Source organism: Ursus maritimus, unplaced genomic scaffold, assembly GCF_017311325.1.
Source record: "Ursus maritimus isolate PB19 unplaced genomic scaffold, ASM1731132v1 scaffold_14, whole genome shotgun sequence".
In the NCBI taxonomy this organism is placed as follows: Eukaryota; Metazoa; Chordata; class Mammalia; order Carnivora; family Ursidae; genus Ursus; species Ursus maritimus.
Genome location: NW_024423786.1, coordinates 32443442 through 32555907, shown reverse-complemented (window position 1 = coordinate 32555907; position 112466 = coordinate 32443442). Strand labels below are relative to the sequence as shown.

Below are 112466 nucleotides of genomic sequence, written 5' to 3'. Positions count from 1 at the left end.
CCTGGAGAATAGGATATAGCAGAATTCTCCTGCCACGCTTTATCTATTTCAAACAAACTGGGAAATGTAGTTGGAAAAAAATTCTAGCTCTATTTTATTAATAAGTGCTGATTTCTATTGGTATAATTATAAATACTACAATTCAACAAAGTTGCAGATGGCATATAAGTAATATATCTTGGATATATGGAAGGATATCAAATTGTTTATGATAATTTAGTCATTAATGAATTAACATATTTTGTTATTTAAATATATATCCATAATTAAAAGTTTTTTGTCTTCTTCAGCTGTTTTTAGAGGACTAATATTAGGAAGTTAGTAATTAAGTTTTTCTCCAAGTTATGCTAAAAGGAGGAAGCCAGTAAAATTCAGGTGTATAAAAACAAATGAACTGCACAGCAAAGGAAATAGTTGACAAAACCAAAAGGCAGCTGACAGAATGGGAGAAGATATTTGCAAATGTCTAATCAGATAAAGGGCTAGTATCCAAAATCTATAAAGAACTTATCAAACTCAACACCCAAAGAAAAAATAAGCCAATCAAGAAATGGGCAGAACACCATCAACAGACATTTCTCCAAAGAAGGCATTCAAATGGCCAACAGACACATGAAAAAATGCTCCACATCACTCACTATCAGGGAAGTACAAATCAAAACCACAACGAGATACCACCTCACACCAGTCAGAATGGCTAAAATTAACAAGTCAGGAAATGACAGATGTTGGCAGGGATGTGGAGAAAGGGGAACTCTTTTACAATGTTGGTGGGAATGCAAGTTGGTGCAGCCACTCTGGAAAACAATACTGTTTTCTCAAAATAAGTTTTCTCAAAAAGTTGAAAATAGAGCCACCCTATGACCCAGCAATTGCACTACTGGGTATTTATCCCAAAGATACAAATGTAGTGATACAAAGGGGCACCCGTACCCCAATATTTATAGCAGCAATGCCCACAATAGTAAAACTATGGAAAGAACCCAGATGCCCATCAACAGATGAATGGATAAAGAAGATGTGGTACATATATATACAGTGGAACACTACTTAGCCATCAAAAAAAAATTCTTGCCATTTGCAATGACATGGATGGAACTAGAGAGTATTATGCTAAGTAAAATAAATCAATCAGAGAAAGACAATTATCATATGATCTCACTCATATATGGAATTTAAGAAACAAAACAGGATCATAGGGAAGAGAAGAAAAAATAAAACAAGACAAAATCAGAGAGGGAGACGAACCGTAGGAGACTCAATCATAGGAAACAAACTGAGGGTTGCTGTAGGGGTGGGGGAGCGGGGTAACTAGGTGATGGACATTAAGGAGGGCATGTGGTATAATGAGCACTGGGTGTTTTATAAAACTGCTGGAACCAATAATATATGGAGTTAATTGAATTTAAATAAAAACAAAACAAAACAAAAAGATAGCCAGTAATATCAGTTGAAACATCATCAACAAATACTAAAATTGGTAGATCAAGGAACCAAGATATAAATATATGTTCAGAATTATTAGAATGAACTAAAATAGGAAGAGTTAAAAACATCTTTGGAGTATGCAGTATGGTATTGAGATAGCATATGAAATTATATTTGCTTTTTATGATAGACGTTTTTGTACTTCTTGTTGCTTCAACTCTTGCATATATTATTTTGATACAAATACATATTTTTAAAATGAAACTTACAATTACTTAGAAAAATATAAATTCAAAATACACAGCTCAAAGCAGTATATCATGACAATTGTATAAGTCCTAGCTCTACCCTTAGCAGTCACATAACGTTAGTCAAGATTTTTGACAACTCTGTTCTCAGTTTTCTTATTGTGAAATAGTAATAGAAAAGTGCATGCCTGGGATGCCTGGGTGGCTCAGTTGGTTAAGCATCCAACTCTTGATTTCAGCTCAGGTCATGATCTCAGGGTCGTGAGATTAAGCCCCACATCAGGCTTTCATGTGGAGTCTGCTTAAGATTCTCTCTCTTCTTCTCCCTTTGTGCCTCTACTCCTGCTCGTGTGTGCGCTCTCTCTCTCAAAATAAAATAAAATAAAATTTTAAAAAAGTGCATGCTTTTTAATAGGAATATTGTAAGGATGAAGTCATATATGTAATTATATTGCATAGCATATTGAACTGTACTGTAACAATGTAATAAAGACTACTTATTGTTTTGTTCTGAAAAAAATAAAAATAAATGAATTAAGTTATGAGCAAATGAAAACAAAAGGACAGATTTTAACAGAATCTCTTTTAAATGTACTGAAATATTTTATAGTGCACTTTTAAGGATATTACCCAGTAACTTCGAAAAGGAGTAATAGCCAATATATTTTATTATCAACAAATAAATTAAAATCCAAAGGATAGTATCATATGCTTTAAAAAAGAGAGAGAAAGAAATAAAATTTGAGATTTAAAAAAAGGTAAAAAAAAAAAAGTAGTAGTAAATAAGGGAGAATCCAAGAATCCAACAACAGCTACATTATTAAGCTAAAACTTTTTCATCAGAACATTTCATAAAGTCAATACACTGCCAACAAGGATATGAAATCACTTCACTGATCTGTTATTACACCTGACTGCTTGTTCACATGTTCATAGTAAACAGAAGAAGGTTTTCATTTGAATTTTTAAAAATAAGATGGGAAGTAAAAGGAAACTCATAATGCACAAGTTTCATTTATTATGCATTTTATCAAGCACTCCAACCTTACTGAGAAATAACACAAGACATCCAAGTGCTTTAAAATCCAAGGCCTTTAATTCATTTTTCAGTAATGACCATAAATGCCTTCACAAAACCTCTTCTTCACGAAAACAGAAGGCACTAGGCATTACATAACACCCTGAAAGCAGTGATTCCCTCTGATGCTGGTGGAGATAAACATTAAACGGCAGGTTTTAGAGCTTAACGATGTCTCTTCAAAAAAAAAAAAAAAAAAAAAAAGGACAACACTGAAAATCACACAAAAAATTGTTACCAGTCTTTCTCAGATTCCCAATGCAATCTTGAATTAATTTTACAAGTACATAATTTGAAATTAATAGATAAACCAGGTTAAGTATGATATGATTTTCAACATGTGTCAGGTTTTAGTTAAATACAGTAAATATGAAGATACTGTTATTATGCTACTTGGCATCCTTTGCTACTCTTTAGCTGTGCAAAATAAACTTGAAATGATACATCCTGTAGTGGTATAATTTAAAAGATCCTTGATATGACACTAACAACTTTCAAATTCTGGTCACAAACTGCATATAAATCGTAAGATTATTAAAATACCCCTTTTTGAAAAATAATAAGATGACCATTTATACCTAAATAAGGTTTCCCAGAAAGATATGAAATACTTTAGCATATAAAAGTAGTTGCCCCTTTTCCATAAGGACAAAGTTGTTTCACAAAATAACTCCTATGATCCAAGGCAAATGATTTCTTTCAAATGCCATATTCTCTCTATGACTTTGAGGTATGCTTCAAGAGACTGTATCCATGAGAAAAGGGCACATTTAGGTATAAGACCACAGGTACGAACACAAAGAGGCTTTCTGGGTTAGGAGTGCCCTTAAGAGTTGCATTAGCAGAAAACAAGAGACAGCTTCTGAAGCCATTTCTTTTACAAACACATACAACTAAATTTGGTTGCTGAGAGGGTAATTCAAGACACAGCTATTTACATATGTGCTATGTCATGTGTGGCTATTTTAAATAGTGGCTTCTGGAGGACACTCCTATTCAAACACAAACCAAACAACCTTACTCTACCAAACCACAATCTTCTATTTTTGGCAAGGTAGTACTGTTTAAACAAAACAAAACAGAAACAAACAAAACAACAACAACAACAAACTAGCTATAACAGTGATTTAGGCAAAAGTCCCCACGTCGAACAACAGTAGGGAAAGTGTTCTGAGAAATATTAATTTGGGGGGCAAAAACCCTACCAAACAAGTAATGCTGAAAACTAATCTTATAATCACTTACATGACTATAACATAAATGGTTTATGAATGCCTTTGAAATGAAAGTAGTTCAGTTTAAAAAATAGCTGATTATGAGCTTTACAATTAGAATGTCTCTAAAAAACATCCACGCTAATTAACTTAAACAGGTTCAACTAGTAAATGGTTAGAAGAAATAAACTCTCCCATAATTAATATTAGATGCTTTCTTGCCTTTGGAGAAACTGATAAGATTAAACTTGAAATGATATAGAATATAACAAAATGAAACCTACTTGACAACTGGAAACAAAATAAAACAAAACAAAACAAAACACCGGGCACTACTAATAAACATGATGGGAGGCAAGAAATGTATCTTTAAGCAGTGATTACTCAGAAGAATGCCTTATAAAATTACACAGCATAATTGAGTTAAGAAAAAGCTTCAAGACTAGCAGCTGAGCTTTGTGAAACATGTAGGACAACAGAAGGCACTACAAAAGCATTAATTACTTCTAACTACAGTCGGACAGATCAGTCTTTTCCTTCTTCTTAAGAAGATAGCCAGTGTGAATGTTATTTTTATATCCCCCTGAGTTTTAACATGATTGGGCAAAGCAGCACCAATTTAAAAAAATATCTGCAATGCCAGCACTGCAGTTTGGAATCACTTATACTGATGGCCCCACAGGTCTCTCATAAGAGCACTTTAGAACATGATTAAAAATATAGAAATGCCTTTCGGTGTTTCAGTATTAAAGTGGAACCACCACAGATAACCATTTTTAAAAATAATGCACTAAAAAGGTCTGTTTGTCAGTATAGTCTTTCCACCCTGTAGCTAGCATTCACGGCTATTTTCCACACTGAAACATCTCCTTTGTGCGCTGGGTTGAAATGTCAGTATGCTTCATGGTGCACAATCCTTTTTGGCTGGAAAATCCTGGCAAACATCATGTCATGCCCGTTTTGAGCAGTATGCCTTGTAGGTCCTCTGGCAATGCTAAGATAATTGCATCGATGTGTGTCCGTAACTTTTCCATAGTGTCAGGTTTCACAGGTAAATGCTCTCGATCAGCCTGCAACTACAGAAGGAACATTTGGAAACATTTAAATTACCCTCTGAGTCTGTATTAATACATTATATCCTCTAAATGAACAATTTTAATGGTCTAATGATTTGGAAAATTCAAACTTACATTAGAATTTAGAGGAATTGTAAAAAAGCAAAGAACATGAGCTCAATAAAAGACTTCTATGTAAATTAATAGATAATACCTATAGGTACCATGTGGTATTAAATATAAGTGACAATGTTTTTTGTAGAGCTCATTAGACTCCCTGTAACTACTTTTAAAATTATCTGGTGTGACTGTGATCTTCTTGAGTGACCAAGTATTTTCAATCAGATCTACCATTTACCGACCAATCTCAAGTGCTCTCATTTTAAAAAACTATTTTTTTTAAAGATTTTATTTATTTATTCGACAGAGATAGAGACAGCCAGCAAGAGAGGGAACACAAGCAGGCGGAGTGGGAGAGGAAGAAACAGGCTCACAGTGGAGGAGCCTGATGTGGGGCTCGATCCCATAACGCTGGGATCACGCCCTGAGCCGAAGGCAGACGCTTAACCGCTGTGCCACCCAGGCGCCCCTAAAAAACTATTTCTGCAATACATCATGAACTATCACCTCAAATGTGAGGAAAACACCTTCATGGATCTTTGCTGTTTTGGCTACATACCAGCTTATTTTTTAGCTTCAATACAAGGTCTACTGTTTCTACTTCTGTGTGTTTCTGAGTCCAGAGAAGTAAGTCCTACAAGAATAAACAAATCCCAAATCAGTAAATACTCAAAATACTTTTCAAACTGCTATATTTTAACAGGCGAGGCTACCGAGCAGGAAGGATAGGAAGGAAAAGGAGAATAGAGTATGTAACTCAGATACAGCACTCTAGTACAAGAATCATTCACCACATGATAGTCTAACAACATTAATTAGATAATGTTTGACATTAACTAGAACTGTCTAATAGTTGGAAATAAAACAAAATGCAAGAAACTCCTTTCTGAGGTAGCCCTTTTAGATCAATGAAAAAGTTGCACCTCCAAGTACAATACTAACCCCCATCCCTACTAAGTAGTAAGTACTTTAATTTATAAGGGACATTAACTAACAAATTAAGGTAACTGTGAACATGAATATATTACTGGATGTAAACTTTCACATCGACAAACAAGCTTATTTGTGGTTGCCTTCATTGTATTCCTTCTCTCACAACCACAGTCACTGGGAGTTTAAGATTAGAAAGTTCACTTCAAGGCTAGCCCACCTCAAGCTAAATAAAGATGAGACTATCCTTTACATTTTCACAAGTAGCTCAATTTAAAATAGTCTGGTAACAAATTATAAACAGTCAAAATACAGGGAAAAAATTGTTAACAATACTGGAAATCTTGATTTGAATCTTGATTCTATCCAGGGGTACACTAGTAAATATTTAACCGCCAGTTCTCCAGGAAAAGTCTCTGGTTTGTAGCATTTGCCAATCTGGCATAATACTCTCACTGTAGCCAATTTCAAGCTACCAACCTGAGCTCACCAAACACAAAGCTGGGAAGACATGTACACAGTTAGCTCCTCTGGGTCCGTGTAAGCAGGGCTCTAGCTCACTGCTGGCTCCATTACTTAGCAATGATGCCATCTGAAGCAAGTCGCTTAACTTATAATCCTTAGGGGTATCATCATGCAGATTATAACACACTTACTTTAATGAATCATTGTGGGGATTAAAAGACATTATTCATCTAAAGCACTTACACAGTCCTTGACACACAGCACATGATTCAGAAAAGTTAGGTATTACTATTTACAAAGTAGTAGATATGGGTATAATCTCCCAGCCTCTAAGGATAATGTTATCTTTATTTTCAATAGTTGTTACTCATCACACAAACACACTGTTTTCTAACCTCTTCACAAAGAGCTTCTAAATGGAGTGCCTCCAATTTCTGGGTCATTTCCTTCCTCCGGGTCTTGAACCAACCATCAAAATTTGGAGATTTTAGAAAATGCCTATAAAAATAAATTTTAAAAAAGCAAAGTTTGATTATTACTTACTTCCTCTCCTCAATAGCTTTCCTACCTATAGCTTGGAGAACCATGTGAAACAATGAAATTTTTATTTATTTATTTGAATTTCTTAAAAAATATATAAGTTTAAGGCCAGGTTTTTTGTTTTGTTTTTAAATAAAGCTCTACATATGGGTGAAAAAGAAGAAAAAAAGACCAACCGATAAAGTCCAATCCAGTCGCCTTTTATTCTAGAGGTCAGCTGAGGTCCTGTTTTCTCAAGTGTTTTCATAAATTCTTCTGGAAGAAACTGTCTTAGTTGGGGTGGACTCTAGAAATTAGGACATACTGATTTAAAAATCAGAAATGGATATACTTCCAGAAGTTAATTACAGTATGAGAACTCAAATAAGAATTTAACTGAATATAGTTATACCTTCCATGGAGAGATACTTTTCTGCAAAGGCATCAAGCTTGCCACATATCTTTCCTGAAACCAAGAAAAAATGAATCAAAGTTGGGCATTCTTTTTTTTTTTAAAGATTTTATTTATTTATTTAAGAGAGAGAGAGAGAGAGAGAACACACGCACATGCAAGGGAAGGGAGGGGGAGAGGAAGAGGGAGAGACAGAATCCCAAGCAGACTCTGCGCTGAGCAGGGAGCCTAATGCAGGGCCCAATCCCACAACCCTGAGACCAGGACCCAAGCCAAAACCAAGAGTCAGACACTCAACCAACTGAGCCACCCAGGTGCCCCAAAGTTAGGCATACCTAGAGAGTCTTCAAAAACATATAAACAGACCCCCTTAAAAGAAATGGGTTTACAAGTTTCTCATCATACGTTCTTTCAATGGACAGCAGCAATGCATCACTCTCCGTAACGGACATAGCAAAATTTAGACTGAATTGAGAAGTCAGCTTTTCAGTAAGAATTTAACTAAATCTTAAATAATCCAAAGGACTGCATATTTTTAGTGATAGTCATTAACCCTACAGGGTGAGTATGTGCCAGGAAATGTACTCAACATTTTATATGCATGATCTCTTTTAATCCTTGCAACCATCCAATGTGGCCATTATTACTGGAAAAGAGGCTTTGAAAAGCTAAGTAGGCTGCCCAAGGTCACATAGCCTGAACCTGAACTCAGGTCTACTTGACTTCAGCCCATGCCCTTAAGCACTACAGTAAAGTTCATTTCAAATCAAACAGATTTAAATGGAACAAAATTAATTAACATCCATAGACCAAGAAAGACTATTTCGCCTCAAAATGTAATAGCAAAGATCTCCAGGTTGCTCCCATATAATATTCATAGATAGATTACATTAATAACTACATGGAATCTCTCTCTGATGCAGTCTGCAGACTAGGACCACATATGGTACTGTCTGATAACTGTGAGGCATCTTCTAGTATTTTAATATGCTATCCTACTGAATTTCATAGAATAACCATATTATCTAGTCATTTATTCCATAAATACTGAGTGCTACCAGATGCCAGACTGAGGAAAAGATAATGAACAAGACAGATAAGGCCCCTGTCATCATGGAGTTACTGGTCTCATGGATATCATATCGAATTGTGCTCAAGAAAATAGTATCAGAGGGACACCTGGGTGGCTCAGTTGGTTAAATGTCTGACTCTTGATTTCAGCTCAGGTCATGATCTCAGGGTCGTGAGGTTGAGCCCCGCACCAGGCTCTGCGCTCAGCACAGAGTCTGCTTGACGTTCTGTCTCTCCCCTGGCTCGTGCTCTCTCTCTCTCTTTCTCAAATAAATAAATAAAATCCTTAAAAAAAGTAGCTTTGAAAAAAAGGGGAAATAATATCAGAGAAAGAAGCTCCAAGTTAACCTTGTTTTAAGGTATAAAAATGCAATAATTATATAATATTTCACAATTATCTCATTTAAGATTCACAGCAACCCTGAAAGATATTTAGGAAAAGTGGAATTAGCCACATTTTACAGATAAAGACAATGAGGGTCAGGGAGAGGAAGTGACTTGCCAAAGTTACACAGTTAATATTAGAACAGAGTCCAGGTCTCCTGCAAAGGGCTCTATTTTTAATCACCAAACACATGAGCAGGCAAAACACACAACTTAAGGTTTTTGTGAATGGGGAGAACATTCATACATCCTTCAACAAATCATTAAGTTAAACAAATACATATGTTAACTTACTAATGGAATGATGAAGCTTTGTGTCAGTTCCAAAAAATAGCGTCGGAGAATAACACTTTGAGCCTCAGAAGGACGTTTCTGTTGTACACCCTTAGAAGAAAGAGCAATGAAAACCTACATTCTAGTGTAAGGGAATATAAAACAATGCATAATTATAGTTTTCAACTGATATGTAAATACATACTTTTACTTGATTTAAAAAAAACAAACCCTAGAACTCACCTTGAAGTAATTTAACCTGAAGTTTATTGTGCAATATCCTGTGAAGAAAACCCTTAGAGCAAAACATCTCGTGTTCATCCCACACTTGAAAGTATCAATTTACAATGAACTGTCTTTACTTCACACTTGCTATATGAGTATTATTTACATTTTCCAAAAAATGCTAACTACCCCTGTTGGATGCTAAACTACCTCATGGAAGAGTCCATGACTTTTTCACTCTAACTCCCAAGTTTCTAGAAAGACTGGCACTAGTTGGTAGCTGCAGCCCCATATTTCAAGAGCATAATTATTGCTGCTTAGGCTTCTGATTTTTGTGAAGCTTTGGTTCAAAAGAAAGACCTCATTTCACATTATTGCACATAACGCACATACTGCCTAACTGGATATTGCTTACCTGCACAAGGAAATTTAAATTAATAAGAGGAGCAAGGAATTACCTTCTGCAATTGTTTTATGATCTCTTCATCTCTACTTAGATATGGCTTATAAGAAGTATAAACTCCTAAGAAGTAAAGAAAATACGGTAAATGGTAAGACCCAAGTACCCGCATAAGTGTATATTTAAAAATAAATAAAAATAATAAAATATAATAATAAAAATCAATACCAGGTTTAGAATCCAGAGTCTTTAAGTTCTTCAATTTTTTCACTTTAACCTGCTTAGGAATTTCACCTAAAGGAAATATCATAAAGACTCTTAAAATTATTTGAGTTTTACATATTACAAAACTGGAATTTTATAAGATTGATAATCCACTGTTAATATTACTTAGTCTGGGATCTTGTAGCTAAAGTATTCTTTTTTAAAAATTTTATTTATTTACTAGAGAGAGAGAAAGAGAGAGAGTGAGAGCAAGTGTGCACGGGGGAAGGGGTAGAAGGAGAGAGAGAATCTCAAGCAGGCTTCATATCCCGCGCAGAAGCCCAATGCAGGGCTCGATCTCATGACCTGAGCGCAAATCAAAAGTCAGACACTTAGCCAACTGAGCCACCCAGGTGCCCCTAAAGTGTTTTTCTTAACATCAAACAATATTCAAGAGTTTATTCCTGGTACTCTAAAAACTGGATAAATGCTGGATTATTATAGCATTACAGAAAAAATGTGTGTAAACTATATAAAATGGATATTTGATCTTTCATTACTATCTATCGTTACTCAAAACTTTTCCTTTTGTCACTTAACTTGTAATTTAAAATCTTTGTGCCAAATACATGAAATTGAAAACCTATGTGCCAAATACTAATAAAATACCCTTGAAGAGTAAATGGAATTGCAAGCAACTCCTATAGTGTTCAAACGTTTTTTTCTGACACCTCCCCAAAATTCTGTTTCTGCACTGTAGAAACACTTGCACTGCCACCAGGTGGTGACACTGTGAGTCACAACCACAGACCTGAGCCATAGATGCAGGTCAGCTGGGGACAATTTGCACAGCATATGCTGTGGTTCTGGTCTTGGGGTCAAGAGAAGCTACAATCTGAACAACCCTCTAATCAGCAGAAATATGCCTCAAGATAAGCACTTAAAAGTGTCATAAGCACACTAAACAGAGTTTTCCTTTTCCTTTCTCTGTCCTCCCTCTCTGTCCTCCCTCTCTCTGCCTAAGAGTAAGAGGACCTAAGAACTAAAAGACAATCTAGAGATTATCTAATTCAAGGCTCTCAACTGACAACACATTTTTGTTTCCATTGCTCTATACATCTAACTGCTAACTACAGTTATCTCTGGGGGTGGAACTGTAGGAACACAGAGCATTTTCACTTGTAATCTCATATTGTTAAAAAATTTTAAGAGCATGTACTATGATAAAGCAGGTATTTCTGTAAACTCTCTACTTTGAAATAATTTCAATCTTGTAGAAAAGCTGCAGAATAATAAAGATGATACTCTAATTTTATCAACTGCCCGAATAATAACTTTAAACAGACCCTTGTTAAAGAAGTCACTATTATCATGTACACACAAACTAATATTTTCATTGATTCGGTAAGTATTAGTAAATGCAAGATACTGGCAATAAAAAAAAAATAAAACAACTAGTTCCTGTAGTTCCTAGTTCTCAACTAGTTCAACTAGTTCCTGGGAAGACAAATAGAGATACATGACAATATAGAAGGATATGTGCTGGGATAAAATTATGAACAAGATGCTATATGGAAACACAAGAATGTCTTGGGCAAAGAGGAGTGAAACAATTATTGAGATTTTCTAAAGGAAGTGATCTGTCAGCAGTCTTATCAGAGAAATAAAAAGTTATCCAGGAAAAAAAGACCTTTTAGGCAGAGTTAAGTCCAGAAGCATGAAGAGCATGTTGCCTAAGGAGTCATACATAATGGTAAGGAGAGTAACAGCCACCATTTACTCAATCCTTATCTGTGCCAGTCCTGGTCTAAGAATACTGCATGAATAATCGCATTGAATCTTCACAACGAAGTAGGTTTTATCATGTCCATCTCACAGATGAAGGAACTAAGGCATGGGATAAAATTGACCTGGTATGTACCAACACTGGCTCTTTTCTACCATCATCTGCTCTGATTGGTCAACGTCCCATTCAGACAGGTTGTTAGCTCTAGAGAACAACTTGTCCAAGGACACACAGATAACATGCTTGAACCAGGATATGAAATAAGGTAGTCTAACTCCTGAGCCATCACCCTTATCCACTACACTACAAAGGCAGGAATGGAGGGTATGTTAAGAGGGGCAAGAGATAAAGCTAAAGAGGTATTCAAAGGTCAGATCAAGAGGAACTATAAAGATGTCCAACATCTCAGTGACTGAGAGACTGAAAGCATGCGCATGGGGGGTTAATGGATGCGGAGTGAGCTGACAGGATCAAATCTGCATTTAACACACTCACTGACACCAGTGGTGATGGCATTAGCCACAACCACAGGCCTGAGCCACAGATGGATAGGATTCCTGAGCAGGTCTGCTGGGTTGCACAAAGGAGTTTGAGGTGAAAGAGAAAAGCCCAGAGGATAAAACAGAAGCACTGTGGAGTACTGCTCCTGGGTAGACACAGAACCTGAAGCAAGACGTGTGCAGCAAGGAAAGAGGAGACAGGAGCTACTAGAGCTCTGTGGCGGAGATAAAACCAAGAGGCTGTGGGGATAGACTGAGAGAAGAGCAAAGTCCAGAAACACTCAGGTTTCCAGAATTTTTTAAGATATTTTATTTATTTATTTATTTATTTATTTATTTATTTATTTATTTATTTATGAGAGAGAGAGAGAGAGAAAGAAAGGAAAAGCATGTGCGCGCTCAAGCAGGGGGAGGGACACAGGGAGAGAGGGGGAGAGAATCTCAAACAGACTCCCTGATGAGCTCAGATCCCAACTCGGGGCTCGATCTCATAACCCTGAGATCATGACCTGAGTCTAAAACAAGAATGAGGCGCTTAACCAAATGAGCCACCCAGGTGCCCCTCAGAATGTTTTTGATTCATTAGCTGATAGTTTTTACTTTGTCAATGTATTCTCTCTTCCCATGTACTAATTCTTAGGAGACGTCTCTCATCTTGAATCTTGTGGCTGTGCTTTACAGAGTTCAGAGTAGCTTCTCACCACAAGATCTGTAAAACTTTTGTCCTCTTAGTAAGTACAGAATTAATACATATTTAACTATACAGATGCTAAATTCAAGTCAATTATCTGCTTCTGACTCCAAGAATCCAAATAGCATGTGTAAAACCACAATGGCTTGAATAAGTCTATTTCTGTACTTATTTTCATTTCTTTCTGCTCCAAGTCACAAAAGACTTGGAACTGTTCTAACCACCAATACTGTTTATTAACACATTGTTTTCTGAAATTCACTGTGCAAAAAAGAACCAAGTATCAGAAGGGAGAAGAGTTCGGCAGTAGGTTTCACATATTCTTTATATTCAATAAGTTCTGGGTAATAATGAAGATACGCTGCAACCATGTCTGTCTTTTTAAAAACGGAAAGGACAAAAATAAACCCATGCAGCTATTTTCACTCACACAATTCCCCTCTGATTTACTGGACCTCATCAGGTGTAAGATGCATACTGATCTCTAACCCTAGTCATCATCATTCTTACACTGTAGTATGAATAGATATAAAGAAAATAATCATGAAGATACATTGCCTATTACAAGAAAAAAATTTTAATGAATATTTGTCAGATGGCTTTAAAAAAAAAAAAACAAGTGTCTGCAATGAACCCAAGTCCCATCATTACAGATATTTATTTTAATTAAAAATACTTATTCAGGAGAGCCCGGGTGGCTCAGTTGGGTTGAACATCTGCCTACAGTTCAGGTCATGGTCCCAGGGTCCTGGGATCGAGCCCCAGGACAGACTCCCTGCTTAGCGGGGAAGCTGCATCTCCCTTTCCCTCTGCTGCTCTTCCTCTGCTGCTCCCCCTGCTTGTGCTCTCTCCAACCCCCTCAAAAAAATAAATAAAATCTTTAAAAAAATACTTATTCAATGTCTGTTATGTACAATGCACGTTAGAGAGGGATTTAACATTACTAAATTAATATTCATCACTACTGCACCTCTGTATATGGACATTAGAATCTTCCACATTAGGCCAAATATTTTGGTGAAATCACCAAACCCAATTTCTAGTCAGAAAGTATCAGTTAATAATTTGATCCAATATACACTAATAGAATGTTTCGCTTTGAGGAATATGGTTAAATACCATCATCTTAACATTACATTTCTCCATTTAATAGAATTTGGGTTAACTAAAACTAGGTACAATCCAGAAGAAATAATCCTTTTATATCAGGAGGAATGATCCCTCCTGGGTTCAAATTAAATGTATGTTTCTGGTAAAGTTATGAATCTATTTTGCTGTGCCTTCCCTGCTGGTCCTGCAGAAGATACTGTTTCTGCAGTTTTACTGACTCTCTCAGACAGTCCTGAATTTTCAAAAACAGAATCCTAAGAAGGGATGTTGTGTTTCATAACTTGTGCAGCATATGCAGTGGTCCTGGCCTTGAGATCAGTGGGCAGAAAAATGCCCCAAGATATATACCCAACACTCATAAATTAAAAGATAAATGGATTTTCATGAATATGAAGCCAAAAGCAGAGGCAATAAAAGAAAATACAGATAAACTGGACTTTATCAAAACTTAAAACTTTTGTGCATGGAAAGACACTATCAATGAGAGAATAACAAGACAACTCATGGAATGGGAGGAAATATTTATAAAGCATTTATCTGATAAGGGATTGGAATCCAGAATACATAAAGAACTCTTACATCTCAACAATAACAAAACAACCTGATTAAAAGACAGGTAAAGGACTTGGAAAGATAATTCTCCAAAGAAGTTATTCAGATGGCCAATAAACACAAGGAAAGAAGCTCAACATTACTAATCATTAGGGAAATGCAAATCCAAATCACAATAAGATACCACGTCACACCCATTAGAAGGGCTACCATCAAAAAAACACTAAAAAATAAGTGTTGGCAAGGATGTGGAGAAATTGATACCCTCGTGCACTGTTGGTGGGAATGGAAAATAAAAACAGTATGGCAGTTCCTCAAAAAATTAAACACAAATGGCTACATGGTCCAGCAATCCCCTTCAAAAGAAGTGAAAGCAGGGACTCAAAGAGGTACCTGTATACCCATGTTCACAGAACTATTATTTGCAATAGCTCAAAGGTGTAAACAACCCAAGTGTCCACTGACAAATAAATGGATAAATAAAATGTGGTACATGCATACAACGGCATATTATTAAGTCTTAAAAAGGAAGGAAATTCTGACATGTTACAACATGAATGAGCCTTGAGGACATTATGCTAAGCAAAATAAGCCAGTCACAAAAGGACAAGTAAAGTAGAATTCCACTTATATGAAATACCTGAGTAGTCAAATTCATATTGACAGGTAGTAGATAGTTGCTAAGGGCTGGGGCGGGGTGAGTGGAGAAAGAAGTGGATGGGAAGTTATTGTTTAACGGGTAAAGAGTTTCAATTTTGCAAGATGAAAAGAGCACCGAGTGGATGGTGGTGATTATAGTGCAACAATGTGAATGCACTTAATGCCACTGAACTGTACATTTAAAAAATGGCTAAGATGGTAAATTTCATGTTATGTGCGTTTTACCGCAATTTTTTAAAAAGATTTTATTTTATTTAATTGTCAGAGACAGAGCACATGCAGTGGGGAGCAGCAGGCAGAGAGAGAAGCAGACTCCCCACCAAGCAGGGAGCCTGATGTAGGACTTGATGCCAGGACCCTAGGATCATGCCCTGAGCCGAAGGCAGATGCTCAACCGACTGAGCCACACAGGCGCCCCACTATATTTTTTTTTTAAAAAGGAATGAACTTCTTTTGCATGATACAACATAAATGAACCTTGAAAACAGTGAGATACGCCAGACACCAAAGGGCAAATATTACATGATTCCACTTACATGAAATATGTAGAAGAGTCAACTTTATAGAAACAGAAATTAGAACAGAAGTTACCAGGGACTGGGGGGGTGCAATAATTGGGGAGCTATTGTTTAATGGGTTTTGGATTTGGGTGAACTAATTCCAAATTCTTCTGTTTGGGATGACGAAGAAGTTCCAGAACTGCATAGTGATGATGGTTGCACCTTATGAATATAGTCAATGCCACTATGTTATTTTTTTTAACTTTTCATTTAAAATTCTATTTAATTAACATATAGTGTATTATTATTTCCAGTGGTAGAATTTAGTGATTCGTCAATTGCATATAACACCCAGTACTCACTACATCAAGTGCCCTCCTTAACGCCCATCACCCAGTTACCCCATCTCTCCACCCACCACCCCCTGGATGAACTAAATCCAAATCCTTCTGTTTGGGATTATGAAGAAGTTCTGGAAATGGACAGTAGGGACGGTTGCACATTATGAATATACTTAATGCCACTGTATTATTTTTAAGTGAATTAGGTACTTAAAACTAGTTAAAATGGTAAATTTCAGGTTATGTACATTTTACCACAGTAAAAACAACTTTTAAGATAAGTGGGGAAAAGTATCATAAACACACTAAACTTAATGAAATTTTGCACTTCTGTTAAGAATTGTGCTCACATAAGACCTGCCAGTCCCAGAAACAGTCAGACACTAAAGTCTTGCCCCAAATCATCAAATCACCCCTGGTGCCTTTGTTCACAACATATTTTCTCCATCAACTGAACAAAGACCAAACTGAAGACACTAACAACCTCTAGCATTCACTCCTCAGTGACCACTAAGAATCTATAAAGCATAATGTTTCCATAGAGCACTTTCCAGCAGAAAAAATGATACCTGATGAAGTGGTCCAAATAAGCTGGTGATGGAAATAATCAGAGAGAACACAGCAGCTTGTCTCTAAAGTAGCTGCTTAAAATAAGGTCTAATTAATATTCAATATCTGCCCTTATCCCCACTTTGAAAAAGCAATTCAAGAATTGTCCCCTCCCCTCCCTTGGTCCTAGGCCTTACTTTTAAATGGTAACTTCACTTGCTTGAAGAGGCTTCTCAGAGTACAAGAATATTAGCTAGCAAGACATTACAAGAAAAGAAACTACAGACTGACATCCTTCATGGATACAGATGCAAAAATGCTCAACAAAAAATAATAGCAAATCAAATCTAGCAACATATAAAAAGGATTATATACCATGGCCAAATGGGATTTATCCAAGGAATATAAGGTAGGTTTAACATCCCAAATCCAATTACTATGCCATATTAATAATGGACAAAAACCACATGACAATCTCCATAGACACAGAAAAAACATTTAACAAAATTCAACACCAATTCATGATAATCCTTCTCAAAAACTAGAAATAGAAAGGCACTTCCTCAATCTAATGAATGACATCTATGAAAAACCTGTATCTAATAACATCATAATTAGACTTGTATATTGAAAACCACAAGGTCACCTGGGTGGCTCAGTCGGTTAAGCATCTGCCTTCGGCTCAGGTCCTGATCCCAGGATCTTGGGAACGAGCCCCGCAATCAGCTCCCTCTCCCTCTGCTGCTCCCCCTGCTTGTACTCTCTCACTCTCTCTCAAATAAAAGAACAAACACCTTTAAAAAGAAAACTACAAAGCATTGCTGAGAAAAATTAAAGAAGACCTAAACAGAAGACATCTCAAGTTCCTGGATTAGAAGACACCAAAAAAACCCCCAAATTTACCGCATATTAAAACAATCCTTATCAACATCCCAGCTAGCTGCTGCAGAAATTAACAAAGTGATCCTAAAATGTATATGGAAATGCAAAACACCCAAAATAGCCAAAACAATTTTGGAAAAGGACAATATTAGAAGACTTACACTTCCTGATTTCAAAACTTACTATAAACCTACAGTAATCAAGACATTGCATTAGTATTGATTTTCCACAGAGGTACCAATGAAATTCAATAGAAAAAAAGATAGTCTTCAACAAATAGTGCTAAGGCAACTGAACAGTAACATACAAAAAAGATTGTTTTGGACCCTTAACCCACAAAAAATAACTGAAGTGATTCATAGACCTAAATGTAGGTGCCAACATAATAAAACTTTTAGGAGAAAATCTTTGTGACCCTGGGTTAGGCAATGAGTTCTTAGATACAATATCAAAAGGCTAATCTGTAAAAGAAAAAAAAAAAAACTGATAAACTAGACTTCATCAAAATTAAGCACATTTTTGTAGATATCAGAAGTGAGGGGTGAAGGGCGGGGGAAATGGATGAAAGTGGTCAAAAGGAACAAACTTTTAGTTATAAGATAAATTAAGTACTAGGGATATAATGCAGATACTTGATGACAACCTGATGACTATAGTTAACACTGCTGTATACTATTGTATTTGAAAACTGTTAAGAGAGTAAATCCTAAAAGTTCTCATCACAAGGAAACATTATTTTCCTGTTATTTTTCTGGTATCTGTATGAGGTGATAGATACTAACTAAACTTACTATCATTTCACAATATATGTAAGTCCATTGTGCTGTACACCCTAAACTTACAGTGCTGTTTGTCAAGTATATCTCAGTTAAACTTGGGAGAAAAAAACACTTTTGCACTTCAAAAGATACCATTAAGAACAAAAAAAGAAACCAAATACTGTGAGAAAATATTTGTGAATCATATATCTAAAAACAGACTTGTATCCAAAATACATAAAGATCTCTTACAACGAAATAGTAAGACAAGTAACCTAACTAAAAATTGGCAAAAGATTTCAATCAACATTTCATCCGAGAAGATCTATGAGCAACTAACAAGTAGATGAAAAGATGCTCAACATCATAATTCACTAGGGCAAAGCAAATGAAAACCACTACTTCAAACCCACTAAACGGCTATAATGAAAAACACGGACAGTATCAAATGCTGGCGGCAGGGATGTGAAGAAATAGGAACCCTCATAGACTGCTGGTAAGAATGTAAAATGAGGGGCGCCTGGCTGGCTCAGTCAGAAGAGTGTGCAACTCTTGATCTCGGGGTATGGGTTCAAGCCCCATGCTAGGTATAGAGAATATTATATTAAGTGAAATAAGCCAGTCAGGGAAAGATATCATGTGATTTCACTCATATGTGGAATTTAAGAAACAAAACAAATGAGCATGGGGGAGGAAAAAAGAGAGAGGCAAACCAAGAAACAGACTCTTAACTACAGAGAACCAATTAATGGTCACCAGAGAGGGGGTGGTGAAATAGGTGATGGGGAAGAGGGAGTGCACTTGTGATGAGCACTGGGTGATGTATAGAAGTGCTGAATCACTCTACTGTACACCTGAAACTAGTAGTACACTGTATCTTAACTAACTGAAATTTAAATAAAAACTTAAAAACAAATAAATAAAGTTCAAAAAAAATTTTTTTAATGTAAAAATGGTGGGCCACTTTTGAAAACAGTTTGGCACTTTCTTATAAACATACTACTTTACCAATGATTTCATGCAAAAGTTCCTCTACTTAAAGCCGCAACAAAGGCCTTTTTCATTGGAAAAAGATAATAAACAGTAGTCAACTACATTACAATTAATCAAATAGTCTAGATTAATAGGACAAAACCATGACAATAAATGTCAATATTAAATTAAGATTTTAAAAACTGTTTCTTATCTTCTCATAGCTAAGACTCTGGTGACTGCTGTGTTCTAAATTATCATTAAATCCGAGAGGACACAGTGAAATGGCAGGTGACTATGACACTTACAGAATGCCATGAGTCAGGAACCGTTTAATCTCTCAGCAGACAAAGAATTTGAGGCTTAAAGAGGCTGTTCTGCCTAAGAACACAGAGACATGACAGCCAAGGTGAAGCTATTTGCTCTTTCCTCTATTTCTTAAGGCTTCTAAGGATTTGGGTATAAGATTGAGTCTAATGTTTGTAAATAATTTGATTTAAACTGTTATTGCTTGGGGTGCCTGGGTGGCTCAGTTGGTTGAACGTCAGCCTTTGGCTCTGGAGTCCTGGGATCAAGACCCACATTGGACTCCCTGTCTCCCTCTGCCCCTCACCCTGCCCATGCTCTCTCTCTCGCTCTCTTTCTCAAATAAATAAATAAATAAATAAAATCTTTAAAAAAAATTGTTATTGCTTGAGTCTAACATATCTATCTAGATTTATGTATATACCAGGAAGGGTATCTCATAAATTATTAAATAATATTTGAAATATACCTGTGTATACCAAAAGAAGTCTTTAAAAGTAACACATCACAAAGTTATTTAAAAATATTTTCAGCATCTCAAGTCTTACTATTTCAGTAGAAAATTCAGGAACGTGCAGTGAGGAATGTCAGAGATACCATTAAATCGTCATCTAAGTTAACAAAACTTCCAACCTCTGAATTAATCTACTAATTTAAAAACATTTATTAAATAGTTACTATGAGAAAAATACTATTTATCTTTTCCTCAAGGAAAGCCTAACCTTTGACCACTTCCTTAATCAATACCACTGCCACAGAAATGTACAATACTTGTTTTGAGACCTAGCAGAGAATTTTGTGCCAAACTGAGTAATTCCAACTTCTACAAGGTTTTATTCAAGCAGTGTTGGACATCCCTGTTTAATCGGGCTTATCCATATACAAAAAGTTGCTCAAAATTTTGAGGTTTCATTGTGTTATAATTCATTCTGTGTTTACAACACTAGAAGTGCATTTTTTGATAGAAGGACATGATGGGTTACACATATAAGAATCTGTATATTTTAGTGGGAAGTTAGGCTCTTCTCCAAAAGCCCTTATTCAGATTGCCTCCAAAAAGGTTACCATCAACATAATTAAAAAGTAATCAAGAGATGAAAACAAAGGGGAAGAAATGAACCTTCTCAGCCAACTCACATACTAAAAACAGAACAATGAATTTATACTTTACCTGCAGGTTTAAGGTCTCCTATTCGAATAATGTGTGGCCAGTGCTGGAGTGTTTTCGCAAAAAAAGGGTTGGTTACTCCTAATATGACTGAAGGCCTACATAAAAACAAAACAGAAACAAAGTGAGGAAAAGACAAATGTTCCAGTGAAGAACAGTTTATAATTTCTTTAGACTGAACAATAGATTATCTTTCCCTTCACTCAATGTGTTAATGTATCAACTATATGCCAGGCACCACGTTTAGCACTAGGCATGTAAAGATGAAAAGAACGGTCTTTTCAAAAGTATACAGAAAGAAAGGCATACATACCCGATTACAATGCCAAAATTAGGAAACAGAGAAGGTGACATAAAACATACGATAATTACAAAGGAGAAACTATGTCTACCAAGGGATTTAAAGAAAGCTTCACCAGGGGTGCCTAGGTGGCTCAGTCGGTTAAGTATCTGACTCTTCATTTCAGCTCAGGTCATGATCTTGGGGTCGAGACTAAGCCCCATGTAGGGCTCTGCACTCAGCAGGGAGTCTGCTTGAAGATTACCCTCTCCCTCTGCCCCTCCTCAACTTGCATGTGCACACATACTCTCTCTCTCCCTAAAATAAATAAATAAACTCTAAAAGCAAAGAAAAAAACAAAGACAGCTTCACCAAAGAGATGACATTTGCACAAAGATATGAAAGATGAATAGAAGTCCTTTGGCAAGCGGATAAGGGAGGTAAAGGTGATGCAGGAGAACAAATAGTACGAGCAAAGCAAAGAAGTGAGATTGTGAAGTGCTTGAAGAACTACAAAGAGCTCAGCATTCCTACAGCAAAAAGCAAGAGGGATGAAGAGTCAGAAATGAAAATAGATGGGCAGATGCTGGCCAGATTATTAAGTGCCAAGTTAATATGCTAAGAAGTTTAAAAACCTTGTAGGCAAATGGAAGGTACTAGAGAACCAAGTGGAAGGATGCCACATGAATGAGAATGTAGGAAGATCACTCTAGGGGGAATTTGGAAGATGCCCTACAAAGAGCGGAAGGGGTTTGGGAAAAAGCAATAACAGATATGACAAAGACTGGAGACAGTAAGACTGGGAAGAGACTTTTGGAAAGCAGATAACAAATGTCATTATGAGAGAGATTTTATGGTGTTGACTTGACAGAATTTGGGAAAACCTGATGTGGGACATGTTAAGAAGGAGAAATTTATGACAATTTAGATTTTTGATAACTAAGTAAAAAGTAGTACCATTCATGAAAAGAAGCATGGGTTAAGGGAAGAAAACAAGGAAACAGAAAGAATTCAGTTTGTATACATTTAGTTTCAGGTGCCATTAAGATGTCCAGGTGGTAAAGCAGTAAAAACCAACAACAAAACCCTGGACATATAGGTCTGCATCTTGCAAAGATCTGGGCTAGGCAGATAAATTTCAGTCATCAGTAAATGGGTCTTAACAGAGGCTGTGGGTACAGATAAGATTGTTCAGAAAGAATTATCAGTCTGAAATCAGATCCCAGAACACAGGACTGAAGAACACCAACATTTAAGGTGCTGGCACAGACAGGCCTCTCTGCACCAGAGACTGAGATGCATCACCAGACAGCCAGATGAGAGTGGCATCAAGGATTAAAATGCTTTCAAGCTCAGGCACCCGGTGGCTCAGTCAGTCAAGTGTCTGCCTTCAGCTCAGGTCATGATCCCCCTTTCTGGAATTGAGTCCCGCATCAGGCTCCCTGCTCAACGGGGATTGTGCTTCTCCTGTTGCCCCTCCTGCCACTGATGGGTTTTCTCTCTCTCTCAAAAATAAATAAATAAAATCTTTTTAAAAATGCTTTCAAGCTCAATAGCTTAAATGCTGTAAGAAAGGAAGGCAGGGAAAACAGGGCAATAATGCGCCTATGGGGTCAGGCAAGGAGAGGGTCTTGATGACTCTGGCCAAAAATGACTTCATTGGAAATGGAGAAATCAAGCTGCAACGGACTGGGAAGCAACCAGAAAACCAAGAAGTAGAGACAGTAAATGGAGATTTGTTGTTGTTGTTGTTGTTATCCTAGAATTTTAGCTCTGAAAAAAAGGTGAGCAATACAGCAGGAGCTAAAAGGGAAAGGGTAAGATAATTTTTTCCCCTTTGACATATTGGGAAGAAATTTCATGTTTCCATGACAATTCAATGAAGAGGAAGAAGGAAAAGTTACAGAGCAACAAGAGATAACTGATGCTATAAGAGGCCCTGAAGTAAGGCAAGAAAACAGAACTCAAAGTATAGTCGGATGGCTATTAATGACAATACAGCTTCCATTGATAAATAAAATCATTAAAAAAAATCAGATTGACAATTGAAATGCAGAAGTATTACAAGCAGCTCCTCAAACCTTCCTTTATAAAATCAAGATACCAGTAAGTTCAAGGTTTAATTTTGCATAATTTGGTTATACAGATAATACTTGGTCAATAAAAGTTATTTTGTTTACTCACGGGGCTTGAGTACGAGTAGTATATTCTTTGAATTCACTGTCATGAATAGTGAAATAAGGTCGGAAGTCACTGAAGTACTTTAATGGAGAAATACAGCTGCGGAGCAAGAAGAACATTTAAAACAAAGGATACAAAAAATCAAAGGCCCTACTCAATAACTATAAAACATCAATACACACAGTATACCCACAATGGGATAATTTATTTATTTATTTTCAGTAAACAACAAACTCATTTTAGGAAACCAGAAAAACAAGTGGAAATGCATAATAATGTGGAATGGTGTATTGAAAGAACACTGGACTTGGGGCAGAAGATGGGGTGAAGTTCTAGCACTCTAATTTCCTAGTTGTATGTCTTTTATGAGACACTGACCATTCATGCAACTAATATTTGTCAGATGCCAACTTTGTTTAAGTGAATGAATATTTGTTGCTCAGAAAAACCAAAACACGGTTCCAGCCTGCATGGAGCCTGAATTAATTTTCTCATCCATGAAACAGTACTATAATGAGCACAGCCTTCTTACAAGGAAGGGGGTTGTGTGGATCAATGCAATGTGTGCACAAACATATCAGATGGAAAAACAGGGCAACTATCACCATCAGGAACCAAATATACTCACTTAACAAGTGCCAGTACAGTCTCTGAGGACTCTGATGGTGATGGTGCCATGACCACGAGGGGCTCCCCCAACAGGACCAGCTCCCAAAGCATCTGACTATGAAGGAAAACTGGGCAGAAACACCTGAAAGGTATTTATACAGTAGAACTGTTATTTATCCAACTCTGTTTTTTTAAGTTTTTAATTATTCTAAAAACTTCATACCGATATAAAGCCTTCCAGCTATTTGTATCTCATTGTGACATACAAATTCATTTAGAACATGGTGATGCATAAGTCCCTTTTATCCACATAAAAACATACCAATTTGACTCATTCCAATTTCCAGAAAATTAAATGCAATATACTGACACATAAAAAATGGCTAACATATAATAAAACCATAAAATAATTATTAAAATTTACCATATGGTAGACCTATTTCATCAATATTGCTTTCTTACATTTGAATTTCTATTCTAAATATTTTGAAGAAAACAAGAAAAATTAATTTTCCAGAGGATGTTTACTGGATGTACTTAATTTAAAAGCTAATGCTTTCAGGGCACCTGGGTGGCTCAATCAGTTAAGTGTCTGACTTTGGCTCAGGTCATGATCTCAGGGTCCTGGGATCAAGCCCCACATCGGGCTCCCTGCTCAGTGGGGAATCTGCTTCTCCCTCTCTCACTGCCCCTTCCCCTGCTCATGCTCTCTTTCAAATAAATAAAATCTTTAAAAAAATAACAAATAAAAGCTAATGCTTTCAATATTAAAAAATGACGAAAACAAATCACAAGGGGGAGATATAATGCCAAACAACAGAATGATTCTTGGCAGAGCCTTCCCTTACAGAAATGCTCCATATTTTTATAGTAGCCCTGGAATTAGGTGGAAGCCTATCAGGACACAAGTCTGGTACATTACTTAGCCTCAAACATTTGGTAACATACTTATTTAGTAATTTCCTTCTGTTAGGGTAACGATTATTCCTAGATTAGAGAATATCTTCTTAAAAAATCATAACCAATCTATCTAGTTGAAAACATATACACACACAAGAAAGAGAAAGGAAAGAAGGAAGGAAGGAAGGAAGGAAGGAAGGAAGGAAGGAAGGAAGGAAGGAAGGGACACTTAAGTACAAAAATATAAAACAGATTTGTCAAATGGAAATTAGGGAAAGTTAATTTTAACTATTCAAAAGCAAGAAAACAAATGTGAAGGAAGTGCAAGAAAAAAAAAAACCCAAACAGTTCAAGGATAAGCCCAAGGAGCTCTTCCTCCTCTTTCCTTCCTAAACAAGTCAATCCTAAAGCAGAACACGGTGCATGGTAGGCATCTCTGCCAGAAGGGAAAGAAGACATGTTGGCTCAGAGAGGGGTGGGAGGGCCTGTGTGAGACATCCACGTGGAGGAGCTGCCTTCCTGGGGGGCTGCTGGAACCCAAATGTGGTGAAGAAATGTACATGTGTAGAGGTGATCTGGTTTGGGGTGACAGAGGCCAAGAAGTATGAGAGGCCTGGAGGGGCAGCCTGGTGTGGAGTGTCAGAACCAGCGTGTGTTGAAGCTGTCTGTGGTGCGACAGAAGAGCAGGGGAGGTAGGGTGTTCGCATGGAGATGGCCTGGAAAGAGGTGTAGGAGCACAGTAGGGTAAGGAGGGCGTTCCTGTGGGGGTTAGTCTAGCATTGGGAACCAGAGCACAAGCAAGGTGAGGATGGCATCCATATGGAGAGAGGGCCTAATGTACAATATAGAAACCTAAATGGGGTAGGAGAGTAACCACATGGGGGTCAATCTAGCATGGAGTGGAGCCTGAGAAGGTTAATGAAGGTATCCATGAAGGACAGCTGGGTATGGAGTGTCAAAGCCCAAAAGGAGTAAGAAAGTCATCTGCACAGAGGAAAGGGTTTAAGCAGAGATGAAGACTGGTTATTAACAGGAACTGATCAAATTAATTAATTAATTAAGGATAATGGGAGGTAGTTTCTCAGAAAGGGAAAAGAAATACAAATATAGCAAGGGAGAAAACTAAAATGAACCCTGTCTTGTAGGACTGGAATTGGGGGTAGTGGTATAACTTTATAGTTTTTTATATGGATATAGAAATAAATATATATGCAAAAATGTATATATATTGTATACGAGTATGTATGCATGCATCCCTTTACAAACATGTATATATTCCCTAGCTCTGTCCACAGAGAAGGCCTAAAATCAATGATATCCCAATAGCAATGAGCACAACTAGTACCCAGATCTTGGCTTCTGAATCCTATTCTCCACTAAAAAAAAAAGTCAAGGCTTTTTGGAGAAATGGCTGATTCCAGAGCTAGGAAAGGAAAAATATAAGATAATCTTGGAACCCAAGAGAACTGAAAACATATGTCCATACGAAGGCTTATATACAAATTTTCATAGTAGCATTACACATACTAGCTAAAAACTAAAAACTATCTGAATGTCCTTCAGTGAATTAATGGATAAACAAAATGTGGTATATCCACACAATGGAACATCGTAAAATGAAGTAATGATTCATGCTACCGCATGTATAAACCATGAAAATGATATGCTAAGTGAAAGAAAGTAGACACAAATAGTCACATATTTTATGATTCTATTTATATGGTATGGCCAGAATAGGCAAATCTATAGAGGCAGAAAGTAGATAAGTGATTCCCCGGGGCTGGGGAGGAAAGAGGAAATGGGGAATAACTGCCACTAGGAATAGGGTTACTTTTTGAAGTCATTAAATGTTTTAGAACTAGAGAGTAGTGATCCACAACTTTGTGAATATAGTAAAAACCACTGAACTGTATATTTTGAAAGAGTGAACATTGTGGTATGTGAATTATATATCAATTTTTTTAATTAAAAAAGAAAAGATAAGCCTGGAACATCTTATACAAGGAGGCAAGGAAGTATTTAAAGAATGACAAGAATATGTCAAAAAAAAAAAAAAAAAAACAGAAGCCAACTTGAAGTGAGACAACTCTCATTGGCCAAACTGGGGACAACTGAAACATCAAATGAGAATAATGGACTTTAATAACCTGTTGCATAAAAAAGGAAACCAACAGTCCACATAAATGTACACAGTACGATGTTTTAAAATATTACTACAAATTCTCTGACACTTCCTTTAAAACATGGAGCCTAATTCTCCCCCCCTTAGCTGTGGGCTAGATTAATGGCTTACATGTAATGAACAGAATAAGGATAGTGTGCAACTTTGTAGGTTGGGTTGTAAGACACATTGGCTTTAGCCTTCTCTCAGATCACCTCTGAATACTGTGGAAACATTCAAGCTGCCCTATGGACAGGTCCACATGGCTAGAAACGAGGCCTCCTGCTAATCGCCACAAGGAACTGTGACCTCCAGCCAGCAGCCAAGTAAGCCAGCCTTTTAGGGAACAGATTCTCCAGCCCTAGTCAAGACCCTCATGTCCCACTTGTCCCACTGACTAAAACCCTGGCTGAAATCTTGACTGTAACTTCGTAAGAGATCTAGAGCTAGAGCCATCTACCTAAGCCGTTCCTAGATTCCTAACCCTCAGAAACTGTGTGAATATTTGTTCTTTCAAGCCTCAAAGTATTGGGGTAATTAATTACACAGCAATAAATACATCATATACATTGCTTTAAAGTGCCTCCCCACAAAATACTTAATTACAAAAGGAAAATGAGTAGTTTATCATCGAGAAGCTTGGAAAATACCACAAGGTGAACATCATTAGTAACAAGGCAAGCTACCCCCCAGCCAAAGACACAGAGCTCAAATCTAATCTTGAGTAAATCCCAAACACACCTAAACTGAGGGGATTTCCTGCAAAATAACTGTCCTGTAATCCACAAGAAGCTCAGTGTGTGAAAGGAAGACTGAGGATCTATTCCATATTGAAGGAGAAAGACTGAAGAAGCATGACAAGTAAGTGCAACAGATAATTCTAAACTAGACAATATTGTGACAACTGGTGACATCTGAATTAAACGGTATTAATTTATCAATGTTAATTTCCCAATTTTGATGACTGCATTGTGTCTTTATTTATAGGACACAGACACTAAAGTATTCAGAGATGATGAGACATCAGGTATCCAACTATCAAGTGGTACAAGGAAGTTTTCTGTACAATACTTACTACTTTTCTGTAAATTAGTGATTGTCTCAAATTTTTATATATATAATTACATGTATTATGCATACATACACACATACACATATATATGTACATAAACTTCTGAAACAATCACAGATTTACAGAAAAGTGGCTAGTGTGTGTAAGTATATATTTAATAGTGGGGCGTCCTTAAGGCAGTAAAGCTGCAAATTACTTTTTCTCACAAGTACTGTAATATATAATCAGTAAGGGCACAAACAGACACCAAGTACAGTTACAAGAGAAAGTATTCTCTGAAACCCCTATATTACTTTAGAAATATCTGTTACAAAAAGTAGTTTTATTGGGGAGGTAAGTATTCAATATTCAAGAAAGGAACCCTATCTCCAGCTCTAACTTTAGTAAATATTGGTGGTAGGCATCTAACTAACTGCAGTATAAAATTACTAAAATGAGGGCCTGTAGGGAAATTACAGGGCATTTTTAGCACTATTTTCATATCCCCATTTTGGAGTTCCATGCTTTATGCTAAGTCCCACTGCTGCCCCTCAAAAGTCATCCCCTGGAAAAAATTAGAAACTTACTCCAAATAAATAGATGAATAAATAAATACATACATATATAAATAGATAACTAGACAAGTAAATAACTAGGTAAATAAAGGTTTCAAACTTTTCCAGGAAGACATAGCATGTTGTTATAATCTTAAAAGCTAAAGGAAACTAACATGTATCAATGAGTATCAGAAACACATTTTATGTAGTAATAGACTTTTACAGTCTTTGAAACAAAACACCCATAGCTGTTATCTACTCTGCCAATGGGGTAGAAAGCCAAGATGGCTTCATTCTCAAGACGGAGGCAAGGAGGAACATGACGACCGTAACTGATATGCCTCTTGCTGTATGAGGAACCAACAGCAAGTGTCATCAGGTAAAACGTCCTTGATTCTAGGCAAAAGAATGTGTTTCTTTCAACAGAAAACTGTCCCTCAATGGTAAGCCCAACTTAAAAACTGAATGAGAAGACTATGTGATCAAGAGAGCTGACACCGAAGTCAGGGTCCATAGACTAATGGTAGCTTAACGAGACTTGACCTGGTACAACGAGGGAGACAAGCCTCTACACTCAACTGCATTTCTGCATTCAGCTTCAAACATCTTTCCAGGCCTCAGTCCTTTGCTCTCAACTCATTGTTGGTATAAAAATATCACCTTCAGGGGCACCTGGGTAGCACAGTCGTTAAGCATCTGCCTTCGGCTCAGGGCGTGATCCTGGCGTTATGGGATTGAGCCCCACATCAGGCTCCTCTGCTGGGAGCCTGCTTCTTCCTATCCCACTCCCCCTGTGTGTGTTCCCTATCTGGCTGGCTGTCTCTCTGTCAAATAAATAAATAAAATCTTTAAAATAAAAAAAAAATCACCTTCAATGTAAGTGATAAACATTTAAACTTTTATTCACATGAAAAAACATACAGTGTAAGCTCTCCACACACAAAATGAAGAGTGCTGTCACTCATCTGAGCGTCAGATATTAAATGCTCGGCACAGAACTATCTGTGTGAGCCTACTATTGTTCGACTTTCAGTTTCTTCTCCTGAGCAACAAGAATGAAAAAAACAACAAACTCACTTGTTCTACTTTTTTAAAGATTTTATTTATTTGAGAGAGAGAGAGAGCACGTGCGAGAGTGAGGGGGAGGGGCAGAGGGAGAAGGAGAGAGAGAATCTCAAGCAGACTCCTAGCTGAGTGCGGAGCGGGACATGGGGCTCAATCTCATGACTCTGACTGAGATCATGACCTGAGCGGGAGCCATCCAGGGGGCCCTCACTTGTTCTACTTTAAAAGCAAGAACATGTCATTCATAATCAGGAGAAAAGACACATGGTAATAAAAAGTGTTAGTGGTAGGAATAATTAATTACCACAAAAGCAAAGATAACTGATAATAAACTGAAAAGCATTATATTTGCACCCAGCAGTTCCAAAGAAAACATGTCTAGTAATCAAATTCTATATTAACTTACGCATATTCTTTAATTTATTTCTAAATGTACGAAGTATCAAAAGTATAAATAGTAGGGGCGCCTGGGTGGCTCAGATGGTTAAAGGGATCAACTCTTGGTTTTGGCTCAGGTCATGATCTCAGGGTCCTGAGATTGAGCCCTATGTGGGGCTCCATGACACTCATGGAGCTGGCTTAAGATTCTCTCTCTCAAGATATTCACAAATGACACTACAGATAAAAGACTGGTATCCAAGATTTACAAAGACTTCTCAAACTCAATACACGAGAAACATAATCAAATCAAAACTGGGCAGAAGATACGAACAGACACTTTTCCAATGAAGACATACAAATGGCTAACAGACACATGGAAAAAATGTTCAAGATCATTAGCCATCAGGGAAATTCAAATCAAAACCACCTTGAGATACCACCTTACACCAGTTAGAATGGCAAAAATGGACAAGGCAAGAAACAACAAATGTTGGAGAGGATGTGGAGAAAGGGGATCCCTCTTACACTGTTGGTGGGAATGCAAGTTGGTACAGCCACTTTGGAAAACAGTGTGGAGGTCCCTTAAAAAGTTAAAAATAGAGCTACCCTATGATCCAGCAATTACACTACTGGGTATTTACCCCAAAGACACAGACATAGTGAAGAGAAGGGCCATATGCACCCCAATGTTCATAGCAGCATTGTCCACATAGCTAAACTGTGGAAGGAGCCGAGTGCCCCTCAACAGATGACTGGATTAAGAAGATGTGGTCCATACATACAATGGAGTATTACTCAGCCATCAGAAAGAACAATTACCCAACATTTGCAGCAACATGGACGGGACTGGAGGAGATTATGCTACGTGAAATAAGTCAAGCAGAGAAAGACAATTATCATATGGTTTCACTCATTTATGGAACATAAGAAAGAGCAGGGAGATCAGTAGGAGAAGGAAGGGAAAAATGAAGGGGGGTAAACAGAAGGGGGAATGAACCACGAGAGACTATGGACTCTGGGAAACAAACTGAGGGCTTCAGAGGGGAGGAGGGTGGGGGGTTGGGATAGGCTGGTGATGGGTATTAAGGAGGGCACGTATTGCATGGTGCACTGGGTGTTATATACAAATAATGAATCATGGAACAGTACATCAAAAACTAAGGATGTACTGTATGGTGACTAACATAACATAATAAAAAATTATTATAAAAAAAAAAAGATTCTCTCTCTCACCCTGCCCCATCCCACCCACTTGCATGCAGGTACTTTCCCTCTAAAAAAAAAAAAAAGTATAAATAGTATGCATCCTTCTTAGCATATTTTTCCTGTGATAACTATTCATTTATTTGGGGGACCTCCCCCTTTTCATTCTAAGAATGCTACAATATCTAATTTTTAAAAGAAACTCAATTTGTTTTTAAGTAAGATTTATAATTTTTAAGTTAAGATTTATAATTTATATATAGTAAAATTCACACTTAACAAAGATCTAGAACATTTCCAACACTCCAAAATTTCCCCTCATTCCCTTTGTAGTTGATTTCCCTCCCACCCTCAGGCAACTATTGACCTGATGTCTGCCCCTTTTCCAGAATATCATATAAAGGGAGTCATTCAGTAAGTAGCCCTTTAAAATCTGGCTCTTTTCACTAAACATAACGCTTCTAAGTCACCTATATTGCAGACTGTATCAATAGTGCACTTTTTTTTAAATTGCTAAGTAGTATTCCATGCACATGCATGAATCACAATTTGTTTATCCATTTACCAGTTTACGGACATTTGCATTGTTTCCAGTTTTAGGCTGCTATGAATAGAGATGCTATAAACATATGCATACAGGTCTTTGTGTGGATATGTACTTTCATAATTATTGGAGTAAATTCCTAGAAGGGGGATTACTGGGCTGTACTAGGGCCAAGTGTATAAAACAAATCAAGCATATAAAACAAATCACTCTTTGAAGCAATATCCCATGCAGCTTAAAGGTCACACATATCCAAAATTCTACACACACAAAAATCAAACCAAAAAACCCATTCTAAGTTTCACATGACTCCCAATTGCATGTATTACTATTTAATAACTGCTCGGCAACAGCAGTGGTTTCTCAAGCTGGTTTACACATCAGAACCACCTAGGAGCTGAACTTGGGCACCAGTCCAGAGATTTCTACACAGCTGCTCTGGGTAAGGCACAGGCATTGGTACGTTTTCCTTTTCTTTTTTTATGTGCTAGGTTTTCTCTCCTCTTTTTTATTTTGCATTTTGAAAAGTTTCATACATGCAGAAAAATAAAGACAATAGTGTAAGAACCCCCATTTATATATCATCTAGAGTTAACAATATTTTACATTTTTACTTCATTAATTTTTTTCTTACTGAAGTATTTTAAGAGTCTTAGTTTCTACCAACTGAGCTAGCCGGGCACTTCTTATCAAAGTATTTTAAAATAAAATACAAGCCTCATAACATTTCATCTCAAAATACTTAAAAATGCATCTCTAAAAAGTAAGTCCATTTTCTTACGTGATTACAATACCATTCTCACACCAAACCAAACAAAAAATAATTTGTTTCTACCAGGTAATACCCAATCCATATCCAAATTTCCCTGTCAAAGCTCATAATATACAGTCAGGGATGAACCACTGATTTATAATATGTGAAACATATTGACTATTTTCTTCCAGTTTTTTTCCCTCCTTTTTTTTCTTCCAGTTTTTTCCACATTTAAGAACATTAATTTCCTAAAGAAATTTAAAATAATATTTAAAATAATATCACAAAGTAAAACAGAAAAAGCAGTTAATAAAATTTACCTGAAAAGATCCACCTCATGAACAGTAGGTAAAATAACAGATATATGCGTGTCTGCCTGAGATAAAAAAGAAAAAATACAGAAGATGTCATTAAAATTTACAGAAATTGATTTTTTAAATATCTATCTTGTATCAATAAGCTTTGTCACCCTATCTTTTAAGATTCTCTTCCTCCAGAAGCAGCCACAAAGAAAATGGGTCTTACCCATCAACCCTAACGTAGTAGAAGGTCAAGGATGACAGATATCTTGGATAAAGCAATAACCCCATAGTCAGATGTTAGACTAATTCACAACTGCATGAAATACTACCGTAATATAACAGGCAAAATTAGTTTTCCTACTGCTTTCCATTTTAATTCAATTTAAACAATGGGAGTGCTAATACACCAGTTAAAACATTTCAAATAAAAACTTCAACCCCACCCCCATGAACAGATGTAGCTCTGGGAGAAATGAAAGACAACCATAACTACAGAATCCTTTTGACTGAGCTTCCTACAAACAAAAGTCTGCTGACTACTCTCCTAAGAAGATAAGAGGTTTTATGTATTTTCCCCTAGTCCTCACAATTACAGTATAAATTGAGTTCTCTAGTGTCTGCCACATAACAAGAAAAACAATCTGAGAAACATTAGAAAGTTTATTATCAATTCATTACAAAAGTATTTAATGGGGTATTTCAGTAATATTCAGAAATACACCATAAACGACAAGGAACTCTGCATTTGCTAGTTTAAGAATTCGGTTCAAGGGGCGCCTGGGTGGCACAGCGGTTAAGCGTCTGCCTTCGGCTCAGGGCGTGATCCCGGCGTTATGGGATCGAGCCCCACATCAGGCTCCTCCGCTGTGAGCCTGCTTCTTCTTCTCCCACTCCCCCTGCTTGTGTTCCCTCTCTCGCTGGCTGTCTCTATCTCTGTCGAATAAATAAACAAAATCTTTAAAAAAAAAAAAAAAAGAATTCGGTTCAAGAGACTATGTATGCTGGATGATTCTACCACAGTATCACACTACCTGCTGAGTTAACTGCGCTATTTGAGTTGTCCCAGGCTTGTCATGACATGTGGGAATCCGTACCTTAAAGAGAAAGAAAAGAAATTAACTTTGGCTACAAAAGAATGTCCTTTATAGAATTTCTGAGTCCCATTACAATGAGGAATCAAAAACACTCTTAACACTAAAAAAGTACACTCAGCAATGCCTAAAAAGCCATAAAAACAAAGTCTTTACATGAGATTTAAAAACTACGGTCTTATTTATCTTTAGTCACAGCAGAAGGTAAGGGAACCAAGGTCTCCACATTCCCACACACATGGAAATCACTAACCCACTGAGAAGCAAATGTGCTGGAAAACAGAAAAAGGGCATCAGCTTCATACTGTTTCCTGTTTATTGTTCCAATCTTTGCTTCATTAATATACACACACCCAAACACACCCTCTCAAGCTTGCCAAACTATGGGATAAATCTAACAGGAAACCATGAGAACTCTCAACACAGAGCCACGAGTACTACTTTAGAAGATCTCCCAGAGGAAGAAACAGAACACATCCTACAGAAATGAGTACATCTAAAAACAGAGCATTGCCAAAAATAAGTCCAGCTTGAAAATGAATTGCAAAAGCACTTAGGGAACATTCATACAAAGCCTGCGAGCAAAATGTTAATTCATAAGAAAAGAAAAGAGAAGATAAGAAAAGGAATGGAAAAGGAAAGGAGAAGTGAATAGAGCACAATACCCTGGGATGGACATGTTTGGTCTGTCATTGCACATGAAGATCATTTAAACCTAAGACATGTGGGAATCCGTACCTTAAAGAGAACCAATGGCTCTCCTAATTTCTTTTAATTTTTACTAATTCATACTCAATTCTACAAAATATTCTGCAATGCCACCCATCTCTGGAGGGCCACAGAGTTGCAGAAGTCTAGAAGGTGGCATTTACGTTCACATTATTATGTAAGAATGATACCTTTGTGCAAACTCTACAGGATGAAACGAACGGGATAGGTGGTCCCTGGAGTTGTATGACTAATGGCTCTGAGCAGCAGGAAGAACTGTGATATCTCTGTAACTTCTCACATCTAAGTGAAAGCAGTAACAGGACTGGACATCACTAGGAAGTTAAAAAGCAAAACTCATCTATGAACTTCCTAGAGTTCCTTAGAAAAGGAGACAAATGAAATAAAAGGTTATTACCTTCATTACAACCCCCATAATAGGCAGGTGTAATGTCTTTCCTGGCACTGGGGCAGGCCATCGGTCAACATCATTACAAGCTGAAAAATAAAATATTTCCTTATTATACGTTCAAATATTAAAATGTAAAAAATGAAACATTAGAAATTAGAACTCCACTTTCTGTAGAGCAGGAAAAATACACCGGGAAGGTGGAAGATAAAAGGGAAAAGAAAAGTAAAAGTGTGAAAATATCTTACATTTTATCAAAAATATACCTGTGTTCTAGGATATAAATTGGTTCATAAATTTTTTTAAAGCAACAAAATAATAGATTTAGAGGGAGTTTTCCTATTCACTTATTACTACTAAAATTGGCTACAAAGCATACCACTTGGCAGAAGCCTCTGTACTGAGTAACATAAAGATTTCCTTTTAAATAGTACTCTGAGAAGCAAAGCTGTCAACTCTGTATTTGTTTATTATTACCCTGATAAATAGACATCATCCATATTGCAAAAAGAGATAATAAAAGACACGGTCTTTGGTGTTTGTAGGTAAAGGTGCAGAATAGTTGTACATCTATCTCCTACTATATAGCCATTAAAATTCTTGACTAATTTTTTTAGAAAGTCAACTTTATACTTATCAGCCATTTCCAGTAAAAATTTTAAAACTCCTTCATAAAGGTATCTAACTCACACAATGTTTAACTTACCTGCTTCCAAATAAGGTTCGCTCTTTTCAAAATACTCTGGTGCTATCTGTTTAAGCACAGTGTGAAAAAAATGAATATAAGGTAGTTTGCTGATCAAAACCAAGGACTGGAGAGAAAAAAGAAACATGGTTTTTTATTTTCCTAATGATTATAACTTAAACTTGTCATTTCTTACACAATCAAATTATTAACAAGCTAAATTCAGCAAAAAGTGTGGATTTTGAAATAAAGCTTTTGCAGTGGATGGTTAAAAGAAAAACTAGATAAAACTAGAGTTGCAGAATGCAAAAAGTTTCACCTTCATCCAGCTTAAGAGCATAAAGGCATAGTTACAGATTTTTCTGTTTCCAGGAAAAAGAATGTCATGGATAATTTCCAAGGCCTCGCTACTATTGTCATTAGCAAAACAGTATCAGGAATTAGCCAGATGAACTCTTCCTAATACAGAAAGAGCAAATTGTGATGCTTTTTCAAACTAAGACCTATGACTGTTGTATTTTAGTTTTCAATAGTCATAGACATATCCTCAGAAATTGTGACTTGGGGCACCTGGGTGGCTCTGTCAGTTAAGCATCCAACTCTTGATTTCAGCTCAGGTCCTGATCTCAGGGTCCTGTGATCGAGCTCCACATCAGGCTCTGTGCTCAGCATGGAGTCTGCTAGTCCTTCTCCCTCTGCTTCTCCCCCAGTGCATGCTCTCTCTCTCTTTCAAATAAATAAATAAATAAATAAAATCTTAAAAAAAAAATTGTGACTTTACAGTTGGATCACTTTGGATATGGATTATGCCAATCTTTTTTTTTAATCTATTTTTCTTGAAAACTACTTTTTACTTTTCCATCCACTATCATAAGGGGTAGTCAAGACATATTTTAGTTACAAAAGGTAAAGGTGTGTCCCTGTTAGCTGGGATTAAATCAGAACCAGTATTTTTTTAAATGGTGGTTAGAAAATTTTTAAAAGTTTGTGTAAGTAATCTCTACACCCAACATAGGACTTGAACTAATAACTCCAAGATCAAGAGTTCCATGCTCTTCTGACTGAGCCAGCCAGGTGCCCCTAATTTTTTTTTAAGAAAATAAAATGACTGTACATTTAGAGTGGAAACAGTAATGACTAAGATGTTGCTAAAGTGTATATACTGACTCTCAGCAGTTTAAAAAAGATACTGAAGGCTTTTACTAGTTTTAACAATATTACAATCATCTGTCTATCCTTTCCCTCATCACGAAATGTGAAAATTCAGCAGATTCTTCTGGCTTTTGATAGTTTCACAGAATATCTATAATTTACCACCAGGAATCTAGCACAGAGATAGCAGAAAGGCAAAATTCAATCAAAATCTAGGGACAGGTGTCTATAATCTAAAAAAACAAAAATAAAATGTAAGTTATATGTTTAAAGATAAAATATTAAAGACTTTAAAGACTATTCATCCTTACAGTTCTGTTTTTCTAGCCACAATATAAAAATATTTTTCCTTAGTGTATATGAAATTTACCTTCTGGAAGTAGCCTCTCTTTAGACTTTTATCTCGAACTTGTCGGAAATACACATATCCATAAAAATACGCAGGATCCTTCTATGAAAGAAGTGACAAATAAAAAAAAATACATATTGCCATCCTTCATTATTAACATCATGATCCTTCATAAACCTGAACTGAAATATGAGGTACACACAAAGCGCTGGTTATGCTTTTCCACCAACACAAATAATCATGACAGTAACTGGCAGATATAAACCTGCTAGCTTGCCCAAAGGGGCAATAATTATAACTAAAGTACTGAAGTCAGATTTTTCCCACTATAATATACTCAGCTTATGTTCTTTATTCATATTTGTACTAGTTGATGGAAGTCAGGAAACAATCAAATTCTATGTTTCCCCCAATGCTATATATATACATATTTTTTTTAATTGTGCCTATAAGTATGAGTTAGGGGTTAGTCTTAATAAAATGAGGTATCCTAATGTAAAATTTCAAGACAGAGAGAAAAAGGAGTTAAATGCCAATCTGAATCTTACATACCCAGTTCTATCTTTACCTAATAAAAATGAAACATTGAAGTGTTTATCAAAATATAATTTGACATTCCAAAAAACGTAAGAAGTTTTTGTATCCTAATGAAATAAATTTTGACCCAGTTCCTAACTGGATTGTTATTCTTTGCTCAAATATTTATTGACCACCTACTTTGAACAAGGCATTGTGTTAAAGAAGTTAAAAGATGCTTCAGATACAGTTCCTGAAGGAGCTCATAATCTAAAGAGGGATAAAAACAAAGCTCAAGGCAGGTATATAGAAAGCACAAAGTGTTACAAGGAGGCCAAGAGGGAAGAGATTACCTCTGTCTATGGGGATCAGTAAAGATTTCATGGAGGCAGCTGTTTTTAAATTGGGCAGTGAAGGATGGATATGATTTAAACAAAGACAAAGACATTCCAGGTTTAGAGAGCTAGGAGTCTGAGCAAAAACAAGGAGAGACAGAAAAATAACAAGCTACCTCAGGAAAAAGCACATAGTTCAGGTTGGCTAAAATATGGCACCTGTATAGAAAGGAGATAAAGTTGGAAATTGTAGAGGTAAAGGTCTTATTTTGGAAGGCCCAAAAAGTGAGGATGAGGAAACAGTACTATCATTAGCTCTTTATTCATTAAGCAACAGATAGTCATTTTATATTTATTTTTATATAATATATATGTAGACTTTAGCTAGCAGCACTGTGTAAAATACATTACATTGAAAAAAACCCACAAAAGATGGGATATCTTTGGGCAAATTTCTTATCCTCAACAGCCCTCAATTCCCTCATTTGCACAAGGAACTCTCTCAGAACACTGTAAGAAGGATTAATGAGATAACACATGCTTATTAATACAGAACATAACAAGCTCCAATAAATGTAGCTATTATTAACAGTTGAAAGAATACGTTAATAGCAATACCAAAAGGTCATGGAAAGAAGTAGATGGCTATTTGAAGGTAATATCTTTGCTAACTAGGAGAGGGTTCCTGTCATTAGTGGAACGAGGGAGGTTAACTGTAAATGCTGATTTTAGGCAAAGGATGTCATACTGCATGTGCTGATAGGACATCCAGATGGAAATGTTCCTCACGCAGTTAGAGACGGAAATGTGGAATAAACAGAGACCTTCACTCTGAAAGCATCTGAATTATTAAAATTGTCTTTAATAAATAATAAAAACAAGCATCGTTAAAAATTTAAAATTAGACAACTATAATTCTATCATAAAGTGGGGAATATTCAACTCTGAGTGATATTTACTGGTATAGTACCACCCCAATCCACATCTAAACAAAGAGTTATTAAAAATTGAAGGAAAATTACCTTAACATTCTAATCAATTTCTATACTTCACAACAGCATTATGTGTTTAAAGAACAGTAACTTCATAAAGTCCCTTTCTTTCACATGCTGAATCCTTATAAAATAGACTCACTTAGGAAATCTAGCAGTATAATATAGTAATAAGACAAACACAAAATATTTCTGAATGCTATATCAGGTAGCTGAGTTCTAAAGTTTCCTCTCATGTGGATATTTTTCTATTACTACTTTTCCAACCTTTAAGTAAACTGGTAAATCCTTGTCATAATGATCCAGGAGACAATGCAGTGACACCCTCCTCCCAGAAGATTGTCGAAATCTAAAACAAAACTGGGTATCTCCAAGACAACCTAATGAAAACAAAAACGAAAGTAATTAAGAATAGCATAGTGTAACATTTCTTTTCCAGATTCAACAAATGTTAGAGCTAAAAAGGTCCTATGAATTGTTTAAACCCATTTTATCATGTTTTAGAGAAAAAACAGGAGATTCTGAGAGCTCAAGTGACTTGTCCAAAGCTATCTTTGCTGGTTAGAGGCAAAGCCATTAGCAAAACATACATCTTAACTCCTAGGTCTCTTTACTATTTTCCCTACTTCTATTTTCCCCATTTAATCAAAAAAATCTTTACACTGTTTGCATGTAATGTTGACTCACAAACATAATAATGAGAAAAAGAAGCCAAATACAAAAGAACATATACTGTCAAATCCATCTATATAGTTGTTTTTTGTTGTTTTTTTTTTTTTTTAAGCAGGCAAAACTATAGTGTGTAGGGATGTGTGGCTGGGTGATAAAAGTATAAAGAAAAGCAAGACACTTATCACTGTAAGAATCAGAATTGTGGTTGCATTTGGAGGGGGGTGGGAAAAAGTGCTTAGGAGGGGACATGCAAGGGCTTCTAAGGCACTGGCAATGTTCTATTTCTAGACCTCGTATGTGTCTTATATTTCACGATGAGAAGTTTTTTTTTAAAGACATAATATAGCAGACTCAGGAAGTCCCCAGGTAATACATGCACTATTTTCATCATTTTAAATTAAAAAGTTTTTGATTAATAAAGTTTTTAAACATTAATCATTTCTAGCAAACCTCTTAAAACACGTAAACCTAACATAAACTGTCTGGCAATAATTACAAAAAACCATAAATAGTCTAAAAAGTAAAGGACACATTAAGTAGCTTGTCACCAAAACTCTTTCTGATTATTATATTTAGAACTAATAAGATTATACTAAATATGAAATGTGCTCAAGATTTTATTACTTACTATTATACAAAGAAGTACTTATATTTCCTTAGCATATGAAGTTCTTAACAAAGGAAGCAGAAACTTGATAATATGTTTAACTTTCTAAAAAGCAACTCAGAACATAAACCTAAATGCAATCATAGAAATTAATATTTCTTTGGTGGTGAAGGAAAAAAACACAGGGGCCTGGAGGATACGTGAAGTCAGTTTCTTGTTACGGTAGTTTAAAAATAAGGAAAATACATGAAACCTGAGATAATGGAAAATACTTCTGGCATTGTTTGAGTTCAAGAGATTCATATGTTGATGGTTCAATTTTTCCCTTTAGAAGACATTTAAGTGTTTTTTTTTTTAAAAGAAAGAGCCAACAGATACAAAAAAATGCTCGACATCATTCATCATCAGGGAAATGCAAATCAAAACCATAATGAAATATCAACTTACACCTCTCAGAATGGCTAAAATCAAAAACACAAGAAACAAGTATTGGTGAGGATGTGGAGAAAAAGGAACCCTTGTGCACTGTTGGTAGGAATGCAAACTGGTGCAACCACTGTGGTAAACAATATGGCGGTTCCTCAAAAAGTTAAACATAGAACTACACTACAATCTAGTAATCACACTACCTGGCATTTACCCAAAGAATACAAAAACACAAATTCAAAAGGATACATGCACCCTGATGCTTACTGCAGCATTATTTACAACAGCCAAATATGGAAGCAACCATATTCATCAATAGATGAATGGATAATGAGGATGTGGTGTGTATACACGCACACACATACACACACACACATCACATCTTGCACATTTATATACACACAATGGAATCTTACTCAGCCATAAAAAAAATAAAAAATAAAAAAGAATGGAATCTTAATCTTGTCATTTGCAACAACATGGATGGATCTAGAGAGTATAATGCTAAGTGAAATAAGTCAGAGAAAGACAAGTACCATAAGATTTCACTCATATGTGGAATTTAAGAAGCAAAACAAAGGGAAAAAAGAGACAAATCATGAAACAGACTCTTAACTATTGAGAACAAACAGATGGTTACCAGAGTGGAGGTGGGTGGGGAGATGGGTGAAACAGGTAATGGGGATGGAAGAGTACACTTATATTGACGAGCACTGAGTAAAGTACAGAATTGTTGAATCACTATATTGTACACCTGCAACTAATATTATGCTGTATGTTAACTGTACGGGAATTAAAATTAAAAACTTAAAATATTTTTTTAAAAAAGAAAACTCCACTGAGAAGTACACACTAATTTCTCTGAGACACTTAATAAAACAGAGCAGGAAAATGCAATTGCTTATACTAACAATATAGATTTATTTTTGAGGGGTTGTAGGGTATCAGGATTGCCTTGCCCCTCCTAGATATCATTTTCTGCATGGCAAATGTAAAAAATCTGGTTGCCAATCTGTAATGTCTCCTTTCCTATTCCAATAATGGTGAGGTCAAGATGGAGAACCAAGTCTAGCCAGACAAGGAATTCATATTTCTTTAGTAACCTTTAGTGTGTGAAAGGACAGACCTCTGAAATATAAAACAGGAACCATTTACCTCAGCTGATGAGGCTAACATGGCTAACGCCTTTTTGACCTGGTGAACTATCTTCCTGACCAAGTCTGTACAGCTTGTAGGTGCAGCTGGTCACTGGAAAGTTCTCATAGCATACCCATGATTTGAGAATGGAGCCGGGTGGATAGGGATTTGCGGCTATGGAAGTTTTATTACTTCCTTTTCACAAAATTCAGCATTCTTTGCATTTTCCAGATGCTATATACTTGTTTCTTAAAATCCAAAATTTGGGGGGCGCTTGGTAGCGCAGTCGTTAAGCGTCTGCCTTCAGCTCAGGGCGTGATCCCAGCGTTCCGGGATTGAGTCCCACATCGGCTCCTCCGCTGGGAGCCTGCTTCTTCCTCTCCCACTCCCCTGCTGTGTTCCCTCTCTCGCTGGCTATCTATCTCTGTCAAATAAATAAATAAAATCTTAAAAAAAAAAAAAAATCCAAAATTTGGCTCCCAAAGATAAAAGTCACTCAAATGGAACAAGATATTGAAACCTAAAAACAAACCAAATGAATTTTTTTTCTAAAGTCAAAGGATCTAAGGTCTATGTGGATAGCAGGTGGAGGAAGTGGAGGATTGGCAAATCAATCCACTGGGAATCCCAAAAGCATTCTTCTTCATCTGTATACCAGAGTCTAAATCTTGTTTTACTTTTTTTTAAGTGTGCACCATGGAAACAAACTTAGATTATGATTCTTTCCCAAAGACTGCTCTACTGTACCTCGATTTCCTTCTATAACAATAAAAGCTATTTTGGGAAAAATTAAATCCACTTCAAAGTTGGCAAAGGAATCCCAACATGCATTTCATAAATATGTAAGTGAAACAAACTGGATAATCATAACTGAGAATAGCCCTCGCAAATAAATATAAAACTGCCTATTGCTGTCTAGATTAATACTGATCTCCTAAGATGGCAAGGTGTCCATTTTTGAGACCTTTTGTCAATTTTATTTCTGAGTACCCACCATACTTTAAATAAAACCAACTCTACTTTATTTGATGTGCAGATTATAAGAAAGGCATTACAAAACATCTGTACGTCACTCAAGTGCCTAAAATACTGAATAAATTCTGATTTACATGGATTTACACTTGAGTCTAACTTCTAACAAAAAGGGACACAGAGAGAGACTGACTACACAACTAAAAATAAAAAAGGCTATCCAAACACCATGTAATTAGCTTCTTAGCCTTGAAGATCATGAGGAGAGGTGAAAAAGAGCCATGAAAACCAGCTGTGATCTGAAAGAGAAGAGTGTGCAGTGTAATCCACTGTGACTCCAATCACATAAAATCAGCTCATCCTGTAATGCACACAACTCAGCTTACCCTGAGTCCTGGAAGTCCAATCCAACACTCACTACGTTCAGAACTACATGTGCGGACTTGGTAAGGAAATGAGGAATGATCCTGTAGGACCTCTCTATCATTATTTCATTAATAGGCGAACATACTAAGAGATTCCAATAATTACAGGTTAGAACAAAAACCCTACTGGGATTTCACAAAGGCTTTTTTTTTTTTTTTAACCAAGATACCATTTCTTCTTTACATAATTCCTGAAAACTGAGTTGCAAATGTATAGGAAAGAACTCTAGAAGCATCTATAAGGAAAGGAGAAAATACTTTAGAAAATTAAAATGTCAAATCTCCCAAATCAGATGAATTAAACTAAATTAACAGGATATTAAAAGTAACCACAAAAGGAAAGGGAACTGGAATGCCTTTGCTTCATAGGGTTCTAACTGTGTGTGGTCTAAGATGTGGAATGTTCTGGTCACTAGAAGTCTGAAAAGCTGTTTTGAAAGTAAAACATAAGAGATAACCTGAGAGATTTCAACAATTAGGACCACACAAAGGGAGAGTTTGAAAAAGCCCAGCAAAACCAAGCTTAATAATAATAGCAAACACTGACGTGGTGTTTTTTATATGCTAAGCACTATTCCAAGTGCTTTGCATACGTTAATGCACACAAACTATTACAAGTAATTGATGGCCATGCTTCATAATCAGATTCACCCTGCTCTGTGTGTGTGTGTGTGTGTGTGTGTGTGTGTGTGTGTGTGTTTAACTCACGGCTTTTACAGAGTTCTTGGTAACCTTCTAAATCCTGAACTAAAAGTAAACTACTTACTATAAATCCCCAAACATACCAATGTTGCTGGTTTTCAATCTCTTCACTTTTGCAACAGTTTATCGCTCCTTGATGTTTTACCTCACTACAACATAACAGTTATTTTAAAAGCTGAACCAACTAAAATCAAAAAGACATGACTGGCACCATAAAACTTAAGAATCACAATCACTGACTTGCTGGGCTGAAACTGAGTTTGCATTCTAATATTCTATTTCAATCCATTTTCATATATTAAGAGTATAATCAATATTCTTAGTATAAAATTCAACAAAAATACCACATGAAAAATAGTTACCTGAATTTGAATCTGGAAAAGACAAATAGCAAATATTGGTTTTCTGAAAAAGAAAACAAAAGCTATATATGCTGACACACACACACCAATAAAAACAAACAATACGATAGCAAACCATACGGAGCAATATTTTTACTTACTTCTTTATCAGTAAGTTTGGAATGCTGAGGATAAATTACCTGGAAGAAAAAGAATTAAATCTCATTAGACAAATACACTGAGTGTATATTATAAACATTAGCAGGTTCTTCTGATACTAGTTGGCTATGGTCAAATAGTTTTAAGAAATAGTTCACAAACTTCAATAATGACACATGGGACAAGCTAGGAGAACTGAGTAGGATTTACATTATTAAAAAAAAAAATTCTGAGTCAAAGTTACCTCTCAGAGAATCATGAAATCTTGGTTTATCAAGAATAATTTACCAAATGAATTACTCATAACTTAAAGCTTATTGAGTTTTTCCTTTGGAAACCTAAATTCTAAAGAGAATTTGATTTATCAGCTGGGTGCTACTCAAGAAATAATGATTTTCAATCAATTCTAGGAAGTAATGCAAATCACCAACTACTAATTAAAAGAAAAACTGAAAGGAGAAAATAATAACCCATAGTTTAAGAAATCTCAAAGGCCATCTCCCACCATAAAGTCTAGCCTAATTCCCTCAATCCCTTTAAATAATCATTGCATTTTCTTAGGACAGTCAGTTTATTGCCTGTAGTGATCACAGCCACCTTCTGAGGGAAGCTCCTGCCCCATAGCCCCTGCAAAGGAAGCAAGAATAGGCCAGAACAGCTCCTGTCAGAGCAAGCACTAGTAAACACCAGACCCAAAGGCAGTGACTCTACAAGCTAGTGAACCAACCACCTAGATGTGGCTGGGTGTGAAAATTCTGCCCAAAAGAATACCAGTACTCAAGTGGACCAATCCAGACTCTCTTGGGAATGTAAAGAAGAAAGGAGATTAAGAGCAGCAGGTCAGTGGCTGATAACAAAAAAAGGAGAAAACACATAAAGAATAGCTACATTATGTTAATGTTGTGTTGCTAATGTGGGGATCCATGACTTCCCACTTCTGGAAGAATTCATGAGTTCTTCCCATTCCCCAGCTGCCCAAGAGCCTAATAATCTTCCATTTCCAATATATACCATATAGTAATACCACATTATAAACCATATTAAAGCGGTATAATACATTTACTTCACTTAGTTCTCACAATAATAGACAGGGCCAGTAGTGCTATCCCCATTGTGTATATAAGAAAACTAAGATAAGAAAAAAATGAGGAGAACTAATACTTAACGAGTATCTTCCGGAGTTTTTAATTTTCCCAACAATTCTGTCAATTCTCCCTGTCTTTACAGAAGAGGGGACAAGTTCACAGTAGTTAAATAATTCTTCCGAAGTTTACTTGTTTAGTAAGCGCCAGAGGTAGGGCTTGAACTTCGGCCGGTCTGATCCCGAAGTACACAAGCCACCGTTCTTTACTCCACCCTTAGCAGCGATCATTAACTATGCAATCACAGCCCTCTTTCCCAACTAGCTAGGATGTGGCGAATCATCCTTCTCAATCCAGGGCTACAGGAGGGTCTAGAGAGCTGTTACATTACATGAAAACCATCTACCATTCCTGGAATAGAGAATGACACCAAAGCCATTACCTACTTACTCTGCTTTGTATCCCATGTTCTGGTAAATTAACGTTCTGTTCGTAAATTAACCTGTCTCCACAATTCATGAAGGCCAAGAATCTGGTCGGTTTTGTTCACCACTCTATCTTTACACCTAGAATAGTCTCTACTGCGTAGTAAACAATAAAAATATATTTCTTCAATAAGTGGATAAACCCTCAAATTAGTTCAAAAACTCAATATTTAATAAGTAATTCCTCTTAATGCGTACATAGATCTCCCTTGCTTCACCATGAGACCATTTTACCTTGTTACCTTTAAAGCAGAAATGGGAAACTTATAACCTATTCAGCCCTATTTTATGAAAATCTCATTACACGTAAATTATACCAAAATTATCATATTGGTAAATTTAGTGGCCTGCAGTAATAGCTTTATCTTAGACTCTAAACTCAGTTTTATGTGAGTGCCCTTCAGATTTTTCTTTCCTGCAATTAAAATATAAACTCGAAAGCAAATATATAAAATTTCACTTTTTGTTATACAAAGACTTCACAGTAGTTCCTTTGGACTTTAATTTCCTATGGTTTAAAATACCAGCATGACAATATAGAAAAAAATGTTGGTATGTTTTACCCATATATATGAGTACCTTAAATATATATAACGTGTGTATGTGCGGTTGTGTGTGTGTGATTTAAGGGGCTTATGTAGGCTATATATATTTAAGTAGGCTAAAAAGATGTAAGAACTACATAACCTATCAAGTCTGCCTTTTAAAAACTCTGATTGTATTAGACTGTCAAACAGTTTTCTAGAATTTCGTTTTAATGTACTTTGTTAGGACTACCCAGTGTTTTATTTCGGAATAGATATGATATTCGAAAAGAAGTAATGTATCTGTATATGCTATAGGTATGAAAATGTCTACAGTGTACTTAAGATCAACAAATAAAAAAAAAATCATACTTAATTTTAAAACTTCAATTAAGCTCCCTAGTTTAAAAAAAAAAAGTAACCGCTGCCAAGTATCTCAAACTGCACAAATTGCCAGTTACTAGATTATCTATGTACATAACTTTATCTTGTAAAAAAAAAACAAAAAACAAAAACAAGTATAAATTTCAGTTTGGGCAGTCAATGTTAGTTTAGTTGGTTAGCTCCTGATAACTATACAGGCATTAATCAACTGTGGATTGGCCCCAGTACCTGGAGACGCCTCTCGCTTGAAGTTTCCTCTCTCCACAGCTCAAGTCCAGGCATCTCTGTCCCCCAGGCCACTGGCATTCCTGGGAGGTATCAAAGGGGGACAGAGAGCATCAGCTAATGTCACCCTGGTTCTGTTACCTATGTTAAGATCTTCCATGTTATAAGAAATAAGGGAGAGGTGGCCAGGTAATAAGCCAAGAAAAAGTAAGTTTTATTTGATATCATTAGTAAGGCCTAAAAATGATGACATAGCATAAATATTTCACATCATGATGTAATAGGAAAAAAAGTACCCCAGAAAAAATATTGATATAGCTACTAGAAAATAGTATTACAAAATGTTTTAAATCAGGTTATTCTCTTCAAAGTTGTGTCTATCTGCCACTTGCCCCTGTACACCCTAACATTTCCACCTCAGTGTAGGAGTAATTATGGTCCCAGGAGAAAGAAAATTAGGAACACCAGTTAACTTACTACTAGTACCACTTGGACATGGGAAAAATTCATGCCTGTCATGCATCCCAGTTATTTGTGAATGGGTGCCATGTCACTCAGTGTCTGTTTCCATTGTAAAACCCTACCTAGCATCTCAGGCCCTGCAGAGACTACATCCCAGGCCATCCCAGGCCTGCTTTCATCTCCTACATAAACATTAACTCACATATAAACATCACCAAAACCTTAAAAAGAGGATTAATTCCAAACCTAATAAGAACCCTGACTGGCTCTCAGTCGATGGGGCGTGCAACTTTTGATCTTGGGGTTATAGGTTTGAGCTCCACATTGGGTTCAGAGATTACTTAAAAATAAAATATTATTTAGTTATTTATTTTTAATTTTTTTTTAAGTAGGCTCCATACCCAGCATGGAGCCCAAGGCAGGGCTTGAAATCACAACCCTGAGATGGAGACCTGAGCTGAGATCAAGAGTTGGATGCTTAACCAACTGAGTCACCTAGGTGTCCCCAAAATAAAATATATAAAAAAAAAATATGTCTTCAAAGATTAGACAATAACACTCATTCCAAATGAAAATGGAAACTGTTTACAGGCAAAAAAAACCCAACTTTACATTTTTCAACTGGTTATGTATCATGTAATTTTTACAAACTGGCTGGAAAATATTTTAAGATAAGTAAATATAATATAATATCTTTTAAAAGGCTTTTTAATACGAAAAATAAAGCAATGACACCCCTGTAGCAGTGAGTACACCTAACACTGAGATGCTGATTGTTAAATACCATTCTGCAATAAAAAGAATCAGGGCTTCTTGGGGAGGTAGCTGATTACAGGGCAGGGACAGGAAAACTACAAGATGAGCCTGGAGAATCTTATTGTGCCAGGAAGGAAGTGCTCAAAAAAAGGAGGCGGGCAGGATTAAAGGACACAGGAGCCAACATAAAAAGGTACCAATGCTCAAAGCTGGAATGATTTGATTAATAAAATATATAATGATAGTACTAGCTTATAACCCAAATAATAAGATAAGAAGCATCCTTGAGTCCATATTGATATAGATGGATGGATGGATGAGAGAGAAGGGACAACTCTTCCTCATAAAAGAATTTCAACTTACAAATATAGAAGGAGTAAGGAAAATAAAAAACAACTATTAGAACACCAGAATAACAATTGCTGCAGGTAAGATCCACTCATGGGTGCTGAATTAGCAGGCAAAGCTTAGAAAACAAGATACTGCAGTTTCAATTTCTAACAAAATAAACACTTACTAATTACAAAGAGAAAAATAGTAACTTTATAGGGGATAAACATGACAGATATCATCTCAACCAAGTGATCAACGTTAAAATCACCAATAATGAGACATTTTAATTTGAACATCCTATACTTCCTGATATGATGTCTGGAGAAGGGCACATCATATCTGGGGTATTCTTCCCAGTAACTCATAACCTCAGTCTAATCATGACAAGATACCAGAAAAACCAAAATTGAAAGACATACTACAAAATATATGAACAGTATTCCAAAGTATCAAGGTCATGAAAGACAAGAAAAGATTGAGGAACTCCACAGATGGAAGAGGACTATGGAGATATGATACCTATATGCAATGTAGGAAACTGGACTGGATCTTGAAACAGATAAAGCACATTAGTAGAAAAGCCGGTGAATCCCAATAAACTCTGTTTTTTAGTAAATTGTATCATGCCAATGTTATATTCTTAGTCTTGATTATTGTACTACGTTTATGTAAAATGTTAACTTCAGAGAAAGCTAAATGAATTACTTATATAACTCTAAGCCAAAAATTCCATCAAAATAAGGTTCAAAAAAATTAACACTTCCACTTCATATCATATATAAAAAGTAACCCAAAGTGGATTAAAGACCTAAATGTAAGAGTTAAAACTACAAATATCTTAGAAGAAAATACAGGAATAAATCTTTATGGCTATGGATTAGCCAATGGTTTCTTTCTTTCTTTCTTTTTTTAAATTATGCTACATTAGTCACCATACAGTACATCCTTAGTTTTTGATGTAGTGTTCCATGATTCATTGTGTATAACACCCAGTGCTCCATGCAATATGTGCCCTCCTTAATACCTATCACCGGGCTAACCCATCCCCCCACCCCCGCCCCTCTGAAACCCTCAGCTTGTTTCCCGGAGTCCATAGTCTCTCATGGTTCGTCTCCCCCGTCTTCCCCCTCTTCATTTTTCCCTTCCTTCTCCTAATGTCCTCCCTGCTATTCCTTATGTTCCACAAATAAGTGAAACCATATGATAATTGTCTTTCTCTGCTTGACTTATTTCACTTAGCATAATCTCTTCCAATTCCATCCAATGGTTTCTTAGACATAATAAAAGCACAAGCAACCAAAGAAAACATAAATTGGACTTCATCAAAATTTAAAACCTTTGTGTTTCAAAGAACACTACCAAGAAAGTGAAGACAACCCACAGAATGGAAGGAACTATTTGCAAATCATGTATCTGATAAGGTTCTAACTTACAGAATATATAAAGAATTCTTACAATTCAGTAAAAAAGTCAAATAACCCAATTTTTAAATGCGTAAAGGATTTGATTAGACATTACTCCACAAAAAATATACAAATGGCCAACAAGCATATGAAAAGCCACTTGACACCATTAGTCATTAGGGAAAATGCAAATAAAATTATAATAAGATACCATCTCATATCCACTACGATGGTTGTAATAAAAAAGACAGACAAAAACAAGTGCTGACAAGATATGGAAATGAGAACACTCATACATTACTAAGGGAAATGTGAAAATACAGCCACCCTGGAAAACAGCTGAGCAGTTTCCCAAAAAAGTAAACATAGTTACCTTATTACATAGCAATTTCACTCCAAGACAAGTGAAAACATACGTTCACACAAAAACTTATAAAATGCATGTTCATAGCAGCATTATTCCTAATACCCCAAAAGTAGACAAAAACTCAAAATTTTCATCAAATGATGAGTGGATAAACAAAATGTCATATTTCCATTTAATGATACAAATTCAGCCATAAAAAGGAATGAAGTACTGATAAATACTACAACATGGATGAACCTGAAAATATTATACTAAGTGAAAGAAGCCAGACAAAAAATGCCACAGGTTGTATGATTCCATTCATATAAAAATGTATAGAATAGGAAAATCCATAGAGAAAGTAGATTAGTGGTTGCCAGAGTCTGGGGGGAAGGGGTGATGGCTCAGGACTGAAAGAGGACATAAGGGAAATTTCTGGGGCAGTGGTAATATTCTGTTTCTTGAGCTCTAGGGTAGTGAAATGGTATGCTCACTTTATGAAAACTCACCAAACTCAGGATTTGTACGCTTTCCTATTGTATGTTATACTGCAATAAAAATGTTTACTTATTTTTAAAAGTGGGAAAAAATGGCCTGACATCACAGTATCAAAACAGACTGGACCCCAGTCTAAGATTCCAGCTCACTCAAGATCTAAACTAAATTACGCTACTGGAAAGTGTGATCAGTTTGAACATGGAACGGACCGTGAAGCATTTCTCTCTAATAGGAGTAAAGTTTAGATACAATTGTCCATGTTTCACATCATTCATCATAGTAAATAAAGTGCTTGTGAACAGACTAACTGGAGAGGGGAATATCCCAGATTTCTCCATGTTGGGATTATATAATTTCATAATAGAACCAGAGATAAGTAGCACTGAAGAAGCCCTTGTACAATCTGGGGAAAGCTCAGATCACTAAAGCTTTAACTCTCAAGCCACAGAACTACATCAAGCTACTATGAAGTGCTACAAGTTCACAAGGAAATTTAAAGGCCACTATTAGTACCTGCAAACCCTCCCATTATTACCCTCACTGTTTAATGGCCTACCGTCCGTGCTAGACTAGAAGCTCAATGAAGGGAGGGTTCATGAAGGCTTTATCTCCAGAACACAACAGTGTCTGGATATGCTAGTTGCCCAATTAAATATCTGCTGAATAGATAGTTCAATGAGATAGTCCAGCAACATACAATTACACAAAACACCCATTTTGATTAAAATAGTAAACTTGCTGAGGAGCAAATACTGGGGTTATGGAGCATCCAGTTTAAGAGGTAAAGAAACAACCCTTCACACAACTGCCTTCACCCTTCTCAAAAAATAAACAGAAACTTTGCTAAGATAAAGAAAACTGTAGTGACTACCTCAGGCCCCACCCTGCTAGGGGATAATGGGGAATAGACAAAAAGCAGAAGTGAAAAAGAAAGGAGTCAATTCTCCTAACTATTTTTAAAAAATGGCACAGAAGTTTGCCTTCACCCGACAACAGAGCTTTATCTTCAATTTGTTAAAAAAAAAAAAAAAAAAAGTGTGTGGTAAGGGAAGAGGGGGGCCAAGATCAGTAATCCAAATGAAATCATGACTCACACAATCTATTAACAACAAACTGTCCTGCTTTTTACAGATTATTTAATTGGCCTGAAATTATTTTCAGCAAGAGGTGGAATACAAACTATATGTACATGCAAATAGGCTATGTCATAGATTATCAGCAAATAAAACCTAATAAACTGGATTTCCAAGAAATGCTTTATTTTTCTTTTAAGTATGTGGGGGTCTTTTTATTTATTTATTTAGTTAGTTAGTTATCTCTACACCCAACAGGGGGCTCAAACTCACAACCCCAAGATCAAGAGTTGCATGCTCATGTGACTGAGCCAGACAGTTGCCTCCCTGGGAAGTGCTTTAAATACTTGTGATTCACATCTGAAACTGTGGGTTGTTTTTTTTTTAATCAATTTAAGGCAAAATAATAGGAGTAAGAGAATAGCCAAAAACAGTCCTACACTGATTACTGAATGTGCAAGGACGCTAATTATAATAAGGGACCAACATTTAGGCATGCATTAAATGACAGGCATTAATTCTTACATGCATTCTCTCTCTTAGTACCTCCAACAACACTCTCAGGATATTATTTTTCCACTTTATAGTAGAAGGAAACAAGACTCAGAAAATTGAAGAAACTGGCCAAAAATCGGACAATTGGCAGATGTTCAAAACCCCACACGGGGCTCCTGGGTAGCTCAGTCATTAAGCGTCTGCCTTTGGCTCAGGGTGTGATCCCGGAGTCCTGGGATGGAGCCCTGCATCCGGCTCCCTGCTCTGCTGGGAGCCTGATTCTTCCTCTTCCACTCCCCCTGCTTGTGTTCCCTCTCTCACTGGCTGCCTCTCTCTCCGTCAAATAAATAAATAAAATCTTTAAAAACAAAAACAAAAACCCACAGCTTGTGCTCTTTTCACTAGAGGGAGAGGGACAAGCAGACTCTGCACTGAGCGTGGAGCCCAACTTGGAGCTCCATCCCACCACCCTGAGATAATGACCTTTCCCAAAACCAAAAGTTGGATGCTTAACCAACTGAGCCACCCAGACACCCTCTCCTTTCTTAAAAAAAATTTTATTTAAAAAAATTTTATTTATTTAAAAAATTTATTTTTTTATTTTTATTTTTTGAGAAGGGTAAAGTCAGTTGTATGAATGGTTCTTTCTTTCCCTCTTAAACTGGGTGCTCCATAACCTCAATTTTGGACTGAAATTCTCCAAAGAGTTGATAGGTAAAGTCTTCAAGGGGGAAAAGCTACCAATGATGCCTCAATTCTTATAAAATCAAGGACTAGAGAGGTTTGGAAGGTAACCTCAAATTACAGAAATGTCAACTTCCTATGACATTCTGTAAGTTCATGTGATTTTTTCTTAGTTTTAGAGCAGTGTTATTTAATGAATTATATAATCTTTTTTTTTTTCAGTTTCAGAGGTAGAATTTAGTGATTCATCAGTTGCATACAACACCCTGTGCTCATTACTTCCAGTGCCCTCCTTAATGCCCATCACCAGTACATTAAAAGGATTATTCACCACGACCAAGTGGGATTTATTCCTGGGCTGCAAATCAATGTGATATACCATACTAATAAAAGACAAGAACCAGATGATCCTCTCAATAGATGTAGAAAAAGCATGTGACAAAATATAGCAGCCTTTCTTGATAAAAAAAAAAACTCTCCACCGTGTAATGTGATTTAAAGGCTCTCAAAAATTCCTCTCTCTCATTCTCTCTCAAATAAATAAATAAATTTTTAAAAAACAAAGGGGGGGTGTCTTGGTGGCTCAGTCAGTTAAGTGTCCAACTTTTGGCTCAGGTCATTATCTCAGGGTGGTGGGATGGAGCCCAATGTCAGGCTCCATACTCAGTGCAGAGTCTGCTTGTCCCTCTCCCTCCGTTCCTCCCCTCTCTCCAACCGCCCACCCCACCGCACTCTCTCTTTCTCTCTCAAATAAATTAAATAAATAAATAAACAAATAAATCTTTAAAGGTTCTCAGAAATTCAAAACATTTCTAAGATCCATGTACTGGTAGCAAATAACTCTCTACACCTGAAGAAAAAAGAAAAACCACTACCCAAGTTGAGAAAAATGGTTAAATAAATTATGTTCCATAAAACTGTACTTACGAAGAGTCTTTAGTGATCTGGCAAACTGTTTATGAGAATGTTATCAATAAAAGCAGACTCTGGGGATGCATGGGTGACTCAGTTAAGCATCTGCCTTCAGCTCAGGTCACGATCCCAGGATCCTGGGATATAGTCCCTGCACTGGGCTCCTTGCTCAACAGGGAGCCTGCTTCTCCCTCTCCCTCTGCCTGCCGCTCCCCCTGCTTGTGCTCTCTTTCTCTCTCTGACAAATAAATAAACAAAATCTTAAAAAAAAAAAAAAAAAAAAGGCAGACTGATAGTAGACCTGTTTGGGGGACTGCTGCCCAGCCCATGCTTTGGAAGTGTCCCCTCCTTCTTTTACAAGTGGCCACTACTGTCACTGAAACGCTGTCTCCTAACACAGATGACTGAACAAAAGGCAGCACCTGACCCATGCTGAGCCAATCAGATACTCCAGTATTTGAATTAAGCTTCAGCCTGGTTCCAGAATACAAAAGTAGAGTTTAGCTAAAATCAGTATCACAGTAATCCAAAGTCAAGAGAAATCGGGGAGCAGAAACTGAGACCCTTGCAGAAGAAACCAGCCTCAGCACAGAGAATGGAACAGACTTGTAAAGAGAAGCAGACAAAAGACCACACAGCTCCAGAGAAACAAAGGCAAAAAGCCTGAGGCTTTCCAACTCGCATGAGGTTCATTCCAGCTTCCTGCAACTGGGTTCCAAGAGACTCCTTACAATCAATCTTTTTCTTAAATTTATTTGAAAGCATTTCTGTTCCTAACAATCAAATTAATTCTTGACAGATATGAAATTATGTAAAAAAGGCACCAACGAAAATGTCAACTATTAATAGCACTTGTTTCTTAGTATAATTATGAGTGATGTTTTCTAATGGTTATAATCTTCTTTCTTGCCAAGTTTTCAACAATGAGCGTATTATTACTCAATCAGGGGGGAAAAAACTTGAACAAATGAGGCAATTCTGGATTCAGATAATTAAGGCTTTACTATATAATCAGGTAATTTTAGAGCTGGAAGTGAGTATATAAAATCCGGAGGATTTGAAACTTTGTTCCAGAGGACACGTGGATTCTGTGGTGATGCTCTAGGGCCACTCTGTGGGAAAAGGAAGAAGCTGAGCACACCTCCTATAGTCAACCTTTTATAGTCTCTTCCCAACTTAGGATACCCTTCATTGTCCCCTTTACCAAGGACAGGGCCTAACAGGCATTTTATGCAAAATGGACCACTCCCCTAACCACACAAGTCTTCAGCTGATTATTTGCCCCAAACCTGGCCTGAGTACCTTCCCCTGGCGTATTTCTTTATTGAAGTAGCTGAAAAGGGCAACTTCTCCACCATAAAGATTATAGAAGCTAAGGATGTAAGTTGCAGGGAGCATGAAGCATGAACAAAATCCCATAAAACAAGAAGAGCATAAGCAAGAGGCTTCCAAATTATGGGCTCTAGCTATCTTACGAAGCCCCAATAGGTTTGTACCTTGAATATCTTGAGAAATCTGTTGCCTTACAGCAAGTTTCCTTTTCTGCTTGAGCTATACGTTGTTGTCTGCAACCCAATATACATACACAGGCCCCATCTCAACCAGGTTAGCCATTGAGGTCCCATATTAGATTTTTATTAACAGAGGGAAAAAAGTTCCCCTGCTTTAAAAAGAAAAGAAAAGAAAAGAAAAGAAAAGAAAAGAAAAGAAAAGGAAAGGAAAGGAAAGAAAAGAAAAGAAAAGAAAAGAAAAGAAAACCGATTCTACTAGCGCACCTTCATTTTACTAGTGAGAAAATTAAGGTTTGAAGGCCTCGTCTTTACAAAGCAACGTAAGGATTTTCTCCATTGAAAAATGGAAAAGGGAATTTCAATACCTCCCAAATACAGACTTAAATAGATTTTACTGAGTCACAAGTACTATTCCAAATGTTTCACCAACATTAATTTATCTAATTCTCACAGCAATGCCCTGATGCAGGTACTGTTACAGAGGGAGTGTGAGCCAAGCGTATTAATCTAGTTACAGACTCAAATCTAGGCAGTCCAGCTCTGGAATCTCAGTTCTTGACTGATACGCTATACTGCCTCTTTGTTAAGGATTTAAGCTTAACCAAGTGGTGCTGATTATGCATTTGTCTAAAATTTGCCAATGAGGGGCGCCTGGGTGGCACAGTGGTTAAGCGTCTGCCTTCGGCTCAGGGCGTGATCCCGGCGATCTGGGATCGAGCCCCACATCAGGCTCTTCTGCTATGAGCCTGCTTCTTCCTCTCCCACTCCCCCTGCTTGTGTTCCCTCTCTCGCTGGCTGTCTCTATCTCTGTCGAATAAATAAATAAAATCTTTAAAAAAAAAAAATTTGCCAATGAAATGGTACTTTCTGTCCTGGCACAACAGATTCTCACATCCCTTTCAACCCTAAAATTCAAAGATGGTGATGACTCAGGTGGCTTCTAGGATATTATAGTCCAAACTTAGTTTTTACCTATTCTTTAATTAATTTCCTTTTTGATTCTCCATGGTTGTTCATTATAAGAATAGGGGCTGGAGCTACTATATGTCACTGCTCCAACACAAGTCTACATTCACGTTCTTGTCCCATTACAGCCACCCCACCTGTCCATTTTTGGCCTGGATATGGCCATAATACAAAAGTGAAAAATATTTTGCAAGAATTTAATTATATTTAGTACTAATTTGTGTTCCTTTTTTCTTCTTTTAAAAGTGGCAAGGTACAAGATTCTACATTTCTCATGAAAACAAAACAAAATTGTGCTGCAACCCATTTAATGTGTTTATTTTTTTTTGGATCCTTCATGAGGGAATCTTCCCCACCCTCATCCTATGCCTTCTAAAATCAGCAATTCTTAATCTGGGAACAGTAGAAGATCCACAGATGACCCCCAGAGAGTTCACAGAAGCATATATATATATATAATTTTGTATTAGCAAGCATTTTTGTAACGGAGTTCATATTTTTTTAAAGATTCAGGAGGCACAAAAATTTAAGTACTGACCTAAAGAAAAGTGTTCAGTAGCATATCCCATGGGAAATGAAATTCAAAATAAGTCCTTTAATGATTCACATTTTTGTAGCATCTCAATTATCCTAAATATTGTTTATTTGGTCAGAAAAACATACCTAAAATGTCCCAAATGAAGACAGTCCACAAGGATCTCCTTCAGCTATTTTAAAATACAATCAACTACAACAACACACTCCTAACTTTATGGTTAAATTGTATTTTACTACATATATAACTTCAGGTTAACATGTCAATGTAAATGATAGATGATTTATAAATCTCTAATTCAAAGTCTTTGGAAACTGTTGTTTGCCTCAATAAGATAAAGAACTGTTCATGTTCTATCAAGTACATACGGAACACCACTATGTACCAGGCATGGCATTTGGCCCTATCTGCTTCTGTGATTCTTGGTTCCCCTCTAAATTGTAGTCTAAATCTACAAATACAGGTTAAAGCATTTCGTTTATATTTGTATGCTCAGCAACCACCATAATGCCTAGATCTTAGTGGAAACTTAATGTGTATTGAACTGCCTAATGATAAAACAGAAAAGGCAGGTTGAATAAAAAAGTAGTAGCTTCGCTTTAAGAAAAACCTCCCTGGCCAATTTTTCTAGCTAACTCATGCCACTAAAGTCTGAACGAGGTGGTTCATTAAAATCTGTCATCATCACCAAAACAAACAGACAAAAATTTTCTAAACATACTTCCTTCTAATATGGTTTTCCTTGGAGACAATGACAAGCCATGTCTTATGCTACAAAAGGGAGCCTAAACAATGTCAAGAGTAAAGAACATTCGAAGGCCTTTCAATAAGGCACCATAAAGATGGAAAACTTGAATGATTCATAAGCAAGATGAACTATGAACTATGTTCATCTTGATAGTAGCTTTCAGGCCAACTGTTTCAGAAGCAACATCAAGAAATAACAGAAATGATTTAAAAAAAGAAATAATACAAATGAGGAACAAAAGGGGGAAATGGAGAAAATCATGCTGAGATAAGCATTTCGGCTCAGGCTGAGTGGAATGCTCTCAGAACTACTGGAAATGGCCAAAACGGTCTAGGAGTCTAAAAAGTTGGTTGTGTGAGGTTTGGCTATTATAGTTCACCATATGTCAGGGGCATTGTTCGCGGCTTCAAAAAGACCCCAACATCCTGCCTGCAGGCTTCTCCGGGTGCCGCTAACCATTTGTTACTCCTGCGACACCGGGTTAAAAACAAAAACAAACAAAAACGAACCTCATCAAGTATTTAGGAGGGGCCTAGAAAGAACTTTTCACCCCTAGCCGCAGCCCACGATCCTCCCACGGGAACTGCCAATGGACCGCAGCCCGTCCCGACTGGCGGAGGGGCGGCCGGCCACGCCCGGATGCGCGGCAGCCGGGGTCCGGGCCCGCCGATTCGCGGGCCATACGCTCTGCTGGGGCCGCCCCGGCCAGGGGACCCGGACGAGGCGCCGAGGGCAAGGTGCGGCCGGGCCTCACCTCCACGGCTTGGCCCAGCTCCAGGTCGAAGCCCACCACACACACGCAGTGCAGCCAGGCCGAGAAGCCGTCCCAGCGCAGCAGGCCCCGGCCGCGGCCCTCATCCTCTTCGTCGTCCTCCGGCGTGCCTCCCGCCGCCACCACCACGGCCGGCGCCCCGCGCTCCTCGGCCGCCGCCACCGCCTCGTCCAACGGCCCGCGGGAGCTGGGCCCCGAGGCTGCCAGGCCCCGCAGAGCCATCCGCCGCCCCCTTGCTGTTCGCGCCGCCTCCACAGCACACCGCGCAGCAGAGCGCGCCCGGCTCCGCGCAGGCGCAGCCGCCGCTGCCGCAGCCGCAGCTGCAGCCGCCGGGGACGGGCTCGGCCGGGGCGGGGACGGGCTCGGCCGGGGCGGGGCCGTGGGCCACGTGACCCTGGGAGCACGGCTCCGCGCTGCCGCTTCCTTGCGACAGCGCAGACGTGGGCTCGTTTTGCGGGCGCTTAGCTGGGATTGTGAAGCTAGCCCTGGCATCCTTGTCTTAAAGCTCTTCAAGAGTGGTTTATGAATCCTGATACCCTTCTTCGCAGTCCAACGACCAGGGGAGGAATTATTCTTGGAATGACACGTTCAAAAGTATAAGGTATTATTAAATTATTACACATAGTGGTAACGATAGCTAACATTTACTGAACACTTACTGTGTCAGTTGACGTGCCAGCAAGTACTTTACAAATATTTACTCTATTGACTCTTCGCATCATGACCAGTAGGTAGACTTCATTATTTCTTTTTACAGATAAGGAAATTGAGGTTCTGAGAGGTTACATGACTAGCTCAACAAGTATTACAACTTTGATGTCGGCTTTCAGTTCACTCTGCTGATTCAGAGATCTGCGCCTTCACTTAGCTGTTCCTTCTCCACCAAGGTCCCACCCACCTTTCTTGGCCTGGTTGCCTGTGACTCATTCAACACTCGTACAACATGTGCAGTGCTTTCTGAAACACCAGTTTGGCCTCCACAGCAACCTGTAGATCAGTCTCTTAGCAAGGGCCTAGTCTCAGGCAGCTTTGTGGTTGTTGTTGTTTAGATTTTTTTTTAAAGATTTTATTTATTTATTTGTCAGAGAGAGAGGGTGCTGGCACAAGCAGGGGGAGCAGCAGGCAGAGGGAGAAGCAGGCTCCCTGCCAAGCAAAGAGCCTGATGCTGGACTCTATCCCAGGACTCTGGGATCCTAACCTGAGCCAAAGGCAGACACTTAACCAACTGAGCCACCCAGGAGTCCCTAGATTTTATGTTTAAGTAATTTCTGCATCCAAGGTGGGGCTGGAACTTAAAACCCGAAGATCGAGAGTTGCACGCTCTACCAACTGAACCAGCCAGGCACCCCAAGAAGCTTCGTATTCTCAGAGATCAGCACTGTGCTGAGCACCCAGGAGGCACTTATTCTACTGAATTTTTACTGATTATTGGTGCAGTGTGATACTACTGATTAGGATTTTATTCACCACCTACTGTGCGGAGTATAAACAGCACAATGAAAATAATTAGGAAACACACAAGAATACCCCAATAGAAAAATGAGTAAAAGACAATGGATAATAACTCACAGTAAACAATTTTTTTAAAAAAAACATTACAGTTTTCATGCTTTTACACGTGTTATCTCATTTAATCCTCCTAGCAACCCCGAAAGGCAGATCTCATTATTATTCCCATTTTTCCAGGTGAAGATTCTGAGGCTCCACGAGGTGATGATGATGCACAACCAACAGGTGGCCTAATGGGTTTAAACCCTGATCTCTCTGAGTCAGCCTAAGCTCCTAAGCATTTTGCTGCCCTGCCCAGTCAAATTTACCCCATTTGATAAACATTGTTCTGTATACATCCTTAAGATTTTTATTTGGACCGTTAGCATCAATATTTCAAGGAAAGGGTCAAGTATCATCAGACATCAATAGTTATGTTTGCTAGAGACTATTTTTAGTACATAAGATGAACTAGGAACAGCATTAAAGTTAAAAGCCAAGTCTGTGGCCAAAGCAATCTGTCCTCCTACTCCAGAGAACTACTACAGTTAAGAGAGAAAAACAATGTTCTGCATTTAAGTTAGTCTTTAAACCCACTATTAGGAGAGAACAGTAGCCCTTACTATTAAAAACAGAACTAGGGCGTCTGGGTGGCTCAGTCAGTTAAGTGTCTGCCTTCAGCTCAGGTCATGATCTCAGGGTCCTGGCATCAAGTCCCAGGTTGGGCTCCGTGCTCAGGGAGGAGTCTGCTTCTGCCTCTCCCTCTACCCCTCCCCACTGCTCGTTCTCTCTCTCTCACACACACTCTATCTCAAATAAATAAATAAAATCTTAAAAAAAAACAAAAAGAGCACTGGACTAGAAGACAGAAGTTCTGGATTCTGTCGCTGCCTCCACCCTTGATCATGGTAGGCAAGCTGCTCTAAGACTCAGTTTCTGCGTTGATGAAATAGGAATGATCATTCCCAGCCTACTCATCTCACTGATGGTGGGGAAGAGCCAAGCTATCTCAATGCACTCATTTTACTGGGTGCTACCTCATTATTAATAATTAATAAGCTTTAAACACTACTTGTTCCACAGGGCTGCTTCTTTGACATGTGGATACAGACTGCCATTCCCTGAAATGCTGTTGCATAATTTGAATTAAGAGTAATTTTGTGGGGCTCCTGGGTGGCTCAGATGGTTGAGCATCTGCCTTTGACTTGGGTCATGATCTCCAGGTCCTTGGAATCGAGCCCGGTGTCAGACTCCTGGCTCAGTGGAGAGTCTCCTTCTTCCTCTCCCTCTGCCTCTCCTCCCTGCATGTGCTTTCTCTGTCTCTCTCTCAAATGAATGAATAAAATCTTTAAAAAAAGAAAAGAGTAATCTTGCAAAATGTAACAACATATGAAAATGAAAACAACATATTAAGAGGACTGCAACTTTGATGACAAAGAGAGCACACCAGGGCTCTAAATCACTTAAAGGTGGAAAAAAAATCATTTTGTTTGCTTTGGAAAAGACTAACAAACATGACTAAAATCCACAACCACTAGGAGAACAGAAATTTCCTATTGCTTTTTGTTTCTTTTCATCCTCAAAACTTTCGTATTTGACCTTCTCATCAATTTTAACCTAGTTTCTATGGTTAATACTTACATAATACTTATATGGGACCTAAGGGGAAACGTGCTAATACTTCCTTCCCTCTTAAGGCTCTGCATTAGAACCTTTGATTTTGAAAGGACCTTGGATCAGGCCATCTCTCCAAACTTCCCATCCTATTCATGAATCTTCTGATGTTTGGTTAGCCAGCTGCCATTTCAACGTGCCTTATTAAAGTAAAGCCACTACCTTGCAAAGCTGCTATTTTCTGGATGTTCATAAGGGCTAGAAAATTCTTCCTTTTATGGAGACAAGATTGATCAGCTGCTTTGTAATGTATACCCCTTGGTCTAAGTTGTGCTTACTGAGATTACAAAGAAGGGTCCAACTCTTCTATGTGATAGCCCTCCCAATTATTGAAAATGGTTATCCCACATCCACATGCCTTCTCTTTTCCGGGGTAAACTACCCCAGTTCCTCCTACTGTTCCTCAAAGGATGTAGTTTATAGGCCATTCATCATCCTGTTGCCCAACTGGGGCATACTCCAACTTGTCGACATCACTCTTAAAATGCGGTGCCCAGCAGGAAACACCATCCTCCAGGTGTGATCTGACCACCACAGAGTGTACTCTGGGACTATTACCTTACTTGTCCCAGCCGCCAGCCTTCTATTAATGCTGGTTCAGATCACATTTGCTTCTTTTGGCAGGCAGGTCACATCGCTGGCTCAGGTTGCATTCACTGTCAACTAAAGCCCTGGGTCTTTTTTCATATGAGGAGTACTTAAGTCAGGGTAGGCTGCTTCAGCCAAGAGTATGACTGGATTCATGGCTCTGTTGCTCTTCTAATATTACCAACAACACTGAGCACAGGATTAAAAACATTCCAAACTTCTCTATTCACCCCAACCAAACTCTTGGCATTTCAGTAATTTGTATAGTTAAAAAAAAAAAAAGAAGAAGAAGAAGGTGGGGTGCCTTGGTGGCTTAGTCGGTTAAGCGTGTGACTGTTGATTTCGGCTCATGTCGTGATCTCAGGATTGTGAGATCCAGCCCCACATCGGGCTCTGCACTGGACGGGCAGGCCTGCTTAAGATTCTCTCCCTCCCTCTCCCTCTGCTCCTTCCCACCCCCTCTTCGGAAAGAGGAGAAGGAGAAAGAAGAAAAAAAGAAAGGAAGGGTGAGCTTTTTTAGATAATGGTGTGAATTGAAATGCCAGATATCTGGACTTAATTTTACCGAAAGGGAGGGAGTCCAAGTGCCCTAGATATTCATCTACATAGGCAACCAGAGGACTTCCCTCTTGCTTTTGAGCTAAATGCTGCTACAGCTGCTAGAGCAGAACTACGCTTGTGGTGGCAAGAAAATACCAGAGAAATACACAGAGTCTCACGTGCCAGTGTGTTATCAACAGAGTGGGATTTATTGCCACACATCTCAGAGACAAAATGCTTAGCTGCAGGTTTAGAAGAGAGAATCCAGGCAAAGAAAACAATACAATATACCGTTGGGAGCTTCCCAAGTAGTGTTTGTGAAAGCTTAAGAAAAGAAGGTGAAGAGCTTTGGGTTTTCATCTTTACCTTCCCAGTATCTCTATGGTGCCTGGCACCTGAGAGGCACTCAGTAAATATTTACTGAACGGATGAATATAATTTAAAAATCTCTAATTGCTGATCTCCTATTTTACAGAGTTTTCCTTTCATGGTCAGTTATATGAACATGTGAGAAGTTAATATAAAAATGTTTCTTAAATGTAGTTCACTCTTAGCTTATGAGAAATAAAGATAGTAACACCTTACTTATTTGAAGTTTTACTTTTCCAACTGCCTGACCCAGTTTGTACTGGGAGACAGGTTTAGTAGGCCCAATTAGCAGTCAACATGCAAGACAGAAAAGGTAACCCATCAAGTTCACGCTCTTTAATCAGAGGTGTGAGACCTTCACTCATAAAATATTTTGTCTAAATTCACACAAAATTCTAACAGGTATGCTTGCCTAGCTACCCAGAGTAAGCAGCAAATAAGGAAAGTGAGGAGGCTTGGGGCTGAGCATGAAAAGAGCAGAAAACAAAAGGCTGTAGTTAATAGAATGGAAAGAAAAGGAAAAAAAGAATCAGAAAACAAGAGTTCGGAAGGATACACAGTAAACTATTAATAGTGGTTGCCTCATAGGGAGTAGGAATGGTGGGAAATGCAAGTGCTGGTGAACAGGAATAAGGAACTTTGCTTTCTATCTTACACAACTCTATTGTGTTAGTTAGAGAAGGCATACATTGCTTTTGTAACTAAACATTTAGAGACAAGAGCGTAATAGAGCTGCTTATAAAAGTGAAAAATTGGAAACCACCTAACCGTCCAACAATAGGGGATTGGCTGAAAAATATCCTATATCCATTCAAATAGACTATTATACACTCGTTTAAAATGTTATAGAAGAATATTGTGTAGCAGAAAAATGTTCAACATATATATATATATATATATATTAATTTTATTTATTCATTCGACAGAGATAGAGACAGCCAGCGAGAGAGGGAACACAAGCAGGGGGAGTGGGAGAGGAAGAAGCAGGCTCATAGCGGAAGAGCCTGATGTGGGGCTCGATCCCACAACGCCAGGATCACGCCCTGAGCCGAAGGCAGACGCTTAACCACTGTGCCACCCAGGCGCCCCTCAACATATATATTTTAAATAGAAAAAGGTAGGTCACAAAATGAAATAGAGTGAATGATCCTATTTTAATGAACTATATTAAAAAAATAAATAAATACACTAGAATTGATACAAAATATCCTGACATTGGAGAAATCTTCTGCTTGCAATTAAACATTTCTTTTTCTTCATCTGTGTGATATCTAATATCTCTGTAACTGAAAGCTTTTTTATAGGTATAATGAGAAATCAGCTAAAACAGAAGGGAAGAAATTACAGTGGTTTCACTAATCTGTTTGCGGCAGAAATTGCTATGCCAGTATGATGATTAATTGTATGTGTCAACTTGACGGGGCCACGGATGTCCAGATAGTTGGTTAAATATTATTCTGGGTGTGTCTATGAGGGCGTTTCCAAATGAGATTAACATTTGAATTGGTAGACTTGAGTAAAGCAGAGTGCCCTCCCCCGTGTGGGTGGGCCTTATCCAATCCATTGGAGGCCTAAATAGAACACAAAAGGAAGAATTTGCTCTCTGCTTGACCGTCTTTGAACTGGAATATTTGTCTTCTTTTGCCTTCTGACTCAGACTGAAACTGGAATTTACACCTTCAACTCTCCTGGTTTTCAGGTCTTTGGACTAGAGCAGAAACTATACCATTGACTCTCCTGGGTCTCCATCTTGCCACTGTACATCGTGGGACTTCTCAGCCTACACAAGTACACAGGTCAATTCCATATAATAAATACGTCTCCCCACCCACCCAGTGTATCTCTATTCTGTTGGTTCTGTTTCTCTGGAGGCTAATACAGACTTTGGTACTGAGGCTGGAGTGCTACTATAACAAAGAGCTAAAAATGTGGGATGGCTTTAGAACTGGATAATGGGTTGAGTCTAGAGGAGTTTGGATGTGCATAGAAATGTGGCTGTTAAGGGGAATGATTCTTCTGAGGACTCACAAAGAAAAGAGGAGAGCTGGAGAAGCTTCTGTCTTTTTAGAGAATATGTAAATAATCATCAAAAGAATGTTAATAAAATATGGATGGTAAAGGCCATTCTGGTGACAGCTCAGAGGAAAATGAGGAACATATTATGGGACAATGGAGGAAAGGTGATCCTTCTTATAAAATCGGAAAAGAACTTGGCTGAACTATATTTTAGTGTTTTGTGGAAAGTAAAACTTGCAAGCTACTGAGGAGATTTCTAAGCAAAGTACTTAAAGGGCAGTTTGGTTCCGCCTGACTGCTTATAGTAAGTAGAATGCAAGAGAGAAACGAATCAAAAAAAGAATTGTTAAGCAAAAATTAAGCAGAACTTAAAGCTTTGGAAAATTCTCAGCCTATTCATACTGGAAAGAGAGAGAGAGAGAGATTGTTCTGAAGAGAACACTACCATGTGACCAAACAACAGTTTGATTAGTATGGATGTGAACCACAGACCTAATCAGTCACCCCAACACAAAGTGAAGGGAACCTGTCAGACTTCTTAGCTCCTACAGGGCTGGACCATAGAGCTCTGCAGGTGCAAACATGTGCTATTCTTTAAGACAAAGAAGGAAAAACCACAAAGGTGATTCAGAGATCATCGGGGCTGCCTCTTCAGTTTCAGTGTGCATGTGTTGGGGGGGAGAGTGGTGATAGTGGCTATTGTTTTAGTTCAATACACCAGACAGCAGCCAGCTGAAGCGTGGGGGGCAGGGCCCCCAGAGCTTAGGGAGTGCGACTCTCACCTGGGAACGCTGCAGAAGCAGGACTACCACCTCATTGGGTCTGAAAGCAGAGCCACCCACAAAAAGGATTATTCTCAGGCCTCAAGATCTAGTGTTATTTGCCTTACTGGGGGTTTTAGAATTACTTGGGATCTGACACCCTTTTCTTCCTTCCAATTTCTCTCTTTTGGAATGGGAATGTCTATCCTATGCCTGTCCCACCATTGTATTTTGGAAGCACATAACTTATCTGATTTTGTAGGTTCATAACTAGAGAGGAATTTTACCTCAGGATGAATCATATCTCACCCACATCTGATTTAAGTGATATATTGATGCATCTCTGAAGTTTAAACTTTAGAATTGATGCTAGAATGAATTAAGCCTTTGGGGGCTGTTAGGATTGAACGAATGGATTTTGCATGCAAGAAGAACATGAATTTGGAAAGGCCAAGGGTAGATTATGAATGTCTGTGTCTCCCCAAAATTCATACGTTGAAGGTCTAACTACCAATGTAATGGTATTTGGAGCTAGAAGATAATTAGGTTTAGATGAGGTCATGAGGGTGGGGCCTCATGATGTGATAGTGTCCTTACAAGAAGAGACCAGAGCTCTCTCTATGCTGTGTGAGAACACCACAAGAAGGGGGCCATCTGCAAGCCATGAAGAGAAATGAAATCATTCCGCACCTTGATCTTGGACTTCCCAGCCTCTAGAACTGTGAGAAGTAGATATCTACTCTTTAAGCCACCAGTCTATGATGTTTTGTTATGCAGCCCAAGCTGACTTACACAGCCGCTTAATATCCGTGATCCTGCCTTTCCTTAGTAATACAGCCTGGTTTAATTTGGGGTGGCACTGAACACATCTAAGATGCTGTTTTTCTCCGCCTCCATAGAAGATATTTGTGACCATGTGATAAATAAAATGTATGCAAAGTGTTGATTGTGGCATCTGGTTATACTCTTTTAAAAGCACACAGAAAAAAGTAAATAAACACACCAAGCCATTCCTACCCTTTTGTACTCCTCTTTTTTCTCCTACGACCAACCTAGACATGAAGGTCAAAATTCCAGCAACCATTTTGGAACAATGAAGAAAATATCAAGAGACTCACATCCATAAGGCATGAAACCAATGCCAGCAACAGCCCGTCTCTGGACTTCTTAAAAATCAACCCTTATCAGGGCGCCTGGGTGGTGCATTCGGTGAAGCATCCATCCAACTCTTGATTTTGGCTCCCATCATGATCTCAGGGTCATGAGATTGAGCCCAGCACTGGGCTCTGTGCTCAGCACAGCGTCTGCTTGGGATTCTCTTTCTTCCCCCATCTGCCCCTCCCCCACACCCGCTCCCATTTTCTCTCTGTCTCTCTGTCTCTGTCAAAAATAAATAAATAAATAAGTAAGTAAATAAACCCTTATCCACTTAAGCCACTGTAGTTAGAACAGTCACTTGCAGCTAAATGTAATTCATAACTTACATGAGTCAACTTTCGCATTAAAACTTTTACAATGTACAAAGCTACATCAGAAAGCTCAAATGGTAGATAGAAGTTAGAAACAAATTTGTGTTTAGAGCTGACTTCTCAGTTAATTACTTTTATACAAAACAGACTTAAAAATAGGAACTAGGCTTCGTTTTTTGTTAGTTTTTGTTAGTTTACTGCTCCCACTTGTTCATCATCCATTGTACCTTCTTCTGCCTGAGATTCCCCAGTTTTTCTACAGGAAGTCACCCCACCATCATTCTCAGTCCATGAGATTCTGGAGGAGGTAAATGCTATCCCTGAACTCCATGTGGACTCCCAACCCAGTCCTAGCTAATCAGTGTATTCCATATACCTAGAACAATGATGAGTACAGGCCCATCCTCATGCATGACCCAATCAAATAGGGCAACTTAACTCTGGAAGTCATTCGACCTGTTCTGGAAGAGGCACTGTCCTAACATTAGGATTGCAGAGAGGATAGAATGTAAGCTTGGAGCTGTTAGCAGCCTTATCACTATAAATGAAGAGCTGGACCCAGAATGGAGCCAACAGAGAAAAAAACAAGAAATGCAAAGAGTAAGACTAAGTCCTAATGACATCATTCAGCCCTGGATTCAGCCAAGCCTGACCTTTTCAAATACATGAGTCAAATACATTTTCTTTCTTGGTTGAACCAGTATGAGCTACATCTTCTGACATTTGCAACTATGAGAGTCCTGACTAATGTAGTTACACATGGTGAATAATCCTGATTCATCATATTAGCCTTTTACCAACGACATCAAGTGCTCATATGAAATCTTCCCTGAGAGTTTATCAAAAAAGCAGTATTATAGAATATTAGCATAATGCATTGCTTCTAGGTTTTTATATTATAAAATAACCTACAAATTATTTTTTTAAAGATTTTGTTTATTCATCTGAGAGAAAGAGAAAGGGAGAGAGAGAGAGCACAAGCAGCGGGAGGGGCAGAGAGGGAGAAGGAGAAGCAGACTCCTTGCTGCGCAGGGAGCCTGATGCGGGGCTGGATCCCACCTGAGCTGAAGGCAGACACTTAAGTGACTGAGCCATCCAGCACCCCTCTAGGACCTTACAATTTAACAGAGCAGACAAAACATTAATGTTAATAACAGTCATACAACATTCTTTGAAAATTAGAGAATAATAAGCAAAAATATCTAGGGGAGGTTAAAAAAATTCTGTAATATTATTACAGACGCTAGAGTTCTTAGAGATCCAACAATTCTTTCAACACACGATTGAGGAAACTGAACTTGAAAAGCCAGTGACTTAGTTCCCATGGCAAAATCCTGCTGGAAGCCAGACCTCCTTAGACACAGTCCAACATTCTTTCTTCCTACCCCACCCTACCTCTCTTAGGAGAACAGCAAAATACTGAGAAGTTTCTCCAACTATAATTCTTCTTCTGTGTAACCTAAAGAGAAGAATCTCAAGGACCACACTAAAGTAAGTTTGATTCTCTTTTTATCATTTGCAGAGGCAAAATAGAAAGGCTCTGCCTTAGTTATCAGAGTTTGCCTTCCATTTCCGTCGTGGTTTTTCTACCATTGACTTTTGTTTTTTATTAGACTAACCTTGAATGTGTAGCATTCCTGCCTGGAAAAAAATCGCAAACAGCTCGTTTTGGACATATTTGTTTTCTTCTGCATTCTGGGCAAACTAATGGAGTCTGATAACCCATACTAAAGGAGTTACCTAAGTTAAACTTAATCCAGAAAGTCTTCCTGGCGGACTTCCCAGCCAGGCAGTACCAGCCTGCATAAAATACTAGGACACTGCAAACTCATTCTGTTGCAAGAGTTGTATCTAAGGAAAATAAAGGAAATGCAATGATTCCAAACTAGGACTGCTGTTCCTAGGCACCCAAGAATTTACAAAGAAGACTAGTTCTCATTAGAAATAGTTGCTATGAAGCATGTATTTTTGCAGTGTCACTGAGGTGGGAATCCCCTATGAATAACTTGAGAAAGTGGATTAAAAATTTTGTTTCAAAGAAGAACAAAGTCAGAGGACCCATTACCTGATTACAAACCTTGCTACAGAGCTACAGTTATCAAAACAGTGTGATCCTAGCTTAAGGACAGACGTATAGACCAATGGAATAGAAGAGAGAGCCTTGAAATAAACCATTGCATAATTGGTCAAATGATGTTTCAACAAGGGCACCAAGATCATTCCATAAAGAAAGGATAGTCTTTTCAACAAATGGTGCTGGAAAAATCGGATACCCCTATGTAAAAGGATGAAGGTGGACCCTTACTTTACACCATATGCAAAAATACAGTTGACCCTTGAATAACACGGGTTTGAACTGCATGGGTCCACGTATGTGTGGATTTTTTTTTAAAAAACACAGTACGGTACTATAAATGTATTTTCCTTAAGATTTTATTAATAACATTTTCTTTTCTCTAGCTTACCTTATTGTGAGAATACAGTATATAATACACATAACATACAAAGTATGTGTTAATCAACTGTTTATGTTATTGGTAAAGGTTCTAGTCAACAGTAGGCTATTAGTAGTTAAGTAGGGGATTCAGAAGTTATATGTGGATTTTCAAATGTGTGGGGGAGGAAGGGGGTAGCACCCCTAACCCCATGTTGTTCAAATTCAACTTGTAACTCAAGGTGGATCAAAGACTTAAACAGAGGAGCTAAACCTATAAAGCTCTTAGGAGAAAATGTAGGAAAAGGGCCTCATGACATTGCATTTGGCAATGATTTCTTGGATGTGACATCAGAAGTGCAGGCAACAAAGGAAAAGATAAGTAAATTGGACTTCATCAGAATCAATAACTTTTGTGCATCAAAGGACACCATCTGCAGAGTGAAAAGGCAACCTACAGAATGGGAGGAAATGTTTGCAAATTGCTTATCTGATGAGAGATTAATATCTAAGAATTAATATGGAAAGAACTCCTTCAACTCAACAACAAAAAACAACACAATTCAAAAATGGGCAAAGGACTTGAATAGACATTTCTCCAAATAAGATATGCAGATAGCCAATAAGCGTATGAAAAGATGCTCAAAAACACTATTAGGGGCGCCTGGGTGGCACAGCGGTTAAGAGTCTGCCTTCGGCTCAGGGCGTGATCCTGGCGTTATGGGATCGAGCCCCACATCAGGCTTCTCCGCTGGGAGCCTGCTTCTTCCTCTTCCCACTCCCCCTGCTTGTGTTCCCTCTCTCGCTGGCTGTCTCTCTCTCTGTCAAATAAATAAATAAAATCTTTAAAAAAAAAAACAAAAAACAAAAAAAAACACTATTAATGAGGGGAATGCGAATAAAAAACTCAGCGAGAAACCACTTCACACTCACAAGGATAGCTATTATCAAAAACAAACAAAAACGAGAAAATAGCAAGTGTTAGTTTTGGAACCCTTGTACATTGCTAGTGGGAATATAAAATGATATAGCCACTATCGAAAACAGTATAGAAACTCCTCAAAAAAATGAAAAGAATTACCATAATACATAATCCGGACATAGTCCAGCAATCCCACGTCTGGGTATATACTACTCAAAAGGATTGAAAGCAGGACTCGAATGGTTGTGATTCAGTGTTTGTAGCAGCAATATTACAACAGCCACAGCGTGGAAGGAACCCAAATGTCCATCTACGTGTGAATGGGTAAACAAAATGCGTGTGTGTGTGTGTGTGTGTGTGTGTGTACGTGTATATATACATATAGATAGATATAGATATAGATAGATAGATATAATGAAATGTTACTCAGCCTTAAAAGAATAAAATTCTGACATGTTACAACATATATGAACCTTGAAGATATTATGCAAAGTGAAATTAAACCTAGACTCAAAAAGCAATGATTGTTATGATTTCACTTAATAGGAGATGCCTAGACTCATGGGGATGGAAGGTAGAGACTGTGAGGATGAGGGAATGGGAAGTTATTGTTTAGCAGGTACAAAGTTTCATTTGGGGATGCTGAAAACTTTCTAGAGATGGGTAGTGGTAACGGTTGCACAACAATGTGAATGGACTTAATGGCACTGAACTGTATGCTTAAAACTGGTTAAAAGGGTAAATTTTACGTTATATGTGTTTTACCACAAGAGAAGAAATTTGGGCTTTAGGCACATAAATACATTGAAAATAATTTTTAAGAGCCAGACTTGCTAATTTGTAGATTTTTTTTTTTTTTGGTCAATCTTTAGTAGGTTCTTTGGAGTTTCATTCATTCATTTTCAGTATATGCTTTGAAGTTCCATTCATAAATACTCATTGACAACTTGCTGAGTTTACAAAAATGAGCAAAGCAGACATTCTTGCAATCGTAGCAAGCTTACAGTTTATCTGGGGAAACAGGTGAAAAGAAAGTAAACAAACAAATAACTAAAATAATGATGAGTTGGAGCACCTGGATGGCTTAGTCGGTTAAGCCTCTGCCTTTTTTTTTTTTTATAAATTTTTTAAAAAGTTTTTATTTATTTATTCGACAGAGATAGAGACAGCCAGCGAGAGAGGGAACACAAGCAGGGGGAGTGGGAGAGGAAGAAGCAGGCTCATAGCGGAGGAGCCTGATGTGGGGCTCGATCCCGTAACGCCGGGATCACGCCCTGAGCCGAAGGCAGACGCTTAACCGCTGTGCCACCCAGGCGCCCCATAAGCTTCTGCCTTTGTCATGATCCCAGAGTTCTGGGATCTAGCCCCACATCAGGCTCCCTGCTCAGCGGGGAACCTGCTTCTCCCTCTTCCCCCTGCTCATGCTTTCTCTCTCACTATCTCTCTCTCAAACACATAAATAAAATATTTAAAAAATAATGATGAATTATGTTAAGTGTGAAGAAGTAAACTTCATGGGAAGATGCAGATTAACGGGAGTGGGGGAAGACTTACTTTATTTAGATGGATCTGATGGACGGTGGATTTGTTTGCTAGCACTGAGTGATACCCTCAAAGTATTCGGTCTTTGTCCCTAGTTCTTGGCACACTGCTCCTAAAACCCTTGGAATCTCTGGCGTGCTAAGAGTGTCTTTTGTGTGCTAATGAGATGACTGGTGGCTGGGGTCTCTAGATAGCTTCAGGATGGGGGTTGGTTGCCAGAAAGACCAAGGCATGATTAGAGGGTTGGAACTTACGGCCCTGCTCCCAGAGAGAAGAGGAGCTGGGTGTTGAGTTAATCACTAATGACCAGTGATTTAATCAACCATGCCTCCATAATGAAACCTCCATATAAACCCCTAAATGGTGGGATTTGGAGAGTTTCTGAACACATAGACATACTGAGAGGGTGGTGCACCCAGAGAGGGCATGGAACCCCTTTCCGCCATACTTTGCCCTGTGCCTCTCTTCCATGTGACGGTTCCTGTGCGAATCTTTCACAATAAATGAGGAAGAGTAAGTCACGTGTTTCCTTGAGTTCTGTGAGCTGTTCTAGCAAATTGTCAAAACTGTGGAGACGGTTGTAGGAACCCCTGATTTTTAGCCAGTTAGTCAGAAATACAGGTGGCAACCCGGGACTTCCAAATGACATCTGAAGAGGGGGGCAGTCTTATGGGACTGAGCCCTTTAACTCGAGGGATCTGATGCTAACTCTGGGGAGATAGTGTCAAAATTGAGTCGTCGAACACCCAGCTGGTGTCTGGAGATTTGGAGAATTGGTTGGTGTGAAGAAAAAAAGCTACACATTTGGTGTTAGAAGTGTTAGGAGTAAACACAGTTCAGAGGCTGCCATACCGAAAAACCATAGACCAGGTAGCTTAAAAACAGAAATTTATTTTCTCACAGTTCTAGAGGCCAGAAATCCAAGATTACGATGCCATCACGGTTGGTATTCTGGTGAGAGCTCTCTTCCTGGCCTGTAGACAGCTGCCTTTTTGCTGTGTTTTTTTTTTTTTTTAAGATGTTATTTATTTAATTATTTGACAGAGACAGACAGCCAGCGAGAGAGAACACAAGCAGGGGGAGTGGGAGAGGAAGAAGCAGGCTCCCAGTGGAGGAGCCTGATGTGGGGCTCGATCCCAGAACACCGGGATCACGCCCTGAGCCGAAGGCAGACGCTTAACGACTGCACCACCCAGGCGCCCCCTTTTTGCTGTGTTTTAAGTGATCTTTCCTGTGTGTGCAAGGAGAAAGAAGTATCTGGCATCTTTTCCTCTTCCTATAAGGATACCAACCAGTCCTACTGGATTAGGACCCCACGCTTAGGATCTCGTGTAACCATAATTACCTCTCTAAAGACCCTGTTACCAAATACAGTCACATTAGGTTTAGGGCTTCAACTATGAATTGGGCTGGGGGGGGGGCACAATTCAGTGTCTAACAGGTGGGTGATCAGAGAAGAACTTTCAGGGTAGTTGACATTTCCACTGAGACCTAAAGGCTATAGGAGTTTGCTACAGGATGAGCAGAGGAAGTTCACTATACAAAGAAGAAACATATGCAGACGTATAATGTTCATTTGTTATACTGTTGGAGAATATTGGGTTATGATGCAGAGGAAAAGAGAAAACACGGGATAGATGAAACTCATAAGATGTGTTAAATATAGAGAAGTAGTGGGTGGAGCAAGTGTGTTAAATGTAGATAGAAATTCAAGGACCTTGAGTAATATTTGAGAGGCACAAAATATGCATGAGGCACCTAAGCACTAACTATTCATGACAAATTAAATATATACGAGATATTTAATGTCCAGGGTACACTAAATATACATGAGTACTTAATATTTAGGAGGTCATAATACAGTCACTCATTAGTAATAGCTATTCTGGTCCATATGTCTTCTGCCCAAAACGCATAAACCCATAGCTCAAATAAAACCCATAGCTGTTTGGCAGGTTAATTGGCGAGTTACAACTATTGGCAAAGTGTACTTGGCCCCATGTCTTTCTGGTAGGGCAAATGTACGTCATTGACCTAGGACACCTTCTGTGTGTAGTCTCCCTTGCTTGAATTTCAACTCTGGTCCATCAGCAGAGAAGGCTGATGCAGCAGGAAGATGTAGGATATACACACATTACATAACCCAGGATTTAAGTAGCATGATCTTTCACTTCTCTTGCACCCTTTCCTAATAGTGTGTTAACTTATCCCCCCCCCAATCTCTTTTCCCTTGCTATGCACTGTGTATTTTAAGTAAATAAACTGTGTGACTCAAGCATTTTAATTTGATCTATGAGTGCTTCTGTTCTATAATTTTTGGGATACCCTGCCTAATAGTATAATTGATGTTTACCATTGCCATCAAGGTAATTTCCTGTGCAACAAAGGCCTTAAAATGGGAAAAGCTCAGGGGCGCCTGGGTGGCTGAGTCACTTAAGCATCTGCCTTCAGCTCAGGTCATGATCCCAGGATCCTGGGATTGAGCCCTGCATCGGGTTCGCTGCTCAGCGGGGAGTCTGCTTTTCCCTCTCCCTGCAGCTCTGCCTGCTTGTGCTCTCTCTGTCAAATAAATAAACAAAATCTTTTTTTTTTTTAAAGGGAAAAGCTCTATGTGTCCTAGAACTGCACTGCCCTATTTGGCGGCCAGTAGCCACATGTGGCTATTTAAATTTAAAATAACTAAAATTAAATAAAATTTATTTTTTAAAAGATTTTTATTTATTGAGAGGGAGAGAGAGAGTGTGCGTGCAAGTGGGGGGAGGGGTAGAAGGAGAGGGAGAGGCAGAAGAAGCAGACTCCCTGCTGAGCAGGGTGCCTGGTGCAAGGCTTGATCCCAGGACCCAGAGATCATGACCTAAGCCAAAGGCAGATGCTTAACCAACTGAGCCACCCAGGCGCCCCCTAAAATTAAATAAAATTTAAAATTCATTTCCTCAGTCTCACTCGCCATATTTCAAGGGCTCAATAGCTACATAGTTGGTGGACACCATGGCCACTGGGCATTGCAGAAGAACCTTTCTGTTATTGTCGATGCTCTGTTGGGCAGTGATGTTTTAGAAACTTAGAGGAGGCCTATGAGGTCAGAGGGTAATGCTGAGGAAGGTGGCTGGAGATGAGTTTGTGGGGAAGGAGGTGTCAGCATCATGCAGGGGACTTACGGATCATGTTAGAGTTTGAACTGTAGTCTAAGTACAATATACATAATTTGGTTTATATTTTCAGATGATTCCTTCTGGTTATTGACTGCAGAATGGATTGGAAGATGTACAGAAAAGAGTTAGCATAGCCAGCCTGCTATTTTTCAAAAGTCTGGCTTACAAGATTGGTCCTTGGCTCATGTTTGGCAACTCAGATTTTGGAAGGGTTCCTACCACCCAAATGGTACGAATGGCTCATTTTGCTTAACTGTTTGTACAAACAATGTGCTTTACGCTGAACACCTGCTTTCCTTTGAGGACTCTGGAATTTCTTCCTGCTAGGTAGAGGATGCCTATGGGACTAGCCCCCAATAAAATCCCCGGTCGCTGAGTTTTAAACAAACTTCCCTGACTGACAATATTTCACATGTGTTGTCATAACCCATAACCCAGGAATTAAGCACATCCTGTGTGACTCCAGTTGGAGAAGACTCTTAGAAGCTTGAGCCTGCTTTCCCTAGACTTTGCCCCATGTGCCTTTTCCCTTTGCAGACTTTGCTTTGAATTCTTTCGCTGTAATAAATCATAGCCAGCCATGAGTACGACTATATTCTGAGTCCTGTGAGTCTTGCTAGCAAATTATTGAACACGGGGTCAGGGAGAGATAGTCTTGGGGATCCCTAACTCAGAGGAGGAGGAGACAACAAAGAAGGGGAAAAACCATTTAAGAAGCAGTTTCAGTCATCCGTCCAGGTGAAATACAATGATGACTTGGACTGTAACGATGGCAATTTAAGATGGAGAGAGTCAAGTCAAAATTTTCAAAATATTATCTTCATTACAGAAATACAGACCTAAAGAGGGAACCCTCAGCTGATAATAGTGTTAGGAAATGTGGTTGTTTCTCCCCATTCCCCACTTCTTTTTGTGTTTTAACTTAGAATCCATTTACTAAGTATGTTTTTGCCTATAACTGTCAGAGGGTGAAACCAGCTATATGTAACTCATGCATCTTCTTCATTATCCATATCCACCAAAATTCTTAAGTTTTTCCCTTTAAACGATTTTCATTTCTGTCCCTTCCATCTCTGCTTTCCCATTGCTGATCCTACCATTGTGTCTCTTGAGTTTGTATTAATGCATCAATTTAGGAAGTCAGCCTTCCTAATATCAGGTTCACCCACCTAATCTCATCTTTCTTAATCACCAATCCCTTCCTACTCGCATTACATTAAATTCTTTTACCTCAGTTTCACAACTGTCCTATAACCTATCCCCACCCTATCTAGCTTAACTGGCCCTCTGGATCATCTCAGATGCTTGTCCTTTCCTCAGGGCTCCACTGACCCAAGGTGCTCCTTCCTAGTCCAAGGCTTTCGTCCTGCACTTTCTCCGTTTTCTATCTCTTTCTGACTTATTCAAGTTCTCTTTTATTCATAAAGGCTTCCCTGATTGGCCCTGCCCTGATTGTACTCCTTAGTCCTTCTCAACCAAAACATTTAGAGTAGGTATCACATAACTTAGAATGTATATATGTATCAGTTAGGACTTTTTTGTTTGGAAGTGACAGAAAACCCAATTCCAGTGGATTTATTAAACAATAAAAGAAAATTTAGTAATTCATGTAACTTAATTTTAGGGTATATCTTTCTTTATTGGAGCTCTATCCAAAGGTTCCAACAATATCAGCAGGATTTGCTTGTTCTCCATTTTTGGGTTCTACCTCCTATTGAATTGGCTTTATTCTTGGGCCTTATCGATGTGATTTCCCTCCTCCTCCCCCAACACACCTCAAACCTCCAACTTCACATCCTCCTGGGTTCGAGTTCAATGGAAAAATAGCACTGCTTCTGGAAATGTTCAAGCAACACTTCGGAATTCACCTTTTCTATCTTGAATTGGTTATACCCATGCCAGGACCAACACTGTGGTAAATAGAATTCTGAGTGGCAGTTGGTCAGACCTGGGTCACATGCTCCACTCCCTGAACTGGGAGTAAAACGCTGTCTGAATCAAGTGGATTCAGAATGAAATAGGGAAAGTTTCTTTTTCTTTCTTTCTTTCTTTTTTTTAAATAGGGAGAGTTGCTAAAGGAAAATTAAGATAGGGTTATCAGAAGCGGGGACACTGAGAGGCAAAAACAACAGTTATGATCACCATAATTCATGTAACCTTATGAACTGCTTTATAACATGCAGAAATTTCACCCCTTTTAATCTTTCTAAATCAAATTAATTTTGGCATTGCCTTCTTGTGCCTGGCTAATATTAATGACCAATCTTCAGGTGCCCCTCCCCATGTGAACATATATAAATCCTGGAAATTATGGAATTCAGGAAAATTGAACCAAGAGGTTTGGCCTTGGTTCATAATGACAGCTTGGAGATATTCACTGCCCTCGTTTTCCATTTGAATGTAAGCAGCTCTACTGAGGCCGTCTGCTCTTTCTAGACCCCTAGGATTTTTACTATAGATCCCAAGGCTAAACTGCATAGTGTTGAGGCATCCATCCTCCTCCTCAGTGGTTTCGCATCTCCCTGGACAGAACTGTATGGGATCAAAACTCACATCTCTAGTAATCATATGCTTATATGCGCTCTTAGAGTAATTGCTACAGTTTTACATAAGTAATATTTTCTTCCAGGCTAAACTCTTTGTTTATAATTTATGCTTTTGTGTGCCTTATTTTGCTGAGCATAAAGAACAATAAATACTTGTCAATATGTATAAAGAGGAGAATACACAGTTTCTACCTGAGGGAATTTACAACTGGCCGAGGAAGTACAACCCAGAAGAAGACAGCCAGATATGACCATAAATCAAGGAAGAATAAGAGAGGGGCGCCTGGGTGGCTCAGTTGGTTGGGCAAACAACTCTCATGGGTTTTGAGATGATTAAGTTATTTGATAGGAACATCTACGTTTCGTTTGTCTATTAACCAATAAAAAAATGAAATCCTGGAATGCTATTTGCATACTTTCAAAAAAGAGGTACCAGAACAGCATTTGTGTGAGATCTCTTACAGAATAGCCCTGACAATAGGGTCATTACTGCCTTTCAAGTAACCCACTGCAGGACTGGATGAGAGATTGGGGACAAAGCTAGAAAGAGAATTCTGTATGGAGAAAGGGAGCTAGTATAGTCAGAAAATGCATTTATTCCTGCCACCAGGAGTTCTCTGATTGTTCTTTGGTGGTTATTATGTATCTGATGTTAGTAGAAAGAGTGATTTGCCTTTCCCCTAAAGAGTCAGATTTAACAGATGTAAGGTGGGGGGGGCAGGAATCTGCATTTTTAACAAACCCTCTAGGTTGTTGAAATGTAGGTGATCTGAGAATCGTACCTTGAGAAACACTGCACATTCAGAGCAGTCGATGCTTGAGATTTTCTATACAGAAAGTCAAGTGTGGAAAGCTCTCTAGTTGGAGAGAGTGGTTAGGGAGACTCATCCAGGAAGTTTGTTTAGAAAAAAAGACACCCTGTACGTTTATTTAAGGTGACGAGGGGCTTCTGAGAGACGCTGGTGCAGGCATTGGTTAAGGAATGCTTAAGGGTAGTGCTTCTTAAACTTTAATGTGCACACAGATCACCAGGGATTTTGTTACAATATGGATTCTAATTCAGTGGGGCTGGGTGGGTCCTGAGGATTCTGTACGTCTAACAAGTTCCCAGGTGATGCCAATACTGATGGCCCCAGCACTGCCCCTTGGCAAGACTTTAACCGGAAATGAGATTATGTAATGGAGAGAGACATGGTCAGAAACTGAATGTGAAGTGGAAAAGTAAGACATGAAACATAGCCAAGGTCTGAAGAAAACTTAATCCAAAGGGTAAACAAATTACAATCATGAAAGAAGAGGTCGCTGGCAACTCAAGACAGACTAAGAGTGAGTCACCAAGGCTTTTCTCCCCACACAGAGCATGTTTTATGTGTACATGAATAGAGGGTGGTCTTAGGTAGGGCTGCAGACCAGGTCTTATCAGCCTATCCCCGCCCCCAAATTTAGCCAAGTTTCTTAAAGAAACTCATTGTTCTCTCTGATTAACAAAGCCACCTCGCACAAGCTAGAAAATGCAACTTTGCAACACAGGATACCTGATCATCACCGCAGGTGTCGTAAACCAGTATCTTACATCGTTCTTTGCTGAAAATCTTGGATGGTTCCCCACTGTTAGGGACAAACCTAGGCTTCTGAGCTTTGAACTCAATTTGCTCTGCCTTCTGCCCCAAACCTGAGTTTCTAGCCCTATCTCCCACCAATATCTAGTTTTCTCATGCACTTTTAGTGCAGGTTACACCCACCTCTGGAGTATTTCCTATTTGTAGCCCTCTTATCTAGTCAGTTCTTTGCTGGAATGCCTTTTTTTTTTTTTTAAATGTATTCTATTCTTCAAAGCTGAGTTTAAACATAATAATGATGACGATGATGTATCAACAAACTATATTTACTTAGTCTTTACTGTTTGGTAGGCACTACATTATCAGAATGAATTCCTACTAGGACTCTGAAAGGTAATGATTATTATGATTGTCCATTCATTCATTCAGCAAATATTTATTGTGCCCCTAAGGTGTGCCGGGCACCACTCTAGGCACTTAAAAACTAAATGGTCAACTCCCTTCCTTCAACAGGTTTACATTGCAGTTTAAGGGACAAATAATAAACATACAGTATGTCAGTGGTAAGTGCTGTGTAAAAAAAGAAATGAAGCAGGGTATGGGGATACTGGTAAAGGGAATGGTTTGAGCAAACGTGTGAAAGAAGACAACTGCTACCCTTAACTGGAGGCAGAGAAAAAAGAAAATGCAAAAGGTCTGCTTGACATGATTTGGCAAGGAGAGAGTGACTGAAGAAGATGGTTGGACCTGAGGGGAGGTGGGGCTAAATCCTATAGGAGGGCTTTATAGGTTAGTCTCAGAATTTTGCCTTTTCCTCTAAGTTAGATCTAAAGCCATAGTCCTTTTTTAAGGAGTTAGGAGCTATTGTCTTGAAAATTGATCACAGGGAAACAAGGGCAGAATCAGGGGGATCTGTTAGGAGCCTACCGCAGAGATCCAGGTGAGACACCACAGAGGCGTGGGCCAAGGTCGAAGCAGTGGAGGTGGGGAGGAGCGGTCAGATTCCAAATCTATTTGGAAGGTTCAGGAGGCAGAATATAGGTGGCAGTGAGAGAATAAGAGGGGCTAAAGACAGCTAAGTGTTTTGGCCTCTGCAATTGGTGGGATGGAGTTGATATTTGTTGCTATCTTATAAAGAGTTTGAGGCTTAAGGAGATTCAGTAACTCCTCCAACATCAACTGTCTAGTTGTCTGTTACAGGTTTATCTGGATTGAGTGGAAGTTCCCCGTTTTCACATCTCTTCAAGAAAATAGATTTTTTTATGTAAATACAGCACTGAATCTAGGAAGAGATTGTGGGATTTTATGATTTCCAAGTTTCTCCCTCTCCCAGAGTACCCAGCAAAGGACAGTACTCGGGTTGGGATAGTACTGCAGGATGTCCCAGAAACAGGTTACAAAGCACTAAGACCCTATGTGCTGGGCTGCTTTGCCACTCGGAGTGGAAAAGACCTCCGGGGAGGGCTGTCTCTGGCCAGACAGAGGATAATTAATAGCATATCCCCAATTCGGTGTCCCAGGACCACTCAAACCCCAGAGGTCTTGTACAGTTTACTGCAATGGGGAAAAGAATACCAGAAATAAATCTTACCTACCTTGATGAGTGGGGACTCTGAGCCATGTTTTATTTGAAGGAAGGAAGGAAGAAAAGAAATAGAGAAATATGATAGGGATGTTCATTATGGCATTGCTAACTAAAGGAAAACCTTGGGAACAAACTTAATGTTCAACGATGTGAGAATAGTTGGTTAAATAATGGTATTTATATAGAGTATAATACTATGTATCTGTTTGGAGAGCTGGAACAGATGTATATTTATAGATGTGAAAAGGTGTCCACAATGTGTTACAGAATAAAAGGATCAGTTTACAGACTAGAATGTAGAGTATGATTCTGTGCAAGTCAGACCACGGGCACAATATGTGAAGAGACAGCTGGAAGCAAGTTCACAGAGTGTTAATAATGCTTATCTGTGGCTAGTGAGCTTTATGTAATTTAACTTGTTTCCTGCTTTTCTGGATTAACTGAATTTTTATTTATTTTTATTTTTTTTATTTTTATTTATTTATTTTTTAAAGATTTTATTTATTTATTTGACAGAGATAGAGACAGCTAGTGAGAGAGGGAACACAAGCAGGGGGAGTGGGAGAGGAAGAAGCAGGCTCCCAGCGGGGGAGCCTGATGTGGGGCTCGATCCCAGGACTCCTGGATCACGCCCTGAGCCGAAGGCAGACGCTTAACGACTGAGCCACCCAGGCACCCCTGGATTAACTGAATTTTTAAAATAAGCATGTCTCAATTATGTAATCAGAAAATGTTTTCATCTTAGAAAAAATCTATTAAGATTCTGTAATTTTACCTTTAATTATACTGTAAAACAGTTTTATCTAAAGCTAAGTTTAAAATATTAGACATTTTGTTCCCCAAAAAATTTTTAGTAAGCCTCCATTTTGTCAATTAAATGTTGAAAAGTTAGGTACATTAAGCAGTGTCTCTTCATGCTAACCGCTAAGTACTTTGGTAAAAACACTCAGCTCCATTTACTCATTTTTAGCATTATTTTCCTTGGGCTGCCTTGCTAGCAAAAATTAAGTGGTTATTTTTTTAAAACCACAGTTATTTCCACCAATAAGATGACATGAATTCCACTGATATTAATTTTTTTTACTGAGGCAGAAATATTTTTGAAACAACCAAAGAAAAAAGTACTGTTCAAAGTCTGGGATTTTATCACATTTTTCCCAATAATTCTTCTTCCCAACCTGGTTACAAGACTATTTGACCTGTAAGTTATTTTTCTATACTCCTTAAAATGCTAAGGATATGGACACTGCATTTATCTACATGATGTATCTAAATACATGGTTCTTGGATAAGTAGATCAGGTCAAATCAGGTGAATTGGTTGAAATCCAACTCTTAGAGTGTTAGGTTCAAGATCTTAATTAGGTGTTAAAGATGAAAATCACTATATTAGTTGAAAAACAATTTCAAAGAATTAGATGGCTATTGACAATGAAATCAAGATCCGTACCATGCCTGGAAAATACTGAATAAAGGAAATCAAGCCACACCTGTTACATATTTAATAAAGGGAGACTTTTTATTTTCTTTTGTTCACAAACAGCAGGAAGAGGGCAAAGGAAAAACAAAATGGAAGTAGAAAATCATGAAACTGATACAAACTTACTGGAAAATGAGCAAAGTAAACAGAAAAATAATTAAATTTGAAAAAAATTTATAACAGTGATACAGATATCATAAAATATTAGAGGTGATGAGACAAGTAGATCATAAAAAGGAAACTTATTTGGAAGGGCGAATAATAATTTTTAGACTTTATCTTATCCTTCAATCTCTATATCTAATCATTCACCAGGGTCTGCTGATGGTTGAATCCCCAGCAAAACTGGAAGATTAAAAAAAAAAGGTCTTCAAGGGGCTCCCGGCTGGCTCAGCCAGTAGAGCATGTAACTCCTTTTTTTAAAATTATTATTATGATATGTTAGTGACCATAGAGTACATCATTAGTTTTTGATATAGTGTTCCATGATTCATTGTTTGCGTATAACACCCAGTGCTCCATATAATACATGCCCGCCTTAATACCCATCACCGGGCTAGCCCATCCCCCCACCCCCCCACCAGTAAAACCCTGTTTGTTTCCTGGAGTCCATAGTCTCTCGTGGTTCATTTCCCCTTCTGTTTACCCTCCCCTTCATTTTTCCCTTCCTTCTCCTACCAATCTCCCTGTTATTCCTTATTTAGACAAATGAATGAAACCATATGATAATTGTCTTTCTCTGCTTGACTTATTTCACTTAGCATGTAACTCTTGATCTTGGGGTTGTGAGTTTGAGTCCCATGTTGGGTGAAGCGTTTACTTAAGAATAATGGTCTTTGAGTTAACTCTCACTACCTGTACGTGGTTCTAACTCCCTTCCTTCAGTCCTACCCCAGGTTCTTACTGTAAATCTTGTTTCTAAATGGCTTTGCTATCAGTAAAAGATAAAATTAAAACTCTAAATTTTATTGAGATTTTATTCCACCCATAGGCTTATTTGCATTTTTATTAAGGGATGCTTGCATGAAAAAGCCTTCAAAACTTAAGTGTCTTTCTTCAGCCTGACCTTGCCTTCTTTGGGGTCCATGCCAGACCGTGTTCCCAGCGACCCACCGTACTTACTTAGCTGGACCACACACCACTCAAACTCACTGCCTCAAAACTTGCTCCTCCTCCTAGATTCCACATCTTCCCTCATCCCTAACATTCTAAAAATTATTTTTTTAAAGATTTAATTTATTTTTTTGTCAGAGAGAGAGAGATTGCAAGAGCACACAAGCAGGGCGAGTGGCAGGCAGAGGGAGAAGCAGGCTAGACTCGATCCCAGGACCCATGACCTGAGCTGAAGGCAGCCGCTTAACTGGCTGAGCCACCCAGGCGTCCCACATTCTAAAAATTATACCTCCTAAAAGCCCTCTAATCAATTCCCCCTCCTCTGTTCACAATACAAAGGCCTTAGTTCAAGCACTAATCCCTTAGTACCTAGACTTGCAGTAGCTTTTTCAATGGCCTTTCTGCCTCCGATCCAACTTCCACTTGGCCATCACTCTAGAATGTACAATTTAGAATTGTGAATTTAAAACTGATCATGTCAGTTGCCTGCTAAAAAATTCTTCAATGGCTCTTCATTGCCTTCGGGATAAAAAGACAGACACCTGAGCATAGCATATAAGGTTCTTTGTGAACTGGTTCCTGTCTAATCTTCTAATCTTGCTTTATCTCATTCTTTAAACATACTGAACCCCAGTCATGCTGAACTGATTGCTGTTTTTCAAATAAGTCGTGCCCTCTTACGTCTGGCCCTGTGGCCAGGCTGTTCCTTCGGCCTTAAATGACTCCCCTTTACGTTACATCCACCTGCAAGCTCCTACTCGTGCTTGAAGACTCAACTCATGTCCCTTTTTCTGAAGACTTTTCTGACCCATTTAGGTAGAGTTCCATATAGACATTTGTTCTGTAAAAGCTATAGTATAGTGTTTTATTTATTGATGCATAACAAATTATTCCAAAACTTAGTAGCTTAAAACAATACAAAACTTAGTAGCTTAAAACAAGCATTTATTATCTCTCTTTGTTTTAATGGGTCAGGAATGTGGGAGCCACTTGGCTGGGAAGCCCTGGCTAGGGGTTTCTCATGAGGTTCAATCAGATGTTAGCTGGGGCTGCAGTCACCTGAGGGCTTGAATGGAGCTGGAAGATCCACTCCAATGGCTGGCAAGTTAGTGCCGGATATTGGTGGAGGCCTCAGTTTCTCCTCTTGTGGGCCTCTCTGTGGAACTGCTTGAGAGTCTTCATATGACTGCTGGCCTCCCTCAAAGCAGGCAATCCAAGAAACCAAAGCAGAAGTTACAAGTCCTTTACAACCTACTCTTGCAAGTCACCCACTGTAACCTCTGCCCTAGTCTGTTGTTCCCGTAGACTAGCTCTGATTCACTGTGGGAGAAGACTACAGAAGGACACGAATACAACAAAATGAGGATCATCGGGAGCCATCTTGGGCTCTGGCTAAGGTGCCGAGTAATAAATACACGTCCTATCTCACTGGCCAGTGATGACAAAATATCATACATACTTTTAGTGTTCAAATTATGATGGCATAAGCCCTCATAGAAACCTGTTCCTCTTCTGCATTTCTGATGTAGCTCTGTGTTCTCAGGCTCAATCCTTTCTGTTCTTATGCCCTCAGTTTCTGGACCTGCTGTAGCCCTGCCGTCTCTCACCCCTATGAGGATGCAGCCCCGCTGGGCACCACTGTCTTGCACAGGTGACTGTCACCATTGTTTCTACGACTGGCTCTGGGAAACGCTTGATATTCCTCAGAGAAAGCGGAACAACCTCAAGGGCACAACTGAGAGCAGGCTGTGATGTTAACAAGTCTTTTCAGAAGGCTTGGGAAATACTTGAAAAAAAAATGTAATAGAGTAACTTACACTGCTGTTAGCAGGGGTTACTTTGAGAGGTCCACTGCCTCAACATACCCTCAAATAGCACAAACTTGGGTCCTCTGGAAACTCTACCACTGCCAGATGATGTTCTTTTGCCCTATGTCCTACAAAAGACAAAGGACAACATAATCTGTCATCAGCCCAATTCCTAAGGTTCTGGATTTTCAGTCTTTAAACAACACCACAGGTGGAACTCAACAATCCACACCGTGGCATGCTGGGCCAAGCACTATTTATGTTTTGTTCATAGTCTCTCCTCCAGCACTGGCTAACGGAAACAAGCCTGTGCCTCTCCCAGCGTTCTTTTTCATCCCACTTCCATGACCCTCACAAACAATTGCCCGAAGAATAGTTCTCTCAACACTGCAAAGATACTCAGTGAGGCACAAGTGTAGGACAGTCTGCACTCACACTTACAGAAATCATAATCTGCAGTGGCACAGAACCACCAAGACATGTCTTATGCTCAAAGCATCTACGTGTGCTTCCCCTTAATTATTCTGGGCCTTCCCCAAGAACTAGGCCTGGGTGGTTGCTTTTACATAGCCCAAGAGATCACTTCAAGGTGTTTCCCAGGACTAAAGAAGAGTCATACCAAAGGGAAACTGGATCTTTTGCTTGTAGAGGGTAGTGTTTCCAGCTGCTTTACTCATCAAGGTTAAAAAATAAAACCCCGGCTACAGCCAGCCTGGTTATGTCACCTGCTGTAATTACTTCTTGGAAAGCGTGCCTCCTCTTCATTAGAGAGCCTGGAGGTCAGACAACAAAAATAGGAACTGAAAGAGATACTAAGGGAATAAGTGGTGCCTAGAGACAGAAAATAATGTCAAGCAGATTGCCATGTGGAAACAGTGGGCTTCAGTGAAATGATGAGAGATTTTGGATTAGGGCAAATGTAGGACCACATCACGGTCATGATGCTTCCCCCGTGGTGCGGTCACTTCAGACTTAACTTTTCTGAGCCTTGGTTTCTTCGCCTGTAAAATGATGGTAACAATCTATAACTTACAGGGTTGAAGATTAAATAAGAATATATATAATCAATAAAAAAAAATATATGTAATCAAACCTTGGCAGGCAGCCAGGCTGTGTTCCAGGCACAGCACTGGGTGCTGGGAATAGAGTGGTGAGATGAAAGTGAGCCACTGTCTTCACTTAGACTCCAGTCCAGGAGGGAAGAGGCATTACACAAAGAACTACTTAATTACATGTGTGATGAATGCTATAAAGAAGAAGCCTAGGGTATCATAAATGGAGACCTGACCTAAATTAGGGTGTCAGGGAATATGGCCTTGAGGTAGTAATGCCAAAGGCGGGGAGTGTGGATTAGGGAAGATCATCTCATGTTTCAGTAAAAGCATTCTAGGCTCAATAAATGGAAACCATTATTATAATTATTATCCAATAAATATTTATTGAATATCTACCATGTGTACTGCACTACTATGTATAGTGAGGGTACAATAAATCTGTGAACTTGAGCAAATAACTTAATTTCTTTGAGCCTCAGTATGTTCATCTGTAAAATGGGGATATTAATAGTACCTACCTCTTGAGTCCTTTTTTGAGGATTCAATGAGATAATGTATGTAAAGTGATTAACATAGTGCTTGACATAGAGAGAAGATAATATGTGCTAGTGACATTATTATTCTTCATTATTCAAGACTAGGTACATAATTTGTAGGGCCCAGTGCAAATGAAAATGCAGGGCCCCGTGTTAAAAAATCGTTAAGAATTTCAATACAGCAATAGCACAGCATTAAACTAAGTGTGGGGCCCAGGGTGACTATACAGTGAATGCACCCATGAAGATAGCCCTGTCACTAATTACGTCATATATACATATATGTGTTTATATAGCTTATTTATCCAAAAAGGTTGAGTTTTTCTTGGGGGCGACTTCTAGAACCCAATAAAATATATACGTATTCAGCATATTAATAGATGATTGGTGCTTACACTTTTCTCAACATTTTATTTTGAATAATTTTCAAACAGCAAAATTAAAGAATTTTATTATGAACACATGTATACAACCCACCTAGATTCTACAACTAATGTTTTATTATAGTTATGTTATTAGGTATCTATCCATCTACCCATTCTTCAAACCATCTATTAATCTATCTTGTTTTTGATTCATTTCAAAGTAAATTGCAGACATCAATATTACTAACTGAAATCCAATTTATTATTTTTATTTTGTTGTAAAATTGACAGAGGAATGCACAAATCTTTTTTCCCCCTCAATGTTAGTAGGAATGCACAAATCTTAAGAGTGAATTTGCTGAGTTTTGACAAATACATATTATCTCTGTAACCCAAACCTCCAGAACATACCATCACCCTAACGTGTTCCTTCATTCCCCTTCCCGATCAATCTCCATCCCATCCTCTCCCAGAGACAACTATTATTCTGATTTTTTCCTGATGCTTAAGTTTTTAAAACTTAAGGCTACATTTAGTAACTATTTAACTTCAATAACTTCTCACATGGGCACATAGAAAATTCTGCAAGCTGTAAAATAGGAAAGATAAGTCTAGGATACTCTGGTGTACTCAACAAATATTTATTGAATCAAAGAGTAAAACTAGGGAAATCACTTGAGAGCTTTTTGTTTTTAATAGTTTCAGTTTTTGGTAAAAGTGATACAACATGTACTCCAGAAGAAATGTAAATAATATGAAAAAATACAGAGAGAAATTAAAAATCACTCATCACAGAGGGATAAACATGTTTAGTATTTTGATAGAATTTCTCCCAGGCATCCATTTACATATAAATATCGTGAAATGGTGTATGTATGAAATTTGATAAAAAATGGGATCATACACATGGACAGTCTGTTTCTATCACTTAACAATATGCTATAGGTATCTTTCCTCATCAAGAAATATAGAGCGGAATCATCATTTTTAAGGGGCAGCCCAGATGGACACAACATTATTTAATTAACCACTTATCTACCCACGAACAGTTACGATTGTTTCGAATTTTCAATGCCATCAGCAACACTGCAGTGAATATCCTTCCGCATACATCTTTTTCTGAACTGTGTAATTATTTCTTTAGGATAAATTGCTAAGGATGGGATTACTGGGGTTACAACCTGACATGTTTTACATGCTGGTTTATGATACCAAAATGCCCTCCAGAAAGGAGGCAGAAATTTATATCCACTGACTGGCTAATCTTTAAATTCTTAAGAATACAAAATGAATGTTTTATCTTTTTCCCTTTACGATAGAAGAGAAAAACACGTGAAGGGCTAATACACCTAGATTTAAACCGGCAAGTAAGAATGTATAAAGAAGTGCCCCTAAAAGCACTGCAAATCAACCCAGTTGAACACAGTTCAATAAAAAAGATTACTGGGGTGCCTGGTTGGCTCAGGCGGAGGAGCATGTGGCTCTCGATCTCGGGGTTGTGAGTTCAAGCCCCACGTTGGGCGTAGAGATTACTAAAAAAATAAATAAATAAACTTAAAAAAAATAAAAAGATTATTGAGTGACTACTACATGCAAAGATAAGGCTAGCTTTTGCGGGAGCAAAAAGAGGAGACGCCATGAACTCAGTATTCAGAATACTCACACCCTAATAGCACAAATTCCTTGGCTACAGTGATTTATCTTCACTTAAGCCTGTATGATAAGAATGGGCCCTAAAGATTTACTCTTAAAGGGCCAATGACTCCTATATGAAATTTGGTACCAAACTCAAAAGATGTTAAGTGAAAAGCCAGTCTCTCCCCCATTCTTATCCCCCAGTTCCATACCTTCACCCATTTCTCCTCTCTTCAGAGGTTACTGTTGTTACTAATTTCCTGTATATCTTCCCAGGAAATGCTCTCCATATGTATATACAGGAATATGCTGAGCAGGCAAAAACATTAATTGTCCACTCATCACTTACTCATTCAAGCAGGTTTTTAATACAATAGTATTATACACACACATGATTTTACATGTTGCTTTTAAAATTATACCTTGGGGATTGTTCCATATTCATTCATATAGAATTGCTTCATTTATTTTTAACTTGAAGATTGTTCTATAACCACTTTAGGGAGTGCTTCATTCTTTTTTACCATCAACGTAATTTTTCATTGCATGAATGTATTTCACCAGTACTCTAATGGACCACTAGGTTGTTCCCAACATGTTGCTAATATAATCCTGCAATGAATACCCCTCTAGATACTGAAATCATTTTGGAATAAGAAATGACTGTATGGGGGGGTGCCTGGCTGGCTCAGTTGGTAAAGCATGGGACTCTTGGTCTCATGGTCGTGAGTTCAAGCCCCATGCTGGGCATGGAGATTACTTAAAATAAAATTTTTAAAAAATTAAAGAAAGAAATGACTGTGTGGAGGTAGTAATATTTGGCTTCAAATCAAATTGGTAAGTACTTGGTAGAGACATTTGTTGGGTTATAGATGAGTCTTAAAAGAACAAAGCATTAAAGATATGCTGTGTCTGAAATATGTTCCCCCAAACAACTGTTAAAACAACAGAAAAGCATAAAAGGCAACAGGAAATCTCCACCCACTTAGACTCCTCAGGATGAGTAAATAGATAAGCCTTACCCAGTGTCTTCCAGGTCCACAATGGAGCTTTGTCCTACTGACAGTGGGGACTCACTGTAGAATCCATGCCTTGGCACTAACAACTTCCCCTAGGAAGTTTGGATCTAGCAATATGGACATACAAATATTCATTTGTCACACAAATAATTCATCAAAAGGCCTTTGGACATGCAAGTGAGGAGCAGATTTCCTTTTCCCCTTCCCATTGACTTTTTTTTTTAACTTCATTTTGAAATAATTACAGTTAGAGAAAAGTTTTAAGAATAGCACAAAGAACTCCCACTTTATTCAAATTCATTACTTTTTAAAAAGATTTTTAAAATTTATTTGAGAGAGTGCAAGAGAGAGCATGAACAGAGGAGAGGCAGAGGGAGAGGGAGAAGCAGACTCCCTGATATGCAGGGAGCCAGATGGGGGGCTCTGTCCCAGGACCCTGGGATCATGACCTGAGCCGAAGGCAGACCTGAGCCACCCAGGCGCCCTTCAAATCCATTACTTTTAAAAAGTTTGGCCACATTCTCCTCTTTTTACACACACACACACACACACACACACACACACACACACACACGGCTTTTTCTGAATTATTTAAGAGTAAGTTGCATACATACTGCTCCTTTACCCCTTACTACTTCAGTGTGTGTCCTGAAAACAAGGATATCCCCCTGATTTTGTGGGAGAAAGACTGACCTGGCTACTCCCATCTAAGAGCTAGAAGGAACAAAAAGGGGTCTGCTTTATTTTACACAGGGAAACCCAGAATCGGCAAATGAGTCAGCCAAGGTCACATTGCCAGTATCTGGGATGACAGCCTCTCTTCTGGCTCTTTCCACTTTACAAGCCATTAAGAATCATCTGGTCCAAACTGTTCAATAAATTTTATAAATGAGGAAAGTATAGCTGAGAGAGGGTTTATGATTTGTCTAAGGTCACATAGGAGGTTATTCACGTGGATTCCATAGGCAGCTAAACCTCTTTGCTAAGGGGCTCAAAGAGAAGACTAATTTTCCTGAAGCACACTCAGTGAGTAAACTGATAAGTGGACATCAAGACCTTTTGCCTGCCCAGCAATCCTTCCCCTTCTCCTGACAACAGCTTTGGAAAACCATCCCTCCTTTACTGGATACAGAGTTAGTGAGGTGGTCCTTCCTACTGGCCATGAAATGGGCATGTAACCCAACCTGGATCAGTGATCTCTGTGGCATCTGAATCTCAAAGAGAGGGATTCAAGGACTGAAAAAGGGTGAGTTGATTTCTCCTGAAGTTGGTGCTGAAGAGGCCTCCTAAAGACAGGCTGTTTATTGGCTCTCGTTGCTCATTGGTTTTGCTTCCCATCCTTCCTGAGATTTGCTTCTTCAGCATTTAGTTCCATTCTCTGAGCTTCCCCCGTGTCTTTCTAATAATTTCTATAGGCTTAGCTTGGCCAGGGTTAGTTTCTGTTGCTTGCCTAACCAGTAACAGCTGACAAGGAAAAACAAAAAACAACAAGAACAACAAAAAAACCACGTTGCTCTCAGAAACACTTGCCCAAACAGAACTGTGACTTAGGTTGTGTAAAAAAAAAAGTGGTGCCCGGGTACACCCTTCCTTTCTCAAAGCTTAGCGTGGAAGTACTTTCCAGGCTCATCACACTGCTGCTCGGTCTCACTAATGACGCTCCACTTTCACACCCGCGGAAGCGACTGTTCCTGGAAAAACAGAGCAACCTTTCTGTTCGTTGTGCCTCTTAGAAATGTCTCTAGCAAGGGGGCCCCACTTAGTCAGCAGTTATTTTAACTCTACTGCCCCCAGACTGCTCCATCTGGGTGTTCAGCGTGGTGAAATACAGTCTGACTTGAGCGCAGTAGCCCAGGGTGGGCTCCCTGCCTGATGGACTCTAGGGCCTGCTGCCAGGCGGAAGTGAAGACACCACTCTTCGTCTTTCCTGACAATCTATTCCTGACCTCCTGAGAGGACTTTTAGAAGGAATTCACACATACACAAGAACACGCCGATGTCTCCAGAATGACATTCAGACAGTGCAGTCTGAATCTGTATCCAGGAAAGAAATCTCCATAAAAGCATAATCATTGGCAAAGAGGTTCCCAAGCTCATGCTGAAACTTGGCTTTTTTTCCTTAAAAAAAAAAGTTATTTTAATGTTATACATAATTTAACATTATTTTAAATACTATTATGCAGAGCAGTTTAGCTTCACACTAGCCACTCCAGAACCAGATATTTCATAGCCAAAGATCTGAGCATTTCACAAATATGTTTGTGCTTCCTATGTGCCAGGCACTGTGCTAGGTGCTAAAAAAACAACAGAAAGCAAAACCAGACAGACTCCTTATTCTGAAAACGCTTACAGTCCAGAGGGAAAGCAAACATTAATGAGGATGTTATACTCATACCCCATTACAAATTGTTACAAGTGCTATGGAAGGCAAGTACAAGGATCCATGAAAGAGATTAAGAGTAAACTGTTTTCCTCAAAACAAGTAGTTCCCATAATTCCAAGTAACATTTTTTTTAAATGTAAACTCTGCACCCATCATGGGGTTCAAATTCACAAGCCTGAGATCAAGAGTCCCGTGCTCTACCAACTGAGCCAGCCAGGTACCCCTCCAAATGAATTTCTTAAAAGGACTATAGAACAATTCCTCCCCCTATTACATTCGTCTGTAAATGTACCAGCCCAGCCCTGATCAGAAACACCATAGGAGATCTAGGTGTCCTCAGAGCAAAACCAAGGGGTTCCGCCTTTATTTTTCCATTGCATTAATCATTATCATTTTCAAAGCCAAATGGAAGAGGAAAATCACTCAAACAAAAATGTCCTCAAGAATAAAAGATTATTATTTCAAAGGCACATACAAATGGGGAGATGTATTCATTTTCCACTGCTGCTACAATGAATTACCACACTTTCAGTGGCTTAAAACAACACAAATTTATTATCTTAAAATTCTGTAGGTCAGAATTCCAACTAGGTCTCACTAGGCTAAAATTGCAGTGTTGGCAGAACTGAGTTCCCTTCTGGAAGCTCTAGGAGAGTATCAGTTTCTTTGCCTTTTTCCAGCTTTTTGAGGCTTCCTTCATTCCTTGCTTCATGGCTCTCCTTCCTCCATCTTCAAAGCCAGCAAGAAGGTGAGTCCTCATGTCACATCTCTCTGACCTACTCTCTGCCTCCCTCTTCTACTTTAAGGACTCATGTGATTAAAAGTAGATCCACCCAGATAATCCAGAATAATCTCCCCAGCTCAAGTTCTGTACCCTTAATCATACCTGCAAAGTCTCCTATGCCATGTACTGAACATACTCATAAGTTCTGGGAATTAGGACATGGATATCTTTGAAGGACCATTGTACTACCTACCACAGGAAACATGAAAAATGTTCTTGTTAAGGGCAAAAAAAGTAGAGGTGCTACATTCTGCGTGGACAAAGCAATGGGTACAAGATGATGCCATTTTTCTGGATAGCACCAAACTGCTTATGGTGGTTATCTCTGGGCACTGGAATTATGGGTAGTTTTTCTTCATGCTTATCTGTTTTCTGAGTTGTCTATGTTAAAATTAAGATAATTAAAAAAAACCCCAACCTCATATATTGTGATTATGTAGGAGAATGTCTTTATTGTGAGGAAATGCATGCTGATCTATTTTGGAGTAAAGTATGTTGGTGTCTGCAACTCGTCAAAAAGTTCAGAAAAACACATAAATAGATGAGGCAAAGATGGCTAACTGGTAACAACTTTGAATCAAGGAGGGATTATATGTGTGTTCGTTGTAATTTTATTTCAATTTTCCTGTACATTTGAAACTATAATAAAAAGTTATAATAAAATGCAAAATTTTAATGGGCAGAGATTCTATATTGATTCTATATTATTCTCATTATCATTTCCAAGAGTAACTTCAGAATCTAATCTAGAGTGAGAAGATAAGTTACAAAATCAAGGCAAGTTTTCTTCTGCAGCCAGCTTCACACTGATACCAAGTTATAAAGTTAGGTCTTAGGAAATGGGGAGATGGACCTGTCTGGTTTCACCTAAAAAGGTCTCATGTCTATTGGGATGCCTCTTCACTAATTTCTCCTATGGCATTTCATGTGTTGTGCTAGTCAACATGCTAGACTTGTACAGAGGAGACTGGGGGGGCAGGACCAGCTCCATAGTTGGAAGGGCCTAGTGCAAAATGAAAATGAGGGTCCCCTTTGTTTAAAAAAAAAAGAAAAAAGTATTAAGAATTTCAAGACCGCAGAGTCCTTCTAAGTGCAGTCCCTGTGTAAGGACACACACCCATGCAATTGGCCCTGCACAAAGCTCAACAGACTCCACAAATGGTCTCCCCACCAAGTCTTGGGCATGCTTGGTGGGAATGACGGTGGAGGAGGAGCAGACACTCTAGACTCATCTTGCCGCAGGGGTCTCTTCACTCCATTTCAAACAGTGTTCTTAGGGCTGCTTAAGACCAAAGATCTCTGAGGAATCTATCAGTTCCCCAAATTATAGCCATTTGGTAAGATGCTGTTCATCATTATCTGTGACAGCGTTGTACAGTAATAGGAACAATGTGTTTGTCTGAAACAAAAGCTCTAATGAAACTTATTAAAAGGAAACACAAATAATTATATTAAAAACGATGATTCAAAAGTCCTAGTTTTCCCAGAATAAAGAATATACTTAAAATATTTTTTTAAAAAAATCACTAGATGAACAAAAACATCACGTATAAACAATCTCTGATATTTTAATTGGTAACCAAGCTATTTAAAAACAAACCCAAATATACCAATAAAAAGTCAGAAAAAATGCCTTATGTGGCCTTCTGACCCATCCCTTTTATTCTTAAGTATTTGCTGCATTCCAAATAACATTCTCTTTTAAAAAAAATTATTTATTTATATTAGAGAGAGAGAAAGCGGGCAGGGTGAGGGGGAAAGAGAGGGAGAGAGAGTCTTAAGCAGACTCTCTGGAGTCTGGAGGCCATTTCAGGGCTGGATCTCACCACCCTGAGATCGTGACCTGAACCGAAACCAAGAGTCCATCACTTTAACCAACTGCACCATCGAAGCACCCCCCTCCCACCAGTAACATTCTTAAATTGATAATAAAAAGCAAGAGAACACTTCAAGTAATCAAAAGGGGACTTACACAAGGTTGACAAAATAAACATAATTTCTTCCCTTCCTTTCCCCCCACCCCCCCACCATACAGTCTTTTTACTTTTGATTTAAAGTATTTATCACTTTTAGGAATAAGGCTCCTAGTGTTATGTTCCCATTTCTTTTTTTTCTTTTAAAGATTTTATTTCTTCTAGAGAGAAACAGAGAGTGTGAGCAGGGGAGGGGCAGAAGGAGAGGGAGAGAGAGAATCTTAAGTAGGCTCCATGCCCAGCATGGAGACCAATGTGGGGCTCCATCTCACCCCTATTATATGGTACTCTTAAAAGGGCATGCAGGGCCTCCTGGGTGGTTGAGTCAGTTAAATGTCTAACTTGATTTCATCTCGGGTTATGATCTCAGGTTAGTGAGATCAAGCTCACCTCTGGCTCCACGCTGGGTGTGGAGCCCTGCTTGGGATCCTCCCTCTCCCTCTCGCTCTGCCCCTCCACCCCCACTTGTGCGCTTGCTTGCTCTTTCTCTCTCTAAAAAAACGAGGGGAACATGTGTTGTGTGTCTTGGAAAAATATCTGGAAGGATATAGTTAACAAACTGTTAACAGTAGTTGGCTCTAGACTGAGGATTTGTGATGAGGCTGGAAAGGACTTTTATTTTCCTTACATTGCTTATTTGAATATGCGCAATGAATATGTATTAGTTTTGTTGATCCAAAAAATCAGTAAAGATATTTTTAAAAAGAAAAAAAAAACCCAGCATGTACTTTACACTTAGCATTTAGGATCAGTCATTTAATCTTTTTGAGCCTCAGTTTCCTTATTTATAAAATGGGATTACCATCACACAAAGAATTCATGAGGAAAATGCCTTACCACATGGTAAATACACATTCAATAAAAGTCCGTTTTCTGAGCCTCAGGTTCCTTGCTGCAAAATTAGGGAGCTGGATACGTTGTCCATGATCCTTTTGAGAGTTAATCTGATTCCCTCTATTTATATTCACAGAAAAGATTGCTAAATGAAAAATAAATGTCTTTATTTGTTGTTCGGTAATTATTTTTCTTCTATTTCCTGAAGAACCAGGAAACCAAAACCAGATGAGCAGTACCTCTGGAATGTCTGGGCCACTCCACCCTGGGCACCTGGGAAATGACAGGGTATTTCCATTCATTAGCATCTCCCTAATGAGGAGAGTTTTCCTTATTGAAAAGAGGATGAAACTTTAGTTTTAATAAGCCATTGTGCGCCAACAACATATTATATACTCTTAATTTTAACTTTTGGCTACTCTAAGCCTCCTCTTTAATTAGTTTGCCTACCAATATTTGCAATCTAGATACTGTTTAAGCAGTTATGCAAATTTTCCATAATTCATTATATCATGTGTCATTGGTTAAAATCTAATTAGATCATTATCACTTGGGGGGCTTGTATATTAAGTAAGTTTACAGAGTTGTCTCCTACACGTCTGCAATGCTAATAATGGCCTGTCTTTCATGGTACCAGGGTAATGATTTTACAATTCTGTCATTGCTTTTCTAAGATTGAAAACTAGCATGGATCATGGATCATAGCAGTGGTAATAGTTATCAGTCTATTAAGAAGGTAAAAATTTCAAAAAGGAGAGAAAGCTACAACATTGGGAAATACTACCATTCCAAATTTCTCAAAATATAACATATATATATGCTTTTATGTGGGTTCCATGCCTACATGGGGCTTGAACTCCCAACCCTGACATCAAGAGTAGCATGCTCTACTGACTGAGCCAGCCAGGCACCCCAAAACATGACCTATTTTTTATTTAATTAAAATGGTGTATGGATATAGAATCAGAGAGAGAAACACCCACATGGCTTAGAATTCAAAATATCTCATGTATGAGATTTCTTAATTTAAGACTTTTCTGTGCCTGCCGAATACCAGTGGGTGAAGAATGCCTTCAATGTCATTTTGGCATTTCTAACACCCTGCATAGCTTGGTAGGATTCTTTACCCTTCCAGGTTACAGCAATCCCAGCTTTTCTCACGGTAAAAAAAACCCCTATTCTTTCTGTTTGTTTAACATTAATTTTAAGAGATACTGTAGTAGAACTTAACAAAAGGAGATACTTTTTATTTCTACATTTATGAACAAGTTTCTCCATATACAAATTAGGATAATATAACTTGCTCCTTACTGTATGTGGAAGGCTAGGGGATTTCTTACTATTAGTAAGAATAAAAAAAAAAAAACATTGTCTGAATATCTACTATTTTCTAGGCATCATGGAATGATGGCACTTTGTCCTGCATTATCTTACCTAATCCTAACAAAACTCTGCGAGGTTTTTTTTTTTTTTCTTAAGATTTTGTTTACTTATTAGAGAAAGAGTGAGAGAAAGCACAAGCAGGCGGAGTGGCAGAGGCAGAGAGAGAAGCAGTCTCTCTGCTGAGCAAGGAGCCTGACGTGGGACGTGATCCCAGGACCCTGGGATCATGACCCAAGCTGAAGTCAGACACTTAACCGACTGAGCCACCCAGGCATCCCAAAACTCTGTGAGGTATTATCTACTTTTTTTCAAATAAGAAAACAGATTTAGAGAAGCTAAATAATTTATGGTTTATAGTGCTGGTAAACTGTGATGCAAGGTCTGATTCTGAAACCTTGATTTTCATTACTCTACTTGAACTTAGGAGAAAGATGAAAATGTTCTGAAGTCCTTTGTTTGCCCTCAGGTCCTTCAGCAATTGAAACCCACTTTTGTGTACCTCTTCTTGACCAATTCCTGCCACTTATGCTTCAGTAATATAGGCCTACATGTAATTCCGGTAAAGTCCTGTTCTCTCAAGTTTCTGGGTCTTTGTTTATGATGTTTTCTTGGCCTAAAATCTCATTATCCCACTACTACCAGAGTAGCTGCCCTACTCCTACTCATTTTTCAAGTCTCAGTTTAAACTACTCCAAGCTGTTAAATGGTCAATTAATCTTCGACAAAGGAGGCAAGAATATGCAATGGGAAAAAGACAGTCTCTTCAACAAATGCTGCTGGGAAAACTGGACAGCCACATGCAAAAGAATGTAATTGGACCACTCTTTTACACCATAAAAAAACCCTCAAAAATAGATTAAGAACCTAAAATGTGAGACCTGAACCCATAAAAATCCTAGAAGAAAGAGCAGGCAATAATTTCTCCAACATCAGCCATAGCAATATTTCTCTAGATATGTCTCCTGAGGCAAGGGAGACAAAAGCAAACATAAACTATTGGGACCACATAAAAAAAAGCTTCTGCACATCAAAGAAAACAATCAACAAAACTAAAAGACAACCTACTGAATGAGAGATGATATTTGCAAAGGACATATCTGATAAAAAATTGGTATTTAAAATATATAAAGAATTTATACAATTCAACCCCACAAAAACAAATAATCCAATTAAAAAACAGGCAGAAGACATGAACAGACATTTTTACAAAGAAGACATACAGATGGCCAACAGACATGAAAAGATGCTCAACATCACTCATCATCAAGGAAATGCAAATCAAAACCACAATGAAATATCACCTTATACTTGTCAGAATGGCTAAAATAAAAAACACAAGAAACAAGTGTTGGTGAGGTTGAGTAGAAAAAGGAACCCTCGTACCTATTGATACGAATGCAGACTGGTACAGCCACTGTGGAAAACAAAATGGGTATTCCTCAAAAAATTAAAGTAAAATTACCCTACAATCCAGTAATCCTACTACTGAGTAGCTACCAATAGTATTTACCCAAAGAATATGAAAACACTAGTTCAAAGGGATATATGCACCCTTACGTTTATTGCAGCATTATTTACAATAACCAAATTATGGAAGCAGCCGAGGTGTCCATTGGCTGATGAATGGATAAAGAACAGGTGGAATATGTATGTATATATACATATATACACACACACGATGGAATGTCATTCAGCCATAAAAAGAATGAAATCTTGCCATTTGCAACAACATGGATGAATCTAGAGAGTATAATGCTGAGCAAAATAAGTCTGAAAAAGACAAATACCATATGATTTCACTCATATGTGGAATTTAATAAAACAAATAAAAGAAAAAAGAAAAAGAGGCAAACTAAAAAACAGAATCTTAACCATAGAGAACAAACTGATGGTTACCAAAGGGGGATGGGAACGATAGGTGAAAGAGATTAAGAATATACTTATCTTGATGAGCACTGAGTAACATATAGAATTATTGAATCACTATATTGTACACCTAAAACTAATATAACACTGTATCTTAACTATACTGGAATTAAAATTTAAAAAATCAACTACTCTGCCATGCTCCCATTACTCTTGATATACTCACAACAGCAAGTATCTTACTATGTCATCACCTAAATTGTGAGCAGTTGAGGGAGTCGGGGTTTTTTTCCATTGTTGCAGGGCTTTTCAAAGTAGCTGTTTCCCAGTTGGCATTCAATTAATTATTTATAGAATGAACAAATGAAAGTACGCACAAATAACTTATGAATTCATTGACAGAATTCATTAGGGATTTGTGGAGGGACCTGTATTACTTTATTCCACATAAAGCCTAAAAGTTACCATAAATGAAAACTTTTCATCCTCTTATATTAAAACTTTCAACACATCTTCACCCCCCCCCCCCNNNNCGAATAAAGTATCTGGAACACGGTAGTAGTTAAATACATATTTGCTGAGTTAGTGAAGAGTCCTAGAAAAGTACACAAATACACAAGGTCTTTATAATCTAATGCATATTCTTCCCTCCAGACTCACTCTGTGCCATTTCTACTTTACCCTGTAACCGTGAGTAACAGTATGTAATTTTCATTCATGCATCAAATATTTATTGTCACCATTATGTGCCAGGCACATTGGTCCACTGTTTTAAATAGCTTTTTTCCTTTCTTACTGTTCTCTCTTCCTGGAAATTTAAGAAGCCATTCTGTAAATACCTCATTTATTGTGGTTTTCCTACCCTCCTTCCTTCAGTTCAGTTAGTTACCTCCCTCAGAAGGCTGTCCCTGACATCTTTAGTAGTCAGTGCTTCCTTCCATCTTAGTCCTCATTACATCAAAGTGAAATGATCTGTGTCTATTTTGGCCCTTCCCCCATCCCTATCCCACAATACCGAGGTATTGCTTTCAGAGGGCAGGGATGGAGTTTTGTCCACCTATGTGTCCCCAGGGCCCAGCACAGAATTTACGACAGGTAGGACAGGGCCAAAACCCTATATGTAAGTATTGAAATGAATTCCCACAACAATAAGTGAGTTATGTATTATCTCCAAGTTATAGATGAGAAAAGGAGACTTGAAAGGGTTTAGAAAAGTTTTAGAAAAACCCAAGGTCACACAGTGGTAGAGCCTGTTGTCAAAGGAATTTGAAGAATGAAGCCATCATTGGTTCTAAATGAATAAAACTCCTTCCCACTATATTTTCTTTAAATTTTCGTTTAGATTTTGGATTCTTTCCCTCTATAGACCAATGACATCTCGTCTACCATAATATTATGAGTGAGGACAATGCCCCCTCTTTTTTTCATATTGAAAATTGTTTGACCTCTCTCTGGAAGGGACGTGATTTTAAACTTTCTGAACTCACACTCTTTCCGGGGTAGAATCTGAATTGGAGTCCTGGGGGGACGTGATAGATCCCATGAGAAGAGGGGTCATTCGAAATGGAATGCGGGGACTAAGAGTTTTTCTCTGGGCAGGATTCACAGAAGACTTTAGCTGGGGGAGGATGGATCTCATTTTTGATGCACAAATCCCGAGACTTGTGGGAATTTGGTTGGTCACAACTAAGGCGGCGGTAAGGGGACTGTGTTGCCCACAGCTAAGATGACTGCAAATGAACATCTCCTTCGGATGGGTCTGCTCTCCTCTTTCATTGGTATTTTCAATGAGAAGTATAGTGAATAAAATTCAGTAAAAGTTGTTGTCTTCTTACCAAGATGGTAACGTAGGAAGTCCGCACGTTTTGTTTGGAAAACCTTCAACAGGTCAAATTTTCTCTTGCCCTTAACCAAAATGGTCGTAAAGATTGTCCCACGGTTTGAAGCTTCCAGCCCTTAACTAACATGGCGTCTGGAGCTCGTTAAAAATTAGTTTGCCCTCTTTTATGCCCTTGACCATCATGGCCTCCACGGCGTCGAACACGTGACGATCCCGGACTACGGCGCGGGAGAGGGGGTAGGAGGGCCCTTGAAGGGTGCGCGTTCCCGTGGCGGTGCACCGGGTAGGTTTCAGTCAGAGTCACTATGGCGGCCGGCGCTGGCAAGGTAAGCTGAGGCGGCGGCAGCGGCGAGGGAGGCTGGACCCGTCGTGGCGTCCGGACTCTAAATCCCCGCAGCTCGTCCGCGGAGAGGTCGGCTGAGGTCTGGGCCAGTCGCGGGGACTGGTGGGGGGCGGGTTGAAGGGGGTGCGGGCTGAGGCGGGCGGGCACCGGCGCCTGACGGCCGTTTGTTTTGATGTTTTCCCCACCAGGTCGGAAAGTTTCCTGCCTTGTTGGGCACAGCCTGAGCGTGTCCCACCGGCCGCGAGTGGTGGAGGCTGCGGCGGACCCAGCCCGGGGCCTCCAGGCCTCTCCCCCAATCTCCGGGCCAGCCTCCCTCCCCCACCTCCTCGTCCGCTGGGAGCTGTGGCTGCTGTCCCTGAGATGAGACCCTCGCGGGGGCGACCCTGAAAGAAGGCGGCCGGTGTGCTGAGCAGCAGCCAGGAGCCCAGGCGTTCAGGGACCAACTTCCTGCGGGCCGAGACCCCTGAGCCTCCCCGGGGTTGCGCCTCGCTCCGTCCGCACCGGCCTGCCGAGCCGGATCTCCGCCCTGGGCGCGGGGACGCCCGCCAGGTGCCCGGGAGTCCCGACTCGGCCGCTGCCCGCGCCTCTGCCTGTCCGCGCTCCTCGCGCCAAGGACCCCAGCCACCGCCGTCTCGGCTCGTGCCAGGGACCCCGTGCCACCTCTCGGGCGGCCTCCGCGCAGCAGGAGCAATGCAGACTGTCCCGCTGGAGGTCTAGACCCCCTTGCCGCCCCCCACGCCTCTGCCCTTCCACTCTCGAGGCCTTCGAAGAGGGGCGGTGGCTGCCCAGAGGTGCTCGGCTACACCTTCCTTCGGCCCGAAAGGACCTTCCTGGCCGCACGGAACCGACCCTTCCTTCATGCTGCAGTGCTGCAACATTTCCGCCACCGAGGGGGAAAAGCGGCCGCGATCCCAAACAAAACACAAGAATTGGTGTGTGACTCATCTGCTTGGATACCTCCAGTCCCCAAACTGTCTTCCAGGAGTTTTCTTGGCCGAAGCTATCCGATGTTTGAGCCTTTTCTTCCCAGGGAAGAAGATGGACTGAAAGCTGCCAGTTGGGGACTTTGTGCGATTAGGGCGCTGCTGGGTTTTAAAGGAGGTGATGGGGCTTGCGCTGGCTTGTCTTCCCATTCAAGTGAAGAGTTGTTGATGTTCACTGGTTATGCTTAGACAATGCGCAGTTTGTTCTAATTTAAAATTTTGGGGGGGATAGGGCTATAGGCTTGTGAAGGGCAGTCCGGATCCGGTGGAACTCCTCTTTATCCCTTGGTAGGAGAGACACCCCCAGCCTGTCCTCGATGCCGTCAGCCTTGGCCATCTTCACTTGCCGCCCGAACTCGCACCCATTTCAGGAGCGCCATGTCTACCTGGACGAGCCCATTAAAATCGGCCGCTCCGTGGCCCGCTGTCGACCGGCGCAGAATAATGCTACCTTTGATTGCAAAGTGCTGTCAAGGAACCATGCTCTCGTCTGGTTTGATCACAAGACGGGCAAGGTAATGTCACCACGTTATCTAACAAACTTTACTTTTCGTTTCCCTTTGCCGTTTTTGCATAATGTATGCAGGATCCCAGCGTTTGCACCCAGAGGAGACTTTCAGCAAGGCCACGGAACCGACTTTTTGTGTGTCTGGTTCTATTGGAAGTTTAGTTGAGGTGGTTGAATGGAAAACAGAGAAGGTATTGTAACTAAATGCCTCGGGAGGGCGATGGCATCTTGATAATGTGGTCATTCCCAGTGAAATCCCAAACCCTAATTCATTTCGGAAAACTAGATAGTGAAACTTGGCTTCTTGCTTCCCGTCTTTTTAGAAAGGTGAATTTGCGGTTCAGTGCTTGAATAAGCAAGCAGCAGTTCCCAAAGCAATTCCGGGAATTTGTCGCCAGTATTACACTGGAGCTCAGGTGTCTCAGTGGTGAGATGTAGTTAACACAGCTTTTAGTTGAGTTCAGATCAAGGTCTTTCTAGTAAGGACAGTTGTTTGTGTAAATTTACAGTTTTGAAAGATTTGATGCATATTTACCCATGAAGGAGTAATTTGCAATTTGCAAAGCCAATTTCATTAAGCATGAACAACTGTAACTTTACATTTTCAGTTTTGTTTGCAAGTTGGGTGAACATACATGTATTGCTTTTGAAAATCACGTTTTGAACTTCCCTGCAAGAAGTTACTAAAAATACTTAATGCATAGTTACAGAGGTGATATTTAAAAATCAGTGTTAGGGAATTAATTTACTTTCTGAAATTATATCCAATTCTATCAAATATTGCATTACCTAAGTGTGATAGGATCAATTTAATGCTCTTTAAGTGTGACCCTTTTGCATTTTTATGTTGGCACCCTAATTTACTATGCTTGTGGGTACTTATATTTTAAGAATACAAGAAAAAAATTAAATAAGACCCTTTCAGTTTTTAAAACTTCATGTGTGTGGAGAATATACTGAAGAACTCATTTTTGTGCTTTTATCTCAAGTTTTAGTTGAGACACTGAATCAGTTCCAACTTAGAGTAAGTTATGTAAGACCTATAGGAATACCTTGGGCTTCACCTCCTGACTTTTTGCTCCCTCTTTTTGAGTTAAATGATTAAGTATTTTTTAAAAGAAGTTAAGTTTTCAGTAGTAGTATTTTGAGATGAAAGAAACCTGAGCCTCAGAAAAAAGAGAGAAAGCAATACTTCTGTTGCTACAGAATTAAGGAATTATTATATAAATCATTTTTCAAAGAAAGGAGGAAAAGATTGCGCTTGCATAATACCTATGCCCTACTCCGTGTGTAGGATGAGAACTGAGAAATATGTTAATTTTTCTGTATAACACCAGATGTTCATTTACCTATGGAACAGACCCTTTTTTTCCAAACTGAAGTTTGGGTGTCTGAAAGACTTCATAGATTACCCATAATCATTTAAACTGAGTATTCATAGAACTCATCTTTCCAGCTATCAGATTCAAACATCAGTTAACTGCTAGTGCCTTAACCAGCTTTGACCTTTTTGTCTAAGCTAAGGTCCAACTTAATCAAATAATAGGTTTGTGTAAAGTACATAATCTGCAAATGCACCTGCTTTACTTTGATACATTACTCAAAGGAGATTCAGATTTTTTTTCTTTTACTTATTTAAAAATTAGTGATTACATGAACAGTGCTTTTTATGACTGTACTGAAACCCCCACAATAGGTTATTTTGAGATGGCTAAGGCTAGATCCATAGTGAGTATTGTATAAATTGAGATGATGTGTTAAAATTTTGAGTGGAATTTGTAATTAGAAAAACTTATCTTTCAAAGATACACAGCTTATTTCTACCATTTTCACTTTTTTCCTGCTTTAGCTAAAAACAGGATATGAGGCCATTACTTTAGGTATAGATATAATTATTGATTATTGCACAACCTAACCTAGTTAAAACAAATAACCTGTCAGATTCTGCCATGCGATCAAATTGTTTTAGGCATAAAATCATTTAAAATTTAGGTTTGGACAGACAGGTTTTTATTGAGCGCCTAGTATGTGCCAGATATCCTGCGGTACACGATTCCAAAGAAGACCCACAGTTTGACCAAATATCACTTATTGTTTTCTATGTGTGAAATTTCCAGTTTGAGGATTTCTGCTATAATTGTCTCATAACGGATAAGTCACTGAGCCTACTGTATATTCCCAGCAAATTCCTTTATACAATACCAGAATCCCCTCCTATAAGCATCACCTCAGGCAAGTTTTTATTTTTCAAAACATCTCATCTCTGAGCCTTAGTTTTCTCTTCTGGGGATAATAGTGGTACCTACTATTGTTTCGAGGATTGAGATAATCATGTAAATTACTTAGCACCCTGTTTGTGGCCCTTATTAAGGGCTTAGTACTTAGGGAGGAAGGTGTTTGAGGTGGAGGGAAGAGGGAACCATCTAGGCAGCCCTTTGCAGTTTCTGTAGTGCTGTGGAGTCCTAGGAAGGTAATGATAATTGTTTTTTCTCTCATGTGATGGCATATGTAGAAGTAATCTTTTAAATTGAAGCATATGAAATTGAGAACTTTGTTCAAATTGGCACTTTCCCTGGGAGGTGGAAAATTGGAGTAATATATACCCTTTGGTTGACTTTTACCTTGTGATTTTTGCATTCCGCACTGGCCATTATAGGAGACCCATTAAAAGCTGGAAGAAGTAATAAACACTTGAAACTTTCTGATTATTCAAGTAATACATATTCATTGTAGAAAATGTGTAAAATATAGGCACATGGAAATCTAGGTGACACTTTTTAATGCTAAGTTTGTGGAATGTGTTATGATACTGAAAACCTGGAGGTTGGAGGGTGACAGGTTTGCCATAAAGTGGAATTTAATACGCTTTCCCAAATCATCTACTCAGGGGTGTAGCAGTCCATTATTGCCCTGCTTGGATGCTGACCCTGTGTATCATCCTTCACTTCTCCTTGGAGGTCAAGCTCTTCAAATTAGATGCATATAATAGAATGGTTATTAATCCTTCTTTCGACCAAGGTACCACTGAACAAGCAAATCTGTCCATGGTTACACAGAAGGTGTAGTGAGTGGACTGCCTCCTTCTGATTTGTATGGTCCCACTTGATTTGAGTCTCTGTGGACAGGTGATAGTCTAATGGTTGATACAGTAGTCTATTTCCACTCTCACTATAGTTTATTTAGTAATTAGTAATAAGTGGTAGTAGTTTTCTACTTCCAGTTTCACTTTTTTTACTTAAATTCAATGCATATTTTTGAGCACCTGTTCTATCATGATCTGTTTTAGTGGAGGGGCCAGTGGTGAGAGGGAAGAAAACAAGAACTGATTAGAAATTGTTATTCTTTCTAGGAGCTTATATTTTGGATACAGAGGGTGACTGTACACCTTAGGAACAGTTGATTGAGAGGTGCGCCTGGGTGGCTTAATCTGTGAAGTGTCTGCCTTCGGGTCAGGTCATGATCCCAAGGTCATAGGATTGAGCCCTGCGTCGAGCCCTGTGTCGGGCTTCATGCTCAGCAGGGACTTTGCCTCTCCCTCTCCATCTGCCTCTCCCCCAGCGCATGTTCTCTCTCACTCTCTCAAATAAATAAAATCTTAAAAAAAAAGATTGAGGTAAGGTAGTATTAAATAAGTTTAAATGGCAAGGGTGGTGGTGTTTGAATTAGACTTTACAATAGGGGTGGATAGGTACACCTTAAGAAATGATGTCTTTTTTGGGTGGTTTTTGTGTTTTGAGCAGATGAGAGTAGAATAAAACAGACAAAAGCAGATAATTTTGAATGAGTTTGACATCTTCCAGTCACTGATGAAATTGATTTTGTTGGATTGGACAGGTTTTTTGGAGAGTAGCTATGTGTGAACATCCATTCTGTGTGACGTTTTTGTTTGTATCTCTTTTTTATAAGTAGTTGTGAGACTCTGGAATAGAGGGTGTCTGCCTTATATGTCTGTTTCTTATTATTTTGTGTAAAGCAGATGCTGAGTAGCTGAAGCTGAGGAGATGGTTGTGGAGTGTCTTGATTACCAAGCTAAGGGCATGGACCCATGTACTGTGGAAGGCCATGGAAGGTTCTCTACAGGGCACTGACATAACAGAACCACCATTTAAAAGTGATACAGCAACAATATGTAGGGAGGCCTGGAGCAAGTTCAAATGGGTAACAGCTTAATTAATACTTGTTGTGCACTAACTATGCACCATACCCAGTTCTAAATGCTTTACATGTTAACTTAATTAATCCTTAAATAACTATTTAAGATAGCTGCTTATTTTTCCCGTATTAACCTATGAGGAAAGTAAGGCACAGAGAGATTAGATTAGATTAACTTGCCCAAGTTCACATAGCTAATAAATGGTAGAGTTGGGATTTGAATGTCTGTATTCCGACGTTTGACTCTGGAATCTAGAACCCAAGCTCTTAACAATTCTGCTACTGCAAGGCGTTGTAACAGTTTAGATCTGATGTCATTTTGTCAGGGCATTGACTGTATTCACAGTAGGAATTAAAATGATTAAATGCCAGAAAGTGAAAAAAGACAAGTATATTAACTTGCTCATTAGGACTTCAGCAAAAAGAGAGGTTCTGTAAGTACTGGATATTTTGGGGATGGTTCATGGATAGGATACAATTTAAGCTAGACCTTAGGACTTTTAAAATAAGGCAGATGTAAACAGAGTTAGGGGAAGGAGTTTTGGGTGGGAAGAATTGCTGAAGTAAAGGCATGGAAAGCAGGAATGATATGTCACATTGCAAGGAAGTCATTGCAAAGGAAGAATCTTCAGAATTTGACAATCAAGATAGTTTTTGTTCTTCTTCTCCATAGCTAAACATGACAGCAAAGATCCTGGCCTCAGCTTTTAGGAGAATAGCAGATCATTGATTTTATTTGTTTGTGTGTTGTTTTGCCAATTTTTTTGTTGTTGTTGATAGAAGTAAAAATGTCATTAAGAGGTGCTGGTTTTTGTGAGAAAGTAATATAATTGACAGATGTTATGTTTGAGGCACATTGATGTAAACATGTTCAGAAGGTCAGGTTGTATATCCAAAGCACAGATTCGTTTCATACTTTTCACAATAGTGGAAAATTAATGAAATTTAATTTTTACCTATTCAATTTAAAAATGTGGATGGCATATATACTTAAAACTTTTTTTTTCCCCCTGCTTAGATATTTGACTTTTTCCTTAAGTTGAATTTACTCTTTGCCTTCTCAGACTCCTATTTGGTTTTCTCAAGTGGTATTTATGTTAGAGCTTAGTATCTATTCTCTTTGGTAAACAGGGAGGAGAGTGTCTGTCATTTAGACTTTTAAGTGAAAAGATCGTGAAATTGGTTCTTAATGTATGTCAGTTACTTGAATCAAGAAAAATGATGGCATTTGTTAGCTATGGAAATATTCTAAGGACTCTCCTGCGTATGCTTCTCTCGTTGCCACTATAAGTAAATGAACAGTTTGCATGTCTGCCCAAAAATCTTGGTTGTTGCCCCATTAATTTTTAACATGATGTACAAACCCCTTCAAAATCTGTCTCTTATTTCCCTTTTTTCCAGATCCATTTTCTGTTACTCTTTTTTCCTTTGCCCCAAACTGTGCAATAGCTGTGTGACAGTTCTCTCTGTTCCTAGGACAAGTGCCTTTTTGCTGTTTTGTCTTCCAGAATGACCTTTCCCCTTCATCCCTTGAGGCCCAGTTTCAATGTGAAACCTTCCCTAACTCCCACTGACTAAAGAATTAATTGCTTCTTCCTTTATACTCCCATAGAACTTTGTATATAATTTCATTATGCGACACAGACAACAAAATAACTATAATGCAAATGTGCTTGCCTTGCCAGATGTGAGCTCTTGAGAAGAAGATAGGCACTACATAAATGTTTGAATGAGTGAAATGTGAACAATGGAGAGGTCTGTACTTCTACAAACCCTGAGGAGGGTCAAAGGGCAGAAGGTCATTTGAGTTAGTCCTTAATTTGAGATCATGGACTCAATTACCAATAAGTAGTCTTTATAAAAATCATTACTTATTGAGAATTTGCTGTGTGCATGACAGTTTGCTAAGCGTTTTGGGACCATAGATAATCTTGTGTTTGGTGACATTAATTTTGAACTATTACATATATATACACACACACACATATATATATACATGTACATATATGTATACATGTACACACATATATATATATCCATTCTCATGCAAAATAATACTTTTATTTTAGGGGTTTTATAGTCAGAGTACTTTCTTATTTCACTTGATCTGTATAACACTCTTAGGAGGTAGATAGAATAGCTACAGGCCGGATACGTTTTATCCAAAAGGAGTTGGATGTTTAGAGGTTATTTGTACAAGGTCAGCTATTAGTGACTATGGGAGTTGGGACCAAAATCTAGATTTTTTCTCCCTTGAAATGAAAGCCAACTGCTAAACATTTATTCTAAGCTATCTTATTATGGACTGAACAGTTACTGTAATGAAAATCTGTCTTTTTCTCTCTTGAAAGATAATCTAAGCTATTATTTTCTGGGTGCATAACTAAAATGCTTGTCATATGACAGACTTCCAAAGACTGCAAGAACCTGAGTTAATTATTTCTCTGAAGTCAGCTAGCATTTTTTAAAACATACCTCTAATACTTCCAGCAATAAATATATATATATTTTTTAGGCTTGCTTTCAGGGAACTGATTTGGGTTTGGGTGTTTATGCAAATGAATGAAACAGCCTTGGAAAAACTTGCCTCCCATGTAAATTTTTTATCCTCTAAAGAGAATAGCTGTAGGGTGTCTGGGCAGCTCAGTTGGTGAAGCCTCTGACTCTTGGTTTCGGCTCAAGTCATGATCTCTGGGTCCTGAGATGGAGCCCCAAGCCCTACATCAGGCTCTGAGCTTAGTGTGGAGTCTGCTTGTCCCTCTCCCTCCCTTCTGCTCCTCCTCCTATGTGCTTGTGCTCTCCCTCTCAAACGAATGAATAAATAAAATCTTTTAAAAAAATATAGAGAATAGCAGACAGGTATAATGAAAAAAGTTAAAAAAAATTTATGTAGGCACTTGAAAATGTGGAAGTTTTTGGTGATTAGTACTGTATCCTTTGTCAAATACAGTTTTGGTTAGATTTGAATTTAAAGATGTAAGAAACGTTGTTTTCTTATTTAATTGTATTAAGGATTTGTCAGTACTTCCCGGCTTATAGTTTTATCTTCATTTATAACTACTGACTTGTTCTAGCTGAGCTGGCAGAAATGAATTTCCAATATGGACTTTTAAGCTGTTATTTCTTATTTTTTACTTATACAAATAACAGGAATACAGTCTCAAAAATTCAAGCAATAAGGAATAATATAGAGAATATATATGTTCTCCTGAACATAGGTACCTCTCTTCCTCTTCCCCTACTCCAGAACTAACTGTTGTTTTAATTTGCTATGTAATTTTCAAAACGTTCTATGGGTTTACTTACTCTGGTATGTAGATAAAGAAACAGTTTTTCGTTGTTACTTTTTTTCATAAGTGATTGGATCATAATTTAAAATGTACTTTTTAGCTGATGATATCAAGTGAATTGTGGTAAGCCTTCTCTGAAATATGTTAATATTCTCTGAGTTCTGACCAGCATCCAGACTGCTGTAAAATTATCTCATTTAATCCTCACAACAAACTTTTGAAGTAGATAGTGTTATTGTCCTTTTTATAGATAAGAAGACTGAGGTTCAAAGAGGTGAAGGAATTTCAGGGTAACTAAGATATTGGTGGAGTCAGGATTCAAATTCCAGTCATCTGATTGCAGAATGCACACTTTTGACCACTCTATTTTTTGCTACCTCAGCACTCTTAGTCATTATTAATCTCATCACCAACCTGTTAGTGAAAAAGAGAAGAAAAAATGCATTGAAATAAAAATCTTATTGTCTATTAATTCTAAGATATTTTGGTAGTAAATCAGTTTAGGGTTTTAATTGAAGATTAGTTCCTCAAACAGTATTTATTAATCACTTAACACTTTACAGGTTGAATAAAAACAGCTCTTTACATGAAAAGATATTGGAGTATCACTGTTCAGATACTATAATATAGGAAAAAAGATATTTTTTTCTTTGATAATTTCTAAGTTTAGTATGTTTGGAGGTTGTGTTTTAAGTAGAATGCGCATATATATATATATATATATATATATATATATATGTACGTATGACCCCCATATATAAATCTAATGTAGAAAAAATGACTATATTTTTTTAATTGTTTATTCAAGTACTAACTGCATTATTATTATTATTTTTTAAGATTTTATTTATTAATTTGACATAGACAGACAGCCAGTGAGAGAGGGAACACAAGCAGGGGGAGTGGGAGAGGAAGAAGCAGGCTCCTAGCGGAGGAGCCTGGTGTGGGACTCGATCCCAGAACGCTGGGATCACGCCCTGAGCCGAAGGCAGACGCTTAACGACTGCGCCACCCAGGCGCCCCACTAACTGCATTATTAGATGCTAGTTATAAAGTTACTTACATTTCAAAAATTCAGGGATAGAATTAGTATTAGCTATACTATTAGCTATACTATTACCATAGTATAGCTATGGTAGGTATGCTTGTAGAAGAAACAAAATTTGTAGTTCTGAATTGTTTGCTTGGTGAAAAGGAATTTATAGAGTTACTATATAACCCAACAATTCTACTCCTAGATATATACCCAAGAGAAATGAAAGCATGTGTCCATACAAAAATTTTTATGAATGTTCATAGTAGCATTATTCATAGTAATAAAAAAATGGAAAGAATCCAAATTTACCATTAACTGATGAATGGATAAATTGTGGTATACCATATAATGGAATATTATTGAGCAATAAAAAGGAGTTAAGTACTTATACATACTACAACATGGATGGACCTTGGAAACACTATGGTAAGTGAAAGAAGCCAGACACAAAAGGCCACATGTTGTATAATTCTGTTTGTATGAAATGTGTAGGATAGGCAAATCCATAGAAAGACAGTAGATTAGTGGTTTCCAGAGTTTGGGAGTAACAGGGAGTGTGATGGTTAATTTTATATGACAATTTGGCTAGGCCATAGTAGCCAGTTTTTGGTCAAATGCCAATTTAGATGTTGCTCTGAAGGTATTTTTGAAATATGATTAACTTTGGGGCGCCTGGGTGGCTCAGTTGGTTAAGTGTCTGCTTTCGGCTCAGGTCATAATCTCAGGATCCTGGGATCGAGCCCTGAGTCAGGCTCCCTGCTTCTCCCTCCACCCA

General features: G+C 38.5%; 2 protein-coding genes and 1 pseudogene across 27 annotated transcripts in view; 2 read left to right on the top strand and 1 right to left on the bottom strand.

The window, feature by feature from the left end:
• Positions 1 to 2750: 2750 nt before the first annotated feature.
• DENND6A (DENN domain containing 6A) lies at positions 2751 to 58892 on the bottom strand. 5 transcript variants are annotated; one of them, XM_040628652.1, is made up of 21 exons: positions 58644 to 58762; positions 47171 to 47250; positions 44470 to 44508; positions 44330 to 44372; positions 39294 to 39406; positions 37205 to 37285; positions 35704 to 35809; positions 35007 to 35086; positions 33821 to 33883; positions 32808 to 32863; positions 23891 to 24013; positions 23266 to 23361; positions 20805 to 20899; positions 10051 to 10116; positions 9881 to 9945; positions 9219 to 9308; positions 7470 to 7523; positions 7255 to 7364; positions 6934 to 7036; positions 5703 to 5777; positions 2751 to 5044 (listed from the first exon to the last, which is right to left on the bottom strand). In XM_040628652.1, the coding sequence occupies exons 2-21, from the start codon at positions 47246 to 47248 to the stop codon at positions 4913 to 4915; spliced, it is 1668 nt and encodes a 555-aa protein (XP_040484586.1). In that variant the 5' UTR covers positions 47249 to 47250; positions 58644 to 58762; the 3' UTR covers positions 2751 to 4912. The 5 variants fall into 5 exon arrangements, with proteins under 5 accessions (XP_040484586.1, XP_040484583.1, XP_040484585.1 ...); XM_040628649.1 differs by lacking the exon at positions 47171 to 47250 and having other exon boundaries at positions 58644 to 58892; XM_040628651.1 differs by lacking the exon at positions 47171 to 47250 and having other exon boundaries at positions 35704 to 35749; positions 58644 to 58892.
• A 44116-nt stretch (positions 58893 to 103008) lies between these two features.
• The window catches only part of LOC103674198 (sarcolemma associated protein), a 142249-nt gene continuing 132791 nt past the window's right edge, over positions 103009 to 112466 (top strand). For all 22 annotated transcript variants that reach the window (XM_040628646.1, XM_040628647.1, XM_008703080.2 and 19 more), the window contains exon 1: positions 103009 to 103220. In XM_040628646.1, coding sequence (XP_040484580.1) covers positions 103023 to 103220 — 198 coding nt within the window. In that variant the 5' untranslated portion in view covers positions 103009 to 103022. The remainder of the gene's footprint in view (positions 103221 to 112466) is intronic.
• The window catches only part of LOC103674271, a 36602-nt pseudogene continuing 27417 nt past the window's right edge, over positions 103282 to 112466 (top strand).

Coding starts and splice junctions, on each gene's coding strand:
- DENND6A (XM_040628649.1), bottom strand. CDS start 58,883: ATGGCTCTGCGGGGCCTGGCAGCCTCGGGGCCCAGCTCCCGCGGGCCG. Junction 44,509..58,643: donor AGCTGGGCCAAGCCGTGGAG/GTGAGGCCCGGC, acceptor TTTTTCTTCCAG/GTAATTTATCCTCAGCATTC. Junction 44,373..44,469: donor CCAAACTTACTGATAAAGAA/GTAAGTAAAAAT, acceptor TTTCTTTTTCAG/AAAACCAATATTTGCTATTT.